This window comes from Quercus robur, chromosome 3, assembly GCF_932294415.1.
Source record: "Quercus robur chromosome 3, dhQueRobu3.1, whole genome shotgun sequence".
In the NCBI taxonomy this organism is placed as follows: domain Eukaryota; kingdom Viridiplantae; phylum Streptophyta; class Magnoliopsida; order Fagales; family Fagaceae; genus Quercus; species Quercus robur.
In genome coordinates this window covers 11,661,639-11,805,817 of record NC_065536.1, presented here as the reverse complement: position 1 = coordinate 11,805,817, position 144,179 = coordinate 11,661,639, and the positions used below count along the sequence as shown (strand labels likewise).

Here is a 144,179-nt window from a genome sequence, read left to right as displayed (position 1 = left end):
TTTGTCTAAAAAGACTCACACTTATTTAAATTTGTTGAGCCTTTTTTGTTTCTTGTTTTTTTTGCTGAATAATTTGCTGAGCCTGTTTAACAATTAATTAAATTTTTTTTTTGAATGATGGATAAAGGACCATAATATCTAGGATTCGTGACACCCATGATTTATCATCCTTCAGTACATTGTGTATTTCAAACTTTTAGGATTATCAAAAAAAAAAAAAAAAAAAGTATTTCAAACTTTTAGTTAGCTGAATTGGTACCTCATTTTCCACGCGCCATAACTTAGGTGGACAATTCACCAAACCAAACACATCTATAACTTTCAGCAGAAAAACAACAACAACAACAACAACAAACATTTTTTCGTCTATAGTACTTTTGCACTTATATAAAATTGATACTATTATTGTTCACTCTGCCAATTCAATGAAAAAAAGTGCTCTATCAGTCAGTCTCTCTCACTGTTAAGTTATTAACAACTTCCACGTACATTCTCAACATTTAATAAACATACGGAGAGAGTAACAAGAATTTAAGGAGCAGCCCCAAAATTTAACAGAAAAATATTTGGTGAAAATTTAGTGTTTTTTTAATTAATTAAAAAAAAAAAAAAAAAACAATGGAAGTGAAAGCTAGAGCTCCAGGGAAAATCATACTGGCCGGAGAGCATGCTGTGGTGCACGGATCCACGGCGGTGGCTGCTTCCCTTGACCTCTACACCTATGTTTCTCTTCGATTTCCCACTCCCTCTGGTACACTCTCTCTCTCTCTGTGGTTTCTCTTTTTGATGCTATTTATTTGCTGTGGTTGTTTTGTTTTGGATGTTTGTGAAGTGGGGTTGTGCTGAATTGGCACAAAGATGGGAGATTTGGGCCTGAGTTGAATTGGGTATTGGTTGAAATGGTGATTACAGGATACCCTTTTGAGCTTTTGTGGTTTTGTGATGTGTGCGCTGCATTATGTTGCTGTGATTGTTTACTTTGGGTTTAATTTCTTGATTGGAATATACCCTTTTGAGCATTTGTGCTTTTTATGTGTGTGTGTTACTGTGCTTAGGATTTGTGGTTTTGGGGTTTGGGTTAAATTGGGTTTTGTTAAACTGCTTTGTTTGTGGAAAGTGCTCATTGATGTCTGTTCCAAGTTCCAACCTATACAACTTTCTCAGCTTATTAACAAATTCTACAATTTTTATTTATTTATTTTATTTTTTTTATTAAAAAAAGAAAGAAAGAAAGATTTTTTCTTTAAAAAAAAAAACTTCACCAATCAAACGCTGAGAGACAGATTTGATGAAACTGATGATGAATGATTCTATGTTTCAACTGTGTTGACCACGTGAAAAACGTTACTGGTTTTTGACGTATTGTTGATTTGGATAGACATACTATAATTGCTTACCATTTATTAAGATTTTTTTTTTTTGGGTTGAATTGTTGATTGCAGTATACCCTTCTGAGCATTTGTGTTTTTCCTCTTCCTCAGTGTGTGCGTGATACAGTGTTTTGTTATGGTATTCCTTTTAGAAGGCAAAAGATACACAATAATAAAGTGGGTAAATCTTTACAGAGACTTATAAAAATAAAAAAATAAAAAAGGGTAAATCTTTACAGAGAGAAGGAAAGGTACGGACCACTGGACATTAACAGCTCAATGTTTATTAATACACTAGTTCAAAAGAATTTTATCCTCGCAACATACATTGAAGAGCTAGGGACCAAATTAAATTTATGAAATATGTTATGGTCTTTTTGAGATTTCTGCAAATTTGCACTTCTTTTTTCTTTTTATTCTGGTAAAATTCTTGTTCATTTCTCTTCAGGTTCTCTGTTGAATCTGTCACTGATTTTTTGTGCTTTTATTTATAGACAATGATGAATTTTTAAGACTCCAACTCAAGGATTTGGCATTAGAATTTTCATGGCCAGTTGCTAGAATCAAAGATGCACTACCTGAAGCAGGAAGTTTGCTCTCTTCAAAACCCACTTCATGCTCAATAGAGACCATGAAATCAATTACAGCACTAGTTGAAGAGCAAAATATTCCGGAAGCAAAAATTGGACTTGCTTCTGGAGTTTCAGCTTTTCTCTGGCTGTACTCCTGTATCCATGGGTATGCTTCCATTAATGGTTGCATTTTTCAATATTATTTTCTTAGAAATCTAATTCTGACTTCTTCTTTTTTTACATATCAGATTTAAGCCTGCTACGGTGGTTATCACCTCTGAGCTTCCTTTGGGTTCAGGCTTGGGTTCATCTGCCGCATTTTGTGTTGCACTCTCAGCTGCTCTGCTTTCTTTCTCGGATTCAGTGAGTTTGGACATGAGCCAGCAGGGGTGGTCAGCATTTGGGGAAAGTGACCTCGAATTGCTAAATAAATGGGCTTTTGAAGGTGAAAAGATAATCCATGGAAAGCCATCTGGACTTGACAACACAGTCAGCACATATGGTATGTGATCTTGTGAGCTGTGCTATACAAATCTATCCTTTTTTAATCAACGTTTTGTGCCTAAGAAGTGTCTTTTCCCTGTTGCTCATCATTCTGAGTAGTATTTACATCTCACTTTGTGCCTGCTTAGAAGTAAGTATTTTACTTTATTGATGGTAATATGAAAGAGTTGTAAAAGTAGTGGTAATTTGAAAAATCTACTTGTGGAAGGGAGAATGAATTCAATATTGAATATGAGTGGAAGTGAATCAGCCTGTTTTGTGGAATGGGAGTCATACATTCTCATATTATGTTCATCATTATAACCTAATCTATGCAGAAATTGTTGTCGAATTACTTGAATAAATCATGTGTTATCTACACAATATTAATGACCTGCACACACACATTTAACTTGTACATGGTGTAGAAATTTTCAATAATTTGGTACATTTCATATCCATTTCCTCCATGAACGCACCTCCTGCTAAAAAATAAAATAAGAAGAATTAAAATAAGGGAAGAAAAAGGAGAACTACTTTGTGTTAATATGTTTGTCAACTTCACCATACAGTATGCTGTTTCCTCTATCTCCCAAACACAAGAAGGTCACTGCATTTGAATTTGTTTTAAATTTGAATGCAACAGGCAACGTGATCAAATTTAGGTCTGGTAATTTGACACTCATCAAGTCCAATATGCCACTCAAAATGCTCATTACAAACACCAAGGTTGGGAGGAATACAAAGGCATTAGTTGCTGGTGTTTCAGAGAGGACCATAAGGCACCCAGATGCCATGAGTTTGGTGTTTAATGCAGTTGATTCTATCAGCAACGAATTGTCTACCATTATCCAGTCACCAGCCCCTGATGAACTCTCCATAACAGAGAAGGAAGAGAAGATAGCAGAGTTAATGGAAATGAATCAAGGTCTTCTCCAGTGTATGGGAGTCAGCCATGCTTCAATAGAAACTGTTCTTAGGACAACATTGAAGTACAAGTTAGCTTCCAAATTGACAGGAGCTGGGGGTGGAGGCTGTGTTCTGACGCTGTTGCCAACCCGTATCCATTTCCTTGTGCTGTTTATATATTTTAATTTCAAGGATTTTATTTCCTATTTTTTCTTCTACAGGTTCTTATTTTTAGTACATTGTGAATGCTTGTTTTAGTTTCCATTATATTATTGGTTGGCTGTGGGTGTAGATATATAGCTATAGTGATTTGACCTCATCAGTTTCCATGATATAATAATATAAACTTTTGTAGGAAAAAGAATTTCTGTACTAGAAATTCTCCGGCGGGGGAGGGTTATATACTACAAGAACAATGCCTCATATTTTATTGTGTTCCAGTTATCCTCTCCTCCTATGTAGCTCTCAACTTGCACCCATATATATTTGGAGTTGTCATTGGCCTTCTGTGCCAGGAATGGCACCAAGTTCATCCACAGAGAACTTGGAAAAGATTTTCTTTGTGGTGGTGGGGGCAGAAGAGAAAAAAAGAGAGTGGGGGTGGGGCCTGTGGAAACCTTAGTACTGTCAAATAGAGGTTAATGAACTGCTTGGTCTCATTACTTTCAAAAGCATTTGAGTCAAGCTTTACTTGGATGTTGTACCATTTCAGTCTTATAAGAAATTGAAGTTATTTTATCACCATGAGGAGCTAATTATATATAGGAGAGGGCCCAATGGGATTTGGCTCTGGGTGGGTTTTGAACCCATGACTTCACCCTCCACCCCATCTTTATAGAGAAAGGTGATGTCATTTGAGCTAGAGTGCATTTGTAGTATTTGGCTTTGCATCTGGCCTTTGTAAGTTGCACATGGATCTCAACTGGCTTTGCATCAGGCCTTTTGTTCTCTGTATGACTACTTACATGCTTTTGGAAATTCTCATAGTTATTCTTTCTTGAATTTCAATGTTCTTTTGAAATCTTATTATAATTTGATGAGAGGATGTATTATAGCCATTGTATGCGTTAAAACTTTTACTTTGAATAGAATTTATTACCCATAGAAGCAATAATTCTATTCTTTGGTCTTTTTTTGTTTTTTTTTTTGTAACTTTCACACACTAGATAGGAATTTAACTTGCAACTTCACCTCCACCTTGTTCTTACTAGGGGGGTTTTGTTATTTGAACTAGAGCTCATTGGTAACACCTATATAATTCTATATGAGTCTTTTATTCATAAAAAATAAAAATACATTAGCATGGAGAAACTTCATCTTTTCAACTTTTATATCCGAACAAAATTAGAAACTTTTGGATTTTCTGAATAATGTCAGGATGCTGCTATATTATTGATATGCTTTATCTTAAATTTCATATTCAGATGCTTCCTTAACCACATGAATCAGTGCTATCAGGAACAGTTGTTGATAAGGTAATTGCGGAGCTCGAGTCATGCGGCTTCCAATGTTTGATTGCAGCAATAGGTGGGAAAGGTGCTGAGGTTAGCTTTAGTGGTTCATCCTGATCTTCCTTATTTATGAATAAGAGTAAAATCCCTGATGTCAAATAATAAGCATGAAAATGTGTGCTTTGCTGAAACGTTTTCCTCTTGATCTATCTTTTCTGTACAATAATTGTGTCCTTAGAATGATTAATTTAAGTTAATTTATGATTTTTTTTGAAGTCTCGGGAATATCCACCTTGTTGCTTCACTGGTAAGACAATTGTAAAAAAGTTATATGAATTTTCTCTCCTCTGTAGATCCTAGTTTGTCTACTTATGAAGTAAGCCAATTTTATACAAATGGATTTTTTCTCTTCCTTTGGGAAAGATACTTGATAATTATCATGCAGCTTACATGCTCTATATGAAGTCATTAACATTGTTATATACACTTCACTGAACCTACATGGTTAAGGTTTAGCAATATTACTATATGAAGTCCCATAAGAGGTTCTTCATTGTAGTGTCGTCTGCCTAGCCATTAAGGATAGACATCCACTAATTCCAATTGCTCTAATTTTCCATTTCATCAAACTGCTGATGTGATTTTCCTTGATTTTCCCTGGAATGTTTGATAGAAATCGTGTAGTCGTAAACCCAGGAGAGTGTACTGTTTATCAGCCCATTGCATCAGGTGTCATATGGAGCCGTTATATGAGGCCATCCTCTTACAGCATGCAAGACCCACAAATGTGTGAGTCCCACATACTATTAGAGAGAGTGGCTTCATGGAGCTGCTCCATGGGATAATTTTCCCATTCCATCATGTTATAACAATGGAGGAAAAAAAATACATGTAACCAACCCTAACTATCATGCTAAGGATCCATAGTTGACACAAAAATTAAAGCTTCTTGTTATTATTGTTATATCATGTCATAACAACCTATCTTTATAGTTTCAAAACTGTCAAATTAAGCCTGAATTTTAAAAATCATATCAATTTAGACCCCTTATCAACCCAAAATGTTTAGGATTTAAATTTATATGATTATAAAAGTGTAAGGTTCAATTTGAAATTAGTAAAATTTGTAATAGTTCTAAACTTTCAAATTTTAATTTGAAAATTTTGAACCTCCTATAAGTCACATTCAAGATTCTGATTGAACAACCAAGGAATGATTTAGCTCTCTGGTGTATTAATTTTCTACCAGTCCCCAGTCCTCCCACCATAGGAGAGTGTTTCACATTCTTCTCTACTCCGAAGAAAATACAAATTAAACAAAAATAATACTAAATGGATCAAGTTTACTTCTTTTACTTGTTATATCCTCTAGTCATATTCCACAAACCAGACTAAAGATTTGTAATGGAATCTTGCTGTCCCAACTGTACCTTCATTTTGAATCTCAAATGTTGGTGACAAGTTTTATAATGCAATCTGTTGATTTAACTTCAAGTTTCAACTCAGTAGTGTCGGTCAAATGCAAGTGAATGGCTTAAAGCTTTACAGGTCTTGATTTATTATTGGAATAGAAACCTTGACATATGTTAAAACACTGAAAAAAGAAATGGCTGAGACGCTGCACCGACAGTGAAAGGTACTTGTCAAGATCAAGTCTGGCTCCTTCCAAGTCAGACTGAATCCCAGAACCCCTATCGAAGGAGCTAAAAACATTGGTTGTATCATAGAAGTGTAATAATTTTTATTCTTTCTGAAATTCACACTAAATTAAGCCATAAAAGAAGTGGTCCCCAGCATAGACTGCATAGTGATACTTCAATAGTTGTGGACTTCTTGTGATTGTATTGATCTTAAGCTGATTGCTAGTGCAGTATTGTATAAAGTCCATATAGGATTGTATTGATCTTAAGCTGAATATTGCCAGTGCAGTATCGTATAAAGTCCATGTAGGATCCATCTTTTCCGTGACCTTCATTTCTAAGTTAGAATTCTCCATTTATCTTTCGGCTTTGATGTCCTGGCCAAGTGCTTGTAATTAGTCTCATTGATGATGGGTCACCCTTGCACTGCTGCAGGCAGGCCTAGTAGTAACCTCTTAAGAGTTAAAACCATAAACCATAAACCATACTTTGGCCATTTGTCAAATACTAAATTGATAGTCCATTATATTTCGACTCTCATAGCTTAAGAAATTAAACTAGAAGAGAAACATCGACCATTTCAAATACTAATTGATAGTCCATTATATTTTGGCTCTCATAGCTTAAGAAATTAAACTAGAAGAGAAACAGGGTGACAGCCTCTTACAACAAGTAGATCACTTACAACTTAAACAAAGCTTAATTTACAAAGACTTTTATTGCTTCTTAATTTTCATACAGCACATTAACAACTTGCCAAGTACCCATTTAACACCATACTGCTCTCTTGCGGTTAGAGCATACAAAAGAACCTGTAGACACTAATTGCCACTCTTTCTTCCATACAACACAAAAAACTTACTATAAAAAGGCACCAACAGGAAGCACCAAACACACCCTTCCACAGTCCCTTCAAGCATTCGCTACAGTTCCACCTGTAAAACAGATTTCCCCCCCAAAAAAGAAATAATAAAGGGTTATCAATCATCTACCTATAAGTACTAAAACATACACAAATTGCAGCTTAAAATTGAACTTACCATTAGGATGAAGAACCTGGCCAGTTATGTAAGAGGAGCAATGATTACAAGCAAGGAAGACATAGCATGGAGCAACCTCAATAGGCTGACCAGCCCTGCCCATAGGCACTTCAGACCCAAACTTAGCACACTCTTCCTCACTGAATGATGATGGTATCAATGGGGTCCAAATGGGTCCAGGGGCCACACCATTGACCCTTATGCAGATGTCGTGTTGATTATGGAGCTCCCTTGCTTCATATGCTTCAAAGCATGCCTATCACCAAACCAATATCAAAATCATCAAGCACACATGATACTCATCAGTCTTTCACTCTATTCAGTTAGCTAGGCCTTCACTTCTGAGAACTCACCCTTTTATTTCTAGGCCACAATAATCAACTTTCAAGCTTTAACATGTTAATAAGAGATCAAATAGACTAGTAAAGTTACAATCATGCTTTGTGCAATACTAAAAGCTTATAACACTTATTTACGATAGATACCCAGAAGAAAACCAAGAAGTCAAGAGCAAAACTTGAAATCCTCCTGGTCCTCCCTAGCCTAAGCAATTATGACATTTTTTAAGCCAGATATATGAATTTGTATATTACCTGACTGTGAAGAAGTAAGAGAAAATATTGGTCCTAAACACCCTCTCAAGCCTTTCGTCATCAATCTCCTCCACTGAACATGATTTGTACTGCTCGGCGGCATTGTTGATCAGTATATCAATCCGGCCATAGGCATTCACAACCTCATCAACCACCCTTTTGCAATTGTTGTCATATCCCAAGTCAGCTGCTATTGCCATAGGCTCTTTGGCATCAGTAGTCTTCGCCTTCTTGAGCATGTGGAGCGTGTCTTGCGCATCCTTGTCCTCCTGGGCCTTCACATACGTGAAGGCGACGGTTGCACCCTCTTGAGCAAAGCAGTGGCACACAGCTCGTCCAATCCCAGAGTCGCCACCAGTCACTAGCGCTACCTTTCCCTGCAAAACTTTCACGTTAGTTTTACTACTAGTGTGCATGCATGCAATGCTAGGATGAATACCATCACAAAATGTGTTGTGCAATATTATTCAGCCTGAAATGAATAGCTAGAAATCATGATTGTACTTTATAAATGAAATTCTTGGTTCCACATGAGATTTAACTTTCTCTAGTTAAAAGAAAGTTATCACAAAGAAAAGAATTGCAGTACTTATAATTTGGCAATAAATTTTCTTCATTGGAAACTAAAATTTACCTACTGAGCCTCAGGAAAGTAAAAATATTTCAAGGGTGATACATATGTTATAGGTTTTCTACGTATCATATGTATCATCCAAAACAACTATTTTTATCAGCTTTAACAAAGAAAAATTAAGATAGAAACTGTTTATAAACTCCATGTGGAGTTACCTAAATATATGCGTGCATGAATTATTTGTATGCATGTGATATTGAAACGGGAAAAAATCCTACTCGAAGCTTATTGGATGGCGTGTAGTCTGAGCTCGTAAATTCAGGGGTAGGTTCCATGACATGCTCTTGCCCAGGCTGCCTCTCCTGCCTTTGTGGTGGAAACTTCTGACCACCTGAAGCCATTCTTGCAAACACTACTCTAAAGGGTCTCTGAGTTACCAGAAATGTTGCCGGAAAGAGAGTATTCCGGTGAGTTTTGGGAGGAAAACAAGAAGGTCTAGTTGCTGAGGCCCTTGAGACAGAGACAAAGGCGGAAAGCTTACAAAGATTGAGGCTTTGGAATTGCATATATGGTGGAAATGGTTCAAATAGTTGAGTTATATATAGGTGTGTGGAATGTGGGCACGTGTGGATACGTGAAGTGAGGGAGTGTCAATGTGTCAGGTGAGTCCGCATGCAGCGGACGCGTCTGTGGAAACGGACATTTTGGTTTGAAAATAAGGACTCAATGTAAGAGGCAAGAGGTGGGATGGGTTATTGGGGAGTTTCTACTTTCTAGGGTGATCTACTGGGTACTTTTTTTGTGGAACTGTGGAAGTACTCTTTTGTTAAGGTACTACTGACTGATCAGTGTCATTATCTTTCACCTGAATTTGGAGGTCAAGGTCCAGAACTGATCCAGGAAAGCCCAATATGTATAGGCCTTAGAATTTGATCCTTCTTTGGGGGGGGGGGGGGGGGGGGAATGTAGTAGGATGATTGATTGTTTTGATCTGTCTAGGTCCCTTGGTTTGAGTTCTTAATAGGTTTTTTAGTTGGCCACACTTATTTACATGATTGTATTCACTCATTTACACAAATATTTAACTCATGTACTTGTTTTAAAAGGCAAAAAGATAATGTTCACGTTTAGAACATAAAAGTAAATGTGACAGAATAAAAACTCTTATTCATTTGCCGTTTTTAATAGGTTTATGCAGCCAATGTTTGGATGTCAAAGAAGTGTGATGAACTTCCGCATAGCTTTTTTCATTCAAGTGGTATCTTTGTGTTGTCCCACTTGAGAGAGGTTTAATAAAGAGTGCATCTAACTCACTAATCCGACAAAATTAACCCAATCCAATTCAACCCAATGCCTCGGGTTGATTCTTCGTGGGCTGATAGGTTTGGGTTGATATTTTTTTTTTTCCATTAGGTTTATATTGTTACCCTTATTTTATTTTATTTTAGTTTAATTTACTTTGGTAATTTGAGAATTAGTTTTCAATAATTTGGAATATAATACAGGTGTATTATGTGAATTTTAATGATTTATTGAAAAAAAAAAACTTAAATAGTTGATAAAATAATTTTTACAAGACATAAAATAGATAAACACAACATACCAACCAAACCTGACCCATGTAAGGCATCTTGCAAAGCATATAAGGAATGGCTACGCTTAACATTTAATGCTTATTATGCACTAGTCACCAACATTGTTTTACCACTACTGTCAAATTACAAAAGTTTTTAAGTCTCAAAACCCCATATAGCCATGCTTTCTTTGCTGAGCAAACCTTCTTCAAAGTTCATCCAAAGGTAACTTGCTCCATTTTCCATTGCCCTCATCACCAGAAATAACTCATCATGGAATTTAACGCCTTGCATAAATTAACCATCTGGAGGCTTGAAGTAGGTCATGGCATGTGTAGGGATTGCCTAGGGAGAACCCTTTAATTAACACTTCCCATATTGCATGAGATAAAAGTTTCAACTTGGTTGCAGCCCTGTAATTTGCTCCATACTCGCCCTTTATCTCTGAGAAAGTTTTGTTCCTTCTCCTTGTCACCAAATACAGTATCAGTAAGCACATATTGACATATAGTCTAGCACAAAACAAAATAGGTACAGTATTTAATTAGGTGCTGTTTCTTAGGTCCTCTTCTCTAAAATTCAGCCATGTGACTTTTTTCTTATAGGATGAAAGTGTATTTTTAGTTAAATGCTGCAACTTGGCTGAATCTTAAGTAGAGACAGAGTTGGAACTTAGAGTTAAGGGGGGCGGTTTTGCTGTTGGTTGTGTGCAGTGACTTTGGCCTCTGACTTTGCTACTACTTAGTCGTCTTAGCTGCTAGTTGTTTAATATTTTTTAAAGGGTTAGATTGTTTGTTTTAGGTAAAATTGGCTAACTAGGCTTAATTTTTTTTTTATATTTTTTAGTTTTACTATCGTAACTTTTGTTGTTGTACTAATTTTTTTGGGCTTGTATATTTCTTTTTTAGATTTTAGACTTATAAAATTTTTAATGGTCTTTAAAATGAGAAAAATGTTTGAACTATAAACTTTTTTATAAATTGCTAATAATGTAAGCAATGGACCCAAATGCAAACCAATAAGAATTTGTTACTTTAACAGTTTGTAAAAATATTATTAAAAAATTTGTGACCATAACAATACTCTTAAAAGAATCAATGATATTTTTAAGGGGGAAAATGTAATTTTATAAAACAAAATTGCTAAAATTAGTACCCATATATATAAAATTTGGGGGGCTAATGTAGTTTGAAGTGAAAGTAAGAATCTTGTCAATATTGAATTTCGGTTTTAAAAGCCTTCCCGTAAACTCAATAGATTAAGAATATGTTAACATTCTTCCCTTAGGGCGTGACATTAAAAAAAAAAAAAAAAAACTATTATCAACAAATGAAAGGAAGTTAATCTTAGACCTCCCCTATTTATGGGACCCTCATACTAATATATACTTTTTCTGTAATAAACTAATACATTTTTAATATACTAAAAATTGAATTGTTAAAGCAACGACAAAAAAAAAAAAAAAATATTAAGAAGAATATTTCCTTCTATTCAAGAAACTGAAAATAACCTTTTTATAATGTATAACTTTTGTAGGGACACGATTATTTAACGGCCCAATAATGATGTTGGGCTCGAACATGAAAGATCCCTCACAATATGATTTGTAGAGAGTGGGCTTGAAAGGCTTGTCTTTGATCACGGGGCGATGGTCCGGTCCTGATTTTAGAGGAATTCATGTAGAAAAAAGGGGTTGGGTTTGAACATTTAAGCCCTATAGTGTCGCATCCTGAGGGGTTGGACTCCTCGGACTTGGTCCGAGGAGTATTAAGGTCTTCCCCCGGTTACCCGGCGGTGGGTTTTTTCTGTGGTGTGCAGATATCATTAAGGTGTTTTCACCCCTGGAGTCTTTTTCCTGGAGGTGGAATGGGAGGCTCCCCTCCTCCCCTTTTCCAGATTTACTTACTTTTTCTTTTATACTAGCCTGCGTTCGCTATCCTTCGTCCACGTGTAGGGTCAACCTTTCCAAGACTGATATTTGTCCCGTCAGTCTAATCCCAGAATTGTTGGGGATGGTTGATAAAGCCGAAGAATCCGGCTCTGTTGGGTGCAGAGTCTTATCTGGGAAGGGTAGTAAGGGTAACTTTCCCAAGATATTTTAGATCTTCTTTCAAATTTGTTCCTATACCTCTTTTTTACCCCTCTTCTCAATGGAGCTTTGGGTCTACCGAGGACTAAACTGTCTTCGGCTGCATCTCCGGGCCATTTTTTGCCTTATATTTTTGAGCTTGGGCCATAACCTTTTTCGGCTTGGGCTTTTGGACTCCCCATGAGCAAGTGGGCCTAGCCCATAAATTATTGGGCCCTACAACTTTAATTAAAAAAAACTTAGTCATAAAGAGCCCTATCTTTTAATTTTTACAATTAAATATGCATGACATAGACTTTCCCACTTCTTCATTTTCTCGTCAATTAATTAGAGTTCACGAAATTTTTTCTTTACCTAGCTGCTTTCTAGCTTATTGTTAAATTAAATATTCCATTTTTTATATTTCACTTTTTTCAATCATTAATAAATAATTTCTTGTAAATACAAAATTCGAAAGCTTTATTTATTTATAATTAGAGTACATCATTAGCTAAATAAGGCGGAAAAATACGAAGGCAAATCCTTTTTTTTTTTTTGGGAGAAAGAAATGAAGGCAAATCTTGTATCAACACAATCCTTTACATAGTTAGCAACAACTAACATTAGCAACTAAATTCCCTTCCCTAGTGTTGGGGGTCTTTTTCTTTACCTTGCCACATGTTGTAATCTATATATATATATAAAACCGAAGCCTTTGCTGGCACCACAATTTTCCACGTCAGCACAATATTTAAAAAATAAAAAATAAAAAAATAAATAAAAATTATAACTCCTCAAAACCCTAGCAACCTTACCCCTCTCTCAAGTTAAGAAATATAAAGCCACGGTTTCTGCAAACTCTCTCTTTCTCCAAACGTAGGAAGCCCTAAAGCATTCAAGATCTACAAAACCCTAGCAACCTTACCCCTCTCTCAAGTTAAGAAATATAAAGCCACAGTTTCTGCAAACTCTCTCTCTCCAAACGTAGGAAGCCCTAAAGCATTCAAGATCTACAATGCACGGTATAGATTTTAGCTTATAAAGTTCAGCTTTTGTAAGGTTAGTTTTGTTTATATATTAATTAATACATAGTAATTTGTTCACCATTGAATACTCATATAATCAATTTCCAATTCAGTGTTCAAGAATTAAACCAAAATTCTAACTGCGCTATCATAAAATATTATTATTAGTATGAATTTTATGGAGTTGCGGTGTTCAAGAATTAAACCAAAATTCTTTTAAATTATCTATAATATTTTGTCCTCTGAAAATTTTATCTCTTTGATTTTAGTATATTGTGTTTCTTAAGTTATAGAGAGATTTTCTTTGGTTTCTGCAAACTCTCTCTCTCTCCAGATTTTCTTTAGTCCTTATGTTTAGGTTTAGGTTTAGGTTTTAAGAGATTTATCAGTTTTATGTTTTTTTTTTTTTTTTTTTTAATTTGTTTTATGTAAGGTTAATTTGTTTACATCAGTTCTTTATCTCAAAGATAAGGCTTTTATTTCTACCGCAAGAACTATTTAGGTATGTATCCCTTGCAAGCACACATGAACTTAAATTGTCTTTTAATATATGCATGCTTTATTATTTTCTAATAGTTTTCCCGTGCATCGCACGGGTTAGCGACTAGTTGGATTAAAACACTAGCATCATGATGTTGTATTTGGATTAGAGCACTAGCAATAGATGTGTCAAATGCCAATGGCACATCAAAAACTCTCACATCAAATGTTCTAAATGCTAAAAAATTTAGCATTGATAAATAGTACAATGCTATGTTTTTAGAATGGGTAGAAAATGTTATATGTGTTAAACATATTTTGGTATTTTGGTGTTTTTTTTTTTTTCCACTTTCTCTCTCCCACGTCACACCCCAAGTCCTCTCTCTCTCTCTCTCTCAGATTGGGCCACATTATAAAATATATTTGTTTTGTTAATTTTTTAATATAGATGAGGGTTGTTTTAAATTATTTTAATATGTTGTAATCTAAAAATAGAAAATGTGATGAAGAGTGTAATATAAAATAGTGTGTTAAAATAGATATAGTAACTTTTTGATGTGTTAAATGGTAAATTTTTTACAAGAGCTCATTCTAATGCTCTTGGACTTTGCTTTTAGCCCCAGATTCGAGACAGGAGTTGAGTACGCTACTCTCGTAAACATGTATTGTGATGAAGGCTAGCGGCGGTGTTGCAAGAATTCCACACAAAAGCAATAACTTGAAAATAAAATAGTTAAAAAGGGAAAGACTACAACAACGAGCAAGCAAATACAATGAGGATTCTTCACAAACGATCAAGGATCTAAGAAACTCATTTTGGCCTTTGCTGTATTTGACACAATAACGTTATGTTTTTGTGGGATGATATAATGAAAGTTAAGGTTTTATTTATTTATTTATTTTTGGGTAAAAAGGAAAGTTCATAAAACACTAAACAACCAACAACGAAACAGGACACCTCCTGTTCACATACACTCCATTGGCATCAGCCTCCAGAAAGGGAAATAAGTCCACAGGCGGACTGATGAAAACAGAAAAACCAATTTCAAGCAAAGAGCCAAGTCTAGCTAGAAAGTCAGCACACCTGTTGGCCTCTCTATAGATATGTCTAAACCTTACCTGAGGAATCTGATTGGCTATGTGTCTGCATTCATCTATGATAGGAGATACACAAGAACTAGGGAGAGTTGGAGAGTTGAAAGTCTCCACAATGGCTTTAGCATCTACCTCAATGACAACCGAATGAGCATGAATTTGTAAGCACAGCTGCAAACCATCCCGGAGGGCCCATAATTCTGCTAAGTAGCTAGAAGTACTCCCAATCCTCCTTGCAAAACCCTTTACCCAATCGTCGTTTTCATCTCTAACAAGCCCACCTCCCCCCGCTGGACTAGAAATACTTGCTGCCGACCCATCAGTATTCAAAGTGAGCCAACCAACCCTCGGTTTCTCCCATCTGATGTTCTTCATAATCATTCTTTTAGTAACCAGGCCATTATAAGCACAAAAGAAAAACTCAGTAGCCTGATCTATAATGTCTTTGTTCAAATTGGGATTAGGATTTTTATGCTTGAAGACACACAGGTTCCTATCTTTCCAAAGCAGCCAAAGACTGAACAGAAACACAAGACTCCATGGCAGTGGACCCGAGTTGTGCTGGATTTTAGATGTGGCATTAGAGAAAAGCCAATCCTGGATGCCCATGGAGAAGAAAATAGAGTTATTAACACAGCCACCTAAATGATTCCACACCGATCTACTAAAAGGGCAGTCACGTAACATATGCAAAATGGATTCTACTTCTCCATGACACCGAGGGCAGCAGGCCCCCATTAGCAACCCTCTATCCACCAAACACTGATTGACCCCAACACTATGATGCATACATTTCCAAACAAACATTTGAATTCTGGGCAGAATTTTTAACTTCCAAATCCACTGACCTTTAAAAGGAGCATCCCCCCTATTGTCTGTAGCAAGCAAATACGCACTTTTAAGATCAAAATCACCATTGGCCGAGTACTTCCAGGCCATCCTGTCTTCAAATCTGGAAGAGAAAGGAATAGGGGTGGCCATAATGTCTCTAAGAATCTCATCCGGGAAGATCATTTGAAAAGAAGACCAACGCCACCTGCCTGTCGAATCCACTACATCCTTTATCTTCAAGTTGGCATTTTCTCTGGACAAAGGCCCCTGAATAGTACTCCTTAAAGGGCCAAAGCTAGTCCAATTATCATTCCAAACCTCCAAATTACTTTCAAAACCTAGCAACCATTTAACCCTTTTCTTGAACGTTTCTTCACCTCGCAACATTCCCTTCCAAATTCTGAAGCTAGGCAGCTTGCTTGCATTTCTTGAATTTAGTCTCTGAGGGCTACAGTACTTCATTCTAAGGACCTTGGCCTAAGGGGCCTTATCTTCGGTGTGGAACCTCCAATTCAACTTTGCTAGAAGAGCTATATTCCTACCTTTAGCTGTTTGAATCCCTAGACCCCCTTCATCTTTAGGTCTTGTAACCTTCTTCCAGCCTACTCAATGCATTTTCCCCTTATTCTCGGTCGATCCCCACAAGAAGTTTCTATTTACCCGATCAATACCATCCAAAACCTTACTAGGCAGCAAGTTATTTTGCATTATATAAGCTGGAACAGCTGAAGAAGGGGCTTGAATCAAGATTGCCCTCCCAGCCATTGATAGGAGGTTGGCCTTCCACCCCGCCAATTTACTCTTCACCCTATCCAACACAAACCCGAAGTCCTGGCTATTGTTTCCTTGGTGATTGATGGGAAAGCCTAAGTATTTTCCCAAGCATTCCGTTTGATGGAAGCCGAGAATATCACTAAAAGCCTCCCTATCATCATGATCAATATTCGGAAAAAAATATACCCTGGACTTAGAGTCACTTACTGTTTGCCCGGAACACTTACAGAAGGTGTCAAGAACCTCTCTAATGGCGCTACAATTATCTGCATTAGCCTTGGCAAAAAGAACTAACTCATCGGCAAAAAAGAGATGAGAAAAGGATGGACCACTCCTAGATGCCTTTACCGGGCACCAAACCTTAGCCTCACACTTTTCTTGGATAAGCTGGCTTAAGAATTCCATGCAAAGAATAAAGATATAAGAGGATAGCGGATCTCCCTGCCTTATACCTCTCGACGGCTTAAAAGGTTCAAGACTCCCTCCATTAAAAAGAAGAGAAGTCGAAACAGATGATATGCAACTCATTATGATCTCAATGAGGTTATCCGGAAAATTATATCTAATCAACATACCCCTTATGAATCCCCATTCGAGCTTATCATACACCTTTTCTAAATCAATTTTTAGAGCCATATAACCACCTTTTCCCTTCATTCTCCCCATGGTATGGATGATCTCTTGCACAACTATCGCATTGTCCACTCCCCTCCGACCAGGAACAAAAGCCGTTTGGCAAGGAGAAACAAGCTGATCTAGCAGAGGTCTAATTCTTCCAACCAAAATCTTGGACACTATCTTGTACATTGTGTTGCACAGGCTTATAGGGCGATAACTACCAATGGATTCTGGTCCTTGGGACTTCGGAATAAGCACAATGTTGGTACTGTTCATGTAGTCCGGAATTTTCTTCTCTCTGAAAACAGTAGCTACCTCCTCACTAACCAACCTTCCCACCACAAGCCAGAATCTTTGGAAGAAACCGGCGTGTAACCCATCAGGACCGGGGGCTTTGAAAGCTTTTAAAGACCAAAGAGCAGCTTTAATTTCCTCCTCTGTCACCAAGTGGCTAATACTGTTCTTCTCTTCACATGAGAGCTTAGTCTGCCACTGCAAATTATACTTGAAGTCATAGGTTGTTGTCTCCTGAGATGTAGTGTAAATATTAATGAATCCTTCTCGGATATGATTTGCAACCTCTCTTTCCTCAGACAACCATTCCCCAGCATCATTCTTTATAGCAGTGATCAAATTTCACTTCCTACGAGCTAGAGCTGACACGTGATAAAAAGAAGTGTTCCTATCTCCCAAAATCATCCAATTAATTCTAGATTTGAGAGCCCAAAGATCCCTTTCTTGCTCTAACACAACATCCAACTCCCTAATCAGCTGGCTCTCCAACGTTACTAGAGAGACAGACGGCTGGCTGGCCAAAGCCCTTTGCACCCCATCAAGCCGGGCCAAAACCCTTTTCTTTTTGTGAAAAATATTTCCGAAATGATTCTTGTTCCATAAACTGGCCTGCCTGGAAAACACTTCAATTGCTTCATTAAGCTTCCTTGGGTGTTGCCAGGCTTGCTTTACCTCATTGGGAAAGGAAGGATCAGACAACCAAAAGGATTGGAATTTAAAGGGTCTGGTGAGATGCATCTGCCTACTGGGGTTAGTTTCCAACAAAACAGGACAATTGCCCGAATGACACCTAGTCAGGTACGTCACTTTAGCATCCGGGTAAAGCAGACACCAGCTTGGGTTCATAAAAAATCTATCAATTCTCTCTTGAATAAGACTACTAATCTCCCTTCTGTTCGTCCAAGTGTATCTCGGCCCACTAAACCCCATATCCACCATGTTACATTTATCCAAACAATCCTTAAAAAGAAGAGATCTATTTATGCTAGCTGGTCTTCCCCCAAACTTATCAACTTTAGCTAGGGGTTCATTGAAATCACCCGCAATAATCCAAGGCTTACTATGCAACCCAGCAACTCTACTAAGATTATCCTACAACACTTTCCTTTCCACAATTCTAGGACTAGCATACACAGCAGAAAAAATCCAAAAAAAGTTAGAAGGTAATACCTTTAATTCGACATGAATTTCTTGTTCCGTGCTCGCGAGCTGCTCAACCACTACTTTGTCTGAGTTCCACAATAGCCAAATGCCACCAGCATATCCGATTGTCTCTGCAAGAATAGCACCATCAAAAGGAAGAAGATCAATAATCTCCCTTGCTCTGCCTCCCCCAACCCGAGTTTCCATGACTACAAAAATAGAAGGATTATGAGCCCTAGCCAGCTCCCTAACATGCCTCTGAAAATTAGGCTTCAGAGCGCCTCTACAGTTCCACACTATAACATTCATGACTAACAACTAAATAAAATTAGAAAAGAATCACACAATCAATCATTGGACCCAAACTCTCCGCATCCCTCCTCAAACTCCAATCCATCCATTCCATCCTCGCCTATGTTCTTCCTTCCCCTGAACACAGAGTCTTCAGTTGCTCCACTACTCCTAACAACAATTCCTTCACCCCGGTCGCAAGTATGGTCTTCGGAAAGCACCGACTCACCATTGCGGATATGGGTATTCTCGGCTCCAATAGCATCTCCGCAAGGATTATTTCGCACCTTATTGATAATAATTGGATGGCCGCCACCCTTATACTGATCGTCGTCCACGGCCATAGCGCTCTCCACACTAGCGCCAGCTTCCCTTCGGGCTAACCCATCCCTTGAGCTGGCAGAACCACCTCCGAGCACTCCGCTACATTCGATAAGCTTGAAACCCCACCTCAGATCAGCCATTAGCTGCAAAATGAAACAACTCATCGGAACAATCACCCTCACTTTCCTTACCCAGCGAAACCCCAACTGAGCTTTTGTATGGAATTTCTTTACCCACATCTGTAGCTGGCTTAGATGCCCATTTAGCTACCCTATTTCTCGCAAGATCTTTTTTACCCTTGACAGAAGGGCTGTACCGGGTCTCCGCAAAGTGGTCTACCTTCTTTAAACCAAAAGATGGTTCTCGGCCCACATTCAAAGGCCCATTAGCCTCACCTCTCCTGTTTCTATTTGGCTAGCCCCATGAATTTCCATTTGGCTCATTCCTAAGCCCGTTAACTGACTGGCCTAATCCATGTTTAACGTGGTCCTCAGAATTACCTGTAACATTTGTTCGTTTCTGCACAGGTTTTCTACGTGCCACAAGCATCCAAGGCCTGTACCTGTCCTCCTCAGTGTCAGCACCTCTGTCATTCGAGGTTCCACTACCTGTGCCAGAGCTGTGCGGATCATGCATGCCACGCTGATACGCTCCTTGGTACGAACCCTTCTCTACATCGCAGCCAATCGGACCACCTTCCGCCGGCGCCTCTGGTTTTTTAATGGTGAGCGGGCAAGATTCCTTCCTATGCCCAATCCTCCCGCATGAAAAACAAAGGCTATGAATCCCTTCGTAAATCACAGGCTGTTCGAATCTTCCAATGAGCACAGTGTTAATAAGCGGCTTAGTAATATCTAGTTGAATACAAAGCCTCGCATACCTCCCTCTAGCTTCCATGGCAGTATTCGAGTCAATCCGAAGAACTCTCCCAATAGCTTCACCAATTTGTTTAAGTACTTCCGCCTCATACAGCTCCATAGGTAATGCGTGAAGTCTAACCCAGACTGTGATGGACGAAACAATAGCGCAATTCGGTTTGAAGAAAGGCTCCCATGGCCTGATGGATAAAAAATGTCCCGCAATGAACCAAGGTCCATTTTTAAGAACTGCATCCATGTCTTCTTTCAATGAGAATCTAACTGAATAAAACTCTTTACCAAGATCAACACAGTCCAAAGACCCCGCCGGTTTCCATAACAAGTTGAGCCTACTCTGGATAACACCAAGACTAAAAGCTTTGCCATACATCTTAATGATCAACGCATTTGTCCAAGGTTTCCTAATACGGAGCTTGGTCTCTCTCGTAAGTTTCACCGCTGCTAGCCCCTCACGTAGCTCCTCCACCTCCTCATCTGAATCCGCCTCCATGTCCATAAGGTCCGAGAAGTCAAAAGCCTTGGCATAGGCTCCTGGAATCTCTCCTACCAATTTATCCTTAAAAGTTTTCTTTTCAGCCCCCCACGAGCTCGAACCTCCCTGCAAATGTCCATTCTCATGTAAATCCTCATTAAAATCAGCATGGTGCCCTTCCTTAACCTTTTTCTTGCTCCTGGACAGTTCGGCTTCCTCCTCTCTCGAAAGCTCTCTGTTTTTGCTCATATCCTCTCCGTACAAGTTTTTCTCTCCGTACGTGACAAAATAACAATTCGTTTTTTGTTTTGGTTATTGCGATTGTGATCATCATCAATGAAAGTTAAGGTTTTATGAACCTTTTTCTCATCTTCTGTGAAGTTTTTTCCTCTTCCCTTGCCTTTTTCATGTTCCCATGCACTTAGTTTTTATAGAGGTCTTTTAAGGGTGTCTAAAATCTCACTGCTCTTAATTTGATGGGTCTTTTGGGTTCTAGTAATTTTGGGCCGTGTGTTTCATGAGAAAATGCAATTGGTTTGGCTTGGTATTGATTTTCGGTAATCGGATTAGTAGAAAGGTTGCTTAGTGCTTGACTCTCCTTGAAGGTTTTAGCCTAATGAAGCTGCTGGATTTAAGGGATTATGCTTCTGAGCATTTAATGGTATTTTAGCATGAAACTTACAGTGTAAATATGGGAGTCAAATAAGGAATTTGCAGTATAGGCATATGTTTTTTGAAAGATAAATGATATATCCATAATATTTTTACAACAAATCTTAAATGACAGATTGTTACTGGTTGTTATTGTTGGGGCAAAAAAATAATCTTAGTGTTAGGTTCAAATTTGAACCAATAACAACTAACTATTTATGATTTGTTGTAAAAATGTTGTGGACGTAGCATCCCTCTTCTTGAAAACATGTGTAAAAATACGTGTGGGTAAAAAAATATGTAAAAATACGTATAATGTTGTTTAAGAACTAAAAATTGTTATTTAAAAACATATACCAAACACCCCCTGAAGGTCATGAAAATGCATGTACTCAAAGCTCACATGATTCTTCTTCCTTTGGGCTTAAAAAAGCGTCAAAATCCTCTCCTGGGCCTTCCAACTTTAAGTGGGCTTTCGGCCTCATGTGGGATGAGAATGAGATAGAATAGAAAAGTCATGGGCCAGATCTTGGTTGGACTATTTTACTGACTAGGCTTCTTTGTCAAACTGTGCACAAAATTGGTCCTCTCAAATCAGGATTGGGATCTGTATGCTATTATACCATGTAATTCCTCTTACATTATTTATTACTTTTTCAAAATTATTAATTTTCTTTTTAAAATTTTTAACTTTATTAATCCAATAGTTGATATCAAAAATTAATTTTTTAACTTTTGAAGGTAGCGGATTTTATTGACAATGACATCCGGCAATGGAATAGGGGAAAGCTTTTTGCTACCTTTGATAGGAGAACATGTGAGACCATTTTAGCGCTGCCCCTTACTCAACAGAATTCCCAGGATCAGCTGATATGGAAGGAAAACAAATCACAAAGATTTACGGTCTGCTCGGCATATCAGGTATCTCTCCCTTTAAAACACCCAAACCAGGCTGAACACTCATCAGCACATGCACACGGGTCCACTTGGAGGGGGTAATGGAAGCTGAAGGTGCCACCTAAGGTCCGTACTTTCCTGTGGAGGGCTTGTACAGGATGCTTACCCACAAGGGAGAACCTCCACAAAAACAGATCAGCGAAGAAGAACGATGTGAGCTGTGCTACCACCATAGTGAGACAACGAGTCATGTGTTGTGGGAATGCCCAATGGCACGAAATGTATGGGCTCTTCTTAAAGGGACAATCCAAAAGTGCAGCAATGAAGCAGGTCACTTCTTCCTTTTGTTCAAAATGTTGCAGCAGAATCTTTGCTCTTCTGAGTTGGAAAATTGGGCAATCACGGCTTGGATGATTTGGAATGCCAGGAATAGGTTCTATTTTGAGCAGACACAACTACACCCGAGGTGTATCTTTTACAACGCAATGGGCTTATTGGAAGAGTATCAACGCCTAAGTGCAGCGCAAAATGTGAGGGAATGAGTTTTTCCTGTTACTGTACACGTGTATTGGTCATTCTTACTTTACTGAGACATCACAGTTTGCATACTTCTTGTTGTCCCCCAAAACTAGAGTTATCTAGTTACACTTGTATACTCTTTTATCTTTATCTTTAATGAAATTTCTATGGTATTTCGCTAAAAAAAAAAAAAAAAAAACTTTGATTTAAACTGTTTTTTTTTTTTGATAAATTTTGATTTAAACTGTTGATAAGGGTATTACATTGTGCAATTGCTTTAAGGACACGAATTTCCTCCAAACTAGTTTGGAGGAAATCCTCCAAACAGGAACAACTGTCACTTAAAAACAGAGACACATAAGCTTGGAGTCATGTGCAACGCACATGACCCATTTAATTGAAGAGCTGTTAACCCTTACAGCGTTAGCCACACTTTCTTCTCAAACACACACAGCCTCACGCCTCGCTCTCATCTCCTTCACCTTTGTCTTGGTTTTCTCAGCAAACTCAGACCGGTAAGCTCTTGTGAGGCGGAATCGACGGCGGCCACGCGCAGCAGCCGCCAATCTCACCGGACCAACTGGACAGCCCCTCTCTCTTTCGCTCCTCAAACTCGCGTCTCAACCTGAGGTTCTGACCGGCAAGAGTTTGTGAGGCAGAATGGACGGCGGCCACACCTCTGTTTTTCTCAGAACCTCAGACCGGCAAGAGAATCCGGCCACCCACTGCACATGGCCAGCCTCTCTCTTTCTATTCATTCGGTTTTGGTTTTGAATTTTTTTTTTTTTTTTTTTGCGTTGAATCTTAGGGTTTCAGAAAGGGGTTTTTGGCTGATTTTTCCTGGTATTAGAAAGAATAGTTTTTTTTTTTTGGGTTGTTGTTGACTGAGAAAGGTAGCTTTCCTTTGGTTTTAAATGGATATATTTTTTTAAGTTCTTATGGATGTAATAAATTTTTATTATTTTAAAGAAAATTAGACCAGCAATTTAATTTGGAAAGAAGCTGTTTGTAATACGGGATGTTTTTCCTTAAATTTTATATATACATTTTTGATTGAGTTTATGAACCAGTCTTGTTCCTATTCAAATCCACTTGTGATTATTGTTTCTTTAAAGTTTGGTTATATTCATGAGGCTTTGAGTGTTTCTGCTGTGATTCAAATGAATTCTTTGTTGTTGGCCATTAAAATCTCTAGAGGCTAAAAAGGTTGTAAAATTTTCTATTAAAAAGAATAGAAAGATCATATCAGATTCCAAGACAAAGGTGGAGGAGATGAGAGGGAGGTGTGAGGCTGTGTGTGTTTGAGAAGAAAATGTGGCTAACGCTGTAAGGGTTAACAGCTCTTCAGTTAAATGGGTCATGTGCGTTGCACATGACTCCAAGCTTATGTGTCTCTGTTTTTAAGTGACAGCTGTTCCTGTTTGGAGGATTTCCTCCAAACGGAAATCCGTGTCCTTGCTTTAATTATTGCACTAGATCTCAATCTGTCAAAACACCTACTAACACGAGGAACAGATAGGATTAAGGCAGAAAATTAGTTAAATTAATTCAACACAATTACACGTGTTAGAATTTAATTAAGAAACTGTCTTACACAACGGTCTTTTTATGGGACAATATTTAGCCGAAATGTTAGCCCACACGACACAAAAACCAGAGCTCTATTGCCACTTTGCATGTCTTCCACGTGCAATTTATAAATGTCCATTCGGCAACAGTTTTCTATTTTCTAACCGAACTCACAAAGCGGCACCTGGCAACCGCTTTGGAAACTGCTACTGCTATTAACCCAAAACTACTAATCCATCAATTCTCTCTCTTTCTTTATTTCTCTCTTTCTTGTCGAGTGCATTCTTATCTTTCTTTTGCAAAGTTCACACTCTCTTTCACATTGAATCCATGGCTTCTCTGATCAATCTTAGCCTGTTCCTGTTTGTACTTTTCCATGCCATTGTTTTGCTTTCTCACCCAGTTTACTGTGATGGTACACTCACTCTCTCCCTTACTTGTGGTGCTTTGAATTGAAGTATTTTGTTTTTTTTTTTTTTTTTTTTGTTTTGTTTTTTTTTTTTTTTTCATATAATAATACTTTATATGTTAGGGCTAATGCAGTAGTACTTGGATATGTAAACTTGTAACACTATCAGTACATAACTGCATTTATCAATTTCCTTTTAACACAATAATATTAACATAAGATAATTTTTTTTTTTTTTTACTTTACTTTTTATGGTAATTTAGATTGAAGCCTTTTCCTTTCCTTTTCTTTGTTGCATGCATATCTATTATGTGATAAACTACAAGTGTAAGTGTAAGTGCTTGTATTACTCAATGATATGCTTGGTTCTTCCCATGGGTTGGTATCCCCATTCCCTCCCACTTTGTTGTAACTTGAGAGAAAAAGTTATTATAGGTTTGTACACTCAAATTCTTCTCAAGAATTTATAAATGCTATGATTCTAAAATATTGATTCTTTGGAGATGACAAGAGTCACAAGACTCGCCACGATTTTTTGGAGCAAAGCAAAGTGATGTACATTTATACTTTTTTTTGAGGAACATGTACATTTATACCTATACTGTTAAATTAGTGAATATTTACCAACTCCTTTTTAGATTCAATATTTTATTATGATGAATTTAATTATTAAGGAAATTATTTCCTAGCATAAAGCTTTATTACCATCATGCCTTAGCTTGCTTTCCCTTGCTCTACATGAACATGGAACTTGGCCTTTTTCTCCCTTTGTAGAATTGCGGTTGAAGAATTGTAAAATGTAGTGGGAATCTACTGTGGTGTATTACTCGCAATTGGATGTGTAGACTGAAGACGTTCTAATAATAGAAGTTTGGCTAGACTAATGATTGAAGTCATGATTACAATTAAAAACAAGTTTGTGTAATAACCATTTCTTAAAATAGAATCACAAAAAATAGTACTTTTAGACTTTTTTTTTATGTGGCATTACTTGTAATCCATGGCTTCTTACTTTGAGTTCTTCCTAATTCCTATATCATTTTTTTATGTGCACAGAGGACGAAGACAATCTTCTTCAGGGCATTAACAGTTACCGGAACTCATTAAACCGTCCAGCCCTCATTAAAAACGAAAAAGCAGATTGCCTTGCCGATGAAATTGCTAATGAGTTGGAGGATGAGCCTTGCACCAGCCCCACCAATGGTGCCACCATTAAGCCAAGCTCCACTACTCAACTTCCTGACATTCCCAAGCACTTCAAGAAGTGCAAAATTGATGTCAACACCACAGTAGATGGGATCATCTTGCCAGTTTGTGTGCCCAAATTGGTTCCAACTCTTGTGCTTACTAACTATACACGAACTGCAAATGCCAAGTACATAAACAGTTCAAAGTACACCGGAGCTGGGTTTGGTGCTGAGGATGATTGGATGGTGACTGTTTTGGGCACAAACACCACGGGTGGAAGTTTTTCTAGTGCCATCTCTTTGGTTTCAGAGGTTGGTTTGGGTCATTGCCTAATGTCTTTGTTCTTGGGGTTGTTCTTTATTGTAGTGAGCTAAGGTGTTCTGTCTCTCTCACATTGTGTGTGCTTATGTAGAATTTAGTTGTGTAAGCTTTGTGAATTTGGGCTTGTTCCATTCTCTTTGACATCTTCTAATTGTAGTTGACTATTTTTCTTATGATATGTGATATATTTGGAACAATTATTATATGATACTGATCATGCTGGTGTCTGGGGTTGATAGTCACACTCACGTATAGTTGTTCATTGTTGAATGTTAACTACTAAAGTTTATTTTGGGATCTGGAAATCAAAATAAAATAAAACTGGGGGCCTAACTTTAAGCCATGGCTAAGGTTCTCTAAGCAAAACAAAAATGGCTCAAGTTGTTTTTTCTTTCGGTTTGGGTCATACTTTCGATCAATAGTCTCTACTCAATATGAAGTCCTGCGCAATTACATGAACTTGAGATATGCAATTCGCATACAAAAGTATGTCTTTGTATTTAACTTTTTTTTTAATATTTATCTTTGAATTGTGTTGACATAAAAGAATGATTGGCCGAGTTTGAAGGCACATATGACTCTTTTTTTTTTTTTTTTTTAAAGAAAATAAAGGTTAGCTGCTGCTAGGCCCCAGCAGCCTAAGGAGCTTACATGGATCTGTTGAGACAATATTCTGTCTTTGCCTTAACTTCTTTTCATGTGACGAATAGAAAGTAGTTTGTTACCAAAGATATCTGATAATTAAAGCAAAAGATGAAGTTATTATGGTTTTCATTAAACCATTGAAAGTGATTTCGGTATTGAAGTACTAATTTTTTGGGAGAGGAAAACTTGAAAGTTGAAACCTCATGCTGAAGCCTTTGGTAACATGTTGCAAGCTCTTTATAAAAGCAATTTAATTAGACCCGGCTTCAAGTTATAAGGGGGCCACAGATTAGTTTACCAACAATGGCTTGGATGGAAGGAATTTGAGTTCAAGAGAAATGAAATGGAACACAATTAATGTTGGGAGTCACCATTCTTTGCGAGCCTTCCTTTTTTTTTTTTTGTTGACGATAATTTGATGCTGAAATTAGAGGGATTTGAACCGGACGTCTCTGTAAGAATATCCGGATCGCAAATCAGTTGAGCTATGAGAAAAAGTGATATATATATATATATATATATATGTCAATGTGGAACTAAAATCGTGTTTTTAAGACACATAACATTAATAAGATTGTATTTTTTCCTTAAAAGTGGATGTTTATATACAAACTCATATCATATGCGAACTGAAATGGTGTTTCTAAAACTCGATTTATGTATAAAATAAATACTAGTTGAATTTTTCCCTTAAAAATATCCAAACTTTAAAGGTTTGGATATCTGATATCCAAATTGATATGTAGAATTAAAATATAGTAATATTTTTAAGACATGATTTTGATATAATATGAATATGCTATTGAATTTTTGCCTTAGAGAAATCTAAATCTTAGGTTTGGATGTATCCAAACTGATAAGTAGAATTGAAATAATATTTTTAAGACACGATTTTTGTATAACATGAATTATATGAATTTTTATTTTAGATATATCCACATTGATATGTAGATCTAAAATTGTGTTTTTAAGACACGATTTCTATATAACATGAATAGAATTATATTTTTACCTTAAGTGTGGATGTCTGATATTCAAATCATATGTGACCTGAATAGTATTACACTATTTCGGTATAAAATGAATACTATTGTTTTTTTGCGTTAGAAATATCCAAATCATAAAATTTTGAATTTTTGATATCCAAACTAATAAGTAGAATTGGAATTTTATTTTTAAAACACAATTTCTTGATAATAAGAGTAAGATTGCATTTTTGCCTTAAAGGTAAATGTCTGATATCCAAACTCATATAAGAACTTAAATAGAGTTTCTAAAGTGTGCGTTTGGGATTGTTTAAGAAACTAGCTTGTTTTACCATTCAATTGATTTTTGTTACTATTTATGGGCTTCAGTGCACTTTTTGGTACTATTTATGGGCCTCACAATACTATTTCAGCTACCTTTTAGTTTTATCTACAGTACTTTCAGTAAAAAGATTTCAGTTTCAACTAAATAAACTGTTTTCAAATAGACACTAAGACACAATTTTGTAACAAAATGAATACTATTTGAATTTTTAACTTAAAGATATTCAAACTTTAAACGTTTGAATGTCTAATACCCAAACTAATATGTACAACTGAAATAGTGTTTGAAAATGGAGGAATTAGAATTTGTACTCCTTTGCTCTTTTCCATTATCTTTTGTATAATGGTTTATAAGCCTCGATTAAATAGAAGTGAAATATTGATTATCTCTATTTGCGAGGAAAAATATTAAAGATATAATCATATATAAAATTATATATTCATTTTCTTTTTAGTTTTTTCTAAAAAATTTTAAATATACTAAAGAAAAATAATAATTTTCATTTCTATTCCATTATTATGTTTTGTTATTAAATCCCAAACATTTTGCAAATGCTTTTGCTATTTGTTAATGCAGTGCTTTGTGGTTTTAAAGGTGAATGGTGTTGCCAAATGAGTCTGACTCGTAAAGTAACTGTAACGACCATTTGAATTTTCCAAGCGGTACTTTTTGCGTTTAGATGGACAATGTAATTGTAAGCAACATTATGGGATTATTTGGAATCATTTATTTTACTAAAACTGAAAATGTTTTATTGAAAGTATGTAGAAAAAAAGCTAAAAGCTGAATTTTGGAGCTATAAGACCCACTTAACAGTGATGAGAACCACTTTAGGAGTAAAAATAAGCTAAAAGGTAAAATAAACTAACTTTTTCTCAAATGCCAAACACAACTTACATTACCAAAAATATTTGTAAAGGCAGTAATTTAAAGTTCTAGTCAAAAACTGTCCTCATAAAAGTCAAACTTCACTTATTAATGGTACAAGAAACATAGAGATGGCACCAAGGGTGCCTTGCCATGCACGGCAGCTTACAAAAAGCAGAGATTCTAAGGAAAAAAATCGCAAAAAAAAGCTACAAGCTCTGGTTTTCTTTATTCTCTTTTGCATTGATATATATTGCTCATCAGTCATCACAAGACACAGCTCTTGACTCTGAAACCATGGCTTTCCTTAAACTTAGCCTCCTACTCTTTATGCTTGTTCTTCATGATATGTGCACTGCAAACCAATATATCACAATAATGGTACACATTCTCTTTCTCTTGTACGCGTGTGAATAAGTGAGTTTTGCCCCAAGGGGAGACTTAATTTGATAAAAGGGAGCTACCACATGCATCCTTTTTACTCATCCATCTCTATCAATATTTAGAACACGGTGACAATGATCTCAATATAAAGAAAATTTACAGTCTCATTGAAGCAATATATTCTGGTGAAAGACTTTTGTAACTCTAATGCCACATTTTAGTGTTTCCAATAAAAACATCCGATAATTCAAATCCTCCATCTTAAACTATCAAATTATTAAATAAATCATTGTTTTCTTTATCCTATTGTCAACTACCTCGAATCAAATTAGTTAACTCACTCAAAAGTCAAAAGTTCTCAACCTCCTTAGTAATTTCAATTTTTGCACACATAATGGAAATTCTGTAAATTGGATTAAAGGAAATTTTAAATAAAAGAAGTACAAGGTTTTTCTGAAAACCCTTCAAACTCTTCTTTTTTTTTTTTTTTTTTTGGTTAGATGTGATTTTTGACAAATTCATTATTAGATTTTATTTTTTTATTATATCTTCCATGCTAACAAAATCTTAAGAAGATAAAAAATTTATAACTATGTCATTAATCATATATTTAAATTTCAAGTTTTTATAATAATAATAAATTTCAAAGTTTTATAGTAATAATAAATTATGCATAAAAACAATTATAGATCAAATACTAATTAATATTTGATTTAAATAAAATTTAATATGTATGTTAAGAATATAAATAAATGGTTAAAATTTCAAAATAATTTGTCCTATTAGTTCAGCCGGAGTTCGAAGGGTTTAAAGGGCAGGGTTCTCAATGATTTTTGTGCTTTCGTCCCAAAACTAAAAGCCCAAAACGGAACCAAAGTCCAGCCTATCTGATACTGATAGTCTTCTTCAAAAGCTTCATTCTTCGGCTTACACTACAGCAAATGGCGACGATGCTGAGGAGCACCAGCACCAGCACCACCTGGGGGAACATGGGTTTCACCACGTTGCTTGGTCGGAGGTTGAGTCACTTCATGGCCCTCCCTCCGACGTTGGATGCTCACAACCAATCCACCGTGAGCTGACATTTCCACCGTCCGTTTTGCCCGAGTCCAATCAAAACCCAGATAGCAACAACAACATAGGATTCGGATTTGGATTTGAGTTCCCAAGTTTTTCTATGGAGCTTATGGCTGTCCCCGAGAGGAAGGTGCCTTCTCACTTCTCACTTCATTTTCTTTTTCTTTTTCATTTCAATGAGTAATATATCAATCTGGGTTTCGTGGATTGAATTTATGTTATTGTTGAGTATGGTTGTGTTTGGGATTTTGGGTTTTAGAATTGAAGTTTAAGGGTTCTGGGTATTGCTAGTATTGTGCTAATATCGCTTATTGCAAATATCTTGAGGGTTTAAAAAAAAAAAAAAAAAAAAAATCTTTGGAGGGTGGATTACTTTTTGTGTTCTGAATTATTAGTCTATGAATTGTTATTACTGGGTATAGTTGCGAGAAGCTTTTGTGGACAAGGGTATAGTTTCTTTTCCATAACTTTGGTCAGGAGGTTCATTTTCCTGTTGGCTGTGCCATCCACTTCTTAGTGTTTTAAGAGCCACAATTTTGTTATGTAGTGCTGTTGTATGACTTTACAGTTCACACTTCTTTGTGTCCTAACAGCAATAATTGTATTATGTAGTGCTGCTATATGACTTCAGTATGTTCAAAAATGTTGGCTCGCAATAGATAATCATATCTAGTGACTGTTTGGGCAAGTATTGGTGTTTGAAAACTTTTAAGTTCCCCCCTCCCTGAAGAAAACAAAATAAAGTAACAATGGTGGAATAGAGAGAGCAGAGAGAATTTAGAGAAAAACTGTGTGTTTGCATATCTGCAACACTAACTAAAATAATACATTGTGAATAGCTCTTTATATATAGAGCCCAAAATAGCTTAGCCTCTAATCTAACAAACTAACAATAATTCCGTAAAGATTGGGATTAGTTACACTATATAGACACGTGATTAATGTGCATTAACAATAGAGAGAAATATCTGATAACAGAAAATATCTGTGGAGCCATAAGATCTGTTGGACATTAACACTGAAGACTGATGCTTCTGAGCGCGGTTCTGAATAGAAGGCAAACAGCTTAAAATGATGTCGTCCAGTGTCAACTTAAAAGGATCCTTCAGTAGAACAAAACGTCACTGTTTATATTAAGTAAAGAGATGCCATTTTGTACTACTAACTTGAGTTGAAATATAGCCGTTAAAATAGCCATTATCTTCTGTCTTATATTCTTCTATCACTCCCCCCATGGCGAGTTTTTAGGCAAGCCTTGGTTTTTAAAGACTTAAGTTCCTGTTTTTAGACTGTTTAATGTTTGCTAAATAAAAGCTTGTGGCAATATTTTTGGGTGACATCTGATTGTTAGGGAGTTTTGATTTTCTGTCTTGTGGTTGAGCATTGTAATTGACTCTCAGTAACTCCCCCCCCCTCTCCTTTTTCTTTCCCATTATGTGAATGATTTATTTTCTACAATGATGCAAGGTGTCCAATATATTGGTAGAACCAATACATAACTTTTGGCTTAGACATCAGACTGACTGATAATATTTTGAGCAACACGCTTCTCACCAATCTACTGTTATTGGCAGAGGGTACAAATAGAATGTAATTCAAATGTTATCTTCTGCCCTTTAGTCTTGATAAAATAAGTATGCATGAGCTACGATTCTTTCTATTAGTTTCAAATATTGTGCACATCCATGAACATATCTTACTTGACATCAATGAGGTACTGGTAAGTATCAAAAAGATTGTATGTTTACTAGTAAGAAAGTGGTATGGTATGTACAATTATAATTAGGAACATATGTAGTTTATAATTATGGAGTGGCTTTATCATTTCTCTCTACACACACACACACATATTAGGGATTATCACAGTTTTCTTGGAAGCAATGATCTCTCTCTTGATATGTTTTTCTCTTTTAATGATCATCTCATTCTAGCTTGCCTGTTGGACATGTCATTTTATTCTTCATCTGCTTCAGTCATAAAGGTTGGTTGGGTTTTTGACTTTGTGCTAGCCTAGGGTAAATTTTTTTTTTTTGTGGGGGTGGGGGGTGGTTGGGTAAACAGTGCCTTTTTTTGTATGAAATTGATTTTAAAAGAATGTCTACCATGCAGGTTTCTCCCCATAAGAGAGATATAAGAAATGGGCCAAAGGCTTTAAAACCTACGTCTGTGATTATACGGTGCATGTAAGTATTTTTTTCATTACTCTTCTTCTGATAAATTTATTTTGCCAATACTGATATCAGCATATGTTTCATGTTTTTTATGGATTCATATATACCACTCACACTCACTCTCTCTCTCTCACACACACACACACACAAAACATATTTACTTTTGAATTCATGATGAACTTTGTATAATTGGCTTGCCTTTTCAGAATTCAGACATGTAAATGAATCTTCATATGACAAAATTCTGTGGATAAAGTTCTGTTTTTCTGTAACTAAGAAACATTCTTGGTTTCTCTGTTCCATTTTTTAGCACCATTTGGTTCACTGTCTTCAAACATGAGAAGTCTTGAGCAGATAAATTATTTTTTTCACCCAGATTAAGTTCTTTATCAGCAGTTAGTGAGGTGACAAAGCATTTGATTAATTGATTAGGGTGGTTCATTGCTGCATTTTAGAATAAATAGGCAGGGCTTGAGGGGTTTACACTTGTGATGGCCACATAAAAATTTAATATATACTTAGATTGACAAATTAAAGAGTCAATTATGTTTGCTTTGTTGTATATCTAAGACTTTACTATTTTCTGTCACAGGAGATGTGGTCGGGTCAAGCTGCCACACTTCTACTGTTGCAGCGGAAAGAGGGAAGTTGTCGGTGAGCAAAACGAGTCATCCAGATAATCAAATTCTCAGATACGACGTATCAAACCTTGGTGGACTCCTAGAATTTTAAATTTTCAGTTTCAACAAGTTTCATGAAGTAGTTGGAATTTATATTGCATCTTTCTTGTAGGAATGCAGGTTATGTTAACCTTGTTCTGTTTCGCATCAATACACATTTCTACTAAATTTTTATTGTTGTTAAAACCTCATCCATTGAGGCTGGGATTGTGGATGATTAGATTGGTTAACTAAGGTCTCTGCAAACCGGAGTAGTTTTATGAGCAGAATTCAAGATTTTAAATTTTCAGTATGGAAGTTTTGTAATTATCATAAAAATTTTCTGATTTTTTTGGTTCTGTTCAATACACTAATAATCTTGATCAGGCAGTTGTTGCAAAAGATCATTTAAAAATTGGTGAAGGCTGCATTTCTTAATGGTCATCGATAACATTTACTTACCAACAGATACTTACAAACCCCAGTATAAGTATAACCTAAACATTCACATCACTTTCCCCTTACAATAATCTGTGACTTGGTTAAGAGAACAAGTTCAAAGCATAGAGGTCTGGTATTGGGATAATTATTTATAATGTGGGTGAGATTGATGTCAAGTTAGGATTCAAATAGGTAGGAATGGAGCGTGTGAGATGTTAAACCTTTTTTTTTTTTTGGTGTGTTTTTTATTAACTTTCATCAGTTCATGTCCTCCATTATGGCTAAATTTTCGTACAAGGTTGAAGTTACTGGTAGCACATGTCAGATGGCACAAATACACACCCGGCCTATGCCCACTTGAGCCTTTTCCTGGGTTCACGTATGAGGTTTCATTGTTGTTGCTAAATGGGCAAGCCATGGAATGTAATGCTCGAACCTCAATCTGACATTGATTTGGAAGTGATTAAACACACAGCAGGCATAGTCTCCTGAAGGGTTGGAGGAGTTCATGGTTGTGAACTTGTGATGGCTGCTAACTTTGTGAGTTGTGTAATCAACTTGGACATTTGAAACAGAGCTTGTTTTCAAAGTACTTATGTAAACTCATATGAGGTAAAGGAATAATGTAGAGAGCAGACTAGATGGTGGTGCTCTAATTTTCCCTGACTGTGCGACTATCCTTGTAACTGGGAGTTTGAGAATCGATGATATGGGATGGTCGCCTTTTTTTGGTTGAAGAAACTGAGGGCAGGCTTCTTTAGGTGGAGCCGTGGAGGATACAGGAAGAGGAACTGGTGGCCTATTGTGTGGAAATTAGAGAGGCATTAGTAATGGCAAAGTGGAGTTAGTGCCATGATTCTAGAACCAGCTTATTTTAGAATTTAGATCCACATCCACCCCCAAAATCCACAACATCAAATCCATTAAAATAGTGTCATTTTGAAAAGTGAAAAATACTAAATTAAGGGCTTCATTTAGTTCGGGAGAAGAGAAAAGTGTGTTTGGTTGAAGAGGGAAAGGGAAAGTGAAAATGATGGGGCCTAAGAGTTTTCTTTTCTCACCCACCATTTGGGTGAAATAGTTCTATCCAATTTAGAGAGAAAATGGGAGGGAGGGGGTGAGTTTGTTTGATGAAAAATTACCCATCTGTCCTTACCCCCTATTCAATGTTGTTGTTGTTGTATTTTTTTTTTTTTTTTTCCCACCCTATATTACATACGGTTTTTTCCCCCTTATATAATATTAAATATTTTTGTCTTCATAGTAGAGGTATAGAAGTAAATTTATACAATCCACATTTTTTATTCTCTCATTTTTCTTCTCATTTCCTATATTTGTCAACGACTTTAAAATGAGTTAGAAAATTATTTCTTGATTTTCCTTATTTAGTTTCATGTGAGATAGAGCTGTTTTCTATATTTAGCTTATAGTTTTCCTTTAACCAATTTTTTTTTTTTTTGATATTACTAAATACAAGAAAATGTAAAAAATTATTTTCACGTAAAGTTTTCTATTAAAACAAATGGATTTCACAACGTTTTTTAACACCTGAGGTAATGGAAGTACAATAAAGTAATGTTCTTAGTGAAAGTGATGATGCACTACTAATCATAATATGTCACCTATTGTTAAAAAAATTGTGCCGGTAGTATTGTTGTTTAACTATTACATTCTTGAAACTGGTAGCTTGCAAGTTGCAACACTAGCCTAAAAAACTGTTCCCCCAAAAGCTAATTCCTGTGCAATTACATTAACTTGTGAAATGCAATTCACATACAAAAGTATGTCTTTGTATTTAACATTTTTAAAATATCTTTGAATTGTGTTGACATAAAAGAATGATTTCTATTTAAATGGGGATAGTTTTAAAAAGTTGATAGAATTTTATTAGTCTTTTATTTTAGTCAGAAAAAAATACCCCTAATTGGAGTTTAAATCTTTTGTCTCACTCTTCCTTCTCCACTCTATGGTCCATAAATAAAAAAGTGCCACATGGCCGAGTTGGAAGGCACATATGAATTTTTTCAAAAAAGAAAATAGAGGCTGCTCACGTGGATTTGTTGAGACAATATTCTGTCTTTGCCTAGCTTCTTTTCATGTGATCAATAGCAAGCTGTTGTTATCAAATATATCTGATAATTAAAGCAAAAGATGAAGTTATTATGGTTTTCATTAAACCATTGAAAGTGATTTCATCACTTTCGGTAATGAAGTAATAATTTTTTGGGAGAGGAAAACTTGAAAGTTGAAACCTCATTCTGAAGCCTTTGGTAACATGCTGCAAGTATCTTTATAAAAGCAATTTAATTAGACCCGGCTTCTAGTTATAAGGGCGACCACAGATTAGTTTACCAACAATCGGCTTGGATGGAAGGAATTTGAGTTCAAGAGAAATGGAATTTTTTTTGTGTGTGTGTGTGTGTGTGTGTGTGTGTGTGTGTGTGTGTGTGTGTGTGTGTGTGTGTGTGTGTGTGTGTGTGTGTGTGTGTGTGTGTGTGTGTGTGTGGATAATTCAATAGTTGAAAGAAGGAAGAAGGGGATTTGATCCAGATGTGCCAATTAGTTGAGCTATGAGAAGAACTAATATATGGAACTAAAATCGTGTTTTTAAGATATGATTTCTATATAACATGAATAGGATTGTATTTTTGCCTTAAAAGTGGATGTTTAATGTACATACTCATATCGTATGCAAACTGAAATATTGTTACTAAGACACGATTTCAGTATAAAATTAATACTACCTTAAAGATATCCAAACCTTAAGTGTTTGGATGATATCCAAACTAATATGTAGAATTGAAATAGTGTTTCTAAGACATGATTTCGGTATAATATATATACTATTGAATTTTTGCTTTAGAGAAATCCAAATCTTAGTTTTACATGTTTGATATCCAAACTTATATGTAGAATTGAAATTATGTTTTTAAGACATGATTTTTGTATAACATGAATTATATGAATCTTGCTTTAGAGATATACAAACCTTAAAGTTTGGATGACTGATATCCAAACTGACATGTAGATTTGAAATCGTGACACGATTTCTATATAACAATAAGATTGTATATTTTCCTTAAAGGTGGATGTTTGATATCCAAACTCATATGTGAACTAAATAGTGTTTCTAAGACATCATTTTAGTATAAAATGAATAATGTTGAGTTTTTGCTTTAAAGATGTCTAAACCTTAAAACTTTGGATTTTTGATATCCAAACTAATACGTAAAACTAAAATCGTGTTTTAAAAACATGATTTCTTTATAATAGGAGTAAGATTGTATAATTTTTTTTAGAGGTGGATGTCTAACATCCAAACTCATATGTGAACTAAAATTGAGTTTCCAAGACACGATTTCATAATAAAATGTATACTATTTGATATTTTTTTTCTTAGAGATATCTAAACTTTAAATGCTTGGATATTTAATATCCAAATTGATATGTATAATTGAAATAGTGTGTTGAAAATGGAGGAATTAGAATTTATATTCCTTTCCATTATCTTCTGTATAATAGTTTATAAGCCCTTGTAAAATAAAAGTGAAACATTGATTGTCTCTATTTGAGGGGTAAAATATTAAAGATATAATCATATATAAAATTACATATTCATTTTCTTTTCAATTTTTTTAATGAATTTTTAAATTTACTAAAGAAAAATTTATTTCTATTCCATTATTATGTTCTGTTATTAATTTCCAAACATTTTGCAAATGCTTTTGCTATTTGTTAATGCAGTGCTTTGTGGTTTTCAAGGCAAATGGTGTTGCCAAATGAGTCTTGACTGGTAAAGTAATTGTAACGTAGGTTTTGAATTTTCAAAGCCATAATTTTTGCGTTTAGATGGATATCTTCCTACACTATGGATATTGGTTTAGGAACTATTTTTAGAAACATTTTATTGAAAGAATGATAAAACAATAAATATTGTTGACAGCTTTTTATATTTTCCATGAAAATAGTGTCAAAACTTTCCTATTATAGTTTATTAACAATTGTCCTAAGGGTATCTATTAACATGACCCATAATGTAATTGTAAACAACATTACCAAAGATATTTGTAAAGGCAGCAATTTAAAGTTCCTAAGTTAAAAACAGTTGCTGTAAAAGTCACACTTCACTTATTAATGGTACAAGGAACAATGAGATGGCACCTAGAGTACCTTGGCATGCACGGCAACTTACAAAAGGCAGAGATTCTAAGGAAAAATAACGCAAAGAAAAGCTACAAGCTCTTGTTTTCTTTATTCTCTTTCGTATTCATATATATTGCTCATCAGTCATCACAATTCACAAGACACAGCTCTTGACTCTGAAACCATGGCTTTCCTTAAACTTAGCCTCCTCCTACTCTTTATGCTTGTTCTTCATGGTGTGCGCTGCAAACCAATGTATCACAATAATGGTACACACTCTATTTCTCTTGTGTGTGTGTGCACACACATGTGAATAAGTGAGTTTTACTCCAAAGTAGGAGATATCATCCATGGATTTTGCTTTGTGTGTATGTAAATGTGACATTGTGAATATGATTTTTTTTTTTTTTTTGATAGCGTGAATTTGATTTTTTGGAGTTTAATTGTTTAAAAATATTATATTGAATTGTTACTGCCCACATAGTATTATCATCAACTTTTGCGTTCCAGATGTGCTACCTGAGTGTTTTTGTACGGGTCCCATGTATAATTGTAAAACTTTGAATGCATGTGTCCCATTCTCAGTTTCTCACCTGTTATGAACTAGGCCTTGTAGTTACTGTTGTGTGTTCCTAATGGTAGGTGTCTTGTAATAACTGTTGTTTGATCTTAATTGTATGTCATTACCATTGTAAATCTGTGTTTTTAGGCATGTTAATTGTGACTTGGAAGACTTGAAGCACAAAATTGAAAATTTAATTTGATTTTCAGTTTCAGTTGTATGAGAAACAAAATTTTGGAACATCCATTTGCTCAATTCGAATCAGTGGACCGTATATAAAGAATTAGATACAATTCTTATATAATTTGATTAAGTTACTAAACCAATTATCTGTGAACTTAATCTAAAAACCATCAGGCAGCCACCTTTTGTAAAATCGTGAAGGTGCTATAATAAAGTGAATTGGACACTGCTTAAAGCATTTTGATGTAGAATAGTGTAGCCTGCAGAAGAAAAATGGAACAATTTGACCATTTTTATTTGTTGATAATTTGTAGCTGGCTTTACAGAAGTACTTGGTACTTTCAGGAAAACACAGCAGAATAGTTTTTGCTTTTTCTCCTTTTCTTTTTATTCTCTTTATAGCTTTACTTTAGCATCTTATTGTAAGATAAATGGCACATTATAAAACTTGAATTCAAATCCAATAAGTTATATACTAGAGTGATTTTTTTCCCCTGTTTTGGTTAATCCCTACCCCACTCCTTGCAAAGTATAAAATTATAAATCAGCATTGGTAGATAGTTTTACAACATTGAGAAAATTACTACTAAAATAGGTCAACCTTGCTGCATTACCTTCTTATTCTTCATTTGTTTAGTGCTAACCAATGCAATTATTACATCTACAGATGAAGAAGACGATCTCTTCGAAGGACTCAATGGTTACAGGTCATCATCAAATCTCCCCAACTTCACAGAGAACAGCAATGCAGCTTGCCTTGCTGAAAAAATTGCAGACAAATTAGATGCCCTATCTTGTGAAAATGCCTTCGACTTCAGCTCTGCTCCAGGCAACAAGCCTAATTTCACTGACTTTGACAAGCTCCTGGATAAGTGTGACATAAATAGCAACAACACACTTGATGGGGTCATACTGCCTGTTTGTGTGCCCAAATTAGACCCAACTGCAGTCCTTTCTAATTATACAAATTCTCAATATGCAAAATATCTTAATGATTCCAGCTACACTGGGGCCGGGATTGGCTCTGAGGAAAACTGGATGGTGGTCGTTTTGAGCACTAACACATCAACCGGAAGCTTTTCCGGTGCAGCTTCTTTGATTGCTAATATAAGTATGAGTAACTACCTGGTGGCTTTGTTCTTTGGATTGCTTGTAATTTCAGGGAGCTGAAATGCTCCAGGTGCTTGCCATTTATACAAAATTTCCTCTTTTTTTCAGTGTGTTTGATGTGTAAAGTTGTGAACTTGGCAGAGAGTGTTTCTCTATATGTAACATATTATGATTGTGATTGTGCATATTTCTTATGGCAAGTTCATTCTTGCTTAATATGTAAGATCTGCATAACAAACTTTATGGAGTACATGAAGAATGAATGGAGTTCCATAACTATGCTTTATTAAACTAACAGGGTATTATTAGTGGGTAAAGGGCCTTGTTTAAGCATATTTTTAGCATGACCTTGTTTATTTAAGGCACTGAAACATGATGCATGAAGACAATGTTGACTAAAGGTGTAAAAAATAACAAATCACAATGAGATAACTAGTTCCCACATAGAAGACAATGTTGGTAATGGAATCTCGGTAATGAAGGGACATAAAGTACTACCAGACCCTGGTTTTAACAAAGAAGTAGAAGCCTCTCTACTTGAAGAATCATCCATGGTGCATGAAGATCTATGGTTTGATGAAGTCAAAAAGGTTGATACTCCAATTCCACATGTTGGGTTTGTGATTCTAGAAGAGTTTCATAAGGTGGAATACAAGGTTTATCTATTATCAATGCTCCCAAAGACAATTCCTCAACTGCAGCAAGTGTCATGTACTGGATGTTTCATCCTTCAAAGCTTTTTCTTCAACCAGTGGAGTATAATGCAGGAGCAAAACAAAATTTATTTTAGAATTTATATTTTCAGATTTTGTATTTATTTCATGGGAAGTTGGATAATTGTAAACTTTAATTCAAATAGAGATTAGATTTGAGATTAGATAGGGATTAGTATTCTGAGTTCAGTTAGGATAGTTTTTGTTAGTTGTTATCTTTTACCTCTTTCTTTCCTAGAAGCTCTAAGTCTATATAAGAGCCTGGTTTATTTATATTTGATAGGAGACAATGGATTGATTAATGATATTCTGATTGGAGATTGTCCAATAGTTGGGTGTTGATTCCTAACACCTTAGGTGCTAATGCCTAAGTTTTGCTTTGTGCTGATTCCAAGCAACCCCTAAGTTAGGGTTTATCTTTACTTTTCTTGTTAATTTTATTTGTCCTGCATAAATGGTGCTGAATGTGGTGGTGGAACCACAAGAACTTCACTCATAGAAACAAATTAGTGTTACCCTTCCTGTAGCAAATGAGGAGCTGACCAACTTGAAGCTTAATTAAGGTAGGTTTAGCAAGCAGAGAACCATTTCGTGGAGCATAAGAGCATCATCAATTGATATCACATCAATTTTTACTTACTAAACTTCCTTTAGAAAAATATGTAGATTTTGTAACAATAAAAAAAAAAAATGAAATGTAAACTTCTAACTACATACACATGCCATTGACATAAATCCAATAAACCCCTTGTCCCCCCTCCTCGCATGCCTGGGGGATGGGGAGTGGGGGGAAGAAAAAGGATTTTACACATCTCCTTAGCAGAATAATTATTTCCCAGGATTGTTTTTCAATGTGCATGCACTTTCCAAGAAGGCACCTCCAAGCGGCAAGTCAGATAGATGATGAGTTAAATTGACATCACCAACATTCAGTATTCACATAGATGATTGGAGGCATCTTTAAGCAGTATCAGCTTCCATTTTCTCCAATAATTATGGTGAGATTGGCCACATGAGTTTGAAGCAGCATACAAGCATCACCATCCAAATGTTAAAACCAATCAACATGTTGGGTTGAAGTTTTGGGTTGCTTCTTCAGCTTTTGGTACCAATTGTTCTCAAGCTTGGCTCTAACTATAAGAGAATAAAGCAATTCTGCCTTGGGGCGTGCTTAAGATACTAAGATATCAAATAAACGAGAAATAGAATCATAGTTAGAAGCTATAAGATATATCCCAAAATTGTAAGATAGTAGATGTATCAGTGATATGTGATCACATCAAGGTTATTCACAACACAAACCAGTGCATGTTTATCCTGGTCTTTTGGCTGTAATAGATATGGAGCATGAGAATGCAGGTTATATACTAATCAAGCTTAGTCAAGAACATGCTAGCTCCATTTCTTTCACAAGTGTGGCTACAGTGAAGTGATTCTATACAGTTCATTTGTATCAATTTTGCACCTACAATAGTCAACAGTGATTTCCAGGAAGGTAAGAGATATGACTATCTACCTGTCTAGTAGCTCCTCTAAGATAATTCTCTGTGAAAGTGTAATGTAATGGATACAACTTTTTGGACACTAACCTACTGAACTTGGTAGTCTTCACCATGACCTAATCATATGCACAGATGTTTTAAAACTAAAATTTAATTAATATCATTGGATCAAATTCATGTTAATAGTTGTTATAATACTATTGGAACTACCAAACTGGAAACCTTTATAAATATATATATATATATATGAATAAAAAGCCAAATTGGCAACTTGTGCCTTTTTTCAAATGAGAAGGCATGTGGGGCCCTTTTTACAAATGAATATGGACACCTTGCAGATGATTCGAAAATTACATAGATATATGATTGAGAGAGGAAAAAAAAAGATATCACAATTTGATTGGAAAAATAATTTAAATGATAACCGTCAAATGGAAAGAGAAAAATAAAATAAATCTAGGAATCAGCACTTGGATTGGTTTGGAACAATAGAAGAAATGCTAAGTTACATACGTAACAAACCTTTAAAGGTTATATCCAGAAATTTCACCATTGTAGAATTGCTTACAAATTTTCCCCCTCTCAGGTTATAGAAAATATTTCCCGTCATATGCTTTCCATAATAACGGATGCTATCACTGACCTCAGGAAATGTATATTGCACTCAAGATCTAGCAGGGATCAACAAATGTTGAATCTGAAGAGTGAAGATGTTCTACTAAAGAAATGTTTCCCTCCGGTTCCCATTGTTACTTGGATATTCAAAGAATACTCAACAACCTAGGCAATTATTTTCAATAGCAATAGCAAATAGTAAAGCATCAATATCTAAATAATCTGATTACAACGTACAAGCATAGAATAATTCTCCTGAGGGAACAAAAACACCATTGAATATTGACATTTTAAATACTAAAGAATTGCATGACCAAGAATAAATGTTATAAAGAACCACATGAAAAAAGGTAGAGATCTACACTACAATTTTCACAAGCATGCATATCTGAAGGTTAAGAGGGTACTACTACTACTATTACCACTAGTCTACTACTACTAATAATAATTGTACTGAAAGATTAACTAACTTGTATGACAAGATAAAGTTCTGAAAATCATTAACATGATAGTTAATCATATATCTACTGTTATGGAAGGAAGTTATGCATTTGGAACACAACTAAACTCAATTATTGATACAGACACCTCATCTGATATGCTCAATTTTCCTATCCTCGTAATAAAACAAAGGTCAAGTACCTTAAAAATAGATTTATTTTGCTTTGATATGTTCTATAAACATATAGCTCCACTCAACTAGCAGGACACCATATGGACAGGTTAAAATAGGACGAAAATACATTCTTAAAAGTAAAAAACACAACAAGATCCGTGAAATTTCTTCTCCTTTATCATGGGTGGGAATTGTGGGATACATAGGAATCATGTGATTTTCCCTTTGAAAACCTTTTTTTAATCAGTAAATAATTCATTAAAGGGCATGGGCAGACAACCCATGTACATGGGAAGTACACCAGAGATAATTTGGCTATATTTGAAGAATCCTCTATGTATTTTGTGTTTATATTTTGTTCTTCAAGGCTAAACTTAGTTAACACTGTTTCAGTCTTTTGTCTCCCTTATGCTTTTTTGATAGGTAGTCTTTTGTCTCCCTTATGCGCACCAAATGAACATAAAATTCCTGACCAATAAGTGCATTGGTCAATTTTTTTTTTTTTTTACCAAGATACCCTTACACTCAGTTCTTATAATTCCTCTTTTTCTCTCAAATGCAGAACTGCCATGTATGAGCAGCAAAAACTACATAAGAATTATTCTCCACTGTATATCAAACTGACACTGTTTACACAAAAAATTGTTTTAAACACCCATAAGCATTTACCTGTCTCATTTTGATTGTTTGCTAGGTTGTTACAGAAAAATTTCTAATAATGTTCATATCAATATGCATCTAGCATCCTTTTTCTTTTTAATTCTTTTTTTTTTTTTTTTTATGGGTTGGGGGGAGGGAGGGGGTGAGGGAGAATCAAATTCAAGATTGAAAAGTAGAAAGACTTATAGTTTGATAAATTCCAACTCAATTTAAAATGTCAAAATCATATAACAATTTCCATAATTAATTTTTTATTTTATTTTATCGGTAAGTTACTCACACACCCAAGGGGATTTGAACCCTCAACCTCACCCACGAAGGTTTATGGTTGTTGAAGTTTATATCATTGTCGGAGGTGCCATTTGGCCCAAAGGCCATTGGCAATTTCAAGAAAAATTAAATTTATCAGATCATCTCTTTGATAAAATCGGACCCAAAAACAGTAACCAACTACCCAACAAGAAAATAGTTAATACATAAGGTTTACTGGAAAAACGCATAGTCAAGTTAAATTTATAGGAACGCAAAGAAAGGAAAATCTTACAATTTCTTAAAATTTTGGCATGAAAACTATTTCAAGTAGCATAAAATCTTAAAAATCATATTTCTGTGTCAATGAATTGCATCCCAGCTTTCTCTGTCAATTGTAAAAAACAAGAATTTGTAACTTTTTTTTGGATAAGTAAGAATGTGTAACTCTCTCCCAGAATCGGCAATATCCATAATTGCCAAGTTTTGCAGCCTAAAGAAAGGATCAAGTACAACTTTGCTCCCCACCAAGTTAGCCAAAACACTGTCAATTAAATCACCATAGCTGAAAAATACAACTTCCATTTTCTTTTTCTGTCCGAAAAGTACACCCAACAGCAATAACATAACTATGAGTGTATACCATAGACAGAACACTTGCCAACCTCTATCAGTGAACAAAGATTTCTACAAGCATGACCAACAAGGGAATAAATAATGGATGTTATCAAACAAAAACTTCACAAATACAATTACCAGAGGTCCAGAATTTTAGAGGTCCTATGTAATTGACATTCTTTAAAGCAGGAAATGTTTGACTAACATTTTGCAAACTAAGCCCTGAACTTATCAATCAAGATTTGGAGTAGTCTCAATGTCCAACAAGGTTTTAAAAGATTATCTAGGAGTGCATTTAATTATGCTAGATGACTCAACCAGCCAAGTTATTAACAATTCCTTCTCCCAAATCACCATGTTCTTAACATCAACATTTACAAAGTAAATGGTGTACCTTTAGTTAAGATACTAGACCAATGTTCTTACCGAGGTTATGCATAAAATTTATGTTGAGAAAAGATAAAAGAAAAGAACCTCACCATCTATAATAAGAGGAAGGGAACTTGTTGATCGTGCATAATTGAGCTTTCAGGAAAATAACAGTAGCAGTAATAATAATCATAACTAAAACTAATGATATAAAATATGTTGATAAACACGTAATTATGTAATAACCTGAAATGCTGTTGAATTTATGCGCTTTCCGACCTTTGTGACTTCAACCTTCACATCACATGGGTGGTGGTGGAATTCAGCTTCCATGGTGATGGCGCTAAAGAAGTGCATGCGATCTGAAGGTTGAAGTCGCAGCTGGAACACCAATAAGTGTATTCCCCATGATCTCTTTTGCAGAGCCCACATTCGCTTTTCTCTTTCTCAAGATAATCTCAGGCTTCATGAAAGAGAATAAGAGGGTGTAATGGGTGCAAGGGATGGTGCTACCCAAGGGGTAGTTCAGCACATGATTTATGATGAGTGTACTTCGGGCATCTACCTCTTGTAAACTAGTAGCTAGGACCATAAACTGGTTCTTGGCACCCACAAGAAGTATCTCCACCTTTGTAGTCTTGACGGAAGACAAAATGTTGAAGATGCTGTTGCTCCATCTTCTTCTATGACATGCAAATTTATTGTTTATAAAAAAGAAAAAGGGCATAATACATGCAAAGGGCTTGGTGAATCCAAATACAAATTAGAGAGAGCACGTGAGAATTGGTGAGTTTAGAGTTGAATAGCAATTTAGTTTTTTATGGCTCTGAATTAGAATAAAACATAAAATTCCTGACCTATAAGTCCATCCATGTTCACGTCTAATCTCTAAACATGCCTTCAGCAGTTTACCCGGTGCATTGGTCAATTTGTTTTTACCAAGACACCCTTACATTTGTTCTCATAGTTCCTGCTTTTCTCTCAAATGCAGAACTACCATGCATGAGCAACATAAACTACATAAGAATTATTCTTAAATGTGTGACCAATTTTCAACCAAAAAATTCTCTATTGTATAACTAATCTTTCAATGAATTATCTCACTGACACTATTTACACAAAAAATTGTTTCAAACAACCATAAGCAGTTACCTGTCTCCTTTTGGCTATCTGCTAGGTTGTGATAGAAAAATTCTAATAATGTTCATATCAATATGCATCTAGCAATTTGAAACTTAAATTTGAGATTGAAAAGTAGAAAGGTTAAGGAACTGCCAGCTTCAAGACAAGCTTGATAAATTCCAACTCAATTTGAAATGTCAAAATCAGATAACAATACTTTGGGTTTGAAAAAATCAGATAACAATTTCCATATTTAAAAAAAAAAAAATATATATATATATATATATATATATATATTATCTATTACTATCCCTTTTTTTTCTTGGTAAGTTAGTCACACACCCAAACCTCACCCACTACCCATACTTATATGGGTGCTGAAGGTGCCATTTGGCCCAAAGGCCATTAGCAATTTCAAGAAAAATTAAATTCATCAGATCATTTTTTGGTTAAAATCATACCCAAAAACAGTGACCAACTACCCAACAAGAAAATAGTTAATACTTAATACACAAGGTTGGCAAGAAAAGGCAAAGGCAAAGGCGTAGTCAAGTTAAATTTATAAGGAATACAATGAAAGGAAAATCTTACAATTTCTTAAAAATTTGGCATGAAAATTATTTCAATTACCATAAAATCTTAAAAACCATATTTCGTGTCAATGAATTGCATTCCAACTCTTAAAAGTTGTAAGAAACAAGAATGCGTACTCTTGCCCAGAATCAGCAATATCTATTATTGCCTAGTTTTGCAGCCTAAAAAAAGGATCAGGAACAACTTTGTTCTCCACCAATGTTGCCAAAACACTATCAATTTAATCACCACTAGCCCTGGCTGAATGAAAAATACAACTTCCTTTTTCTTTTTCTGCCCCAAAAGTACCCCAACAGCTGTAACATAACCATGAGTGTATACTATATACACGACACTTCCCAACCTCTATTATTAAACAAAAACTTTTACAAGTATGATCAACAAGGGCATAAATAATGGATTTTATTTTTACAAAAACTTCAGAAGTATGATAATTAGAGGCCCAAAATTTTAGAAGTCCTATGTGACTGACATTCTTCAAAGCAGGAAAGGTCCGATTAACCTTTTGCAAACTAAGCCTTGAACTTATCGAACAAGATTTGAAGTAGTCTCTATGCCCAACAAGGTTTTAGAAGATTAGCTAGGAGTACATTCAATTGTACTAGATAACTCAACCAGCCAAGTTATAAACAATTACTGCTCCCAAATCACCATGATATTAACATCAACATTTACAAAGTACATGGTGTACCTTCAGTTAAGATACTAGACCAATATTCTTAGAGAGATGATGTATAAAATTTATGTTGAGAAAAGATAAGAAAAGAACCTCACCATTTATGATAAGACAAAGGGCACTTGTTAATCATGCATAATCGAGCATTTTCGTGGAAATAACAGCGGCAGTAATAATAATCATAGCTAAAATAATGATATAAAATATGTTAATAAATACGTAATTATGTAATAACTTGAAATGCTGTTGAATCTATGCATTCAAGTTTTGCATATAAATGCACCATTTCCCTCCAAAATAATGGGCACCAACCAAAAGCGTATGTGCTAAAGAAGATGTCTTCACCTAACATTAAATCTGAGGGGAGGAAATAGTACCTGGAAAGTGGTATCCAGCAAAATGAATAGGACTCCTGTCATTTATAAATTATAATTGTCAGTAGCAGACTTTTATAAAATGAATATAAGCCATTTAACAGCAAGAAGCGGCATATAGACTCATAGAGCACCTCAAGAGATGTAAGTACTCTTCCTCATGGTGGCGAATACTGTTGGCTATGGTAATTACAGTCATTAGGAGATTGAAATAAATATGAACGCATGAATTGGGTAGGGAAAAAAAGGACAAAGTCAGATGATTAGAACAGGCATATCAATATAGCATCATTTAGAAACAATAATAATAAAACAATTGAATAGTGCTGGAATGCTTAAAAAATTACTTCAGGTAAAAGAAACAAAAGCATGGTTTTTGAACACCACTACGCAAGTAAGTCATAGAAATGTTTTTCCCCTTGAAATTTTAGAATTACTCTGTAACAATGACTTTTTTCATAGCAGGATAGGGATGGCTAACCTTTTCTAAACTAAGCCCTGAACATATTAAACAAGAAGAATCGTCACCCATCAAGGTTTTAAAAATTACTTGGAGTATATTTAATTACAACCAGCCAAGTTATTAGAGGATAGTACATTGGGTACAAATCACAATCGTGCTGAGGTTGTAGTTGTGACTCAGAATGGAAAAGCTAAAGAAGATATGAAATGACTTGGCTTGTCAATGGCATATGAAAATGTGACTTTCCTTCCCTGGTTCATCAATGTCTAGGTTTTTTGCAAGGAGGATGGACAGTACAGCACATGTGCTTGGTGACGAGAATAGGGATGAGTTGTCGGCACCTAAAGAAGGAATTTATTATGTATATATTTTACTTGTGCCTCAAAATCATATCAAACTAACACTCAGTCCAAAAATTAGAATTGCAATGGCTAATAATAAGCCTGTGTCTACTAATGTCCAGAGTAGTGACCTTCAAGATGACAAGGCATAGGAAACCATTACATGAAGAAGTTCAATTAAATACAAGTAAATGAAAGAAAACAAAATAGAGGAACATAGGGTCCCAATATAAATAAGTGTAGCATCTTATAGCATGTGTGTTTGATCATTACAAAATAAGCTAACATGAGAGCACTTCAACTCACCTCAATTGTAGACCTTGAATAACACAGGAAAAATCATAGCTCTTTGAATTATTTTTTTTGATAAGTATCATAGCTCTTTGAATTTCAAGTACTATATGTGTCAAACAACTATAGTATCACTTTGGAAAGTGCTTAATAATCAGAAAAATATATACACCCATTTCATTCAATTTGAAACATTTACCTAATACTAAGTGAATCAATACTAATAAGCTCAAGAACTTCATCTTTGATACTAAGTGAATCGATACTAGAAGAAATATGTAACAATGAGATCCTTCAAACTAGGAAAGGCCTGACCAACATTTTCTAAACTAAGCCCTTAACTTATTAGACAAGATTTGTAGTCTCTTTGCCCAAAAAGGTTTTGAAGATTACCTTGGACTTGGAGTACATTCAATTAAACTATATAACTCAACCAGCCATGTTATTAACAATTGTTGCTCCCAAATCACCATTTTCTTAACATCAATATTTACAAAGTACATGCTGTGCCTTCAAATTAAAATACTAGGCCAATATTTTTACTAAGACGGTGTATAAAATTTATGCTGAGAAAAAACAAAAGAAAACAACCTCACCATCAATGATAATTAAATCATGCATAATTGAGCTTTCATAGAATAACAGTAATAGTAATAATATTAGTGACTAAATCTAATGACATAAAAGATGTTGATAAACATGTAAAGCTATAATAAATTAAAATGCTATTGAATCTTTGCATTCATGTTTTGACTCTAATTGCTCATTTCCCTCTTCAAAATAACAGATGCTCACCTAATGCAGAAGAAGAAGACAGAGAAAATTAATGTGAGCTCAAGAAAAATGAATGCAATCAAAATTGCATAGAAATAGAAATAGAGGTTAAAGTATTCATACACAGCTGATAAGAGATACCAGAAGTTTTCCTTTTAGTTCTAGAATTTGTTCATCAACTCTGAACTTTATGTTCCACACTGCAATCCAACTTCCGTTGCTAAACAATGTACTACCATAAAACATTGAAAACTGAAAATTCCTATTATCAACAAGCTCATTGTTTCTAATAGAAGTGGACAAGGCAGGGTACGACCACACACAAACAAGCATGAGTTGGTACAATGATGCCAAGAAAGAGCATTGAAAAAGAATTACGGCATTTTCATTTAATGAATTCCGTGCACCAAAACTTACGTGGACTACATCTAGTATAAAATAAAAATTAACATCACATTTTTCCTTTTTATAAACAATACTGGTGGATGTAGAAATTACATTGAGCACATTGATAGATCAACTCTTCACAAGAATCATTACATTCGTTACATTGAGGGCGGTCTTTAGTTTCCTCAACGAAAGTAAGAGGGTGTGAGTGACAATCAAATGTGTAAGCACCTCCAAACTTGAAATTTGGGTATTTCCCAATAATACAATTTGGATGAGCAGGATAATTGCAATCTTCACAGTAGTAAAACCAATACTTTGAGTCCCGCCGTTCTTCTTCACAGATATCACAATAATATTCACCAGAGTTATCTTCAGCTCTATAACTGAGAGTGAAGGGATGCTCATGTTGTCCATATCTTGTGGTCTGTGGTAATGTAGCACACTGAAAGTCTAGTACAAATTCACAAGTGGTACAACGAAATACTTGGTATCTTTCGTTATCACAACAATTGCATTTCTGCCTATGTGCTGTGTTGGAGAGGATAAGTCGATGCTTATGACCTTCATGGGTAAAGACGTCCGGTTTCAAACTACATTCAACATCGAGATCAAACTTGCACATAATACAACTGTAGGTGAAGCCATTGCAACCTTGGCGACAAGCATTACACCAAAACAACTTATGCATATAAGGTGCCTTTGGGAGGAGGGTGAGTGGGTGTTGATGAAGTGGATGTTTCTTTTTTTTGGGTAATTTAACACAAGATTCATGAAGAAAAAAGCTACACTTTACACAACTATAAAACGGAGGGAGAATGTCTCTTACACAACCATCGCATTTTTGGTTATTTAAAACCTCATCAGTAAGCATTAAGTCATGCTCATGACTGAAGTGTTTGATTTCTATGGCTATTTGAGTTCCGTCCTCCCCCATATTGAATTTGTTGACTTTGTAAGTTATTGAGTCAACTGATTCATCGAGTTCTGGAACTTCATCCTCATCTTCAAATTTTTGCAAATCTATATACTCCCTGTTTTCCTTGAATATAGCACAATCAAGATGGGCAATGAAATCGCATATGGAGCAATAGTAAAGCCCATAGCGTGTGTCCAGTTTTTGAACACAGAGTTGGCAAAATCGGGGGTCGGGTTGATGGAATTGAAGAGAAGAATGGGTGAGGTGGAGGAGGTGCTTGTGACGCACAACTTTGACTCTGCTTGGAAAAGAAGCACATGTTCTATGTATCCATAAACCACATGGTTGACACATATAGGGCATACCTTTGTCTTTGTCTTCTTTGCCGCAAATGTCGCAAGTGAAGATGACCCACTTCCAAAAGGGGGTCAATGGGTGGTGGTGGAATTCAGGTTCCATGGTGGTGGGGGCTAAAGAAGCGCATGTGATGTGAAGGTTGAAGTCACAGCGGGAACACCGATAACTGTATACATCTTTACATTCTTCGCAGGATTCTTTGCAGAGTTCGCATTTGTAAAATTGTTTGTCCTCAGCTACATATGCCCATCTCCATGGAGAAAAGAGAATAAGAGGATGGATTGGGTGCAAGGGATGGTGCAACCCAAGGGGTAATTCTGCACATGATTTATGATGAGTGTAGTGATAGCATCCTGATTCTCTACAACTGTAGCTAGGACCATAAACTTGTTCGCAGCACCCCCGACAACGATATCCACTTCTGTGGTCAGGATTGAAGAGCAAGGGATGGTTGGGATGGATAAAATGTAGAAGATGGTGCTGCTGTTGCTGCTGCTGCTCCATCTAATCCAATCTATCTTCTTTATTTATTTAATTGTATGACCACATGCAAACAATCACACACATATCATCATCATCATCATCATCATCAAATTTCTTTATTGTTTATAAAAATAAAATAATAATAAGTAGAAAGAAAGAAAGAAAGAAAGGCTGGGGAGCCTGGGCAAATCCAAATAATAATAAAAAATAAATAAAAATCAGAGAGATAGCAAAAAAGAAAGAGAGAGAGAGTGCGTGATGAGATGAGAATTGCTGCTTTTTTTCTTTGAGTTGAATATATTATATAGCAGCAATTTTGTTTTTTCTTTTTATGGCTCTCAGTGAAGTAGAAAAAAAGTAAAATAAAAAATAAAAAGCGGCATTTGGGCGTGACTCAGCACAGCAGGTTGGAGTTTGATCGTGAAAGTTCTTTAAAGGCCTTGGGCTTGGGTCATTGGTTGTGGGCCGTGGCTATTTAGTTTTGTTGGGTACGGGCTATTTTTAATTTTTTAATGTGAACAGTGAAATGAGTAAAAAGTAAAAACTACTGTATTGATTGGAATTCTTTTAATTAATTTCCATTAAAATATAAGTGAATTTTTTTTTTTTTTTTTTTTCCGGAAAGCATAAACGTATTGTATACCATAAATAGGAATTACTTTACTTGATTTCGTTAAAAATAAACGTGATTTTTGAAAAAATAAACAGAATATATCTAAAAGTTTAAAATAAAATAGTAAGAATGCTTGCACAACAAAAATTCAAACTATTTTTTTTAATTGATCCTCCATTCTTGTTATTAGAAAAATATAATTTGTTTTTAAATTTTTTTTTCTCTTGTTTATATCAATCGTTATCATTTATTTAAAATCATCTAACATATATCTATGTTTGCCTTTATTCAATATATAAGTAAATAGTACGACTAAGTTTGCCTTCATATTTATATATTGTTATTTCTTTATGCAAGTTTTTACTTAACTTAGGTTACCCATTACAGCTCATAACAACAAAGCTAATCCAACAAAATCTCCGGGAGAATTTTTTTTTTTTAATAGGTGAAAACACTTTAATTGAAAAATCAAACATCATAAAGGTGGTATGGGGATACAAAAATGAAAGAGTAAAGTCTTTTAGAGCTTTACGTAAACCTCATGTGAGCTTGGTTCTGCAACATGATGGTTTTTTTTTTTTTTTTTTTCATTTAATAAATATATATTTTTTTTAATGCTGAGTCTATCACTCCCTTAACATTTATGCATAATAATATTTTGCCAAGAGTTTTTTTAGCTTGGTGGCACTGGCAGATGTTCTTCATGAAAAGAAATTATTTTCAAGTCCCATCTTCCCCACGTGTGATAAAAATGGTGGAAAAATGTTTGGTAATGTTTGAGATCAAATGTAAACTATTTTAGTACTAATAAAGGACAAAACAAATATTTGATAGAGATTGGTTCGAGTTAGACTTCTTGATAACTTTTACTGGAGTTATATTCCTCAATACTTTTTTTCCATAATAATAGTTTGTTAATCCCATTGTTAGACTATATTTCTTTCTCCAACTATCATGCTTACCAAATATTAAGATGATCTATTATTCTTTTTGAATATCAAGGTGATTAGACATGAACAGCTCACAAATCTATGAAGAGCAATTATAGTTTTTTGCATTCTTAAATATAGTAAACGGCTACCTTATAAATTTAACAATAAATGGCAACTAATTATTTTGAAATTTTGCTGTGTGATTAACCTGTAATAGATATTAAATAAAAACATAATTGAAGAAAATAATGATTTATACAAAAAAGTTGAGTGATATACTATTTATCAAAATTGCATCAAATGAAACATAAACCAAACCATTTAGAGTAATATATCTCATAAAAATACAGCAACAAGTGCAATATAATCTTACTACGTTTAACATTTATATGACAAATTTTAAATAAGCAAAGTAACCTACTACTTATGAATATCAATACAAAAACACACATACATATGAACAAATTTACAAAAGCAACTATTAAAACTTACAACAAGAAGAATCCAATTTAGGCTTCAAAACACACCTTTGGAAGCTTCCAAATTATTTTATGTATCGATTTTCTTAAGGCTAAGTTCATATGAAAACACTTAATAGCTTCTACAATATTTATAGGATTATCATGCTATTGTGCCAATGAAGATATACCTTGTCCTACTCAATAGATTATCATATCATTGTGTCAAAGAAGAAATACTTTCTCCAACATAAAAGAAAACAAAAGAAAGAAGGAACAAAAGAAGCAAGCAAGCATGACATTTATGCTTCCTTGCCAACTTAGACTTAAATCTTCATAGTAACATTTCCTACTTCCTTTTTCATCTTTTTTTCTCTCTTTCTTTTGTGTTTCCAAACATGTCCATACTAACATTAAATTTTCTCATTCATTTATGAGATTTCTTTATGCTATCTAGGTTATACACAAATGAAATTTTATCTCCTATGTTACATTTAGATGATGAATTTTGAGTTGGAATTTACTCAAAATTTTACTATTGAAATATTTTCTCCAACACAAAAGAAAACAAAAGAAGCAAGGCATTTATGCTTCCTTGCCAACTTGGAGTTAAATCTTCATAGTAACATTTCCTTGCCAACTTTGTCTCTTGTGTTACATTTAGATGATGAATTTTGAGTTGGAATTAACTCAAAATTTTACTTTCGAAATTTCTAATATTGATTTCTATTGTTTATGTCAACAAAAAAGGAAAATTCAAAAATTATATAGAATTTTATACTTTAGATTTCAAAGCATCCAAATTCAAAGTCCAATTCCCAGTTTGCTAAACAAACTAAATTCATATGCATTTCTTTCACTCATCCCTTACCCCTTTTTAATTGAATAAACACCCTTCCTCTCTGTATCTTTCTTTCATTCCATCAATCCCTTAAACAAGACATAAAGTATTGAGAAAGCGCACACATAAAAAGCAAGCAAGTGTTAAAAAGGTCCATATCTGCAAATTATTTACACATGGAGTCAACACCATATATTAAAATTTTGAAGGTATTTCACATAAGAAGAACTAAATAACATTGGCAAAAATAAAGAAGGTTCTCTCAATTTATTTAGCTGCTTCATTTCTAGTATTACTGGTGAAACTTTAAGTAAAAAATGTTTCTCAGTGCAAAAAAGGACAATTAAGTATGTAAGAGTTGGAAATTAATTTTCAGCATTCCGGAAACTTGTGATAATGATTTCCTCTGTAAAACTTGACCTCAATAGATTTTATACTTCCACAAGGTTGCAAACAAACATTAAAAGAGTATTCTTTACCCAGCTCAATGGACAGTCATGGTCATTCCAGCCATGAAGTGAAACTCAAAGCATGACACCTAGAGGGACCTTAAAAGTGATCTTAATGGGAATAACCTTGCTGGACACACACAAGAAATAGTTGTCTGAGTAATGAACAGGAAGAATTCGAACGGTTGATCCTTGATATAAAGTCCATTTTTCTTTCATACTCTCCTTGAATGGAGCTTAGTCTAACCTTAAAAGTGATCTTAATGGGAATAACGTAATAAAAAGTTCTAACATTATTTGTTCATATAGGTTAATCTGTTAGAGTAAGCTTTCTTGGCCACATTTTCAACATGCATTTCAATTTTATAAGTGAACCCTTTGATGAAAACCTTGGATGTAATCTTGAGGGTTATTTTTTTCATTCCGTATGGCTCCAGCGGCTTGTAATCTCCACCAAATAGATGCAACCAGTAAAAGTTCCTAGATAAAATACCAGTCTGATGTGTGGTAGAGTTTGAGGAGAAGGAAGTAGACCAGCTTTGGGTTGTTAGACTTTGGATACTTCATCTCAACTATGGGTACTGTTATTTGGCCGGAGCAGAGAGATTTTCAAAAACTTTGTAGTACGGAAATGTACCTTCTAGATCCCAGACTCAAACTTCAATAGCTATGTTAGACAATTCCTTAGACGTAGTATTGACAACTTGCTGATGGCAGGATCAGAAAACAATTGCGAAGTCTCTAGATGCATGGTATCATTTTAAATAGCATCAAGTACGAAGAATGACTTTGAGTAAAATGCATTAGTTTCATATGTGCTCCCTTTTGAAATATTATTTGGTTTAAGAAACACAAATTTAAGCACTTCAGCCACCCCCTGGTCTTGTCAACCCACACATACAAAAACAAAAAAGAAAATCAGCTATGAGCATATTTGCTAGATTTTTTTTACTAACGTTTTATTTTGTTCTGTCAAAAAAAATATATATCAAATTTATTTATTGAATTCAAAATATTATTCAGGCTCAATATGTCTCCTATGAAAACATTTCATCAGATATTAAATATTCGTTGAATTTCTAAATCCAATCCAAACTCATAAATTATAACTCTTACTAGTGTAGAAATTACCTCTATAAAATATGTAGCCAGATTCAGCAGGACATGGAATGGTTCTACAGCACAGCGACAGCCATAGAAACCTGCCAATTGGTGTAGGAGATGATCATTTAACTGATCACTAAGACCAGTCCAAGGTTCTGTGCCTTCCAAATCAGGACTAGTGTATTTATGGGAAGTCCAGCCCTCCAATAGAGCTCTAAATTGAATGTAGTTAGCCAGTTAAGCTTGATGATCACTTCAAGTTAGGTCAAAAAAAAAAAAAAGAGAGAAAAGAAAAGAAAAGCAATAGGCATCTAGAATAGCTAGAGAAAATTTTGATATACCTCTAAACAAAAATCATCAAGATCCTTTGGGGTTCTATAAAGTTCAATCTGATCAACACATTTTTTTGGCTTTGAATAGGGAATATATTTATGTTATTCCCATATGGGGTTTGGAACTTCTTCCGTGTACCCACTAGGAAGTTGCTTAAACAACGGAATCTGCCAGCCTTCTTGAGACATTGTTGCTCTGATAGTATCTGCAACAGCCATCCCGACAGAACCAACCTCAGCATTGAATCCATGGCTGTAAAAATCATTCTTAAAAAATGCTTCAGGATTTCGGATTTCATAAGGGCCATCATTGAAGCCCCCTTACATTTGCAAATCCATCCCACAAGGATCCTTGGATGTAAACACGTGTACCATCAAAATATTGGCTAGGATCTTTTGACACTGCAGATAAAGCTTCAAAGATTTACTGATTTCATTGGAGTTTTCGAAATAAGGATGGAGTCCCAAGTCATTTTTCAAAGCTCTGTTGATGTCATCTGGTGGAACTTGCTCATTTTCACCTACCCAAAGAGCAAGACTTGGATGGTTCCTTGGAAGCTTGACAGTGTCTCTTGCACATAGCAAGAGAAGATCATGATCCAGGGGACCATTCAGATTTGATAACGGGTCACCATTTCAATGTCTTCAGTACTCCAAAACTCTTGCCACACCTACAAAAATCAAATCAGCCCAATGGACCAAGTTATAGTAGAGTAATTTAATACTGAAATAACTTAGAATATTGGAATCCTTAGGTTTGGTTATCCTTCAGCCATATTTAACCCTGTAGACAGGCTTGGGTCTCAGTAGAATAAATCATTCAAAATAATGCAATGCAGAATTCATTCCGATAGGAACATTTTATAGCATCAGTTACTAAATAACCAAGTGTAACAAAATTAAAAGTACCAAAGGCTCCTACTGCAATATATCAAATAGCAGACAATGTCAAATAACTTTTTTGAGAAAAACAATGCTTAAATAGGTTAATGGCAATTAAAAAATACAACTGAACTCAACAAAGCCATTATCCTAAGTAATTTAGTTAAATCATTGATAATGGCAACAAAAGATAGAATACAGAATGAATGTATTCACTAAAATCTAGACGTAGCTTTGAGGAGAAGATATAGAAAATTTGATTAAGACAATTTTTGTAAACAAAACCGCTGAGCTGACTAGTAAGGAGTCCTTTATTTAAATTTCAAATCATTCGAGAACAAGAGGAGACTAGAAATATATTAGGTCTAAGGCAGAGGCAGTCAGAAAAGATAAAATAGACAATTGTCTAACAAAGTGTATAGCCTGAAATAGAGGTCAAGGTCAAATGATAATGATGGTAGTAATAATCCTTGTAGCTGACCTGGAAATTAGAAATCAAGAAGTGTTGAGTTGTACCAAAGAAAATAAAGAATTTTCTCACAAGCATAGGCTTGCTCATGTCTTAATTTGTTCTTATAACATAAGTAATGCTTGTTTTAAAATCAACTTTTGACACTTAGAGGAAAGGAAATAAATTTTGCTTGTGACACACTATTGCTTTTATGTACTCTACAGTTGAAGGCAAAAGCTCAGTGGACAATTTAAGTCAAAGAAAATAAATACCCCAATAATTTTTAAAAGCATTATAAAAATCAACAATGCCACAATTTATGGTAACTTTCATAATCAGACTGATTTTAGTGATTAACATATCATCAATTTATATGGTTACAAGAACACCATCATTCTTAGAAAAGAATTGCAGATTATAGTTGTTAGCTTTGTTGGAAGTACATGGTTAAATGATTAAATTTACCATATCTCAATCGCTTGAACTTTTAGGATAATCAGTAATTTAACATGGTATCTAAGTGAGAGGTTTTGAGTTTGATCCCTACTCCATCACTCAACCTCCCAATTAAAATCTCATGTGTTAGGCCTCCCCTTATAAACAGGAGTTTGAGCCCACATGTAACAGTACTAGAAGTATGTGATTAAATAATTAAATTTACTATTTCTAATAGCTTAATCTTTTGGGAGAATCTGTAATTTAAAAAGCTTTTATCAGTTATAAAACTCTCTACAACACTTTCTTGGCATTCCCAGCATCTTACACTGCAAGCATCCTACGACAATACCCTCAATATAAAGCATACAAATTTTGGTGAATCTGAAAACTTAGATGTTCTAGGATTTGTCCCAATTTTACTAACCCACCAACCTCCCATTGATATACATATAGGGACATCATTCTATCTGAAAAGCTTCATCCAATAGGTTTTGCACCCAACTATATATATCAACTCTTCAATTTCTTTACTTTTTTTAATACGGGACTCAACCCTCACACATGCACTCACAATAGACCTCCCCCTCCCATGTGAGCCCCTACCACATCAACTTAGCTTCCCATTGCGTGTGAGTCTTTAGCAAATCCAGAGTATGCATACAAGAGTTGCATCAAATGCAGCAATAAACAAATTCACACCAACCACATCAAAACCAAGACACTTATTCATAATTTTTTTTTATAAATAACACTTGCAGAAAATTTCGAACCAAAAGTTGAACCGTAACTCTAATACCAATTTTTTGGGTTGAGAAGTGTCCCTGAGGTCCACCAAGAGCCTATAGAAATATATTGAGGTACCTGTTGATATATATTGGGGTACCACTCAAACCTAAAAGCTTAAGCCAAATGGTTTAGACCCAACTATGTCCATCAACTTCTCACTTTCCTTACTTTTTCTCTTGACGTGGAACTGACCCTTACATGTGCACTAAGAACAGTTGCTGACTATGGTATGGTTTGTTTTTCATCTTCTTGTTGTGTACGAGAAAGCAAATAGTATTGCCAGTCCTATTTGGTTGGGTAGTCTCCACAAAAAGTCACCAAACCGACTTTGTAGCCATAATATTTGTTATTATTAAGAAAGAGCTCGTTGGGTGTATTTGGAGTTTTTTTTTAATTTTTTTTATAATTTATAAGTAGTTGTATTTGGAGTTTAGTTTTGTGCAATTATTGTAGTCACCTTTGTTAGTAAATTTTTCTCCTCAATGCCCACCTTTGGACATATGTCCAAAGCCAAACCATGTAAATCTCTATCTCTATGTTCCCTGTGTGGTTGTTTGTTCTAAATTTCTATTTCTATTTTCCATATACCCTCTATAATTGATCACACACACATAGGAGAGAGAGAGAGATCACCAAAGTCCATATATATCACAATAATGATAACATTCTAGCCTCTCAGCCAATCCATCACCCCAATAGCGGATCATATTAAAATTCATATTAGCATGAAACTTGATGTCTGTTTCATAATGTTCCCTTGAAAGACATAGTAACCCATCTAACAATATCCAATTACCACCATGGATAAAGATAGGCTGTCCATTGACCTTGAACAACCTGTAAATCAAAAATTTATAGACTACATATCATAAAATCAAAATAAAAACCTATGTAAAATGTTCTAGAAGGCATATAAAGCAATACCTTCCACCCGTGGCACTATCAATATGGCTCTCAATTTTTTGGAAGCCAAATAGATGGCTCCAAGCATCATATTCTCCATATCCCTTTACATCAACAGTAATATGAACATTTTACAAGGAGTGTTTTCCCAAACCATTCGGCCACCATAAGTCAGGATTGTAGAAGTAAAGCTGCAAATTCATTCCATTATAACCTACAACAGAAGTATTGAGAGCCTAAAACTAGATAAAAACGCCCATGGGGGACTGGGCTACCCCAACTTCCATAGGTCCTTGGTTCGACCTCCTAATGAGAATTGAGGATATTTGAATCCATAATAATCGGATGCTCCAAACGCTCAGTAATCAGAAATTACCCATCTCTAGATACCATTTTGGATAATTCAAGGCACGGATAAGTAATTAAGGCTATATTCCTTGGGCGCAGTATGCAATTTTTTAACTTGGGGGAGGGGGGGGTCTTTTATGGTTCCACCTTTCTTTAATGGTAATGTACAATATCAATAACTATCTCTCACATATTGAATTTCTGGTAGATTTTGCTATTGAGGAAGGTTATTACACAAATAAAATAAAATAAAACCTTAATTCAACCTGAGTTGCACTTGTGTCCCTATTTAATTTTGTTGTGTTTCATCCTCTTTGGATACTGAAAACTGTAGCTAATCATTGTTACTTGGTCAAGACTTTGTTGATGATGTGATTCTGTGTTTAATTTTGATAAATTTCTCTCTCATTGCCTTTATTTATTTACACGATTTACTACATTCACATGCAATATTAAATGTGCAAAAGTGCTCTGCCTTAGTAAGGATCCCATGTTACAATTCCATAGAATGAGATTGACTAACTGGTACTATTATGATCAAAGACAGGGGGAGGGATCATCATTAATGGATTACTAAATAATAACTAATTTTCTAATTTCTTTTTATTATTTGTGTAATAACCTCCCTCAATCGAAAAATCTACAAGAAATTCAATATGTGAGAGATAGTTATGGAAGTATGAACAATATTATGAAAATATCATTTTCCTTCATTAATTTTTTTTTTTTTTTAAAATGGAAAAAGATAAGTGTTAGGTACGGTGAATGTGGGTGGGTCTTTTTAGGAAAGTTAGCTAATGTGGCAATTAATAACTCTATATTAATGACAAGTTAAGTGGTGTCTTTTTCACACTTAGATCTTATGACAAGTTAAGTGGTCTCTCTCTCTCTCTCTCTCTCTCTCTCTCTCTCTCTATATATATATATATATATATATAAAACAAGGTGAACCACCATCACCACAGTAAATTCTATACACCAAATAGATAAGACCCGAGAGCGTATTTAATGAGTAGAAACAAAAGCAATCCTTTAGCTGAAAAAAGAAGAACAAGTGATGCGGGAGATGCAAGAAGATTATTATTTTGTATTATTTATGTTTGCAAGTCAATTGTATTTTTGTGTTTTAGGTCCTAGTAGTTTATTAGGCTATTAGTATTTTAATTTGGAAGCAAAGTTATTTTTGTAATAAGGCAATTAGGGTTTCCTAGCCAATTAGAACTAGGGTTTAGCAATCCTTTATAAGCAACCTATTGTACTCCTTGAGGAGATAATTGATATTTTGATGAATGAAAAAAATGGCTGTTTGGTCTCTTTTGGTTTGGTGTTGAATCTAGGTCTACGCTAGGCTGGGATGCACGGACGCGGCATCCAGCCCAGCGCACCCGCGTCCGACGCGGCGACGCGGGAGGGACGCCGTAGACTGCGCGTCCGTGCCGCGTCGTGCCGCGTCCCGCCACGTGGCAGCCCCGAATCGGGCCGACGCGGCTGAAATCGGCGCCGACGCGGCCCAAATCGGGCCGACTCGGTCCGTATCGGCCGTATCGGCCATATCGGTCAATATCGGCCAGCGACCGATACGGCCGAAACAGGCCGGAATCGGCCGTGAAAATCGCCGGAGAGGCCGAAATTCTGACCTCAGATGCGTTTCTTGCCTTATTCTTTCTTTGTTTTGTGAATCAAGTATATTAATGTGTTTTTTAAGAATATTTTAATAGTAAAAATATATAGAAAATATAAATAAAAATATTTTTAATAATTTTTTAATCGCCGAGTCCCGCCGCCGCCGCACCCGCACCCTACTTTTTCAAAAATTGCCGAGTCCCGCACCCGCACCCGCACCCGAGTCCCGAAACGCACCCATGCTTCATAGACGCTAGGTGCCAACTCTTAGTGATTTCCCGTTTGGTGCTGACTTCAAGCCAGACCTAGGAGCTAACTCCTAGGTCATATCCCTTTATTTTATTGTTGTTTCAATTTTTTTTTGGTTGTCCTGCGTCAACAAGTACTTGAGTAAAAAAGAGAGGGTATACCAAGTGTCAAAAGCATTAGGAGGAATGTATTAACACCAAAAGAGACGGTGTTATTAATAATCAGACTTCTATGATAAATATTAAAGGTTGCATAAGATGCTAGAATAAGCCGACAAGTCTTCTTCACCTCAATTGGGAAGAAGGACATAGATAGCTCACATAGCCTAGTTCCTAAACTTTATTTCCAAGCCGGTCTAATCTTTTTTTTAGATTTTCCATGTGGGGGCAATCCAATGGGGGCAAAGACTTAATATTGTGCTAGAGATACTATGAAGTTTGCTCTTAATGGTTGGTAACTTCTTAGCAAAAGAAGAGTATCTTAAATTTTGAATTGCTTAAGAAAGAGGCAAGCTGAGAGAAGACTATTCTTCTCAAAATTCTCATAAAAATGAATGCTATCACTGACCTCAGGAAATGTATATTGCATATGTGATCCAGCAGGGAATGACAAGTTTTGAGTTTGAAGATGCTGTACTAAACAAATGTTTCCCTCAACTCCTATTGTTACTTGGATATTCAAAGAACACTCAACAACCCAGGCACTTCTATTTTCTAACTCTGTTGTAGCATGCAAATACACCCTCTTGTAATCGTCAAAAAACGATGAAACCAAGTGGGGATCAATTATTTTCACTTGCTGCATCAAATAATAAAGCATCAGTATCAAAATTATATGATTACAAAATAAAGAGAACAATTCTCCCAACGAAACAATAGCACCATTAAATATTGAAATTCTAATTCAGAAAGAATGGCATGACTATGAATAAAAGTTTATAAGGAACCACAGAAGAAATCTATACTACATGTTTCATAACCATGCATATCGACAACTTATGATGGTACCATTAATCTTACACTAGTGCATTCATTTAAAAGTTCCAAATATCATTAACAAGATGGTTTATCACATATTTATTGTTATGGAAGGAAGTTATGCAATACAGCTCACCCCAGTTATTGATACAGACACCTCATCCCATATGCCAGTGTTCCTATCCCTGTAATCGTACAAATGTCAAGTACTTAGAAACAGAATTATTATGCTTTGATATATTCTATGAATATATGGTTCATTCAACTGTCAAGAGAACATATAGATAGGTTACAATAAGAAAAAAGCATATTCTTAGATGCAAAAGACACAATAAGAAGTGAATGTCCGTGGAATTTCCCTTCTTTATCATGGGAGGATGCATATAGAAGTTCCGGCATCACATGACTTTCCCTTTCAAAACCCTTTTTTCCAGTAAATAATATATTAAATAGCAGAGGTGTAACCCATTTACAAGGGAAGTATGCAAGACATACAACAACAATTATTAATGAAAAGTACAAAGATCAAGCATCTAATTCGAAATGGAAAACTGTCCCGAAGATGATATCCACTCTTATAAGGATCTATGAAATGAAAAAAAGCTTGGAATTTTGAAGGATAAAACATTATTTGTATTTGATGAATCCACTGTATACGTATGTCTATATTTTGTTCTTCCAGGTCAAACTCAGTTAACAAGATTTTGTGCCCCTTAAAATTCATTATCTTTAGAACTTTGTTGGATTGGATGTCAATTTTGCCTAGTCTATCTTTATGTTCTGTTATTGATTTGATAGACTCATGTACTTTGTATAATTGATTGTTCAGTCCCCTATTGTATATTCCATGTATACTTGGGCAACCCTATTTTTTATATCAATAAGAATTGCATTACTTATCAAAAAAAAAAAAAAAAACTACATAAGAATTATTCTTATAGCTGTGACCAATTTTCAACCAAATAATTCTCCACTGTATAACTGATCTCTCAATGATTTATCACACCGACACTATTCACTAAAAATATGTTTCAAATATCTGTAGAAACCTGTCTCGTTTTGGTTCTGTCAAGAAATTTCAAATAATTTCTTATCAATACACATCTACTGTCTCTCATTTTCCAACAAGAAACTAGAGATAACAATATCATTATGGAAGAAAATTAATCATGATCAAAGGTAAAAAACATAGTCACCTTATAGGAGCCAGCCAATCCCAACCCAGAATGTATTGTGTGGCAACATCTTTTCCAATCTACCATGAAAACAAATTAAAGTTAAATTGTATGTATTCCAAGCATATCAAAATTTAGATTTTTACTCCATCACTCCACTCGCATGGGATCCAAAATCATAAATGTAATTCTAAAGGCAAGCAAGTTTTGACCATCAGGATGCAGAATATCAGTGACATCGAGAGAATGCCTCTGAAACATCCCCTTTGGCATGAGCTTTTTGTGCCGATTTAAAACTTCTACAGAATAACTGATTCCACAATAATTCAGATCCAGGTACTGCTTTCCTAACTGCAGAAGGACAAGCAATTAGACCCTTTTCTCTTTTTCCCATTTTAATTTGATACTGAGAAGTGGAAAGGCTCAGGAACTTCCAGCTTCAAGACAAGTTTAATAAATTCCAATTCAATTTGAAATGTGAAAACCAGATAAAAATTTCCAATCTTTTTTTTTTTTTAGTTTCTATTACTATTTGTTTTTCTTGGTAAGTTACTCATACTGTCATACACCCAAAGGGATTTGGACCCCCAACCTCACTCACCACCCATACGTATATGGGTTTTGGAGGTGCCATTAATTCGGCCCAAAGAACATTGGCAATTTCCAGAAAAATAAAAATTTTCAGACCATGTTTTGGTTAAAATCTGACCCAATAACAGTGACCAACTACCCAAGTACTGACAAATTACAAGAAAATAGTTCACACAAGGTTGACAGGAAAAAACAGTGTCAAGTGAAATTTATAGGGAATGCAACCAAAGAAAAACCTTCCAATTTCTTAAAAATTAGCATGAAAATCATTTCAAGAAGGATAAAATCTCAAGATCATATCAGCTTACTCTAAAAAGTTGTAAAAACCAGAATCAGCAATATCTACAATTGTCTCTCATTTTGCAGCTCATAGAAAGAAGGATCAGGAACAACTTTGTGTCTCTACCAAGGTTGCCAAAACACTGTCAATCAAATCACCACTGTCCCCCACTGATTGAAAAATACAACTTTCATTTTTCTTTTTCTGCCCCAAAATTCCCTTAGCAGCTATAACATAACCATTTACTTTTTTTTTTTTTGTTTAAATTGGCAGGATTTACAAATTTTAATGAATTTCAATGAAATATCAAGACCGAACTTTTGCAAATTACAAGCATCACTAGAATCCAACCCTTGTAAAATTAATGCCAAATATGGTATAAAAAAAAAAAAAAGAACTCTAGGCTAAAACACTTACCCAAATACGCAAATTTGAGAGCTCAATCTTACAAGCAGACAAGGCTTACGTTGGTATGAGAGAGAGAGAGTGACAGTGTCTGTGTGTGATTCTGTTTGTGTGTCGGTGCGAGAGAGAAGGAAAAGGGAGTAAGGGTATTTTTGGTAATATAAAAAAGGAGGTGGGACCGGGAAAGCCACTTGAAATGAGTGTCTTTTTAAAAAAAAAAAAAAAAAACTTGTCGTTGTGTTAAAAAAAACAACGATGTGTTGGAATGCGTTAGTTAGGTTCAGACGATGTGTCGTTTTGTTACTTCAAGACAATGAGATGTGCCCTCCTTGCAAATTATTGAATTTGTCCTCACTGGACTGCAATAATGTATTTATTATGTATAGTCCATAATGAATATACTCTAATCCTAATTGACTTGGGCCGAAGCCTAATTATTGACTTGTTACTCTAGAAAATTAAATTTAATACTAATAATTTTATTAATTAATAATAAGTCTAAAATAAAATCCCTTTCTCAAAAAAAAAAATCTAATTTATGAGTGTGTTAAAAATGAATGAACAAGGGGTATGAGTGGCCTAAAAATTAATATTTTGAAATTAAAATTTCTATATTTTATAATGCATCTATTTAAATAAATAAAAACATATGTTTGTGGTTCAAATGAAAAAAAATTACTTATTTTTATGTTTATGTTTATTTGTTGATTATCAAAAAAAAAAGTACAAGAAAGTATTACGCTCAAGTTTTGTATTTACAAAGAACTCGAGCTTGGTAAACTGGAGTATTGTGTTGCATGGAACTCGAGTTTAATAAGCTCGAGTTCCATGTGGCATTTTTTCAATAAAAAAATCAACTTCAATATAAGTTTTTTTTATAAAACTCGAGTGTTTAAAACTCGATTTACACAACAAACTCGAGTTTCAAAAAAGTGGTATTTTGCTACTTATTTTGCAAACAGTGGTGTATTACTAATAATTTTTGTGATAAGTGGTAAATGGCCGATTTTGCCCATAATTGTTTGTTATTTGAGTTCTATTGAAGTTCTTGAGCCAAATTTTTAGAAATTTTTATAAATGCTACTTTTAGATTTTCTTTTCTTTGATTTTATTATGTTTTTCATGTTTATAACGGAGAAGTGAGGAGGTGGTTTACAAAACCCTAATAGAGCATAACTTAGGTGGGTAAAGTGTCAAATTTTAAACCACAAGTAGGTAACTTAAATTTCGGTCAAACCATAGGTGGGTAAGTTGTAATTTGTCCAAAATTCTTATTGGTCTTCAAAAATCACAATTTACAACTACTCCTCCAGAATTTAATTTATACAAAGAGGTCAAAAAAAAAAAAAAAAAGATTAGATGGTTGGCCCATGAAATAAGGTCATTCTAAGGGGGAAAAAAGAGACTTTTTAATATTAAATTTTTTATTTTATTTTAATTCTTATGTTTTTTGTGTTAACAGTTGTGGATGCAGATAACAGTGTCGTTTCCACAAGTCCTACTTTCAAAGAAAAGACTAACGATGTCGTTCTACAAGTCACACGTAACAATACTTAAAACTAAAATGACGCGTGTGTTACTTACTCAACGGTGTCGTCTCTGTAATAGCCGTTGAAGTCTCAGAGAGTTAGTTACAAACTAACTATAACGGATGCGAGAAAATTCTGGGTTTGTTTGAGTCTGTTACAAAGGTTTAATTATGGTGTAATGCTTGTATTAGTGATTTGGTGTGAGTGAGTTGTAGTATATAATCAGATTTGTACACCGAAAGTAATTAATCAAGAAGCATTATTCAGTTTCATAGAGAAAATATCTCTCCCTTCTCTCTTCTTTCTCATACCTCTATCCTCCATAGATTTCCTTCTTGATTCTACAGTATTTTTAGTTGCTTTGCTTCAACCTTGATCTATTCCAAAGATCACAGATTTCTTCATTTTGAATTTTATCAGCTAAAATCATTTAGTAAACAAAAAACATTTTTCCTAATCATTAGGAAAACAAAAGCAAACTGAGAAACAATAGCTTAAGGTTTTTTTTTTAAGGTAGTTTCTTGTTATTGGATATGCATATGTGTGCTTCCCTCTTTTTTAATCAATATATTTCATATTAGTTTTTTTTTTTCAAAATTTTGAAGGAGATGATATTAACTCTTAACAACACATATGTTTATTTATTTATCTCTCTCTTTTTTTTTTCTTTTTTTTTTTTTGCTAAAACACAAGTTTACGTGAAATGTCATTTTTATTCCTAAAGTTTTGCTTTTGTCTTCTTTTTTTTCTTTTGAAAAAAATTATATTTATCATTTTGGTTAAACAACTTAAACTTTTAACATTTTAGTAAATTTGGTCTTAAGAATTACTTTATTGAGCATACGATAGATGGCAATAGACGGGAATGATCAATTTGCGAGAAACATTAAGGGTCCGTTTGGTTGGAGGAGTGGAAAAGTGGAAGGATGGAAAATTGTGGGAGGATGGAAAAGTGGGAGGATGGAAAATATTTAGTTTTCCCTCATGTGTGTTTGGTTGGAAGGATGGAAAAGTGGGAAGATGGAAAACTTTTTTGTTTGGTTGAAAAGAAAAGTGAGAGGATAGAAAAAGTAGTTTATATAAATTGACTATTATACCCTTGTTACATAATTGGTAAAAAATAGATTTATTTATACTCATTAAATAATATAAAATTTACCAACTATTATATTTTTCAATAAGAAGTGTTACGTCCACAACATTTTTTGCAATATTTTCACAATAAAATTTATGTGAAAAGTTGTTACTAGTTCTAATTTGAACCCACCACAGAAATTATTTTTTTGCTCACCAATATTAACTAATAACAATCTGTTACTTAAAATTTATTGTGAAAATATTGTAGTAATATTTCTCAATTAAGATTTTTTATTTTTTATATTATTTATCTTTTCAATCTTTTCATTACAGCCATATGTTTTTCTTTTTCTTTTTTTTTTTCTTTTTTTTTATGCTATTTCCTCCACCACACACGTTATCTCTATCCCCACCCCTTCTTTTTCTTTTTCTCCACACACGTTCCAGCACTCTCATTCTCCCTTCATCTTCTCCAGCTCGCTCTCTCTGGGTTTTTTTTTTTTTTTTTTTTTTCTTCTTCTTCCTCCATACACGATTTTCCTTATCTCTTTATCTCCCCCTTCTTTTCTTTCTTTTTCTCCCTCATTCAAGAAGTGCTTTCTCTTCTTTTTTTTTTCTCCAGCTCTCGGTCTCTGGTTTTTTTTTTTTTTTTTTTTTTTTTTTTAAACTTGATTCCAGGACAGCCATTGTGTTTGTGAGGAGGGTAGGTGGGAGAGGGCATTTGTGTAATTTCACGGTAAGAGCAGCTTTCTCTCCACAGTTTTCCTCCCGATTTGGGAGGAAAAAAATTGGTGGGTCCGGGAGGAAAATTTTCTCCCAGATTTTCCATCCTCTCTGTTTTCCTTCGCTTCCCAAACAGTGGAAAACACTGTTTTCCACACCATTTTCCACCCATTATTTTCCATCCTCCCTATAATCCCTCCAACCAAACACAGCCTAAAGTTGAAAGACAAAGTAACTGTAACAGCGACTAAAATTTAGCGTTTAGATGGATATCTTTGTAACCATTTACTGAAAAGGCTGAAAGCATTACAAAACCATTTCACTTTGGTACAAGTGACAAAGTTATTGGCACCTAGAGCACCTTGACATGCACGGCAACTTACAACAAGGAAAGAGATTCGAAGGACAATTATGGCTAAGAAAAGCTACAAGCGCTTGTTTTCTTTTTTCCCTTATCTATATTTATGTACTGCTCATCACAAGGTACAGCTCTGCATGACACTCAAATTTGAAACATGGCCTTCTTTACACTTAAACTCTCCCTCTTTTTTCTTGTTCTTCCTGTTGTGCAGGGAAAAGCATCTTGTGATTATGATGGTACTCTCTCTCTCTATATATATATGTATGTGTGTACGTGTGCCATATGGTAATTCATTTCTTTCTCACTTTTTTAGCAATGGTTATTACACACATACATGTATTTTTAACTGAAATCATGACTTCAATCAATTAGTTCCTCGACTTGAAACATGAAATTCAATTTGATTTTCAGTTTTGAGTTGTAGGAGAAACAAAATTTTGGAACAGGCATGTGCTCGATTCCAATCAATGGGCCCTGTGTATTTAGGATTAAATAGGATTCTTATAGAATTTCATTAAGTTGCTAGACTAGCTGTTTATGAATTTAAATCAATCAAAATCCAAAGCCATCAGGCGGCAACCTTTTGTAAAATCATGAAAGTATGACAAAGTGATTGGAACAGTGCTTAAAGTATTTTTCTGTAGAATAGGATAGCCTGTATAAGAAAAATGGTACACTTTTAACCATTTTATATGTTGATGAGTAACTGGTATTTGGTGCTAAATAGTCTTTGCCTTTTTCTTTTTCTTTTTCTTTTCTCTATAGCTTTACTTTACTATCCTGTTAAGATGAAAAAAAAAAAATAGAGGGAATTGACAAAGTATAGACTAGCATTTCTTTCTCAAGCTCCAACAAGGGCATATTATAAACCTTGATGCAAAAATCAAATATCTTTATATACTAAAGTGATTTTGTTGTCTTCTACTCTCTTTTTTTCCCCTCTGTTTTGGCTGATGCTTGCCCCCCCTCCTTCACCCCTTAATTCCATCAAAGTATAAAATTATCAATTAATATTGGTAGCTAGTTCTAGAACATAGAGAAGACTACTGCTAAATAGATTGACTTTGGTCATTCATAACTTAATCTTCAAGCTAATGCAATTTTTACATCTTCACAGCTACAGCTGAAAAATATCTCTTGGAGGACCTTAATCTTTACAGGATGTCACTAAATCTCCCCAACTTTACTGAGAACAGAAATGCAGCTTGCCTAGCTAATAATATTGCAAGCCAATTAAAGAACGAAACATGTAAAAACGCCTTTCGCTACAGCTCTACTCTAGGCACTAAGCCTAATGTCACCGAATATGACAAGCTCATGGATGGTTGTGACATAAAAGAGAATCACACAGTTCAAGGGGTCATATTGCCTGTCTGTGTGCCCAGATTAGACCCATTTTTGGTGCTTTCTAATTATACAACACCTCAATATGCAAAATATCTTAAGGATTCAAACTACACAGGGACTGGGATTGGCTCTGAGGATAATTGGACGGTGGTTGTTTTGAGCACTAACACATCAACCGGAAACTTTTCCGGTGCTGCTTCTTTGATTGCAAATGTCCGTATGGGTAAATCCTTGGTGGCTTTGTTCATTGGATTTCTTGTCGTTTCTGCAGTGAGCTGAAATGCTCCAAGTGCTTGTCATTTATATACATATTTTCCTTATTTTTGTGTGTTTTTTGTGTAAAGTTGTGAACTTAAGTGAGATTGTTTTTCTTGTTGTAACATATATCATGATTGTAATTGTGCATATTTCTTATGACAAGTTCATTCTTGCTGAATAGGTAAGATCTGAATAGCAAACTTGTGCAGTACATGAACAAGATATGGAGTTCCATACTTATGCTTTGTTAGCTAGTAATGGAGTAATAATTAGAGTGGTAAAGGCCCTGAATTAAACTTGACCATATTTACTTAGTACCTTCAATTGATTTTAAGCATTCTTTTTAGATCATGCTTTATTTCAGAAAGTCCAATATCCAGTCTTCCTTTAAATAGTAGCACAAACAGAAGGTCCTTTTCCTCCCTATTCATTATGGTTGTTCACCCTAACTTCTTTTTAGTTGACAAATAGCAAATTGTGTTTACTAAAGATATATATTAAAGCAAATGATGAAGCTATTAAGGTTTTCATTTCATTGTTAAAACTTGAAATTTATTTTGTTAATGTCAAGTAATAAAACTTGAAATATTTTGATTCTCACACATCCACTAATTCACATCTTTTTCAATTTTCATATCCACTTTTTTGCATTAAAATATGACAATTTCCACATCAATTATGGATGTGTGTGAAATAGTAAATGTGAATGAATGTAACACAATATTTTTTCCAAACTTAAGACCCTACATTGCAGCCTTTTGTAACGTGTTGGCAGGTGTCTTTTTAAAAGGCTAAAAGCTACTTAGAGGCAGCTTCAAGTTATTATGGTGACCACATATTATGTATTTATGTTACAAACAAGACAACATGTTTGAACCGCTAAACTTAAAGGGTCAAAAGTATCCTTTGGTAGTATATTTGAATGATCAATTTTCAAAAATAAAAAGCTGGTAGTGAATTGATAAGGGATGGCTGTCAAGGACGAACCTATCTTAGGATCAACCCCCCAATACAAAAGTTTTTATAATGGCCTTGACACCCTCCTCCTCCTCCCCCCCTCTCTCTCACACACGCACACGAAAGTTTGGTCTTCCAATATTACGAGTGCTTAAGTAATGCAGCAGGGAGTGCAGAGGAGTAATGCAGCAGGGAGTGCAGTGCAAGAAGAATAGAAGAAAGCTACAAGTAGCTTATGTTACGTAGTTTTAGAAAATGACTTGGTAGTTTAGAAATTGTAATGGTTACACGTGAGGTTGTTAGTAGAATCAAGTTAGTTGTTATTCAGTCAGTTAGTTTCTTATTTCAGTGATGTATAAATACAATTACCAGTTAATCAATGAACACGAGGCATTTCAGCATTGGATTCTTTTCTTTCCTTTCTCAATAACCAAAATTATATCTACCCAAAAATGGATCATTATCCAAAGAGGACAAAGAAAATAAGAGAGAATAAATGGTTTGTCATGACATTTGCTTTTTCTCAACGAAAAAAAAGCCTCACATAACTTTTTTTGTTCTTTTTTCGTTGTGCTTTGTGCCTCTTTAATCATTTAGTAAACAAGGAATCTTTTACTAATAATTAAATTAAAGGGAAATCAAGAAATAAAAGCTAAAGGATGTTTAGTTAAGATTATTCTGTTATTTCTATTTTAAGGTCATTTCCTACTCTTGGACATGGATATGTGTGCTTCCTTAAATATATGAATATATAATATATCATATTCATTTTTTCCCAAAATTTTGAAGAAGATTATATTTAGTATGAAGTACACATGTCTAGAGCCTTGAAGCTTAATTGACAGATCTCCATGCATAAAGTGCTTATGGGTCTAAGGAAAATGATTCGAGTTGTGGAGTATGTAGCATATTGTAACAATCTCAACAAAATAAAAAAGTATGAAGCACACATATTTTTATTTATCAACATTTTCTTAATAATTCATGTCAATCATTTCATTTCTTTCTTTTCTTTTGCCTAAAATATTAATTACATCCAATCCTTTAAGTTTAGGTGAATGCCATTTTCATTCTTAAGTTTTGCTTTTGTCCTTTCTTTTTTTTCTTTTTTTCTTTTTTGATAAAATTGTTTTTGTCATTTTAGTCCTTAAACTTTAAAATTTCTGTAGAGTTGGTCATAATGATAATTTTATTGAGCATACAATAGATGGCAATAAATAAAATGATCAATTTTCAAGAAACATTAAAGTTTAGGGACTAAGATTTTAAAAGACAAAGTAATTAATTGTAACAGCGACTACTAAAATATTAATAGCGAAATGTTTTGCATATAGATGGCTATCTTGGTAATCATATACTGAAAGCGTTACCAAAAACTATCAGTAAACAAAACATTTAAAGTTCCAGAGATAAACTGTCACCATAAAAGTTACACTTCACTTTAGCACAAGAAACAGATCTTGGCACCTACAGCACCTTGACATGCACGGCAACTTTCAACAAACAGAGAATCGAAGGACAAACTATTGCTAAGAAAAGCTACAAGCTCTTTGCTTTCTTTATTCTCTTATGTATTTTTATCTACTGCCCATCACAAGGCACACCTATGTGACACTCAAAAGTTTGAAACATGGCCTTCTTTAAACTTTACCTCTTCCTCTTTTTGCTTGTTCTTCATGTTGTGCAAGGAACAACTTTGTTCTCTACCAAGATTGCCAAAACACTGTCAATCAAATCACCATTAGCCCTCACTAATTGAAAAAAAATACAACTTTCATTTTTCTTTTTCTGCCCCAAAATTTCCTAAACAGCTATAACATAAGCATGCTTATATACAGATACAACCCTTGCCAAATATTTGTTTCTATAAACGATAGTGAATGTAATTGAACACAAATTACAAGTATGATCAACAGAGCCATAAATATCATCTAATTTTTTTAATCTCACAACAATATGCGAGGCTTCATATTTCGAAAATTACCAACAAGCATTTCCCAATGCAGGTCGACTGAACACTAGTTACTAAACTAAATAAAGTTTAACCAATTCAACCCATTAATTTTTATTTTTTTTTTAAGTTTAACCATTTACATTTTTTGTTTCTATTGGCAGGATTTACAAAATTTAATGAATTTCAATGAAATATCAAGAAAACTGTTTGTTTTCATTTTGTTTTAGTATTAACGTTTTTTGGAAAATTGTTCATTTTTCAAAGAGCATTTTCTAGAAAACTGTCTGATTTTTCAGTGTTTGGTAATGACCTTGAAAATAAGTTTAAGAATGTTTTCTGGTGTTTGGTATACAATTTTTTTTAAAAATATTTCTTGTATAATTTAAAACATGTATATTATGTAAACTAACTAATATAATCATTATAAATAAAAAACCAAGAATGAATTTGGTTTTCATACTAAAATTTTGACAATAAATACAATCAAAATTAATTAGTTGTTAAATTTTCATGATCTCTACCACTCATCTTGTTCATATATATAGACAGTAATGTATGTACACACACACATATCAACTATTTGTCTATATATATATATATATATATATATATAAATTTGACAGGGGAATACATTTTCAATAAGTATAAATAACAATAACTTTTAATTGTCTATTCTTTTTGTTGGTATACTAATTGTTTACTACGATCAACCACAAATCTTCAATATTATTCTAAATTATGTATTTACATAATGCACTATATAATATATCATCACTGTATAGTATCTGCTAAACAAAAAAGTATTTGCCAACAAATGCAATTCTCCTAAACAATTATCATTCATTATATAATAATATTATTAGTCCACGGTAAAGATTGTCCCATGTAAAAGCAATTTAGAGCAATTTTGGTACTATGTTTAAAATTTTCATCTTTTACTTCATTCATTCTTTCTTCTTCTTTATATTTTATTTTATTTTTTTTTTTGCACTTTATGTACAAAAAAGAAATAACTTTTGCCTGGAATCTATCAAACCGAAAATTTCTTTGAGAAAAAAGAAAATTGAGCTTGAAATTCAAAGTAAAGAATTGGGATTTTGGTAGAGAGGAATGAAATAATTATCACTGCAAATTTGTTCTCCTTTGCAAGTTGGAGCTAGTGACAAATTAGTGAAGGAAAAAAAAAATCTAATTAGAGAATTGTGTTACAGAGGGGAAGAGGAACATGGAGAAAAGAGAGACAGTTAGAGAGAGAAAGATCTATGGGAAGAGGAGAGACTAGAGTTAGTGACAGTGAGGAGAGAAAAAGTGAGAAAACTTACCATGAGAGAGAGAAGGCACCAAAAAATTATGTTTCCCACGACTATAGATAAAGATAATATTTATAGGAAATGCAATGCGTGAGAAAGAGATTGTTTTCCGAAAAATTTTTTTGGAAAACAACCTATAGAAATTAAGCCTTATTTTTATTAGGGTTTTTCATTGACCAAAAATAGTTTTCCATTGACCAAGGTTTTTTTTTTTTTTTTTTTGCTACCAAACACTAGAAAATGTGGAAAACTATCTTTACAGAAAGTTTTCCAATGAAACAAACAGAGTGTACAAACATTGTAAAATTAATGCCAAATATGGCAAAAAAAAAAGAACTCCAGGCAATAAAAACACTTACTCAAATGTATTTATATATAGACTATTATGAATAAACTCTAATCCTAATTGACTTGGGCTGTAGCCTAATTATTGAATTCTTACTCTAGAAAATTAAATAAAATAAAATAATTTAATTAATTAATAAGTCTAAAATAAAATCTGTTCCTCAAAAAAAAAAAAAAAAAAATTCCAATAGACTTATAGTAAAAATATAATTTGCTTCTAAAAAATTATATAAAATTATCCGTACTTCATACATCAAGAACTATTATGGTATTATATGGTAATTCACTTAATTATGTGAGTGGCCATTTTAAAGAATTGCTTTGTTATGATGATGCTAAGGGATGAGTAGACCAATAGGGCCTTCGTGCCCGGACCTAAGCCCCTAACTACCACCACCATCCCCTTCAAAATATTTTATAACGCCCTAGCTTTAACAAATTAACTCCCTCCTCCATTTTGAACTTTTTTTGGGAATAATTTGATAGTTGGAGTTGGAGGCTTTGAACCCTATATGGATCTATTAGAAGTATTTAGAAGTACCGATTGGTTAAGCTACAAGACAAAGAAGCTAAGAGTCTGTTTGGATACTGCTTATTTTGCTGAAATTAAAAACTTATTACTGAAAGTATTGTAGATAAAGGTAAAAGTTAGTTGAAATAGTACAGCGGGATCCATGAATAATACCAAAAAGTGCAATGAGGCCCATAAATAGTAGCAAAAATAAGCTGAATAGTAAAATAATTTTAAATTTTCATTGGTATCCAAACACACACTAACAACTCCCGAAGAATTGCACACCAAAAAAAATCTTATTGGTTACAAAAATTACAATTTACAACTTCTCCCCAAGAATTTATTTTATCCAAAGAGTTCCAAAAAAATAGATGGTTGGCCCATGACATATAGTCATTCTAATGGGGAAAAAAAAGAGACTTTTTAATATAAATTTTTATTTTATTTTAATTCTTATGCTTTTTGAATTTTATCAGCTAAAATCATTTAGTAATCAAAAAATATTTTTCCTAATCATTTAGCACCTTGAAATGCACGGCAACTTACAACAAGGAAAGAGATTCTAAGGACAACTACCACTATGAAAAGGTAGGTTTTGCAAGCAAAGAACTATTTCATGGAACATAAGAGCATAATCAATTGATATAACATCAAATTTTTACTTACTGAACTTCCTTTAGAAAAATATGATAGATTCTGTGACAATTACAAAAATGAAATGTAAACTTCTAACTACATACATATGCCATTGACAAAAATCCAATCAACAACCCCTCCTCGCATGCCCAGGGATGGGGAGTGGGGGGAAGAAAAAAGATTTTACACGTCTCCTTAGCAGAATAATTATTTCCCAAGATTGTTTCTCAATGTACATGCACTTTACAAGAAGGCAACGCCAAGCAGCAAGTCAGATAGATGATGAGCTAAATTGACATCACCAACATTCAGTATTCACATAGATGATTGGAGGCATCTATAAGCAATATTAGCTTCCATTTTCTCCAATAATCTGGGTGCGATTGGCCACATGAGTTTGAAGCAGCATACAAACATCACCATCCAAATGTTAAAACCAATCAACATGTTGGGTTGAAGTTTTGGGTTGCTTCTTTGGCTTTAGGTACTGATTGTTCTCAAACTTGGCTTTAACTATAAGAGAATAGAGCAATTCTGCCTCAACTAATGAATTATAAGGCGTGCTCAAGATACTAAGATATCAAATAAACTAGAAATAGAAATTATAGTTAGAAGCTATAAGATATAATTGTAAGATAGTATGTGTCATTGATATGTGATCACATCAAGGTTATTCATAGCACAAACCAGTGCATGTTTATCTTGATCTTTTGGCGGTAATAGATATGGAGCAGGAGAATGCAGATTATACACCAATCAATCGAAGTCAAGAACACATGCTCCGTCAATTTCTTTCACAAGTGTGGCTACAGTGAAGTGATTCTATACAATTCATTTGAATCAATTTTTGCACCTACAACAGTCAACAGTGATTTCCAGGAAGGTAAGAGATATGACCATCTACCTGTCTAGTAGCTCCTCTAAGATAATTCTCTGTGAAGGTGTAACATAATGGATACAACTTTTTGGGCACTACCCTACTGAATTTGGTAGTCTTCACCATGAACTAATCATATGCATAGATGTTTTAAAACTGAAATTTAATTAATATTATTGGATCAAATTCATGTTAATAGTTGTTATAATACTATTGGAACTACCAAACTGGAAACCCTTTTTTTTTTTTAATGAATAAAAAGCCAAATTGGCAACTTGTGTCTTTTTTTTCAAATTAGTCTATTCTGTTTTTCTAAAATATCCTTAACACCATCTTGTAAAGTGGCTATATTATTAAAGCCAAAAAATTATTGTCCTCTATGGATAACAAAAGGTGCAGTTTTGCCTAAGAAAGATGCAATAACATATGCAAAAAGAATGAGAGTCTAAACAACAAAATATATCAAAGTTTACATTTTACTTGACCATTTTTCTATGAAATTCTTCAATAAGATGTATAAGAAATGATTCTATATAATTTGAAAATACTAAGGAAGTCATGATGTTTGTCCTATAGGACATTTTCAAATCACTAGATTTTGATGGATTTTGAGAACCTTCAATCATTTTAGTAAACTCAAGATAAATATTAAGTATCTCAGAAAAATTTTAATAAAAAAATATCCATGTGCAACTTGAAAATCATCAAGAAAATTGACAAATTCCCCCAATAGCAGGAATAGGAGATTATTTGCATACATTAGAGTGAGTGAATGAGCTTGAATGTCGCAGAAATGGAAAACTCACTTTTATTAAAGGCAAAGCCTATGGTTTTCCAAGATAGGATGAGATACAATCAAAGGATCAAAAAGAGACCTAATCTAAAATACCCTTAGACACTAAAGTTTGGACCCAAGATAGAGAAGCATGACCTAGCCGTGAATACCACAACTCCAAAGAGGTGATGCTATGTGAGTGTATGTAACAAAGACAATTACATGTAAAGATGTAAGAAGAAAAGCCATCCAACTTTACGTTTTGTCCCAATGGTCTATGCTATCTAAGGACTATGTACAACAATAGAAGAAAATCCTATGCGAAGCCCTAGCTCACACGATCGGCCAAATATATAAGAAATTTAACGAAAATTTAGGCATAAGATAAACATTTGAAATAGATAATTGAGTAGTAGTAGCAATGCCTATAATGGTCATGGTAGAGCCACTGGCAATGTGATTGATAGGTATACGAAAAGTATGGGTTTGTATGGTACAAGAGGTAGAATCAGGTGTAATATGAGTGTAGCAAGCAAGGTCAAGATATCAAAATGAGAGATATCAAAATGAGTGTTTACCTCGTGCAACATAAAGAATGGAAGAGAATGCACCTTACGGGACAAAATGTTATTGATAAGAGTCTTTAGGTCAACTGCTGTTAATGTAAACATGAGTTGAAAGACTTGCCAAAACTACTTGTGTTGGGTGATGGGGTTGGAGGATGCAACAATATGCTGTTGATGTTGGCCATGGAAGCTGATGATTGAGTGACACGGGCATGCTTTCGAAAGTATCCTACAAAAGGTGCAGAAGTGAGAATGATCATATTTAGAGTTAGATCGCTGAGAGCCAAAGTGATCATAGTGCTCATTCTGATGAATTGCAGATGTTGAAGGCGGATCAAGGGATGATGTGGCCAAGATTGTGTTACAAGGCCGAGATAGTAAGACTTGTAAATGTTACCTCTTATACAAGCTCCTTGAAAACTTTTTCAATCTTAGGCAAAGGAGAACTTTTTCAGTTGATCCCGATATTCACAAAATTTTGGGCATTGCATACATAATCCATGTTGGTTCATATAGTGAAATTTGATCCCACAAATATTGCATGTGTGGGAAAAAAAAAAAAATCATCAATAGATTGCCCTAGCTCTTGTTTGAGACGATATAGTTCAACCATGAGCTGCCTTGGCACCATTCGCAAGAGCAACCTTTATATAAGCTCTCAACCTTGTTAGGAAAGTATAGAGGTACATAAGTGCAGTACAGCTGGTAGTATAATAGTACAATTGATTACATATAGCATAAGGTGTTGGGGAAGTGGGCCTAGAACGAATACTCTAACAACATACAAGCTCACAAGGAATGGAAAAATAAGAGAATTAACCAACCTTGAGAAGACACACAAGCACTTCCAGTAGAAGCAAATGAGAAGGCATGAGGGGCCCTTTTTACACATGAATATGGACACCTTGCAGATGATTCAAAAATTGCATAGATGAGCGAGAGAGGAAAAACAAAAGATATCACATTTTGATTGGAAAAATAATTTAAATGATAACCATCAAATGGAAAATTATTTTTGTAAAGTGATTTTCACAAATATGGTTGTACACTCATCCCAAAAGGATGATAATCCCTTGATGTAGTAATTTTTTATTATTAAATATTCTAGTGTATGGTCATATGATTGAACAAGCATTTCTAAGTTTACCAAATATGAATACTCAACAGAGGGAGTAGCTTATGATCTTCAAAAATAGGTAGAATAGCAAAAGAGTACTTTGTGCACATGATAATGACCAAAGGTAGGTGTGTGCAAGCAATATGGTAAGAATGGATCCATCAAGTATATTCTAGAATAAAATTAATGCAGCAGTACCTTTGCCAACACAGAGAACCTTATTAACAACGATATCAAATGCTTCACACTCTAGTTTTTTGAATGGATCTAAACAGTCACTACAAAATGAACCTCAATAGTAAGAATAAAAGAAAAAATGTACAATGAAATAAACAACAAATAAATAATAAAGTACATATAGATTACATCATTAAGTTCCCAAGTATGATTCATAGAAAGTCATTTTACTCAATTATTATGATATATTTATTTGCGTGAGAGCTGGGCTAGTAAAATTCAGTTAATACTGGATACAGTATACCCAGACACATTATCAAAAGTAAAGAACAATATATTATTAATAACTGTTCAAAAAGTTGACAGTTTTGTTAGAATGCTTGAGTACTTGTACCAAATAACAATTAATCATCCCTACTCAACAACTGAATGGATATAGCTTGGGCAAAGGAAAAAGGAAGAATAAATTAAAATGAAAAAAAATAAGCACAGCTTAGCACATTACTGCTAAAATTCAAGAAACATAGCAACGGGTTTACCTTTCAATAATTTGTGATTGGCTGTAGTTTGATAATATCAGCACATATTTTTAGCCCCAAAACAATCAGTAGGTATAATCACTAATCAGTAGTGACAAGTATTGTAGAAGTAATTAAAAATTAAAATTAAAAAAGGATACTGCAAATAACATATAGAGAACCTAATGTAATGCACCTAAGATACTGTATCTAAATTTTATCCATAGAATATAGCAATTGCTAATGCAAAATTACTTAAAACAAGATGACAACCAAACCTCTCACACTAAACACAAGACAAATCTTTGATATCAAACTCCTACAAGCACAAAACAAAAACTACACCACCACTCAATGTAAGGGACTATATCATCTCCCTGTTTCTTTTCTTACCAATGTGGGACTAACACTCTTGATAGGAATTATTGCATCTCCTTTTACTTTTCTAAACTATGTGGGATTCCAAAACCAATAACGACATCTATAAACTTTGGAGGTGTGCAAGTAAATGAAAACCAATGTAAATGTCAAGGTGGATTTTCAGAATGAAGAGGCTTGGAACTTAATTGTGTGGAAAGCAAAAGCACAACAACCTAACCTGACTTAAAATTCGAGGGGAGAAAATGGTACCTTAAATTATTTAACAACAAAAATAGTGATACAAAGAAGCTCAAGAGATGCCAAGTATTCAGTCCCATGGTGGCAAATAATGGTTATGTTAATTGCATAGTAATCAGGAGACAAAAACCAAATAACATAAGAATTAGGCAATGAAAAAGAGGTCTGACTTAGATGATCAGAACAAGCATATCACAGCATTACTAAAATTATAATAAAATAAGACAATGGGACAGTACTAGAATGCTTAAAAATTAAGGGAAAAGAACCAAAAGAATGACTTTTCGAACACAAGTACACAGGTAAGTCATAGAAAATTATTTTTCCTTGAAATTTTAGAAGTATTATGTAACAATGAGATCCTTCAAACCAGGAAAGGCCTGACCAACATTTTCTAAACTAAGCCCTGAACTTATTAGACAAGATTTGTAGTCTCTTTGCCCAAAAAGGTTTTGAAGATTACCTTGGACTTGGAAGATATTCAATTAAACTATATAACTCAACCAGCCATGTTATTAACAATTGTTGCTCCCAAATCACCATGTTCTTAACATCAATATTTACAAAGTACATTTTGTGCCTTCATATTAAAATATCAGGCCAATATTCTTACTAAGACGATATATAAAATTTATGTTGAGAAAACACAAAAGAAAAGTACCTCACCATCAATGATAATTAAATCATGCATAATTGAGCTTTCATAGAAATAACAATCATAGTAATAATATTAGTGATTAAAACTAATGACATAAAAGATGTTGATAAACATGTAAATCTATAATAACTTAAAATGCTATTGAATCTTTGCATTCATGCTTTGACTCTAATTGCTCATTTCCCTCTTCAAAATAACTAATGCTCACCTAATGCAGAAGAAAGAAGACATAGACAATTAATGTGAGCTCAAGAAAAATGAATGCAATCGAAATTGCATAGAAATAGAAAATAGAGGGAAAACTAGTCATACACAGTTGATAAGAGATACCAGAAATTTGCCTTTTATTTCCAGTATTTGTTCATCAACCCTGAACTTTATGTTCCACACTAAAATCAAAGTTCCATTGCTAAACAATGTACTACCATAAAACATTGAAAACTGAAAATTCCTACTATCAACAAGCTTATTGTTTCAAACAGAAGTGGATGAGGTAGGGTACAACCACACTCAAACAAGCTTCAGTTGGTACAATGTATTTACATTGTATTTGAACCATGATGCCAAGAAAGAGCATTGAAAAGAATTATTGCATTGTCATTTGATGAATTCCACGCACCAAAAAACTTACGTGGACTACATCTAGTATAAATTAAAAACACATTTGTCCTTTTTATAAACAACTCTTGTGGATGTAGAAATTACACTGAGCACATTGATAGATCAACTTTTCACAAGAATCATTACATTCGTTACATTGAGGGTGGTCTTTAGTTTCCTCAAGGAAAGTAAGAGGGTGTGAGTGACAGTCAAATTTGTAAGTTCCTCCAAACTTGTAATTTGGGTATTTCCCAATAATACATTTTGGATGAGCAGGATAACTGCAATCCTCACAGTAGTAAAACCAATACTTTGAGTCCCGTTCTTCTTCACAGATATCACAATAATATTTACCAGAGTTATCTTCAACTCTATAACTGAGAGCAAAGGGATGCTCATGTTGTTTGTATCTTGTAAAATGTGGTAGTGTAGCACATCTGAAGTCCAAAGTAAATGCACAAGTGGTACAACAGAATATTGGGTAAGTTCTAGATTCACAACAACTACAATTCTGAGAAGATTCAACACTAGAGAGAATAAGTCTGTGATCATGGCCAGGGTGGATAAGGATTTCTGAGATCATACTACATTGAACATCAAGTCTAAAACGGCATGTCTCACACCAATAGGTGAAGCCATTGCATCTACGATGGCAGGCATAACACCTAAAATCCTTACTTGGTTTCATTGGGAGCAGGGATAGGGGGTGTTGATGAAGTGGGTGTCGCTTTTTTTTGGGTAAATTAGCACAAGATTCATGAAGAAAGAAGCTACACTTTACGCAACTATAAAACAGCGGGAGAATAGCTCTTACGCACCCATCGCATTTTTGGTTATTTAGAAGCTGCTCGGTGAGCATTAAGTCATGCTCATGACTAAAGCGTTTGATTTCTGCAGCTATTTGAATTCCACCCTCCCTCTTATTGTATTTTTTGACTTTGTAAGTTGAGTCAACCGATTCACTGAGTTCTAAAACTTCATCCTCATCTTTAAATTCTTGCAAATTTATGCTCTCCTTGTTTCCTATAGCACAATTGAGGTGGGCAGCAAAATCACATTTGGAGCAATAGTAAAACCCATAGCATGTGTCCACCTCTTGACCACAAATTTGACAAAATCGGGAGTTGGATTGATGGAACTCAAGAGAAGAATGGGTGAGGTGAAGGAGGTGCTTGTGATGCACAACTTTGACTTTGTGTGGGAAAAGAGGACATCTTCTATGAATCCAGAAACCGCATGGATTACATAAATAGGGCATACCTTTGTCTTCAACGCCACAAAGGTCACAAGTGAAAGAGATCCACTTCCAAACAGGGGTCAACGGGTGGTGGTGGAATTCAGGTTCCATGGTGGTGGGTGCTAAAGAAGCGCATGTAATGTGAAGGTTGAAGTCGCAGCGAGAACACCGATAAGTGTATTCCTCACGATCTTCTTTGCAGAGTTCGCATTTGTAAAGTTGTTTGTCCTCACCGTTATATGCCCATAATAGTGGAGAAAAGAGAATAAGAGGATGGATTGGGTGCAAGGGATGGTGCAACCCAAGGGGTAGTTCTGCACATGATTTATGATGAACCCAAATCCCTCCGCATTCTTTACAACTGTAGCTAGGTCCATATACTTGTTCATCACACCCCCAACAAGAACGTCCACTTCTATCTTCTGGATTGAAGACCAAGGGATGCTTAGGATGGATAAAATGTAGAAGCTGTTGCTGCTGCTCCATCTATCTTCTTTATTCGTATGACATGCAAAGTGACAGTGACAATAATAGACATATCATCAAATTTATTGTTTATAAAATAATAAGAAAAAAGGCATAATAATACGTAGAAAGGGTGAATCCAAATATAAATAAAAATCAGAGAGAGTGCGTGATTTTTTAAAAAATAAACGGAATGCATCTAAAAGTTAGAAATAAAATAGTAAGAATGTTTGCACAACAAAAATTAAAACCATGTTTTTAATTGATCCTCCATTCTTGTTATTAGAAAAATAATAATTAGTTTTTTACTTTTTTTTTTTCTCTTGATTATGTCAATCATTATCATTTATTTAAAATCATCTAACACATATCTATGTTTACCTTTATTCATTATGTAAGTAAATAGTGCAACTAAGTTTGCCTTCATATTTATATATTGTAATTTCCTTATGCAAGCTTTTACTTAACCAAGGTTATCCATTAAAGCTCATAACAACAAAGCTAACCCAACAAAATCTCCGGGAGATTTTTTTTTGATAGTTAATAATACTTTAATTGAAAAAACTGAACATCATAAAGGTGGTATGGGGATACAAAAATGAAAGAGTAAAGCCTTTTAGAGCTTTACGTAAACCTCATTCGAGCTTGGCTATGTTAATCCAATTATAACATAAAAAATACAACATGATGGTTTTTTTCATTTAACAAATATTTTTTTATTTTTTAATGCCGAGACTATCACTCCCTTAACATTTATGTATATTAATATTTTGTCAAGAGTTTTTTTAGCTCGGTCGTACTGGTAGATGTTCTTCATGAAAATAATTTATGTTATAGTCCTCTCTTTCCCACTTGTGATAAATAGGGTGGAAAAATGTTCTGGTAATGTTTGAGATCGAATGTAAACTATTTTAGTACTAATAAAGGACAAAACAAATATTTGATAGAGATTGGTTCAAGTTAGACTTTTTGGTAACTTTTACTGAAGTTATATTCCTCAATAATTTTTTTCCATAATAATTTTTTTTTTTTGATAAGTTACTTTTTTTCCATAATAATAGTTTGTAAATCCAATTGTTAGACTAAATTTCTTTCTCCAACTATCATGCTTACCAAATATTAGGGTGATCTACTATTCTTTTTGAATATCAAGGTGATTAGACATGAAAAGCTCACTAATCTATGAAGAATGATTATAGTTTTTTGCATTCTTAAATATAGTAAACAGCTAACTTATAAGTTTAACAAAAAATGGCAACTAATTATTTTCAAATTTTACGTAATTAACCTGTAACAGATATTAAATAAAAACGTGATTCAAGAAAATAATGATTTATATAAAAAAGTTGAGTGATATACTATTTATCAAAATTGCAAACCATTTAGAGTAATATATCTCATAAAAATATAGTGACAAATTTTTAGTAAGCAAAGTAACCATTGTTTATGAATACCAATACAAAAACACACATGCATATGAACAAATTTACCTAAGCAAGGTTCATCAAAAAAATTAATGTAAGCAACTATCAAAACTTACAACAAGAAGAATCCAATTTTGGCTTCAAAACAAACCTTGGGAAGCTTCCAAGTTATTTTCTGTATTGAATTTTTTAAGGCTAAGTTCATATGTTAACCCTTCATAACTTCTACTATATATAGGATTACCAAGCCATTGTGCCAAAGAAGATATACCTTGTCCAACTCAATAGATCATCATGTCATAGAAGAAATTCTTTCTCCAATACAAAAGAAAACAAAAGAAAGAAGGAACAAAAGAAGCAAGCAAGGCATTTATGCTTCCTTGCCAACTTGGAGTTAAATCTTCATAGTAACATTTCCTATTTCTTTTCCTCTTTTTTTTCCCCCTCTTTCTTTTGTGTTTCCAAACATGTCCATACTAACATTAAATTTTTCTCATTCATTTATGAGATTTCTTTATGCATCTCTATTTGGGTTATACATAAATGAAATTTTATCTCGTGTTACATTTAGATGATGAATTTTGAGTCAGAATTTACTCAAAATTTTACTTTTGAAATTTATAATATTGATTTCTATTGTTTATGTTAAAAAAATGACAATACAAAAATTCTATAGAATTTTATACTTCAGATTTCAAAGCATCCAAATTCAAAGTCCAATTCCCAGTTTGCTAAACAAACTAAATTCATATGCATTTCTTTCACTCATCCCTTACCCTTTTTTTAATTGAATAAACACCCTTCATCTCTGTATCTTTGTTTCATTCCATCACTCCCTTAATCAAGACATAAAGTAATGAGAAAGCACACACATAAAAAGCAAGCAAATGACGAAAAGGTCCATCTCTGCAAATTACTTACACACAGAGTCAACACCATATATTACAAATTTGTAGGTATTTCACCTAAGAAAAACTAAATAACATTGGCAGAAATATAGAAGGTTCTCTCAATTTATTTAGCTGCTTCATTACTGGTATCACTGGTGAAACTTTAACTAAAAAATGTTTCCCAGTGCAAAAAAGGACAATTAAGTATGTAAAAGTTGGAAATTTATTTCCAGCATTCCGGGAACTTGTGATAATGATTTCCTCTGTAAAACTTGACCACAATAGATTTTATACTTCCACAAGGTTGCAAACAACATTAAAAGAGTATTCTTTACCCAGCTCAATGGACAGTCATGGTAATTCCAGCCATGAAACGAAACTTGAGAAGTGACACCTAGAGGGACCTTAAAAGTGATCTTAACGGGAATAACGTCACCGGACACTATCAAGAAATAGTTTTCTAAGTAATGAACAGGAAGAATTCTTGAACGGTTGATCCTTGATATAAAGTCCTTTTTCTTTCATACTCTCCTTGAATGGAGCTTAGTTTTACCTCCTTGTAGCTAATAATTGTTACTTGGTCAAGACTTTGTTGATGATGTGATTCTGTGTTTAATTTTGAGAAATTTCTCTCTTATTGCCTTTATTTCTTTACACGATTTACTACATGGACATGCAATATTAAATGTGCAAAAGTGCTTTGCCTTAGTAAGGATGAATGAGTAGAAACAAAAGCAATCCTTTAGCTGAAAAAGAAGAACAAGTACTTGAGTAAAAAAGAGACGGTATACCAAGTGTCAAAAGCATTAGGATGAATGTACTAACACCAAAAGAGACAGGGTTATTAATAATCAGACTTATATGATAAATATTAAAGGTTTCATAAGATGCTAGAATAAGTCGACAAGCCTTCTTCACCTCAATTGGGAAGAAGGACATAGATAGCTCACATATTCTAGTTCCTAAACTTTAACCAAAAGCCGGTCTAATCTTGTTTTTTGATTTTCCATGTGGGGGCAATCCAATGGGGCAAAGACTTAATATTGTGCTAGAGATACTATGAAGTTTGCTCTTAATGGTTGGTAGCTTCTTAGTAAAATAAGAGTATCTTAAATTTTGAATTGCTTAAGAAAGAGGCAAGCTGAAAAAGACTATTCTTCTCAAAATTCTCATAAGAATGAATGCTATCACTGACCTCAGGAAATGTATATTGCATATGTGAACCAGCAGGGAATATGACAAGTGTTGAGTCTGAAGATGCTCTACTAAAAAAATGTTTCCCTCAACTCCCGTTGTTACTTGGATATTCAAAGAACACTCATCAACCCAGGCACGTCTATTTTCTAACTCTGTTGTAGCATGCAAATACACCCTCTTGTAATCGTCAAAAAACAATGAAACCAAGTGCGGATCAATTATTTTCACTGGCTGCATCAAATAATAAAGCATCCGTATCTGAATTATCTGATTACAATAGGCATAGAACAATTCTCCCAATGGAACAAAAGCACCATTATATATTGAAATTCTAATTTGGAAAGAATTGCATGACCACAAATAGAAATTAATAAGGAATTACAGAAGAAATCTACACTAAATGTTTTGAAACCATGGATATGTACAACTTATGAGGGTAATAATAATGTTTACACTAGTGCATTCATTTAAAAGTTCCAAATATCATTAACATTATATTTTATCACATATCTATTGTTATGGAAGGAAGTTATGCAATACAGCTGACCCCATTTATTGATAGAGACACCTCATCCCATATGGCCAGTGTTCCTATCCTTGTAATCGTACAAATGTCAAGTACTTAGAAACAGAATTATTTTTCTTTGACATATTCTATATATATATATATATATGGTTCATTCAACTGCACTGAGAACATACGGATAGGTTACAATAGGACAAAAATACATTCTTAACTGCAAAAGACACAATAAGACGTGAATGTAAGTGGAATTTCCCTTCCTTTATCCTGGGAGGATGCATATAGAAGTTCCGGCATTGTGTGACTTTCCCTTTCAAAACTCTTTTTTTTAATCAATAAATAATTCATTAAATAGCAGAGGTGCAACCCATTTACAAGGAAATTATGCAAGACATGCAACAACAATTATGAATGAAAATTACAAAGATCAAGCATCTAAATTAGAAATGTAAAACTGTCCCAAAGCTAATATCCACTCATATAAGGATCTACGAAATGAAAAAAAGCTTGGAATTTTGAAGGATAAAACATTATCTGTATTTGATGAATCCACTGTATATTGTATGTCTATATTTTGTTCTTCTAGGTCAAACTCAGTTAACAAGATTTTGTGTCCCTTAAAATTCATTATCTTTAGAACTTTGTTGGATTGGATGTTAGTTTTGCCTAGTCTATCTTTATGTTCTGTTATTGATTTGATAGATTCATGTACTTTGTATAATTGATTGTATGGTCCCCTGTTGTATATTCCATGTATACTTGGGCAACCCTATTTTTTATATCAATAAGAATTGCATAATTTATACCAAAAAAAAAAAAAAAAACTACATAAGAATTATTCTTATACCTATGACCCATTTTCAACCGAATAATTCTCCACTGTATAACTAATTTCTCAATGATTTATCACACTGACACTATTCACTAAATATTTGTTTCAAATATTTGTTTCAAATATTTGTAGAAAACTGTCTCGTTTTGGTTCTGACTGGAAATTTCAAATAATTTCTCATCAATACGCATCTACTGTCTCTCATTTTCCAACAAGAAACTAGAGATAACAATATCATTATGGAAAAAAAAAATAACCATGATCAAAGGTAAAAAAAAACATAGTCACCTTATAGGAGCCATCCAATCCCAACCCAGAACGTATTGTGTGGCAACGTCTTTTCCAATCTAGCATGAAAAAAAATTATTGAAAAATTGCATGCATTCCAAGCATATCAAAATTTAGATTTTTACTCCAACACTCCACTCGCATGGGATCCAAAATCATAGATGTAATTCTAAAATAAAATAATATATAAATTAAATAGGTTTTGGAGGCCCCCCCCCCCCTTATGGGGAATTCTCCCAGGAGGACGAACAAGAAAGGCAAGCAATTTTGACCATCAGAATGTAGAATATCAGTGACATCGAGAGAATGCTAATGAAACATCCCCTTTGGCATGAGCTTTTTGTGCCCATTTTCAGACCATCTTTTGGTTAAAATCTGACCCAATAACAGTGACCAACTACCCAAGTACTGACAAATTTCACACATGGTTGAGAGGAAAAAACACTATCAAGTGAAATTTATAGGGAATGCAACCAAAGGAAAATCTTACAATTTCTTAAAAATTAGCATGAAAATCATTTCAAGGAGTATAAAATCTCAGGGTCAGGAACAACTTTGTGTCTCTACCAAGATTGCCAAAACACTGTCAATCAAATCACCATTAGCCCTCACTAATTGAAAAAATACAACTTTCATTTTTCTTTTTCTGCCCCAAAATTCCCTTAACAGCTATTACATAACCATGATTATATACAGATACAGCACTTGCCAACCTTTGTTTCTATAAATGATAGTGATGTTATTGAACACAAATTACAAGTATGATCAACAGAGCCATAAATAGTGGATGTTATAAAAACAAAAAATTATAATAAATAGAGGCATAAATAAACAATAGACCAGCAGGGAGTGCAAGTAAAATATAACGCAAGATGTACGAGTTAAGCTTTGGAAGCTCAAAATTGACAAGCGATTGCATAATGTTATATTAATAAAGGAAAATAAGATTGAAGAGAAGGCGGTGAAAGATAAATTTACGTTCCGGGAACGACGGCGTTTAACCAAAGGGCTAACCTCCGTGGACATCGCCGCGAATCAGCCCGAGTCGAACCGAGTCTTCCCTGTACTCGCCATTTAAGCCGACCGAGTCATGACTCGCTCAGAAGTGAGAGTGAGAAAGAGAGAGTCAGTGTGTGATTGATTCTCTTCTTTGTCGGTGTATGAGGGTGTGACCGTGTGAGAGAAAAGCGAAAGGCAGTAAGGGTATTTTTGGTAATACCAAAAAGGGAGTGGGGCCGGGCTAGCCACGTGGAATGAGTGTCTGTTTATAAAAGTTATAAAAGAAAAATTAAAAATTAAAATTGTCGTTGTGTTAAAAATATCAACTATATTTCAAATTAGCCGCTTTCACTGTTGGAATGCGTTTAGTTTAGGTACTTAGGTTCAGACGATGTGTCGTTTTGTGAAAATGAAGAAGACGATCTCTTCGAAGGACTTAATGGCTACAGCCAGGTTATCATCAAATCTCCCCAACTTCACAGAGAACAGCAATGCAGCTTGCCTTGTTGAAAAAATTGCAGACAAATTAGATGCCCTATCTTGTGAAAATGCCTTCGACTACAGCGCTGCTCCAGGCAACAAGCCTAATTTCACCGACTTTGACAAGCTCCTGGATAAGTGTGACATAAATGGCAACAACACACTTGATGGGGAAATACTGCCTATTTGTGTGCCCAAATTAGACCCAACTGCGGTCCTTTCTAATTATACAAATTCTCAATATGCAAAATATCTTAATGATTCCAGCTACACCGGGGCCGAGATTGGCTCTGAGGAAAATTGGATGGTGGTTGTTTTGAGCACTAACACATCAATCGGAAGCTTTTCTGGTGTAGCTTCTTTGATTGCTAATATAAGTATGAGTAACTGCCTGGTGGCTTTGTTCTTTGGATTGCTTGTTATTTCAGTGAGCTGAAATGCTTCAGGTGCTTGCCATTTACACAAACTAATCGCAGACCCGCGCAATGCACGGGAAAATTTGATATCATAATTTTTATTCGAACATTACTGAATTATATTATACCTTGTATATTTTTAAAAATTCAATATGTGTTATTTGAAATTGGGTTTTAAATTATCACATATGAACAAATCCCACAGTATATAGCCTTTAAATTTATAAATTACATGATTACTTGCATTTGTTGTTCCCACAAAAATAAGCTTAATTTGGTGCTAACTGTTATAATAGAAGTTGTGCAATTTCAAGGCTTGCAAGGAGACTAAAAGGGGAAAATGAATTAAAAAAATATCAATTCAAAAATGTTAAATGAAATAAGCATTGTATATATGTAATATTAAGTAAATAATGGAACACCACAAAAGATGTCATTACTGCTAAGCTATCACTTTGAACTCCCAAAAATTAATCTAAGGGTCTAGATATAAGGATAATTGGAATAATAATAAGTGCCAAAAAAAAAAAAAAATTCTAGTTACTCAAGTATTTATACATAAAAACATTAATAGCAAAATGATGTTCTCAAGTAAACTATATTTTATCTTATTCTCCTTTTGGTTTTTTCCTAAAGATGATCAGCTAAGTAAATTAGAAGCTTACCAAGAAAGCTTAGATCAATAAGAAATTTGATGGTAGAGATGTTGATTATTTGTAATAGAATGACCAAAAATAAAAATATACGATTCTGAGAATAAAATATAAGAAAAGGAATTTTACCAAACACATGAGATGCAACAATAACAAAATAGCTACATGGAAGATTTTATGACCTTTCTTATGCTCTACAAATACTTATGAATCCACCATTTTGTTCATATATAAAAGAAACGCAGAAATTTTTCATTATCAATTTGCTTCATATCAACATCAAGAAATTCAACAATAATGATGAGTTAAATAAAACAGTGTTGATTTCCATTTGCATATCATAAAATAAAGAAATTATGAGTCCATATTTAGTGGTGATGTCTCTATTAGCTCCAAAATGGCAAAAAGTAGTTGTTTTCTAAGTGAAGGCTCTTAGAAGTAAAAATTTGTGAGCTTCAATAATTGATTGAGCTTGATTGTTGTTGAGGGCCATTTTTGCGCATAGCCACGTGTCTTCCGCTGGAGGGGTGACATTGCTAGACCCGGATTTGTTTTGGGGAGTTCAATCCGAAACTCAATATTGGGCCGCACAGACCAATAGCTTTCGGTGCATTTTTAACCCTACAAAATAAATAAAGCCCAAAGTCTAAAAGTCGTGATAATGGTTGAAATAAATAAATGATATGTTTAATTGAATAGTTTTGATTAAATGATGAGTTGAGCGTCATTATTATGTATACTAGTCGCCAACCCGTGCTATGCACGGGAACCTACCTATTTATGTGGTAAACTAAATTGATTTTATAAAATTTTAAATTGATTAAGAAACTATATTATTGCATGAATTGCTCTTGTATAACTTCAATTTGTGTTACAATTTGATAAAGAAGTCATTGTTTGAACGTGCAATGACTTACGAAAAATATTAAAGAATAGTTCATGACTATAAACTTATAATTATTGAAAAGAATCAAAAGATTAAGAGCTTAAAAATTATAAAAATATATGTGTGTGTGACTACACAACAGAGAAATATAAGAGAAAAATTTGTTACACTCAAAATAATAATTCATGGTTATAATTATTGAAATTTTCCAGATAGTTTTGGATATTACAAAAATATAACTCAAAAAGTCAGATGTTAAAACTTCCAAAAGGCCAAAAAATATTAAGGAATCATAAGATTTACATCCTATAAATTATTGAAACAAAACTATATATATATATATATATATATGATTTTATAATAGAGAAATATAAAAGAAAAATTGATTACCTTCAAAAGAATAATACATGGTATAGTTGTTGAAATCTGCTAAACATGTTCAAATATTGCAAAAACTAACACAAAATATATGACTATTCAAAAGAGAAAAATAAGAAGAAGAAAAAAGTACATGAACCTATAAAGTAATTAGTTTTAAATTTTAATGGGTCTAAACTTTAAACAATGAAAAAAAATCACATGTTAGGTTGTGTTCCTAGCAACCTTGAAAGTAAAAGTAAAGGGAAAAAAAAAACCATGAAATACCATCAGCCAATAAGTTTTAATGGGTTTAAACTACAAACAATGAACAAAAATAATCATAAACAATCATAGGTGCAGGGTTTGGTTACCAAGATCAGATGGTTGTAAAACACAACATTTCAACATTGATTTAGGGTTATGCAGAAGGCAACATAAATGACAGAAAATTGTTTTTACGTTGTCTGCTATGCCAACCATCTAAATATATTAATTCCAAAAAAAATTAAATAAAATAATTCCTAGAATTATATGAGATAATTAAGAAGAACATCAAGCCCTTGCGTGGATGTTATTTGTGGACGACTGTCCATCACTGCAATTCATAGACTTTGTTGTTAATAAGACAATCGAGTTCAAAACTAAAAGCAATTGGGTGGCCTTTGTACTACAGGATTTGTTCTCGTTGAAGAATCAACTTGCTTCCTGCTATGGCTTCAATTTGATATGTGTGTTTTCTTTGTGAAAATTTGAGTGAGTATGAAGGGTTTCGACCTTGGCAGAAATTTATTTGTGAAAATTTTTGTTATAGAATTTTAGTTGAAATAGAATTTTCAAGCTTTTGAAACATATATCTAATAGAATTTTATTTAAACTAAACTATTGTAATACTTGATAAGATATAAAACCAAAAATAAAAAGAATCTAAAATAAAAAGAAAAAGAAAAAGAAAATAGTGATGACGTGAAAAATTGTGGGAGCTCCAAAGGCTATTTTCAAGCTTTTGAAACATATATCTAATAGAATTTTATTTAAACTAAACTATTGTAATACTTGATAAGATATAAAACCAAAAATAAAAAGAATCCAAAATTAAAAAAGAAAAAGAAAAAGAAAATAGTAATGACGTGGAAAATTGAACCAAAAATAAAAAGAATCTAAAATAAAAAGAAAAAGAAAATAGTGATGACGTGGAAAATTGTGGGAGCTCCAAAGGTTTCGGTTTTATATATATATATATATAGATTAGCCACAAACCTGCGCGTTGCGCATGATAATTATTTTATGGTAGTTTTATTAAATTTTTTTTATACAATTTAAACTAATTTAATAAAGAGTAATGTATTTTGTAATTATATTTTTATTCATTATAAGAATAATCATAAATGTAATATAGAAACAATCATAAATCATAAATTTAATAATTTTTGTCGTACTAAAATGAAAAAAAAATACAATTTTTCTCAAAAATTCAAAAGGCAATTTAACGAAAATATTTATTTTTTAATAAAAGTTATTTATAACATTTTGTGAATCATTAAAAAGAAAATAAAATTTAGAAATTATTCTTTTAGTTTTAAACAAACTTTCTCAAACTTATTTTTTCTGCCTACAATCCAAAACACTGAAAAAAGTAACTAAAAAAATTAATAAAACTTAACTATGATTAATTGAACCAATTAGGAAAAAAAATTGTTATTTATAATCTACTAATGTTATTTTCTTTGCGGAAATTGTAATTTCGTCCACCCAAAACATATTATCAAATAATCAATTATTAGCAAAATCTAAGAATTAAATTTTTATATATGCATTGTTATAAAATAATAATAATAATAATTAAAGTAAAATTGCGAAAGATAAAATTTGTCTCTCATCCAATAACTTTTGTTTAGCCAACCTTTGCTTTTCTCTAAACAAATTGCATTATAGAGTACTTTGTCTACCACAAAGGATTAAAAAATAAACAAAAATGATTAAAGTCTCATAGTTTAACATCTAAATTGAGCACTATAAAAATCATGCTATCAAATTACAGTAGCTTGTATATTTGATGAAAACCTTGGATGTAAATCTCGAGGGTTATTTTTTTTCATAAGTGAACCCTTTGATGAAAACCTTGGATGTAAATCTTGAGGGTTATTTTTTTTCATTCTGTATGGCTCCAGCAACTTGTAATCTTTACCAAATAGATGCAACCAGTAAAATTTCCTAGATAAAATAGCATAGTCTGATGTGTGGTAGAGTTTGAGAAGGAAGTAGACCAGCTTTGGGTTTTTAGACTTTGGATACTTCCTCTCAACTATGGGTACTGTTTTTTTGGCCGGGGTAGAGAGATTTTCAAAAACTTTGTAGTATGGAAATGTACCTTCTAGATCCTAGACCAAGGCTTCAATAGCTACGTTAGACAGTTACTCAGATGTAGTATTGACAACTTGCTGATGGCAGATTCAGAAAACAATTGCGATGTTACATACCATCTCTAGATGGGATCATTTTAAATAGCATAAAGTACGAAGAATGTCTTTGAGAAAAATGCAATAGTTTCATATGGGCACCCTTTTGAAATATTATTTGGTTTAAGAAACACAAATTTAAGCATTTCAACCACCCCCCGGTCTTGTCAACCCACAGGTACAGAAACAAAAAGAAAATCAGCAATGAGCATTTTTGCTAGATTTTTTTTTTATTAACTTTTTATTTTGTTATGTCAAAAAATATATATCAATTTTATTTATTGAATTCAAAAGATTATTCAGGCTCAATACGTGTTCTATGAAAACAATTCATCAGATATTAAATATTCATTAAATTTCAAAATCCAATCCAAACTCATAAATTATAACTCTTACTAATTTAGAAATTACCTCTATAAAATATGTAGCCAGATTCAGCAGGACATGGATTGGTTCTGCAGCACAGCGACAGCCATAGAAACCTGCCATTTGGTGTAAAAGATGATCATTTAACTAACCACTAAGACCAATCCAAGGGTTCTGTGCCTTCCAAATCAGGACAAGTGTATTTACGGGAAGTCTAGCCCTCCAGCAAAGCTCTAAATTGAATGTAGTTAGCTAGTTAAGCTTGATGATCATTTCAAGTTAGCTCAGCACCAAAAAAAAAAAAAAAAAACCAGTAGGCATCTAGAATAGGTATAGAAAATTTTGATTTACCTCCAAACAAAAATCATCAAGATCCTTTGGGGTTCCGCAAAGTTCAATCTGATCAACACTTTTTTTTGGCTTTGAATAGGGAATGTATTTATGTTATTCCCATATGGGGTTGGAACTTCTTCTGTGTACCCACTAGGAAGTTGCTTACACAACGGAATCTGCCAGCCTTCTTGAGACATTCTTGCTCTGATAGTATATGCAACAGCCCTGACAGAATCAACCTTAGGATTGAATCCATGGCTGTAAAAATCATTATTAAAAAATGCTTCAGGATTTCGGATTTCATAAGGGCCATCAGTGAAGCCCCCCTTACATTTGCAAATCCATCCCACAAAGGTCCTTGGATGTAAACAAATGTACCATCAAAATATTGGCTAGGATCTTTTGACACTGCAGATAAATCTTCAGAAGATTTGCTGATTTCATTGAAGTTTTCGAAATAAGATTTAGTCTCAGGACATTTTCCAAATCTTTGTTGATGTCATCTGGTGGAACTTGCTCGTTTTCACCTACCCAAAGAGCAAGACTTGGATGGCTCCTTAGAAGCTTGACAGTGTCTCTTGCACATAGCAAGAGAAGATCATGATCCAGGGGACCATTTGGATTTGATACCAGGTCACCAATTCAACGTCTTCAGTACTCCAAAACTCTTGCCACACCTACAAAAATCAAATCAGCCATATGGACCAAGTTATACTAGAGTAATTTAATACTGAAATAACTTAGAATATTGGAATTCTTAGGTTTGGTTAGCCTTGAGCCATATTTAACCCTGTAGACAGGCCTGGGTCTCTGGAGAATAAATCATTCAAAATAATGCAATGCAGAATTCACTCTGGTAGGAACATTTTTTGAGAAAAATGTTCTAACAGAGTGTACTAAAATTAAAAGTACCAAAGGCTCCTACTGCAATATACCAAACAGCAGACAATGTCAAATAAATTTTTTGAGAAAAAAGATGCTAAAATATGTTAATGGCAATTAAAAAATACAATTGAACTAAACAAAGCTATTATCCTAAATAATTTAGTTAAATCATTGATAATGGCAATAACAAATAGAATACAGAATGAATGTATTCACTAAAATCTAGACGTAGCTTTGAGGAGAAGATATAGAAAATTTGATTAAGACAATTTTTAATTATGTAGACAAAAACCACTGAGCTAACTAGTAAAGAGTTCTTTATTTATATTTCAAAGCATTCGAGAACAAGAGGGAGCTAGAAATATATGAGGTCTAAGGCAGAGGCAGTCAAAAAAGATAAAATAAACAATTTTCTAACAGAGTGTATAGCCTGAAATAGAGATCAAGGTCAAATGATAATGATGGTAGTAATAATCCATGTAGCTGACCTGAGAAATTAGAAATCAAGAAGTGTTGACTTGTACCAAAGAAAATAAAGAATTGTCTCGCAAGCATAGGCTTGCTCATGTCTTAACTTGATCTTATAACATCAGTTATGCTTGTTTTAAAATCAAATTTTGATACTTAGAAGAAAGGAAATAAATTTTGCTTGTGACACGCTATTGCCACTATGTTAGTACTATACAATTGAGGGTAAAAGCTCTGTGGACAATTTAGGTCAAAGAAAATAAATACCCTAATAATTTTCAAAAGCGTTATAAAATCAACAATGCCACAATTTATGGTAACTTTCATAATGGAACTGATTTCAGTGATTAACATATCATCAATTTATATGGTTACAAGAACACCATCATTCTTAGGAAAGAATTGCATATTATAGTTGTTGGCTTTGTTGGAAGTACGTGGTTAAATGATTAAATTTACTATATCCCAATCGCTTGAACTTTTAGGATAATCGGTAATTTAACATAATATCTGAGTGGGGAGGTTTTGAGTTCGATCCCTACTCCTCTACTCAACCTCCTAATTAAAATCTCATGTGTTGGGCCTCCCCTTATAAATGGGAGATTGAGCCCACATGTTACAGTACTAGAAGTATATGATTAAATGATTAAATTTACTATAAACTCCCTTTATAAACGGGAGTTTGAGTGTGAGTCATTAGCAAATCCAGAGTGTGCATACAAGAGTTGCATCAAATGCAGCAACAACCAAATTCACCCCAACCACATCAACACCAAGACACTCATTCAAAAAAAAAATTTAATAGATAACAAACATTTAAAATTTCGAACCAAAAGTTGAACCATAACTCTAATACCAATTTTTTGGGATGAGAAGGGTCCCTGGGTTCCAACAAGAGCCTATAGATATATATTGAGGTACCTATTAATATATATTGGGGTACCACTCAAACAGCTTAAGCCAAATGGTTTAGACCCAACTATGTCCATCAACTTCTAACTTTCCTTACTATTTCTCTTGATGTGGAACTCAACCCTTACATGTCCACTAAAAACAGTTGCTAGTTGCTGACTTTGGTATGGTTTGTTTTTCATCTTCTTATTGTGTACGAGAAAGCAAATAGTACTGCCTAGTCCTATTTGGTTAGGTAGTCTCCACAAAAAGTCACCAAACCGACTTCGTAGCCATAATCTTTGTTATTAGTAAGAAAGAACTTGTTGGGTGTATATAGGGTTTTGTTTTGTGCAACTATTGTAGTCACCCTTGTTAGTAAATTTTTCTTCTCAATGCCCACCATTAGACATGTGTCTAAATCTGAACCATGTAAGTCTCTATCTCTATGTTCCCTGTGTGATTGTTTGTTCAATATTTCTATTTCTATTTCTATTTTGCATACACCCTCTATAATTGATCACACTCACTACACACACACACACAAATAGGAGAGAGAGAGAGAGAGATCACCAAAAGTCCATAAATATCACAATAACGATAAAGTTCTGTCCTCTCAGCCAATCCACCACCCCAACAGCGAATCATATTAAAATGCATATCGTCATGAAACTTGATGTCGGTTTCATAACATTCCTCTGAAAGACGTAGTAACCCATCTGACAATATCCAATTACCACCATGGATAATGATAGGCTGTCTGTTGACATTGAACAACCTGTAAATCAAAATTTTATAGACTACATATCATAATATCATAAAAAAAACCTATGTAAAATGTTCTAGAAGGCATATAAAGCAATACCTTCCACCTGTGGCACTATCAATATGGCTCTAAATTTTTCGGAAGCCAAATAGATGGCTCCAAGCATCAGATTCTCCATATCCCTTTACATCAACAGTAATATGAACATTGTACAAGGACTGTTTTCCCAAACTGTTCAGCCACCATAAGTCAGGACTGTAGAAGAAAAGCTACAAATTCATTCCATTATAACCTATAACAAAAGTATTGAGAGCCTAAAACTAGATAAAAATGCCCATGGGGACGGGGCTACCTGACTTCCATTGGTCCTTGGTTTGACCTCCTAATGAGAATTGAGGATATTTGAATTTATAATAATCGGATGCTCCAAAGGCTCAGTAATAAGAAATTTCACATCTCTAGATACCATTCTGGATAATTCAAGGCACAGATAAGTAATGAAGGCTATATTCCTTGGGCGCAGTATGCAATTTATTAACTTGGGGGAAGAGGGGGTCTTTTATGCTTTCACATTTCTTTAATGGTAATGTACAATATCAATGAAATGAATCGAGAAGGAAGTTCATTACCTATATGTACAATATCATTGTATGATTTTGTAAGATATTGAGAAGGAAAAAAAAAAAAAAAAATCTAATTTTACTTTACTGAATCATAAGAGGAAGATATGTGTCATAGACAGTCTAGTCTACACACAGACTAACAAGGAAAACTGCAGAGGCCAGAAATAGTTCAGCTTTTTACCCAAAAAAAAAAAGTTCAGCTTTATGACGTGCTCTAGCAAAAATCTGGTGGTTGACAGATACGTATGTATGTGTGTATATAGATATATATGAGAAGGATTCAAATTACACTTTTTTATAACCACTGATTTTCATAACATCTAAGGGTGAAAAAAACTCCACTTAATATATCATTAATATAGAGTTATTAATTGCCACATTAGCTAATTTTCCTTAAAAAACCCATCCATTCACGGTTCCTAATACTTAATCAATTTCCTATTTTTTTTAATAATAAAGGAAAATGATATTTTCATACTATTGTTCATACTTCCATACTATTTCTCACACATTGAATTTCTGGTAGATTTTGCTATGGAGGGAGGTTATTACACATAAAAATAAAAAACCTGTCTCGTATACTATCTCCACTGTATAACTGATCTCCCAATGATTTATCACACTGACCCTATTCACTAAAAATATGTTTCAAATATCTGTAGAAACCTGTCTCGTTTTGGTTCTGACAGGAAATTTCAAATAATTTCTTATCAATACGCATCTACTGTCTCTCATTTTCCAACAAGAAACTAGAGATAACAATATCATTATGGAAAAAAAATTAACCACGATCAAAGGTAACAAACATAGTCACCTTATAGGAGCCATCCAATCCCAACCCAGAACGTATTGTGTTGCAACATCTTTTCCAATCTAGCATGAAAACAAATTATTGTAAAATTGCATGTATTCCAAGCATATCAAAATTTAGATTTTTTACTCCATCACTCCACTCACATGGGATCCAAAATCATAAACGTAATTCTAAAATAAAATAATATTAATATATAAATTAAAAAGGTTTTGGATTTAGCTATAAACCTCATGGTCACCACCTTGCCCCTTCTCCCAGGATGATCAGGTGGATGAACAAGAAAGGCAAGCGAGTTTTGACCATTAGGATGCAGAATCCAAACACTGTAAAATTAATGCGAAATATGGTAAAAAAAAAAAATGAACTCCAAGCAATAAAAACACTTACTCAAAGACGCAAATTTGAGACCTCAATCTTACAAAGCAGACAAGGATTACGTTGATTTGAGAGAGAGAGAGAGAGAGAGAGACTGTGTGTGCCCCTGTTTGTGTGTCCGTGTATGAGGTGGGTGTGAGAGAGAAGGGAAAGGGAGTAAGGGTATTTTTGGTAATATAAAAAAGTGGTGGGGCCGAGAATGCCACGTGGAATGAGTGTCTTTTTTTTTTTTTAAAAAAAAAAAAATTGTCGCTGTGTGTCGGTGTATATCTCAATTTCCGCTTTCGCTGTTGGAATGCGTTTGGTAAGTGATATGTGCTCAAGACAGTGATATGTGTTCTTTTGTATTTTTGCAAGATTGTTTAATCCCTGCCCCTCTCCTTGCAAAGTAATAAATTTTTCCTCACTGGACTGCAAATAATGTATTTGTTATTATATATAGTCTATAATGAATAAACTCTAATCCTAATTGACTTGGGCCGAAGCCTAATTATTGAATTCTTACTCTAGAAAATTAAATACTAATAATTTTCTTAATTAATAAGTCTAAAGTAAAATCCCTTCCTCAAAAAAAAAAAAAAAAAAAAAAATCCAATAGACTAATAATAAAAATATTATTGACTTCTAAAAAATTATATAAAATTATTCATATTTCATACATCAAGAACTAATATGGCATTACACTTTTATATTTAGATGGTGATTCACAGATTATGTGAGTGGCCATTTTTAAGAATATCTTTGTTAGTTTGTTGTGATGATGCTAAGAGATGGCTAACAAATTAACACCCTCCTCCATTTTTTACTTTTCTTCTTATAAATTTTTTTTAATACTTTAATAGTTAGATTTGAAGAATTTGAATCCTGAATGGTTCCATCAAAAACAGAAGAAGTGCTAACTAGTTAGGTTACAAGGCAGAGAGGTCAACTACTCCCAAGAACTCCAAAAAAAAAAAAATCTTATTAGTCTCCAAAAATAACAATTTACAACTAGTCCCCAAGAATTTAATTAATCCAAAGAGTTCAAAAAAAAATTAAAAAACAAAAATATTATATGGTTGGCCCATGACATATTGGTCATTCTAAGGGGGAAAAAGAGACTTTTTAATATAATTTTTTCTTAATTCTTATATTTTTTGAATTTTATCAGCCAAAATCACTTAGTAAACAAAATATTTTTTCTAATCATTAGGAAAACAAGAGCAAATTCAGAAACAAGAGATTAAGGGTTTTTTTTTTTTTAATTTCTATTTTAAGGTAGTGTAGGGACACGATTATTTAACGGCCCAAGAATGATGTTGGGCTCGCACATGAAAGATCCCTCACAATATGATTTGTAGAGAGTGGGCTTAAAAGGCTTGCCTTTGATTACGGGGCGATGGTCCGGACTTGATTTTAGGCGAACTCATATAGAAAAAGAGTTCAACCTGAACATCCAAGCTCTACAGCTTCGTAACCCGAGGGATTGGACTCCTCGGACTTTGTCCGAGGAGCATTAGGCTCTTCCCCCGATTACCCGGCGGTGGGTTTTTTTGCAGTGTGCATACATTGTTAAAGTGTTTTCACCCCTGGAGTCTTTCTCCCGGAGGTGGGATGGGAGGCTCTACTTTTTGGCCATCCTCCTTGCCTGATTACTTTACCTTTTCTTTTATACTAGCCTACGTTCGCTGTCCTTCGTCCACGTGTAGGGTCAACCTTTCTAAGACTGATATTTGTCCCGTCAGTCTAATCCCAGAATCGTTGGGGGTGGTTGATAAAGCCGAAGAATCCGGTTCTGTTAGGTGCAGAGTCTTATCTGGGAGGGGTAGTAAGGGCAGCTTTCCCGAGATATTTTAGATCTTCTTTCAAGTTTGTTCCTATACCTTTTTTACCCCTCTTCTCAATGGAATTTTGGGTCTACCGAGGACTGAACTGTCCTCGGCTGCATCTCCGGGCCATTTTGTGCTTTATATTTTTGAGCTTGGGCCATAGCCTTCTTCGGCTTGGACCTTTGGACTCCCCTTGAGCAAGTGGGCCTGGCCCATAAATTATTGGGCCCCACAGGTAGTTTCTTGTTCAGTTAGAAAATAAAAAGGTGCTAAATTTCCTATTATTGGATATGCATATGTGAGCTTCCCTCTTTTTTAATCAATATATTTCATATTAGTTTTTTTCTTCAAAATTTTGAAGGAGATGAGATACTAACTCGTGACAACACATATGTTTATTTATTTATCATCATTTTTTTTTTTTTTGTTACAACACAATTTTAACCCTTTAAGTTTACATCATTTTCATTTCTAAAGTTTTATTTGTCTTCTTTTTTCTTTTGAGAAAATTGTTTTTGTCATTTAACACAATTTTAACCCTTTAAGTTTACATCATTTTCATTTCTAAAGTTTTATTTGTCTTCTTTTTTCTTTTGAGAAAATTGTTTTTGTCATTTTAGTCCTTAAACTTTAACGTTTCCATAAAATTGTTCATAACTCTTAAGTATAACTTTATTGAGCATATGGCGATGGATGGCAATAGATAGAATGATCAATTTGTGAGATACATTAAAGTTTAAGGATTAAAATTTTGTAAGACAAAGTAACTGTAACAGTGACTAAAATTTTGCGTTTGGATGGCTATCCTCGTAACCATTTACTGAAAGCATTACCAAGACTATCAATAAACACCACATTTAAGGTTCCTAAGTCAAAATGTTGCCGTAACAGTCACACTTCACTTTGGTACAAGAAACAGAGATGGCACCTAGAGCACCTTGACATGCACGGCAACTTACAACAAGGAAAGTTATTCAAAGGACAATTATGGCTAAGAAAAGCAAAAAGCTCTTGCATTCTTTTTTCTCTTATCTATTTTTATGTATAGCTATGACACTCAAGTTTGAAACATGGCCTTCTTTAAACATAAACTCTCCCTCCTTTTTCTTGTTCTTTATGTTGTGCAAGGAAAAGCATTGTGTGATTGTGATGGTACTCTCTCTCTCTCTCTCTCTCTCTATATATATATATATGTGTGTGTACACGCACGTCATATGGTAATTCATTTCTCTCTCACACTTTTTTAGCAATAGTTATTACACATACGCGCATGTTTTCAACCGAAATCATGACTTCAATTGAAATCATGACTTCAATTAATTAGTTCCTCGACTTGAAACATAAAATTCATAAGATTACAAAGTTTTGGAACAGGCATGTGCTTAATTCCAATCAATGGGCCCTGTGTATTTAGGATTACATAGGATTCTTACAGCATTTTATTAAGTTGCTAAACTAGTTTTTTGTGAACTTAATCAAACAAAATCCAGAGCCATCAGGCGGCAACCTTTTGTAAAATCATGAAAGTATGACAAAGTTATTGGAACAGTGCTTAAAGTATTTTGCTGTAGAATAGGATAGCTTGTATAAGAAAATTTGTACACTAACCTTTTGTAACTCATTTTGAACTCCAATCGGATCTCGTTGAGCACTTGTGACAACGATATAGTGATCGTAGGATAATCTAATTTTAAGTTTTATGCTCGCAATAATTTTTATGTCTTTAGTCTTTATTGTAATTTGTAATTTCTCTTCATTTATGTTAGTTTTCTACAAGTAAAATTCAATGTAATTTGAAATTTATCATATGTTAATTTTGAAATTTATCAAGTCTTTTTGAAAAGTATGACTGTTGAAAAATATTACCATTTGAAAAAATATAACCCTTAAAAAAGGCTATTAAGAAAATATAATTGTTGGAAAATTTGAAAATGTTACTGTTGGGAAATTTAAAAATATAGTTGTTGGGAATGAATAAAAAAAGAATAAAAAAAGAATGAAGAAATAATATTTAAATGAGATAAAGAAAGGATAGAGAGTCTGTTGGAAAATATATTTCAAAAAGTAGGTAGGTAAAAAGTAAATGTCACTGTTCAGTTTCCAAACTATACGAAAATATAGAGAGGCTATTAGAGATGCTCTTAGAGGTGGCTTCAAGTTATTATGGTGACCATGTTACAAACAAGACAACATGTTTGAGCCGCTAAGCTTAAAGGGTCAAAAGTATCCTTGGGTAGTATATTTGAATGATCAATTTTCAAAAATAAAAAGCTGGTAGTGAATTGATAAGGGATGGCTGTCAAGGATGAACCTATCATAGGATTAACCCCCACCCCCCCCCCCCCCCCCCCCTCCGGGTGCAAAAGTTTTTATAATGGCCTTGACAACCTTCTCCTCCCCCCACTCTCACACACACAAACACACAAAAGTTTGGTCTTCCAAAATTACACCTACTCCAAAAATGGATCAATATCCAAAGAGGACCCAAAAAAAAGAGAGAGAATAAATGGTTGGCCATGACATTTGGTCTTTCTCAACAAAAAGAAAAAAGCCTCATATAACTTTTTTTTTCTTTTTTGTTTGTGTTTTATGCCTCTTTAATCATTTAGTAAACAAGGAATCTTTTACTAATAATTAGATTAAAGGGAAATCAAGAAATAAAAGCTAAAGGATGTTTAGTTAAGATTATTCTGTTATTTCTATTTTAAGGTTGTTTCCTACTTTTTTGGACATGCATATGTGTACTTCCTTAAATATATAATGTATCATATTCATTTTTTTTTTCCCAAAATTTTGAAGAAGATGATATTAAGTATGAAGCACACGTCTAGAGCCTTGAAACTTAATTGCCCCATCTCCATGCATAAAGTGCTTATGGGTCTAAGAAAAATAATTTGAGTTGTAGAGTTAGTAGCATTTGGTAAGGATCTCAACAAAATAAAATTTTATTTATCAACATTTTTTTTTATAATTCATGTCAATCATTTCATTTCTTTCTTTTCTTTTGGCTAAAATATTAATTACATCTAATCCTTTTAAGTTTAGGTGAATGCCATTTTCATTCCTAAAGTTTTGCTTTTGTCCTTTTCTTTTCTTTTTCTTTTTTGGTTGATAAAATTGTTTTGGCAAAAATCCAAAACTGGTCTTCTAACTTTTAACTTTTGTCATTTCAGACCTTTAACTTTCAATTTCATCATTTCAGTCTTCTAAATTTAAATTTTTGTCAATGGAGTATTCTGTTAGGTATAAGTTACTCCTCCGTTAAGTTTGGCTTTTTATTTTTTTTAAATTATTTACGTAATTAAAAGAAAGTTAAAAAAAAAAAATGTAAGGGGAATGACGTCGTTCCCCTTCCCCTGAAATCAAAACCGGTGAACGGAAAATTTCAACAACCATCATATTTCAACAAATCAGTCTCAAGACGTCGATCTCTCTCTCAAGATTAGTCTCTCTCTCTCAAATCCACCATCATATTTCAACAACCACCAAACCTCAATATTTCAACAAATCAACCCATAACGCACAAACAAAACCCAAAGCAAACACATCACCCTCGCCAATCGACCACCCAGTTAACAGTGAGCATCGGCCATGGGTCACACTCACTGATCGACCACCATCGCCATGATTGAGAGAGATCGAGAAACGAACGAAGAGAGAGAGAAACGAAATTGATCTGAGAGAGAGAGAGAGAGAGAGGGCGGTACTGAGTTGGTGGTGGCTCTGACTTTGACTTTGGGTCACCGATCTTCCTTTTCACAATCCAGTACGCTACACAGAGAGAGAGCAGAGAACGGGGAGGCTATGAAGACTGTAGGGGACCTTCAGTGTTTTCTTTTTCTTTTTTGTTTACAGCTTTTTTTTTATTATTTTCTTTTAATTACAAAAATTATTAAAAAAAAAAAAAGACCAAACTTAACGGCAGCAGTAACTAACACCTAACAAAATACTACATTGACAAAAATTGAAACTTAAATAATTGAAATGACAAAATTGGAAGTTAAAAGACTGAAATGACAAAAGTTAAAAGTTAGAAAGTCAGTTTTAGATTTTTGCCAATTGTTTTTGTCATTTTAGTTCTTAAAATTTCCGTAAAGTTGATCATAATGATAACTTTATTGAGCATACAATAGATGGCAATAAAAAGAATAACCAATTTGCAAGAAACGTCAAAGTTTAGGGACTAAAATTTTGAAAGACAAAGTAATTAACTGTAACAACGACTACTAAAATATTAATAGTGAAATGTTTTGCATATAGATGGCTATCTTGGTAATCATATACTGAAAGCGTTACCAAAAACTATCAGTAAACACAACATTTAAAGTTCTAGTGACAAACTGTCGCCATAAAAGTTACACTTCACTTTGGTACAAGAAACAGATCTTGGCACCTATAGCACTTTGACATGCACGGCAACTTTCAACAAACAGAGGATCGAAGGACAAACTATTGCTAAGAAAAGCTACAAGCTCTTTGCTTTCTTTATTCTCTTATGTATTTTTATATACTGCCCATCACAAGGCACACCTATGTGACACTTTGAAACATGGCCTTCTTTAAACTTTACCTCTTCCTCTTTTTGCTTGCTCTTCATGTTGTGCAAGGAACAACTTTGTTCTCTACCAAGATTGCCAAAACACTGTCAATCAAATCACCATTAGCCCTCACTAATTGAAAAAGAATACAACTTTCATTTTTCTTTTTCTGCCCCAAAATTTCCTAAACGGCTATAACATAAGCATAAGTATATACAGATACAACACTTGCCAAACCTTTGTTTATATAAACGATAGTGGATGTTATTGAACACAAATTACAAGTATGATCAACAGAGGCGTAAATATCATCTAATTTTTTAATCACACAACAATATGCGAGGCTTCGTATTTCAAAAATTACCAACATCCATTTCCCATTGCAGGTGACTGAACACTAGTTACTAAACTAAATTAAGTTTAACCAATTCAACCCATTAATTTTATTTTTTTTGTTTTAAGTTTAACCATTTACATTTTTTGTTTCTATTGGCAGGATTTACAAAATTTAATGAATTTAAATGAAATTTCAAGACCAAACTTTTGCAAATTACAAGCATCACTAGAATCCAAACACTGTAAAAAAATGAACTCCAGGCAATAAAAACACTTACTCAATTACACAAATTTACGTTCCTGGAACGACGGCGTTTAACCAAATGGGAGGTGGTGGGTCCCACTCAGGCTAACCTCCGTTGACCTCGACACAAGCTAGCCCGAGTTGAACCCAGTCTCCCCTGTACTGATCATTTAAGCCCATCGAGTCATGGCACGCTCGGAAATGAGAGAGAGAGTGATTGTGTCTGATTCTTTGTGTGTTTGTCGGAGTATGAGGGTGTGTGAGAGCAGGGAAAGGAATAAGGGTATTTTTGGTAATATATAAAAAGGGGGTGGGGCCAGGCCAGCCACGTGGGATGAATGTTTGTTTATAACAGTTTAAAAAAATAAAAATAAAAAACAAAAATAAAAAACCTTGTCTTTGTGCTAGAAAACAACTATTTTCAAATTTGCATAACACAAAGAGACTGTTTCTCTTTAAGCATACTCTTAGCATGACCTTGTTTATTTAAGAAACTAAAGGCACTGGAACATGACCTTGTTTATTAGTACATTCAAATGATGTTAAGCATCTTTTCAGCTTATGCTTTCTAAGTTTCAAATGAAGAAATGATGCATCACAAATTATTTTCAAAAAGGATTTTGCAAAGAGAAAAATAAAATACATCTAGAAATCAGCACTTAGATCTGTTTGTAATGGGTTTGACTTACTTCCAACACTTTTTAACTGGAATCTCCTTTTATTTTAATGAGAAACTGCCACATCACCCACTAACTAAATAAAAGGTGGAGATTAAAACTCACTACTACTTGCCATTGTGTATTTAAAATAAAAGGAAACCTCTAGTTAAAAAAGTACTGGATGTAAACCAAACCCATTTGTAATTAAAACCAAGTGAAAGATAAAATAATAATAAAAATAAAAACCTAAGAATGAGTATCTAAGATTGCATGAAATAATCAACTATAAACTTGTCCTCACTGGACTACAATAATGTATTTATATGTAGACTATTATGAATAAACTCTAATCCTAATTGACTTGGGCCGCGGCCTAATTATTGAATTCTTACTCTAGAAAATAAAATAAAATAAAGTAATTTAATTAATTAATAAGTCTAAACTAAAATCTGTTCCTAAAAAAAAAAATCCAATAGACTTATAGTAAAAATATAATTTACTTCTAAAAAATTATATAAAATTATTTGTAGGGACACGATTATTTAACGGCCCAAGAATGACGTTGGGCTCGTACATGAAAGATCCCTCACAATATGAGTTGTAGAGAATGGGCTTAAAAGACTTGCCTTTGATCACGGGTTAATGGTCCGGTCCTGATTTTAGGGGGGCTCATATAAAAAAAGGGTTCGGCCTGAACATCCAAGCCCTACAACGTCGTATCCTGAGGGGTTGGACTCCTCGGACTTAGTCCGAGGAGCATCAAGTTCTTCCCATTCTTCTCCTTTTTCCCCTCCCTTTGTTTCTTGGCTTTCGTTTCCTTTTATACTCGTATTCCTTCCTCTCTTTAGGGTCCACGTGTAAGCGTTACCTTCGGGGTAGAGGACTTGTCCTATCAGCCCATACCTCAAGTGGTTGGGAGTAGACGTAAAGGTTGAATAGCTTGGTCAAGAATAGGGGCTTGTCAGGCACAGAGTTCTCCACTACAGTCTGGACAGTCTTTTCACTTATCCTATCCGTGCATTAAACTCCTCCTTGACAATAGATCTCCTCAGATCAGGCCCTGGGCCTTGATATAGAGCGGGCCTGGGCCATGAATTTTCTGGCCCACAATAGCCCCTCAAAATCCTGCTGCCCGACTTTTAGTTGGGGAGGAGGGTTTTGGTGACCTTGGGCCCACATCACGGCTCGTTCAAATTCTGCATGGGAGACGTGCCAAGTCAAGAGTCATCCCTTCGTTCGCGAGTACTCTGAAGTTTCAGCAATCGAAGCGCGCCTTCCCGAGGATCTTGAGATCCTACGGTTGTGGATGGTGTGGGAAATTGAGCCAGAGCTGCCTTGTCTGCAGCGCGTCTTGGGAATCTGCTCAAATTAAATCACATGTCACCTCCTTACCCTTTATATAAGTGGGACAGGTGATTGCTCTCCTGGCATGTAAACCTTTCTGCTCTCTTCAGAATCATAACCCTTTGTCCATACCCAGTTCCCTTCTCCGGTGTCATCTTCCCTTTGCGCCGTATGTTTGAGGTTTGGGCTGAGGTGGAGGAACTTCACCCTCTACAGAGGTACCGGACCCTTCCAAGACGTAAAGTGATGTGGCCTGAGCAAGGGAGGCACAGATTTAAGGTGTCTTCCCGCTTGGACATGGTGGGGACGGTATCCTCCAATCTTTTAGTCAAAATCCGAAGCAGGTTCTGGTCACGCCAGATTTTTGGTGTGTCAGAAGAAAGATTCTCCGCCATCAGCGCCGTCTGCCTTGTCGCAGGCAAATTTTGGTGTAGGCTCCTCAACTTCCGGTTCCCGGCACCTTCTCTTCAACGGTGTGGGCCTCAAGTTGGGCTCCCTGCACCTTTTCTTCAGCTGCGCTAGCCCGAAGCTGGGCTCTCTCTGCACCTTTTCTTCAACGGTGCAAGTCCCATGCTGGGTTCTTTTGCTGCCTGAGTTATGGGCATGTAAAAGTGTTGAGGAAGAACAAAGTCTTGAAGCAGCAGCCAACCTCTCCTCTGTACTACCTCCTCGGCTTTATCTTATTCCCTTGTATCTTTCTTTTCGATTATGTACTTAGCTTTAATATAAGCTGATTCTAGCTTTTCATTGTACGCTGTACTATTTCTTTGTTTTAATAAAAGGGAAATTTCTTTATTTGTTTTGAATATTTTTCTTTTTTGCAACACTACTTTGTGAATGGGTGTGCTCCATGTGTGTTTTTCTTCAATGATACTTAGAGCAGGAAACATAATCCAACTAATTTTAATTTACCGATATTACCAGGCATAAATAACGATAATTCACAGTAAATTATACTTAGGAAACTAACCAAGATAACAGCTGAATATTCTGTAATAAGTGCGAGGAGACCGTCCGAGAACGATAAATTCTAAATAATTCATCCGAGGGGATAACCGAGCAGTAAGGGACTCCGATTTTGTTTTTGGTAACATATTGCTCTATATTGCATCAATCCCTTTGGTACTGAGGATCCGAGGGCAGACTTGAGAATCCATGCAGTTTAGGAATTAAACCAATTGTTAATGGAGAGTTCTCCTCGGATAGATTCTAAGGTCCATGTGATGTAGTTTTTCTTTTAAGTAGTTTTTTCTGTGTACTTGGTTTCCCCATAGGCTTGAGTCCGAGGACCATGCAAGGCCTTGATTCTGTCCAAAACTTGTAGTTTTTTCTGTGTACTTGGTTTCCCCATAGGCTTGAGTCCGAAGACCATGCAAAGCCATGATTCTGTCCAAAACTTGTAGTTTTTTCTGTGTACTTGGTTTCCCTATAGGCTTGAGTCCGAGGACCATGCAAGGCCTTGGTTCTGTCCAAAACTTGTAGTTTTTTTCTGTGTGTACTTGGTTTCCCCATAGGCTTGAGTCCGAGGACCATGCAAGGCCTTGGTTCTGTCCAAAACTTGTGGTTTTTTTCTGTGTGTACTTGGTTTCCCCATAGGCTTGAGTCCGAGGACCATGCAAGGCCTTGGTTCTGTCCAAAACTTGTAGTTTTTTCTGTGTACTTGGTTTCCCCATAGGCTTGAGTCCGAGGACCATGCAAGGCCATGGTTCTGTCCAAAACTTGTAGTTTTTTCTGTGTACTTGGTTTCCCCATAGGTTTGAGTCCAAGGACCATGTAAGGCCATGGTTCTGTCCAAAACTTGTAGTTTTTTTCTGTGTGTACTTGGTTTCCCCATAGGCTTGAGTCTGAGGACCATGCAAAGCCTTGGTTCTGTCCAAAACTTGTGGTTTTTTTTTTCTATGTGTACTTGGTTTCCCCATAGGCTTGAGTCCGAGGACCATGCAAGGCCTTGGTTCTGTCCAAAACTTGTAGTTTTTTCTGTGTACTTGGTTTCCCCATAGGCTTGAGTCCGAGGACCATGCAAGGCCTTGGCTCTGTCCAAAACTTGTGGTTTTTTCTGTGTACTTGGTTTCCCCATAGGCTTGAGTCCGAGGACCATGCAAGGCCTTGGTTCTGTCCAAAACTTGTGGTTTTTTCTGTGTGTACTTGGTTTCCCCATAGGCTTGAGTCCGAGGACCATGCAAGGCCTTGGTTCTGTCCAAAACTTGTGGTTTTTTTCTGTGTACTTGGTTTCCCCATAGGCTTGAGTCCGAGGACCATGCAAGGCCTTGGTTCTGTCCAAAACTTGTGGTTTTTTTTTTTTTCTGTGTGTACTTGGTTTCCCCATAGGCTTGAGTCCGAGGACCATGCAAGGCCTTGGTTCTGTCCAAAACTTGTGGTTTTTTTTTTTCTGTGTGTACTTGGTTTCCCCATAGGCTTGAGTCCGAGGACCATGCAAGGCCTTGGTTCTGTCCAAAACTTGTAGTTTTTTCTGTGTACTTGGTTTCCCCATAGGCTTGAGTCCGAGGACCATGCAAGGCCTTGGTTCTGTCCAAAACTTGTGGTTTTTTCTCTGTGTACTTGGTTTCCCCATAGGCTTGAGTCCGAGGACCATGTAAGGCCTTGGTTCTGTCCAAAACTTGTGGTTTTTTCTGTGTGTACTTGGTTTCCCCATAGGCTTGAGTCCGAGGACCATGCAAGGCCTTGGTTCTGTCCAAAACTTGTGGTTTTTTTCTGTGTGTACTTGGTTTCCCCATAGGCTTGAGTCCGAGGACCATGCAAGGCCTTGGTTCTGTCCAAAACTTGTAGTTTTTTCTGTGTACTTGGTTTCCCCATAGGCTTGAGTCCGAGGACCATGCAAGGCCTTGGTTTTGTCCAAAACTTGTGGTTTTTTTTCCTGTGTGTACTTGGTTTCCCCATAGGCTTGAGTCCGAGGACCATGCAAAGCCTTGGTTCTGTCCAAAACTTGTAGTTTTTTCTGTGTGTACTTGGTTTCCCCATAGGCTTGAGTCCGAGGACCATGTAAGGCCTTGGTTCTGTCCAAAACTTGTGATTTTTTCTGTGTGTACTTGGTTTCCCCATAGGCTTGAGTCCGAGGACCATGCAAGGCCTTGGTTCTGTCCAAAACTTGTGGTTTTTCTTTTGTATTTATTTGTTTTTCGAAAGTCAGCCCCTAGACCATGGCGGGGAGAGTTGGCTTGAGGCCGGAAGCCCCTAGAGCTGCCCGCGTCGTTGGCACTGCAGGGCGTAGCCCCCAGCAGAAATTTATGTCGGAGCAACACCTGCATGTCGCCAGATATGGAGGAAATCCCGCGAACCTCTACTTGCTAGAGAGTTGACTCCACCGCCACCTGGGCCAATGCGCAAGCCTTCCCACAGACGACGCCAATTGTAGGGACACGATTATTTAACGGCCCAAGAATGACGTTGGGCTCGTACATGAAAGATCCTTCACAATATGAGTTGTAGAGAATGGGCTTAAAAGGCTTACCTCTGATCACGGGTTAATGGTCCGGTCCTGATTTTAGGGGGGCTCATGTAAAAAAGGGGTTCGGCCTGAACATCCAAGCCCTACGGCGTCGTATCCTGAGGGGTTGGACTCCTCGGACTTAGTCCGAGGAGCATCAAGTTCTTCCCATTCTTCTCCTTTTTCCCCTCCCTTTGTTTCTTGGCTTTCGTTTCCTTTTATACTCATATTCCTTCCTCTCTTTAGGGTCCACGTGTAAGCGTTACCTTCGGGGTAGAGGACTTGTCCTATCAGCCCATACCTCAAGTGGTTGGGAGTAGACGTAAAGGTTGAATAGCTTGGTCAAGAATAGGGGCTTGTTAGGCATAGAGTTCTCCACTACAGTCTGGACAGTCTTTTCACTTATCCTATCCGTGCATTAAACTCCTCCTTGACAATAGGTCTCCTCAAATCAGGCCATGGGCCTTGATATAGAGCGGGCCTGGGCCATGAATTTTCTAGCCCACATTATTCATATTTCTTACATCAAGAACTAGTATGGTATTACATGGTGATTCACTAAATTATGTGAGTGGCCAATTTTAAAGAACTGCTTTGTTGTGATAGTGCTAAGAGCATCTCCAGTGAGGTTGCTAAATTGACAAAAAAAGTCAATTTAGCAACCAATCCTCCAAAATTGGGGCTACAGCAAAGTAGCTAAACTTAAAAAAAATAAATAAATAACTTTGAGCTACAGTGGGCTTATACATGGCAAAATAGGTCAGAATTTTCTGACCCGACCCAACCCGACTCGAAAAATATCTGACTCGAACCCGATTTTTTTGACCTGAAACAAAAAGGGGTTGACCCGTGACCCGACCCGTGTTTTTTGCGCGTCAACCCGAACCCGAAATATTTTTTAAAACTTTTTTTTGGTAAAAAAATAATTAAATTAAGACAATATTGGTTTAATTGTTTGTTGTGAGTTTTAAAGAAACAATTGAAACATTTACATAACTGTATGCAAATTAATTGAAAGATGAATGATTGAGCATTCTGTAATGAATAAAGATTTTTAGATATCAAATAGGAAAGTATATGCCAAGATAATTTGGTTACAATACAGTTAAAAACATAGATTCAAAATTGTAGACATGTGTGAGAAACATTCACAAGTGTGAAAATAGTGAAGCCAAAGTATCAAATTAACATAAATTATAAATGCTTAGACCTATTTTTTTAACAATTTATGTCCAAAATAAACGACTTTTCAAAATAAATTATGATATTTCCTGGAGTGTGTATTGCTTAATAATGATATGATATTCATAAAAGAGACCATGTATAAATAAGTAAATAATCAAACTTTAATATATATCTCAAATTGAAATAAAGTGCCAACCACAAATGATAATAGATTATAAAATTAATTTTCAAGATTGTAAATTTCTTATATGTTTTTATTCTTTGTCGAATGAATTATCCAATAAGCCATTTGTAATTTTGTTTTATATTTTGGGATGTTAATATTGTGTAGAAATAAAACTTGTGTATTTGTTTTACTTATCCTTGTGTTATTTTGTTTTAGATAGCAATGTTAGGATCTGTATAATTTTAAAATTATTGAATAAGTATTAATAAGTGTAATTCATTCTTGATATAAGTGATGAATTCAAAGTAATGTATTTTACATCAAGTAATTTGTTGCATGACTTTCTAAATGGTAAATACATATTGTTTTCTTAAAAAAAAAAAAAAAATCATGTGAAAAATACGGGTCAACTCTACCCTACCCGCAACTCAATTGATTCGAACCCCTTTTTAACCCGCTTAAAATTACCCGTTTTTGACTCACAACCCATTTGACCCGCGACCTAATTAACCTGACCCACCCGTTTTGCCATATATTAGCAACCCACTGTGGCTCAAAACTCAAAACAAAAAATAATATTTTAATGTAGAGTGTTAAAAAAAAGTATTTTAATATATTGATAGTTGTGGTTGCTGGTTATTGTGTTAGATATATTATTTTAATGTGTTAAATGTTAATATAAAACATTTGTTGTAGGGTATATTATAAAGTGAGTTGTTAAAATAGATAAAATAGTGTTTTGAGTTATTAAAAACTAAATTTTTTAAATGTTTTACTGTGAATGCTCTAAGGGATGACTAGAGTAGACCCAACTTAGGACTAGGGTAAGACCAATAGGGTCTTGGCTCTCAGCCCTAAGCCCCTAACTACCACCACTATCCCCTCAAAATATTTTATAATGCCCCGGCTATAACAAATTAACACCCTCTTCCATTTTGAACTCTTTATTTATTTATTTTTTTGAATAATTTGATAGTTGGAGTTGGAGTTTTCGAACCCTATATGGATCTATTAGAACTATCAAGAAGTACCGACTAGTTAAGTTACAAGACAAAGAGGTTAACTACTCCCCAAGAACTACCAAAAAAAATCTTATTGGTCTACAATAATCACAATTTAAAACTTCTCTCCAAGAATTTAATTTACCCAAAGAGGTCAAAAAATTAAATGGTTGGCCCATGATATATGGTCATTCTAAGGGGAGAAAAAGAGAGACTTTTTAATTGAAAATTTTTATTTTATTTTAATTCTTATGCTTTTTGAATTTTATGAGCTAAAATTTTTAAATTATTTAGTAAACAATTTTTTTTCCTTGATCATTAGGAAAACAAAAGCAAACTGAGAAAACAAGAGGTTAAAGGTTATTTTTATTTATTTATATTTTGAGGTAGTTTCCTGCCATTAGATATGCATATGTGTGCTTTCCTCTCTTTTTTATTCGGTATATTTCATATTAGTTTTTTTCCTCAAAATTTTGAAGGAGATGATATTAACTCTTAACAACACATATGTTTTTGGTTAAAACACAATTTACACCCTTTTAAGTGTACGTGAAATTTCATTTTCATTCCTAAAGTTTTATTTTTGCCTTTTTTTTTTTTTTTCTTTTGAGAATTTTTTTTTGTTATTTTAGTTCTTACACTTTTAACATTTTCGTAAAGTTGGTCATAAAGATAACTTAAATTAAGCATACGATAGATGGCAATAAATGGAATGATCAATTTGCATGAAACTTTAAGACAAAGTAACTGTAACAACGACTAAAATTTTGCGTTTAGATAGCTATCTTAACCATTTACTGTAACTATATACTATCAGTAAACACTACATTTAAGGTTCCTAAGTCAAAATGTCGCGGTAAAAGCCTCATTTCACTACATAGATGGCACCTATAGCACCTTCACATGCACAGAAACTTACAACAAGGAAATTCGAAGGATAACTAATGCTATCAAAAGCTACAAGCTCTTGTTTTCCTTATTCTCGTGTATTTTAATTCACTGCTCATCACAAAGCACAACTATGTATGACACTAGTCAAGTTTAAAACGCGGCCTTCTTTAAACTTAACCTCTCCCTTTTTTTACTAGTTCTTCATGTTGTGCAAGGCAAAGCATCGTGTGGTTGGGATGGTATTCTCTCTCTCTCTCTCTCTCTCTCTCTCTCTCTCTATATATATATATATATATATATCTGTGTGTGTGTGTGTGTGTGTGTGTGTGTTTGTATACACGCTTGCAATATGGGTAAGTCTTCTCTCTCACATTTTTTTTAGCAATGTTATACACACCATACAGACACGACTGAAATCATAACTTCAGTTAGTTTGTTCCTCAGACTAGAAACATGAAATTCAATTTGATTTTCAGTTTGAGTCATTGGAGAAACAAAGTTTTGAACAGGCATGTGCTCAATTCCAATCAACGGGCCCTGTGTAATAAGGATTACATAGGATTCTTATAGAATTTCATTAAGGCTAAACTAGATTTTTGTGAACTTAATCAAACAAAATCCGGAGCCATCAGGCAGCAACCTTTTGTAAAATCATGAAAGTATGACAAAGTTATTGGAACAGTGCTTAAAGTATTTTGCTGAAGAATAGGATAGCCTGTATAAGAAAAATTGTACACTAATCATTTTATATCTTGACGAGTAACTGGTATTTATCCTGCATCAATGGTGCTGAATGTGGTGGTGGAACCACAAGAACTTCACTCATAGGAACAAATTAGTGTTACCCTTCCTGTAGCAGATGAGGAGCTGACCAACTAGAGGCTTAATTAAGGAAGGTTTAGCAAGCAAAGAACTATTTCATGGAGCGTAAGAGCATAATCGATTGATACACATCAATTTTTACTTACTGAACTTCATTTAGAAAAATATGATAGATTCTGTAACAATAACAAAAATGAAATGTGAACTTCGAACTACGTACACATGCCATTGACATAAATCCAACAACCCCCCTCCCCCTTCCTCGCATGCCCAGGGGGCGGGGAGTGGAGGGAAGAAAAAGGATTTTACACATCTCCTTGGCAGAATAATTATTTCCCAAGATTGTTTTTCAATGTACATGCACTTTACAAAAAGGCACCTCCAAGCAGCGAGTCAGATAGATGATCGATGAGTTAAATTGACATCACCAACATTCACTATTCACATAGATGATTGGAGGCATCTATAAGCAGTATCAGCTTCCATTTTCTCCAATAATCTGGGTGTGATTGGCCACATGAGTTTGAAGCTGCATACAAACGTCACCATCCAAATGTTAAAACCAATCAACATGTTGGGTTGAATTTTTGGGTTGCTTCTTTGGCTTTCGGTACTGATTGTTCTCAAACTTGGCTTTAACTATAAGAAAATAAAGAAATTTTGCCTCAGCGGATGAATTATAAGGCATGCTCAAGATACTAAGATATCAAATAAACCAGAAATAGAAATCATAGTTAGAAGATATAAGATATATCCCAAAATTGTAAGATAGTATATTTGTCAGTGATATGTGATCACATCAAGATTATTCATAGCACAAACCAATGCATGTTTATCCTGGTCTTTTGGTGGTAATAGATATGGAGCATGAGAATGCAGGTCATACACTAATCAAGCTGAGTCAAGAACACATGCTCCCTCCATTTCTTTCACAAGTGTGGCTACAGTGAAGTGATTCTATATAGTTTATTTGTATCAATTTTTGCACCTACAACCGTCAACAGTGATTTCCAAGAAGGTAAGAGATATGACCATCTACCTGTCTAGTAGCTTCTCTAATATAATTCTTTGTGAAGGTGTAATGCAATGGTAACAACTTTTTGGACACTGACCTACTGAACTGGGTAGTCTTCACCATGACCTAATCATATGCACAGATGTTTTAAAACTGAAATTTAATTAATATCATCGGATCAAATTCTTGTTAATAGTTGTTATAATACTATTGGAATTACCAAATTGGAAACCTTTTTTTTTTTTTTTTTAATGAATAAAAAGCCAAACTGGCAACATGTGCCTTTTTTCAAATTCTTCTATTTTGTTTTTCTAAAATATCCTTAACACCATCCTGTAAAATGGCTATATTATTAAAGCAAAAAATTTATTGTCCTCTATGGATAACAGCAAGTGCAAAAAGAATGAGATTCTGAACAAAAAATATATCTAAGTTTACATTTTACTTGACCATTTTTCTGTCAACTTCTTCAATAAGATGTATAAGAAATGATTCTATATAATTTGAAAATACTAAGGAAGTCATGATGTTTGTCATATAGGACATTTTCAAATCAGTAGATATTAGAACCTTCAGTCATTTTAGTAAACTCATGACATATATTATCTCAGAAAAATTTTAATAGAAAAATATCCATGTGCAACATGAAAAGTCATCAAGAAAATTGACAAAGCCTATTGTTTTCCAAGATAGGATGAGATACAATCAAAGGATCAAAAATAGACCTAATCTAAAATACCCTTAGACACTAAAGTTTGGACCGAAGATAGAGAAGCATGACCTAGCCGTGAATACCACAATTCCAAAGAGGTGATGCTATGTAACAAAGACAATTACGTGTCAAGATGTAAGAGAAAAAGCCATCCAACTTTATTGTTTTGTCCCAATGGTCTATGCTATCTGAGGATTATGTACAACACAGCCAATAGAAGAAAATCTTACGTGAAGCCCTAGCTCACACAATTGGCCAAATATATAAGAAATTTAATGAAAATTTAGGCATAAGACTAACATTTGAAATAGATAATTAAGTAGTAGAAACAAAGGCTATAATGGTCAGTAGAGCCACTGGCAATGTGATTGATAAGCATATGAAAAGTATGGGTTTGTATAGTACAAGAGGTAGAATCAGATGTAATATGATTGCAGCAAGCAAGGTCAAGATATCAAAATGAGTGTTTACCTAGTGCAACATAAAGAATAGAAGAAGATGCACCTTACAGACAAAACGTTATTGATAAGAGTCTTTAGGTCAACTGCCGTTAATGTAAACATGAGTTGGAAGACTTGCCAAAACTACTGGTGTTGGGTGATGGGGTTGGAGGATGCAACCGTATGCTGTTGATGTTGGCCATGGAAGCTGAGGATTGAGTGACACAAGCATGCTTTTGACAGTATTCAATAAAATGGCCTTGAATCCTACAGAAGGTGCAGAAGTGAGAATGATCACATTTAGAGTTAGATCGCTGAGGGCCAAAGCAATCATAGTGCTCATTCTCACAAATTGCAGATGCTGAAGGCGGATCAAGGGATGATGTGGCCAAGATTGTGTTAAAAGGCCGACTGGCCGAGATAGTAAGACTTGTAAATGTTACCTCTTGAACAAGCTCCTTGAAAACTTTTTCAATTGAAGGCAAAGGAGAAAACTTGTTCAGTTGATCCCGATATTCACGAAATTTTGGGCATTGCATGCATAATCCATGTTGGTTCATAAAGTGAAATTTGATCCCACAGATATTGCAAGTGTGGAAAAAAAATTCATCAATAGATTGCCCTGGCTCTTGTTTGAGACAATATAGTTCAACCATGAGCTGCCTTGGCACTATTCACAAGAGCAACCTTTATATAAGCTCTCAACCTAGTTAGGATAGTATAGAGGTACAGAAGCATAGTACAGCTGGTAGTATAATAGTACAATTGAGTACATATAGCATAAGCTATTGGGGAAGTGGGCCTAGAATGAATACTCTTAACAACATACAAGCTCACAAGGAATGGAAAAAATAAGAGAATTAACCAACCTTGTGTAGACTCCCTAGCACTTCCAGTAGAAGCAAAGCATGAGGGGCCCTTTTTACACATGAATATGGACACCTTGCAGATGATTCAAAAATTGCATAGATGAGCGAGAGAGGAAATACAAAAGATATCATATTTTGATTGGAAAAATAATTTAAATGATAACCATCAAATGGAAAATTATTTTTATATAGTGGTTTTCACAAATATGGTTGTACACTCATCCCAAAAGGTTGATAATGCCTTGATGTAGTAATTTTTTAATTATAATTTTTTTTTTGAGTATGGTCATATGATTGAACAAGCATTTCTAAGTTTACCAAATATGAATAATCAACAGAGGGAGTAGCTTATGATCTTCAGAAATAGGTAGAATAACAAAAGAGTAGTTTGTGCACATGATAATGACCAAGGGTGTCTCTTTTGGTGGTAGGTGTGTACAAGCAATATGGTAAGAATGGATCCACCAAGTGTATTCTAGAATAAAATTAATGCAGCAGTACCCTTGCCAACACAGAGGACCTCATTAACAAAGATATCAAATGCTTCAGATTCTAGTTTTTCGAATGGATCTAAACATTCCCTACCAAATGGAATCTCAATAGTAAGAATAAAAGAAAAATTGAACACTGAAAGAAAAACAGATAAATAATGAATTACATATAGATTACATCATTAAGTTCCCAAGTGAAATGATTATGATTCATAGAAGTCATTTTAATCAATTATTATGACATATGTATTTGCGTGCGAGCTGGGCTAGTAAAATAGCACACATCAGTTAATACTGGATAGAGTATATCCAGATACATTATCAAAAGTAAAGAACAATATATTATTAATAACTGTTCAGAAAGTTGGCAGTTTTGTTAGAATGCTTGAGTACTTGTACCAAACAACAATTAATCATTCCTAATCAACAACTGAATGGATATAGCTTAGGCAAAGGAAAAAGGAAAAATAAATTAAAATGAAAAAAATAAGCACAGCTTAGCACATCACTGCTAAAATTCAAGAAACATAGCAATGGGTTTACCTCTTAATAATCTCTGATCAGCTGTAGTTTGATAATATCTGCACATATTTTTAGCCCCAAAACAATTAGTAGGTATAATCACTAATCAGTAGTGACAACTAATGTAGAAGTAATTAAAAATTAAAATTAAAAAAGAATACTACAAAAATAACATATAGATAACCTAATGTAATGCACCTAAGGTATTGTATCAAAATTTTATCCATAGAATATAGCAATTGCTAATGCAAAATTACTTAAAAGAGGATGACAACCAAACCTCTCACAAATCTCTCACACTAAAGACAAGTCAAATCTTTGATGTCAAACTCCTACAAGCACAAAACAAAAACTACACCACCACTCAATGTATAGGGACTATATCATCTCCCTGTTTCTTTTTTGACCAATGTGGTACTAACACTCTTGATAGGAATTATTGCATCTCCTTGTTTATTTTTTTAACTATGTGGGATTCCAAAACCAATAACAAAATCTATAAACTTTGAAGAGGCTTGGAACTCATTTGTGTGGAAAGCAGAAGCACAAGAACCTAACCTAACTTTAAATTTGAGGAGGGCAAATAGTACCTTAAATCATTTAACAAAAAAAAGAGGAATACAAAGAAGCTCAAGAGATGCAAAGTATTCAGTCTCATGGTTGCAAATAATGGTTATGTTAATTGCACAGTAATCAGGAGACTAAAACCAAATAACATAATAATTAGCCAATGAAAAACAGGACTGACTTAGATGATCAGAACAGGCATATCACAGCATTACTAAAATTATAATAATTATAACACAATGGGACAGTACTAGAATGCCTAAAAATTAAGGGAAAAGAACCAAAAGCGTGACTTTTGAACACAAGTACATAGGTAAGTCACAGAAAATGATTTTTCCTTGAAATTCTAGAAGTATTATGTAACAATGAGATCCTTCAAACCAGGAAAGGCCTGACCAACATTTTCTAAACTAAGCCCTAAACTTATTAGAAAAAAATTTTTAGTCTCTTTTCCCAAAAAGGTTTCAAAGATTACCTTGGACTTGGAGGACATTTAATTAAACTATATAACTCAACCAGCCATGTTATTAACAATTGTTGCTCCCAAATCACCATGTTCTTAACATCAACATTTACAAAGTACATGTTGTGCCTTCATATTAAAATACCAAGCCAATATTCTTACCAAGACGATGTATAAAATTTATGTTGAGAAAACACAAAAGAAAAGAACCTCACCATCAATGATAATTAAATCATGCATAATTGAGCTTTCATAGAAATAACAGTAATAGTAATAATATCAGTGACTAAAACTAATGACATAAAAGATGTTGATAAACATGTAAATCTATAATAAAACTAATGACATAAAAGATGTTGTTCCCCCACCTAGGTGGCCAAAACACTGTCAATTAAATCACTGTTAGCCCTGGCTGATTGAAAAATACAGCCTCCAATTTCTTTTTCTGCCCCAAATTAAAGTACTCCAACAGCTATAACATAACCATGAGTGTATACTATAGACATGACATTTGCCAACCTCTATAATTGAACAAAAATTTCTACAAGTATTATCAACAAGGGCATAAATAATGGATGTTATAGAACAAAAACTTCAGAAGCATAATAATTAGAGGCCCTAAATTTTATGTGTCCTATGTAATTGACATTCTTCAAAGCAAGAAAGGTCCGACTAACATTCTGTAAACTAAGCCTTGAACATATCAAATAGGATTTGAAGTAGTCTCTATGCCCAACAAGGTTCTAAAAGATTAGCAAAGAGTACATTCAATTATACTAGATAACTCAACCAGCCAAGTTATTAACAATTACTTATCCCAAATCACCATGTTCTTAACATCAACATTTACAAAGTAATTGGTGTAGCTTCAGTTAAGATAATAGACCAAAATTCTTACAGAGATGACATGTAAAATTTATGTTGAGAAAAGATAAGAAAAGCACCTCACCATCTAGTCATTAGGAGACTAAAACCAAATAACATAAGAATTTGGCAATGAAAAAGAGGACTGAGTGATTAGATCAGAACAGGCGCATCACATAGCATTATTAAAATATTAATAATAATAACATAATGGGACAGTACTAGAATGCTTAAAAATTAAGTAGGGGGAAAAAACCAAAAGCATGACTTTTTGAACACAAGTACACAGGTAAGTCGCAGAAAATTTTTTTTCCCTCAAAATTTTAAAAGTATTATTACTATGTAACAATGACATCCTTCAAATCAGGAAAGGTCTGACTAACATTTTCTAAACTGAGCCCTGAACTTATCAGACAAGATTTTTAGTTTCTTTGCCCAAAAAGATTTTAAAGAATATCTTGGAGTACATTCAATTAGACTATATAACTCAATCAGCCATGCTATTAACAATTGCTGCTCCCCAAATCACCATATTCTTGACATCAACATTTACAAAGTCCATGTTGTGCCTTCATATTAAAATACTAGGCCAAATTCTCACTAGGACGACGTATAAAGTTTAAGTTGAGAAAACACAAAAGAAAAGAACCTCACCATCAATGATAATTAAATCATGCATAATTGAGCTTTCTTCAACATAACAATAATAGTAATAATATCAATGACTAAAACTAATGATATAAAAAATGTTGATAAACATGTAAATCTATAATAACTTGAAATGTTGTTGAATCTTTGCATTCATGTTATGAGTCAAATTGCTCATTTCCCTCTTCAAAATAATGGGCACCCCCTAATGGAGAAGAAGAAAACATAGACAACTAATAGGAGCTCAAGAAAAATGAATGCAATCAGAATTGCATAGAAATAGAAAATAGAGGGAAAAGTAGTCATACACACTTGATAAGAGATACCAGTAGTATGCCTTTTAGTTCCAGTGTGTTCATCATCCCTGAACTGTATGTTCCACATTGAAATTCAACTTCCATTGCTAAACAATGTACTACCATATTGAAAACTAAAAATTCCTGTCATTTACAAGCATGTTGTTTCTGGCAGAAGTGGACAAGGCAGGATACAACCACACACAAATAATTTGTAAGTTGGTACAATGTATTTATATCGTATTTGAACTATGGTGCCAATAAAGAGCATTAAAAATAATTATTGCATTGTTATTTGATGAATTCCATGCACTAGAATTTTTGTGGGCTAAGTCTGGTATAAAACGAAAAATTAATCACATTTGTCCTCTTTATAAACAATTCATATGGATGTACAAATTACATTGAGCACATTGATAGATCAACTCTTCGCAAGAACGTTTACATTTGTTACAATGAGGGTGGTCTTTAGTTTCTTCAATAAAAGTAAGGGGGTGTGGGTGATAGTCAAATGTGTAAGCACCTCAAAACTTGTAATTTGGGTTTTCTCCAAGAATACATTTGGGATGAGCAGGATAACTACAATCTACACAATAGTAAAACCAATGCTTTGAGACTCGTTCTTCTTCACAAATATCACAGTAATATTCACCAGAGTCATCTTCAGCAATATAACAGAGAGTGAAGGCATGTTCATGTAGCCCATATCTTGTGGTATGTGGTAGTGTAGCACATTTGAAGTCCAAGGCAAATGCACAGGTGGTGCAACGAAATATTGGGTAAATATTTGAATCACAACCACTGCAATTCTGTCCAGATTCAATACTAGAGAGAATAAGTCGATGCTCATGACCAGGGTGGGTAAGAGTGTCTGAGATCAAACTACATGGAATATCAAGACTAAATCTGCATGCCCAACAAATATAGTTGAAGCCATTGATATCACGTTTACATGCATAACAACAATAATCCATAAACCAATAACGTGACTTTAGGAAGAGGGTGAGTGGGTGTTGATGAAGTGGGTGTCGCTTTTTTTTTGGTAAATTAGCACAAGATTCATGAAGAAAAAAGCTACACTTTACACAACTATAAAACGGGGGAAAAATGTCTCTTACACAGCCATCGCATTTCTGGTTACTCATAACCTCATCAGTAAGCTCTAAGTCATGCTCATGACTGAAGTGTTTTAATTCTGCAGCTATTTGAATTCCGTCCTTCCCCACATTGAATTTTTTGACTTCGTAAGCTGCTAAGTCAACCAATTCATCGTGCTCTGAAACTTCATCCTCATCTTTAAATTCTTGCAAATTTATGTCCTCCTTGTTTCCCATAGCACAATCAAGGTGGGCAGCAAAATCACATCTGGAGCAATAGTAAAGCCCATAGTGTGTATCCACCTTTTCAACACAGATTTGACAAAATCGAGAGTCGGATGGATGGAATTCAAGAGAAGAATGGGTGAGGTGGAGGAGGTGCCTGTGACGCACAACTTTGACTTTGCGTGGAAATAACTTATAAGCACATCTTCTATGAACCCAGAAAAAACATGTAGTACACAGAAAGGGCATACCTTTGTCTTCTTTGCCACAAAGGTCGCAAGTGAAGGTGATCCACTTCCAAATGCGGGTCAATGGGTGGTCGTGGAATTCAAGTTCCATGGTGGTGGGGGCTAAAGAAGCGCAAGTGATGTGAAGGTTGAAGTCGCAGCGGGAACACCGATAAGTGTATTGGTTGCGAGATTCGTTGCAGAGTTTGCAATTGCTAAATTGAATGTCTTTGCCATAATCTATCTGTTCGGGAGAGAGAATAAGAGGATGGATTGGGTGCAAGGGATGGTGCAACCCAAGCGGCAATTCCGCACATGATTTATGATGCATGTACCATGGGCAGTAAGCTTCTGGACATCTGTAGGCAGGACCATAAACTGATTCTCGGCACCCCAAACAAGTATATCCTCTTCTGTCGTTTGGATTGAAGAGCAAGGGATGCTCAGGATGGATAAAATGTTGAAGTTGCTGCTGCTGCTCCATCTTCTTCTTTCTATCACATGCAAAGTAACAGTGACAGTCACGGACAACATCAAATTTGTTTAGAGAGAGAAATTAAAAAAAAAACAGAGAGAAAGAGAGAGTGCGTGAGAGTAAGAGAGAATTTGTGGGTTTTATATGGCTCTGAATGAATTAGAATTGAATGTAAAAAAGTAAAAAAAAAAATAAATAAATAAAAAGAGGGATTTGGGCGTGACTCAGCACAGCTGGTTGGAGTTTGATCGTGAATGTTCTTTAAAGTTTAAGGGCCTTGGGCTTTGGTTTGGCCCGTGGCTATTTATTTTTGTTGGGTACTGGCTATTTTTATTTTTTTTAATGTGCACAGTGAAAGGCGTAAAAACTACTGTATTGATTGGAATTCTTTTTATTGATTTTCATTAAAAATTAAAGTGGTTTTTATTTTTGGGAAAGCATAAAAGTATCGTGTAAATAGGAATTACTTTACTTGATTTCATTAAAAATAAACGTGATTTTTTACAGAATAAACAGAATGCTTCTAAAAGTTTGAAATAAAATAGTAAGAATGCTTGCATAACAAAAATTCAAACTATTTTTTTTAATTGATCCTCCATTCTTGTTATTAGAAAAATATAATTTGTTTTTTACTTTTTTTTTTCTCTTGTTTACGTCAATCGTTATCATTTATTTAAAATCATCTAACACATATCTATGTTTACCTTTATATTCAATACATAAGTAAATAGTACAACAGCTTTAAAAAAAAAGTTTGCCTTCATATTTATATATTGTTATTTCTTTATGCAAGTTTTTACTTAACCTAGGTTACCCATTACAACTTATAACAACAAAGCTAGTCTAACAAAATCTCTGGGAGAATTTTTTTTTTTGGATAGGTAATAATCCTTTTACTAAAAAAACCAAACATCATAAAGGTAGTATAGGGATACAAAAATGAAAGAGTAAAGCCTTTTAGAGCTTTACGTAAACATCTTGCGAGCTTGGTTCTACAACATGATGGTTTTTTTTTTTCATTAAACAAATATTTGTTTATTTTTTAGTGCTAAGTCTACCACTTCCTTAACATTTATGTATAATAATATTTTGCCAAGAGTTTTTTAGCTTTGTGGTACTAGTAGTTGTTCGTTCTTCATGAAAAGAATTTATTTTCAACTCCTCTCTTCCCCACATGTGATAAAAAAGGGTGGAAAAATGTTTGGTAATGTTTGAGATCAAATGTAAACTATTTTAGGACTTATAAAGGACAAAACAAATATTTGATAGAAATTGGTTTGAGTTAGACTTCTTGGTAACTTTTACTGAAGTTAGATTCCTCAATACTTTTTTTCCATAATAATAGTTTGTTAATCCCACTATTAGACTAGATTTCTTTCTCCAACTATCATGCTTAACAAATATTAAGGTGATCTATCATTCTTTTTTAATATCAAGGTGATTAGACATGAAAAGCTCAATAATCTATGAAGAGCGATTATAGTTTTTTGCATTCTTAAATATAGTAAACGGCTACCTTATAAATTTAACAATAAATGGCAACTAATTATTTTGAATTTTGGTGTGTAATTAACCTGTAATAGATATTAAATAAAAACATAATTGAAGAAAATAATGATTTATATAAATAAAAAAAGTTGAGTGATATACAATTTATCAAAATTGCATCAAATGTAACATAAACCAAACCATTTTGAGAAATATATCTCATAAAAATATAGCAACAAGTGCAATATAATCTTACTACGTTTAACATTTATATGACAAATTTTAAATAAGCAAAGTAACCTATTGCTTATGAATACCAATACAAAAACACACATACATATGAACAAATTTACGAAAGCAACTATTAAAACTTACAATAAAGAAGAATCCAATTTTGGCTTCAAAACACACCTTGGGAAGCTTCCAAATTATTTTATGGATCGATTTTCTTAAGGCTAAGTTCATATGAAAACACTTAATAGCTTCTATTATATTTATAGGATTATCATGCCATTGTGCCAAAGAAGAGATACCTAGCCCTACTCAATAGATTATCATATCATTGTGTCAAAGAAGAAATACTTTCTCCAACATAAAAGAAAACAAAAGAAAGAAGGAACAAAAGAAACAAACAAGCAAAGCATTTATGCTTCCTTGCCAACTTAGACTTAAATCTTCATAGTAACATTTCCTACTTCTTTTTTCTTCTTTTTTTCTCTCTTTCTTTTGTGTTTCCAAACATGTCCATACTAACATTAAATTTTCTCATTCATTTATAAGATTTCTTTATGCTATCTAGGTTATACACAAATGAAATTTTATCTCTAGTGTTACATTTAGATGATGAATTTTGAGTTGGAATTTACTCAAAATTTTACTATAGAAATACTTTCTCCAACACAAAAGAAAACAAAAGAAAGAAGTAACAAAAGAAGCAAGCAAGGCATTTATGCTTCCTTCCCAACTTGGAGTTAAATCTTCATAGTAACATTTCATTGCCAACTTTATCTCTTGTGTTACATTTAGATGATGAATTTTGAGTTGGAATTTACTCAAAATTTAACTTTTGAAATTTCCTCAAAATTTAACTTTTGAAATTTCTAATATTGATTTCTATTGTTTATGTCAACAAAAAATGACAATTCAAAAATTATATAGAATTTTATACTTTAGATTTCAAAGCATCCAAATTCAAAGTCCAATTCCCAGTTTGCTAAACAAACTAAATTCATATGCATTTCTTTCACTCATCCCTTACCCTTTTTTTAACTGAATAAACACCCTTCCTCTCTGTATCTTTCTTTCATTCCATCACTTCCTTAAACAAGACTGTACTGAGAAAGCACACTCATAAAAAGCAAGCAAGTGATAAAAAGGTCCATATCTGCAAATTATTTACACACGGAGTCAACACCATATATTAAAAATTTGAAGGTATTTCACCTAAGAAGAACTAAATAACATTGACAGAAATATAGAAGGTTCTCTCAATTTATTTAGCTGCTTCATTCCTAGTATTAATGGTGAAACTTCTAAGTAAAAAATGTTTCTCAGTGCAAAAAAGGACAATTAAGTATGTAAGAGTTGGAAATTAATTTCCAGCATTCCAGGAACTTGTGATAATGATTTCCTCTGTAAAACTTGACCTCAATAGATTTTATACTTCCACAAGGTTGCAAACAAACATTAAAAGAGTATTCTTTACCCAGCTCAATGGATAATCATGGTCATTCCAGCCATGAAGTGAAACTCAAAGCATGACACCTGGAGGGACCTTAAAAGTGATCTTAATGGGAATAACCTTGCTGGACACCAGTGAGAAATAGTTGTCTGTGTAATGAACAGGAAGAATTCTAACGGTCAATCCTTTATATAAAGTCCTTTTTTCTTTCATACTCTCCTTGAATGGAGCTTAGTCTTACCTTAAAAGTGATCTTAATGGGAATAATGTAATAAAAAGTTCTTACATTATTTGTTCATATAGGTTAATCCGTTAGAGTCAGCTTTCTTGGCCACATTTTCGACATGCATTTCAATTTTATAAGTGAACCCTTTGATGAAAACCTTGGATGTAATCTTGTGGGTTATTTTTTTTCATTCCATATGGCTCCAGCAGCTTGTAATCTCCCCCAAATAGATGCAACCAGTAAAAGTTCCTAGACAAAATACCATAGTCTGATGTGTGATAGAGTTTGAGGAGAAGGAACTAGACCAGCTTTGGGTTTTTAGACTTTGGATACTTTATCTCAACTATGGGTACTGTTATTTGGCCGGAGCAGAGAGATTTAAGGTCAAATGATAATGATGGTAGTAATAATCCATGTAGCTGACCTGGAAATTAGAAATCAAGAAGTGTTGAGTTGTACCAAAGAAAATAAAGAATTTTCTCACAAGCATAGGCTCGCTCATGTCTTAACTTGTTCTTATAACATCAGTAATGCTTGTTTTAAAATCAACTTTTGACACTTAGAGGAAAGGAAATAAATTTTGCTTGTGACACACTATTGCCATAATGTTAGTACTCTACAGTTGAAGGCAAAAGCTTGGTGGACAATTTAAGTCAAAGAAAGTAAACACCCCAATAATTTTTAAAAGCATTATAAAAATTAACAATGCCACAATTTATGGTAACTTTCATAATCGGACTGATTTTAGTGATTAACATATCATCAATTTATAAGGTTACAAGAACACCATCATTCTTAGGAAAGAATTGCAAATTATAGTTGTTAGATTTATTGGAAGTACATGGTTAAATGATTAAATTTACCATATCCCAATCACTTGAACTTTTAGGATAATCGGTAATTTAACATGATATCTGAGTGGGAGGTTTTGAGTTGATCCCTGCTCCTCCACTCAACCTCCCAATTAAAATCTCATGTGTTGGACCTCCCCTTATAACCAGGAGTTTGAGCCCACGTGTAACAGTACAAGAAGTATGTGGTTAAATGATTAAATTTACTATTCCCAATAGCTTAAACTTTTAGGAGAATCTGTAATTTAACAAGCTTTTATCAGTTATAAAACTCTCTACAACACTTTCTTGGCATTACCAGCATCTTACACTGCAAGCATCCTGTGACAATACCCTCAATAAAAAGCATACAAATTTTGGTGAATCTGAAAATTTTGATGTTCCAGGATTTGTCCCAATTTTACTAACCCACCAACCTCCCATTGATATACATATAGGGACATCATTCTATCTCAAAAGCTTCATCTAATTGGTTTGCACCCAACTATATATATCAATTCTTTACTTTCTTTACTTTTTCTCGAAATGGGACTCAACCCTCATACATGCACTCACAATAGACCTCCCCCTCCCATGTGAGCCTCTACCACATCAACTTAGCTTCCCATTGCGTGTGAGTCTTTAGCAAATCCAGAGTGTGCATACAAGAGTTGCATCAAATGCAGCAATAACCAAATTCACACCAACCACATCAAAACCAAGACACTTATTCATAATTTTTTTTTGATAAATAACACTTGTTCAAAATTTCGAACCAAAAGTTGAACCATAACTCTAATACCAATTTTTTAGGTTGAGAAGTGTCCCTGAGGTCCACCAAGAGCCTATAGAAATATATTGAGGTACGTGTTGATATATATTGGGGTACCCCTCAAACCCAAAAGCTTAAGCCAAATGGTTTAGACCCAACTATGTCCATCAACTTCTCACTTTCCTTACTTTTTCTCTTGATGTGGAACTAAACCTTACATGTGCACTAAGAATAGCTGCTGACTTTGGTATGGTTTGTTTTTCATCTTCTTGTTGGGTACGAGAAAGCAAATAGTATTGCCAGTCCTATTTGGTTGGGTAGTCTCCACAAAAAGTCACCAAACCGACTTTGTAGCCATAATATTTGTTATTATTAAGAAAGAGCTCGTTGGGTGTATTTGGAGTTTAGTTTTGTGCAACTATTGTAGTCACTTTTGTTAGTAAATTTTTCTCCTCAATGCCCGCCTTTGGACATATGTCCAAAGCTGAACCATGTAAGTCTCTATCTCTATGTTCCCTGTGTGGTTGTTTGTTCTATATTTCTATTTCTATTTCTATTTTCCATACACCCTCTATAATTGATCACACACACATAGGAGAGAGAGAGAGAGAGAGAGAGAGACCACCAAAGTCCATATATATCACAATAATGATAACATTCTGGCCTCTCAGCCAATCCACCACCCCAACAGCGGATCATATTAAAATTCATATCAACATGAAACTTGATGTCTGTTTCATAATTTTCCCTTGAAAGACAAAGTAACCCATTTGACAATATCCAATTAACATCATGGATAAAGATAGGCTGTCTGTTGACCTTGAACAACTTGTAAATCAAAAATTTATAGACTATATATCATAATATCAAAATAAAAACCTATGTAAAATGTTCTAGAAGGCATATAAAGCAATACCTTCCACTCCTAGCACTATCAACACTCTCAATTTTTCGGAAGCCAAATAGATGGCTCCAAGCATCAGATTCTCTATATCCCTTTACATCAACAGTAATATGAACATTTTACAAGGAGTGTTTTCCCAAACCATTCGGCAACCATAAGTCAGGATTGTAGAAGAAAAGCTGCAAATTCATTCCATTATAACCTACAACAGAAGTATTGAGAGCCTAAAACTAGATAAAAACGCCCATGGGGACTGGGCTACCCCAACTTCCATAGGTCCTTGGTTCGACCTCCTAATGAGAATTGAGGATATTTGAATCCATAATAATCGGATGCTCCAAATGCTCAGTAATCAGAAATTACACATATCTAGATACCACTTTGGATAATTCAAGGCACGGATAAGTAATTAAAACTATATTCCTTAGGCGCAGTATGCAATTTTTTAACTTGGGGAGGAGGGGGTCTTTTATGGTTCCACCTTTCTTTAATGGTAATGTACAATATCAATAACTATCTCTCACATATTGAATTTCTGGTAGATTTTGCTATTGAGGAAGGTTATTACACAAATAAAATAAAATAAAACCTTAATTCAACCTGAGTTGCACTTGTGTCCCTATTTAATTTTGTTGTGTTTCATCCTCTTTGGATACTGAAAATTGTAGCTAATTATTGTTACTTGGTCAAGACTTTGTTGATGATGTGATTTTGTGTTTAACTTTGATAAATTTCTCTCTCATTGCCTTTATTTCTTTACACGATTTACTACATGGACATGCAATATTAAATGTGCAAAAGTGCTCTGCCTTAGTAAGGATCCCATGTTACAAATTCCATAGAATGAGATTGACCAACTAGTACTATTATGATATATAAAAAATTTTAAAAAAAATTAAAAAAAAAAAAAAAAAAAAAAAAAAAAAGAAGACAGTGGGGGGAGGGATCATCATTAATGGATTACTAAATAATTACTAATTTTCTAATTTCTTTTTATTATTTGTGTAATAACCTCCCTCAATCGCAAAATCTACGAGAAATTCAATATGTGAGAGATAGTTATGGAAGTATGAACAATATTATGAAAATATCATTTTCCTTCATTAATTTTTTTTTTTAAATGGAAAAAATTAAGTGTTAGGTACAGTGAATGTGGGTGGATCTTTTTAAGAAAGTTAGCTAATGTGGCAATTAATAACCCTATATTAATGACATGTTAAGTGGTGTCTTTTTCACACTTAGATCTTATGAAAATCAATGACAATAAAAAGGTGTAACTCTTGTGGAATTACACCAAGTGTAACTTGAACACCTCTCTCTCTCTCTCTCTCTCTCTCTCTCTCTCTCTCTCTCTCTCTCTCTCTCTCTCTCTCTCTCTCTCTCTCTATATATATATATATAACAAGGTGAACCACCATCACCACAGTAAATTCTATACATCAAATAGATAAGACCTAAGAGCATATTTAACGAGTAGAAACAAAAGCAATCCTTTAGCAGAAAAAAGAAGAACAAGTACTTGAGTAAAAAAGAGAGGGAATACCAAGTGTCAGAAGCATTAGGAGGAATGTATTAACACCAAAAGAGACAGGGTTATTAATAATCAGACTTCTGTGATAAATATTAAAGGTCACATAAGATGCTAGAATAAGTTGACAAGTCTTCTTCACCTCAATTGGGAAGAAGGACATAGATAGCTCACATAGCCTAGTTCCTAAACTTTATTTCCAAGCCGGTCTAATCTTGTTTTTAGATTTTCCATGTGGGGGCAATCCAATGGGGGCAAAGACTTAATATTGAGCTAGAGATACTATGAAGTTTGCTCTTAATGGTTGGTAACTTCTTAGCAAAAGAAGAGTATCTTAAATTTTGAATTGCTTACGAAAGAGGCAAGCTGAAAGAAGACTATTCTTCTCAAAATTCTCATAAGAATGAATGCTATCACTGACCTCAGGAAATGTATATTGCATATGTGATCCAACAGGGAATGACAAGTTTTGAGTCTGAAGATGCTGTACTAAACAAATGTTTCCCTCAACTCCCATTGTTACTTGGATATTCAAAGAACACTCAGCAACCCAGGCACTTCTAGTTTCTAACTCTGTTGTAGCATGCAAATACACCCTCTTGTACGTCAAAAAACGATGAAACCAAGTGGGGATCAATTATTTTCACTCGCTGCATCAAATAATAAAGCATCAGTATCAAAATTATATGATTACAAAATAAATAGAACAATTCTCCCAACGAAACAATAGCACCATTAAATATTGAAATTCTAATTCAGAAAGAATGGCATGACTACGAATAAAAGTTTATAAGGAACTACAGAAGAAATCTATACTACATGTTTCATAACCATGCATATCGACAGCTTATGAGGGTACCATTAATCTTACACTAGTGCATTCATTTAAAAGTTCCAAATATCATTAACATGATGGTTTATCACATATCTATTGTTATGGAAGGAAGTTATGCAATACAGCTCACCCCAGTTATTGATACAGACACCTCATCCCATATGCTAGTGTTCCTATCCCTGTAATCATACAAATGTCAAGTACTTAGAAAAAGAATTATTTTGCTTTGATATATTCTATGAATATATGGTTCATTCAACTGTCAAGAGAACATATGGATAGGTTACAATAAGAAAAAAGCACATTCTTAATGCAAAAGACACAATAAGAAGTGAATGTAAGTGGAATTTCCCTTCTTCATCATGGGAGGATGCATATAGAAGTTCCGGCATCACATGACTTTCCCTTTCAAAACCCTTTTTTTCAGTAAATAATATATTAAATAGCAGAGGTGCAACCCATTTACAAGGGAAGTATGCAAGACATACAACAACAATTATTAATGAAAATTACAAAGATCAAGCATCTAATTAGAAATGAAACTGTCCTGAAGCTGATATCCACTCATATAAGGATCTATGAAATGAAAAAAAGCTTGGAATTTTGAAGGATAAAAAATTATCTGTTTTTGATGAATCCACTGTATATTGTATGTCTATATTTTGTTCTTCCAGGTCAAACTCAGTTAACAAGATTTTGTGTCCCTTAAAATTCGTTATCTTTAGAACTTTGTTGGATTGGATGTCAGTTTTGCCTAGTCTATCTTTATGTTCTGTTATTGATTTGATAGACTCATGTACTTTGTATAATTGATTGTACAGTCCCCTATTGTATATTCCATGTATACTTGGGCAACCCTATTTTTCATATCAATAAGAATTGCATTACTTATAAAAAAAAAAAAACTACATAAGAATTATTCTTATAGCTGTGACCCATGTTCAACTGAATAATTCTCCACTGTATAACTGATCTCTCAACGATTTATCACACTGACACTGTTTACTAAAAATAAGTTTCAAATATCTGTAGAAACCTGTCTCATTTTGGTTCTGACAGGAAATTTCAAATAATTTCTTATCAATACGCATCTACTGTCTCTCATTTTCCAACAAGAAACTAGAGATAACAATATCATTATAGAAAAAAATTAACCACGATCAAAGGTAACAAATATAGTCACCTTATAGGAGCCATCAAATCCCAACCCAGAACGTATTGTGTTGCAACATCTTTTCCAATCTAGCATGAAGAAAAATTATTGTAAAATTGCATGTATTCCAAGCATATCAAAATTTAGATTTTTACTCCATCACTCCACTTGCATGGGATCCAAAATCATAAATGTAATTCTAGATGATCTGGTGGATGAACAAGAAAGGCAAGCAAGTTTTGACCATTAGGATGCAGAATATCAGTGACAGCGAGAGAATGCCTCCGAAACATCCCTTTTGGCATGAGCTTTTTGTGCAGTGGCGGCGCCACATAGAGGTCAGGGTGGTCCCAGGACCACCCTGACCTGAAAAAAAAAAAGATTTTATATGTAATAATTAAATATTTTTTATTTATCTACCCTTAAAAAAAAAAAGGAACACCCTCAAAAAAATTAGGAACACCCTCAAATTTTTTTTTATGCCAATAAAATTAAAGAGAGATGCTATGTCCACAACATTTTTACAATATTTTCATAACAAATCACAGGTGGTTAGTTGTTATTAGTTCAAATTTGAACTTAGCACTAAGATTACTTTTTTATGACAACAATAATAATCAGTAACAACTTACCACTTAGGATTTGTTGTAAAAATGTTGTGAAAATACCATGGACATATCATTTCTCAAAATTAAATTTTGGTGGATTATTTGTTACATTTCGACCGGTACCAGTTTTTAGAAGAAAAAAAGAAAAATCCCTAAACGGACAAACTCGTCAGCACAGCATGTCATTACCTGCGTCGAATGCCTAAAAAACAAATCCAGCCATCGCAAAGGTCGCCCCTACTTCTTCTTCTTCCTTTTCTTCTTCTTCTTATTGTACTATTTTTGGTTGTTGTTTTTTATTATTTAATTACATATTTATGTTTTAATATTATAAAATAGTAATTGTTATGTAATAACTAAATGATCTGAGTGTAAAAAAATAAAAACTAAACGATTTGTTTTATTTGAGGTTTACTTATTTGGATTAATAATTTTATGTTGTATAAGAAAATATAAATATAAATATATATTATTTTTAATTTTTTTTAGAAACCCCGAAATACCCTAAAATGGTACGTCGAAATAGATCAGTACCGAAATATTCCGTTCCACTAAACAAATCGAAATAGTGTCCAAAATAGTATTCATAACATTGCTTTCAAACAAAAAGAAAAAGCTAAAAAAAAAAAAAAAAAAAATTGAACTAAAATCTAAAAAAGAAAAAATTGTGATAGAGAATCTAAAGAAAAAAAAATTGTAACAGAGCAAGCCCACCCAGGAACACCCTGAAAAATATTCCTGGAGTCGCCACTGTTTTTGTGCCCAATTTGAGACCATGTTTTGGTTCAAATCTGACCCAATAACAGTGACCAACTACCCAAGTACTGACAAATTACAAGAAAATAGTTCACACAAGGTTGACAGGAAAAAACACTATCAGGTGAAATTTATAAGGAATGCAAACAAAGGAAAATTAAGTTTAACCAATTCAACCCATTAATTTTTTGCATCACTAGAATCCAACCCTTGTAAAATTAATGCCAAATATGGTATAAAAAAAATGAACTCTAGGCAATAAAAACACTTACTCAAATACGCAAATTTGAGACCTCAATCTTACAAGCAGACCAGGCTTACGTTGATAAGAGAGAGAGAGAGAGACAGAGAGTGACTGTGTGTGATTCTGTTTGGGTGTCGGTGTATGAGGGTGGGTGTGAGAGAGAAGGGAAAGAAAGTAAGGGTATTTTTGGTAATATGAAAAACAGGAGGTGGGGCCTGGAAAGCCGCGTGGAATGAGTGTCTTTTTTTTTTTTTTTTTTTTTAATAACTTGTAGTTGTGTAAAATAAATAAAAAACGAAAATATATTTTTGCACTTTACATTTTGGGCTTAATCTCATTTTAGTTCCTAAATTGAGTTTGTGTCTACCTTAATCCCTTCAAACATAAAATCATTTTCATTTTAGTCTTTGCCGTCAATCCACTAACAAAAAAGTCATATATGACAAACAGAATATACTGTGGACACAATAAATGCTAACATGGCTAATAAAATAATAATAATAATTTTTTTTATTTGACTCTTACAAAATGACACGTCATAATTTTAATTAAAAAATAAAAACAAATACATTTTGATTTTTCAATTTTAATTTAATTGAAAAATAATGAAAATTAAAAAATTAATTTTCAATTTTAAAGATTGAGAAAAAAATTTATAGCAACTTTTCTTAAACTTTCTTAGCAAACAAACACATCACAAAATTAAATATAGACACAAATTTGAAACCCACAACTTTTCTTAAAAATTAATGTTTTGTTTAGGAGTATTTCTTATGAATGATTAGCTTAGATTGATGGGTTTAGAGCCCTGTAGTAGATTTTGCTAATTTCAATTATTGACCGCATTGTTCTCTCTTTTGTATTTTAGTAATTCAATCAACACTCTGTTTCCTATTCATATCCTTTTGCAAGAGGCAAATTGGTTTAACCACAGGCCCAAGTTCAAGGCCACCGTTAACTTTAATGGCGAGGAGTTGTTAGCTGTCTCCTCGATACGAGCTGTCAACATTTACATTGGCTATAAGGTCTGTATATCAAGTTAAGGTATACTCAAATTTGATTTTCCATGTATATTAAAAATTCTAGGGTTAATTCTTCTATATTTTTCTATTTGGGTATTGAGTTTATGGTCTACACCTTAAGGTCTGTATATCAAGTTAAGGTTATACAACTTCAGGGTGATAAGAGGAAGAACGTTTCCACCTTCCTTGTGCAAGCTGGCACTGTGAAGAAGGAACATGTCAAGATTCATTGTTTTTGAATAGTTGCAGCCTGCAGGTCAATTTCCATATGTGGTTTACAATATTCTTGTCACACTATAGTGGATAGTTTATGATCTGAACCTTAGACTGTAGCCATAATACATGTGACTTTGTTATATGTACGTCTATCTTCTATGTCAATTTGGTAGTTCTGCTACTTATTGAGTTATGTGGGAGGATCATTATGGATTGTACCAAAACCTTTATCTATACCTTAATCAATAATACTTATAGGATTGTACCAAAAATAATTTTAAAAAAATATTTATCATTTTCGTTCGCACTCTCTCACAATTACCCAGTCACAGTCCCACTGTGATTTAAGATATTTCCAATTGAGCTAAAGAAAGATGCTTCTTCTTCTTTTTTTTTTTTTTTTTTTAGCTGAAATTCGAAAATTCTGATTACTATATTTGTTTGGTTCGGACTTGTTTTTCATATGCTGAAGTGGGTTTTTAATTTTAAGGTATTTTTGGGAGGGCTTAAATAAATTTGGGTGGTTTGAGCAATTGAGCTGGGACCGTTAGATTCACAAGGGATTGGAGTGCAGAAGCAAGTACCTCTGAGGAAGCATCCAGGGAGAGAGAAGCTTTGCTTAGCAAGCCGGTTGTTTACTACTTTTTGAATCGGTATGTTCTATAGCCTAGGCATTTACAATAAATCTGTGAATTATTTTAAGGAAAACCATATCTTTATAACATCTATTTTAACTTCTAATTGGGTCTAACACAATTATTGGTTCTGTTGTGTTTTTCTTTTATTAATAACCATGGCTATTATATGAGCTCTATAAGTTTGATAAATATATCTAGTGGATTGTTCTTGTGAAAGGATACATGAACAAGAATTGCTTATTTGATTGAAGCAGATTGTGGTAATTACAATATTACACATGGATGATGAAAACTTTGATTACGATGTTTTTAATCAATTTACTGCTATGTGGCCATTATTTATCAACATTTTTTTATATAATTCATGCCAATCATTTTTTTTTCCTGCTAAAATGTAAATAGCATCCTCTACTTTTAGATGAATTGTCATTTTCATCTCAAAGTCTAGTTTTCATCTTGTTTTAGTTTTTTTTTTTTTTTTTAAGTTAATAGTTAGAACGGGAAACAAATATTTAAATCTTGGATCGATGTCTTGAAAACATTAAAAAGTGTCAACCAATTAATCTGCAAGACTCTTGACTTTTTTATCACTAAAATTCTGAACTTTATCAGCAATTTTATAGACAACAACAAATCGAAGGACCAATTTGCCAGAGATATTAAAGTTTAAGAGCAAAAATTTTGAAAAAAGACAAAGTATGTAATTGTAACAGCAAAAATTAGGCGCTGTTTGGTAGACAAACTCTAATACATGTTTTTAGTTTTTAAACAATATTACACATATTTTTATACATTTTTTTACCCACACATATTTCTACACATGCTTTCAAATAATAAAACAAATGTTTTCAAACACATGTATCAAACACTCTCTAATATTTTCAAAGCGAGAATTTTCACATTAAAATATCTATCTTTGCAATGATATACTGTAAGCGCAATGCATTACCAAAAATATCTTTTAAACTATCGCCGTAAGAGAATCCAACTTCACTTGTTACTGGGACAAGAAAAAGGGAGGGAACCTAGAGCACCTTGACATGCACGGCAAACTGACAAAAAAAGCAGAGATTCTAAGGACAATTATAGCTAAGAAAAGTTACAAGTTCTTTTCTTCTTTGTCCTATTAATGTGTTCTTAATTATTATAATGTTTTTATTTTGAGTCCGATTAATGTATACCCTTAATAAATTAACAAATTTATTTTTGAAAAAATTTTATTGAGAATTGAAAAAACTATTAAAACATTTTCAATTTCCGATAAAATTTTTCTAAAAATAATACACTATTATATGCCCTTAGGGCACATGTTAATTTTTTATATACTGCACATCACAAGGCACAGCTCTCAAGTCCGAAACCATGGCCATCCTTAAACTTAGCCTTGTTTTGCTTGTTCTTCATGTTGTGCAACTGCAAGGCAACGCAATGAGTGATTGTGATGGTACTCTCTCTCTCTCTTAATATATAAATATTAATTAATAAATCTATACATAAATAAAAAAATTGTATAATGATATACTATTATACATATAATATAATATATATATATATAGTATATTTTTCATATATAGTTTAATAGACCAAACTTTTGCAAATTACAAGCATCACTAGAATCCAACCCTTGTAAAATTAATGCCAAATATGGTAAAAAAAAAAGAAATCTAGGCAATAAAGACACTTACCCAAATACGCAAATTTGAGATCTCAATCTTACAAGCAGACCAGGCTTACGTTGATATGAGAGAGAGAGAGAGACTGTGTGTGATTCTGTTTGTGTGTCGGTGCATGAGGGTGGGTGTGAGAGAGAAGGGAAAGGAGGTTAGGGTATTTTTGGTAATATCAAAAAAGGAGGTGGGGCCTGGAAAGCCACGGGGAATGACTGTCTTTTTAAAAAAAAATAACTTGTGGTTGCGTAAAGGGCAAAAAAAAAAAAAATATATATATATATACACACATTTTTTGCCCTTAATTTTTTTTTTTTTTTTTTTGGCTCCAAGAGCATCTCCAGTAGTATCTTTAAATTTTTATACTATTTGAAAAATAAACAGTAACTTTTACTTTTTAATCACTCACTTTTTCAAATACACTTTCAACAAATTCTCTATCTCATTTAAATATTATTTCTTCATTCATTATTTATTCTTTTTTTAACAACTACATATCTTCCAATATTTTTTTATTTAACACCTAATTATTATAATAGGAAAAATGCATTTGAAGAGTGAACAGTTGCTCATCAGACTTGATGAGCTAGTTCATGAGCAAAAAAAAATCTAGGAATAAAGAGTCCATAGGAGAGCTTTTTTTGGGTTTCACTCTCTATCATAGAAAGAATTTTGGGTTGGAGATGCTCTAATCTTATTTTAATTTTTAAATTGATTTTGCACTTACCTCAGTCCCTGAAAATATAAAATCATTTTCATTTTGGTTTCTGCCATCAACCTACTAACAGAAAAGTTTTACATGACAAACGGAATGTACTATTGACACACTAAATACTAACGTGGCTAAAAAAAAAATAATAAATCTTTTTATTTGACTCTTAAAAAATGACACGTCATAATTTTAATTAAAAAAATAAAAACAAATACATTTTGATTTTTCAATTTTAGTTTAATTGGAAAAAAATAAAAATTAATGAAAATAAAAAAAAAATTAATTTTCAATTTTAAAGATTGAGAAAAAAAATTTATAGCAACTTTTCTTAAACTTTCTTGGCAAACAAACACATCACAAAAATTAAATATAGACACAAATTTGAAACCCACAACTGTTCTTAAAAATTCATGTTTTGTTTGGGAGTGTTTTTTCTAAACGATTAGCTTAGATTGATGGGTTTGGAGCCCTGTAGTGGGTTTTGCTAATTTCAATTATTAGCCGCATTGCTCTCTCTTTTGTATTTCAGTAATTCAATTAACACTCCATTTCCTATTCGTGTCCTTTTGCGAGAGGGAAATTGGTCTGACCACAGGCTCAGGTTCAAGGCCATCGTCAACTTTAATGGCGAGGAGTTGTTAGCTGTCCCCTCTATACGAGCCATCGACATCTACATCAGGTACAAGTTTTGTATATCAAGTTGAGGTATACTTAAATTTTATTTTCTATGTATATTTAAATTTTTTAGGGTTAATTCTTCTTTGTTTTTCTATTTAGGTATTGAGTTTATGGTCAATATTTTGTATTTTTAGTTGTTGCCGTTAGCTGTAGAGAAAAGCTCAGAAATTAGGGTAAGGAAAATTACCCCAATCTGTGATTATTTTTATTAGGCTTATATCAAGTTGAGGTTATACAACTTCGGGGAGATAAGAGGAAGAATGTTTCCATTTCCTTGTGCATGCTAGCACTGTGAAGAACGAACATATCAAGATTCATTGTTTTTGAATAGCTGTAGCTTGCAAGTCAATTTCCATATGTGGTTTACATTATTCTCGTCACACTATAATGGTAGAGAAAAGCTTAGAAATTAGGGTAAGGAAAGTTACCCCAATCTGTGATTATTTTTGTTAGGCTTATATCAAGTTAAGGTTATACAACTTCAGGGATATAAGAGGGATAATGTTTCCATTTCCTTGTGCATGCTAGCACTGTGAAGAACAAACATATCAAGATTCATTGTTTTTGAATAGCTGTAGCCTGCAAGTCAATTTCCATATGTGGTTTACATTATTCTCGTCACACTATAGTGGATAGTTTATGATTTGAACCTTAGACTGTAGCCATAATATATGTGACTTTGTTATATGTATGTCTATCTTTTGTGTCAATTTGGTAGTTCTGCTACTTATTGAGTTGTGTGGGAGGGTCATTATGGATTGTACCAAAGCCTTTATCCATACCTTAATCAATAATACTAATTTCTTGTTCTATATAGATGATTGTGCATTGATTGGATGTATTTAAATGTCTAATTGATTTAATTGTCACTGAAACCGCATATGTTAATCAATTGTCACATAATTAGGTATTGCCACATTCAGCTATGATAAATTGATAATAGAACAGAGAAACTAACAAAAAAGGCCAAGAGTTATTCAAACAAGAGTTGAACACCATGCTTATGCTTCCAAGTACATTTTTGTGGAGCAAGGGTTCTTAAATCTTAAGTATTACAACATTAAAATCTCATTGGTACTATGAAGTACGCATGCTGCATTTACCATTAGTTTGGACACTCTCATCCATTAATCAACGATCAATGTATGTGCCCACCCAATTACCTGGAAACCATCATTCAGTAGCTTTGCTCTGCATATTAGTCTTCAAACAAGTAAGCCACAGTAGTTTAAATTCTTGGTCATGAACGAGCTACTCAATCTTCTAAGCTATCATTTGGATGACTTTTTTTATATTATTATTACTGAATCCTTACCAAATTTGAACTCTTTTTATTATTATTTTTTAAAGATAATTACGGAGTTATCTAATTTTTAATTTTATTTATTTATTTTTATGGTTTTGGATATTTCCAAAACCAGTGTCGGCTCCATAATTATTTTCTAGAGGGGTCAATAGTGTTGGAACTAGAAATTTGTTGTGGGAGTAAAAACTAAATCGATTTTTTTTTTTTGTTGTATATACAACTTTCATATTATATACAATAATATGAAATAGTATTCTAAATATTATATACAATATAGTCTAAAAAATTATTAATAGTTTAAAGATGGGTAAGATAACTACCATTGAATGCATAAATAAATATAATTAACTAACTAATCATATATTTTTGTCAAATTAATAATAATTTATTATATTTAATATCTGTAAGGACCAAATTTGAGTCCCTGACCCAAATGATGGATGGACCTAGGCCCA

The 144,179-nt window shown here is 34.0% G+C and overlaps 10 protein-coding genes and 1 pseudogene across 51 annotated transcripts; 6 read left to right on the top strand and 5 right to left on the bottom strand.

Moving 5' to 3' along the window:
* The first annotated feature begins 385 nt into the window (after nt 1-385).
* Nucleotides 386-5,056, top strand: LOC126717071 (mevalonate kinase). Its single transcript, XM_050418287.1, has 5 exons — nt 386-751; nt 1,865-2,108; nt 2,191-2,444; nt 3,072-3,485; nt 4,784-5,056. Exons 1-5 carry the CDS (start codon nt 619-621, stop codon nt 4,900-4,902), a joined length of 1,164 nt encoding a protein of 387 aa, XP_050274244.1. The 5' UTR covers nt 386-618; the 3' UTR covers nt 4,903-5,056.
* Nucleotides 5,057-7,337: 2,281 nt separating this feature from the next.
* LOC126719245 (NADPH-dependent aldehyde reductase 1, chloroplastic) lies at nt 7,338-9,092 on the bottom strand. Its single transcript, XM_050421818.1, is given in 5 exon segments — nt 7,338-7,360; nt 7,466-7,669; nt 7,672-7,721; nt 8,059-8,435; nt 8,911-9,092. Coding segments are annotated over 5 exon segments (777 nt in total). The 5' UTR covers nt 9,034-9,092.
* A 10,471-nt stretch (nt 9,093-19,563) lies between these two features.
* Nucleotides 19,564-20,748, bottom strand: LOC126719243 (uncharacterized). Its single transcript, XM_050421817.1, has one exon. It carries the CDS (start codon nt 20,746-20,748, stop codon nt 19,564-19,566), a length of 1,185 nt encoding a protein of 394 aa, XP_050277774.1.
* Nucleotides 20,749-24,445: 3,697 nt separating this feature from the next.
* LOC126720037 (uncharacterized GPI-anchored protein At3g06035-like) lies at nt 24,446-26,202 on the top strand. The gene is made up of 2 exons (XM_050422514.1): nt 24,446-24,550; nt 25,601-26,202. Exons 1-2 carry the CDS (start codon nt 24,466-24,468, stop codon nt 26,104-26,106), a joined length of 591 nt encoding a protein of 196 aa, XP_050278471.1. The 5' UTR covers nt 24,446-24,465; the 3' UTR covers nt 26,107-26,202.
* A 3,856-nt stretch (nt 26,203-30,058) lies between these two features.
* On the top strand, nt 30,059-33,477 carry LOC126717070 (uncharacterized). The gene is made up of 3 exons (XM_050418286.1): nt 30,059-30,467; nt 32,447-32,520; nt 33,101-33,477. Exons 1-3 carry the CDS (start codon nt 30,438-30,440, stop codon nt 33,186-33,188), a joined length of 192 nt encoding a protein of 63 aa, XP_050274243.1. The 5' UTR covers nt 30,059-30,437; the 3' UTR covers nt 33,189-33,477.
* Nucleotides 33,478-37,866: 4,389 nt separating this feature from the next.
* Nucleotides 37,867-39,882, top strand: LOC126717069 (uncharacterized GPI-anchored protein At5g19250-like). Its single transcript, XM_050418285.1, has 2 exons — nt 37,867-38,020; nt 39,164-39,882. The coding sequence occupies exons 1-2, from the start codon at nt 37,936-37,938 to the stop codon at nt 39,664-39,666; spliced, it is 588 nt and encodes a 195-aa protein (XP_050274242.1). The 5' UTR covers nt 37,867-37,935; the 3' UTR covers nt 39,667-39,882.
* A 1,341-nt stretch (nt 39,883-41,223) lies between these two features.
* On the bottom strand, nt 41,224-127,469 carry LOC126717066 (uncharacterized). Of its 15 annotated transcripts, XM_050418278.1 has the most exons (8): nt 125,555-127,469; nt 124,453-124,509; nt 124,269-124,345; nt 121,620-121,657; nt 121,106-121,166; nt 80,111-80,129; nt 77,431-79,699; nt 41,224-41,784 (listed from the first exon to the last, which is right to left on the bottom strand). In XM_050418278.1, the coding sequence occupies exons 1-5, from the start codon at nt 126,467-126,469 to the stop codon at nt 121,156-121,158; spliced, it is 1,098 nt and encodes a 365-aa protein (XP_050274235.1). In that variant the 5' UTR covers nt 126,470-127,469; the 3' UTR covers nt 41,224-41,784; nt 77,431-79,699; nt 80,111-80,129; nt 121,106-121,155. The 15 variants fall into 15 exon arrangements, with proteins under 15 accessions (XP_050274235.1, XP_050274234.1, XP_050274225.1 ...); XM_050418277.1 differs by having other exon boundaries at nt 77,431-79,024; nt 79,620-79,699; nt 121,620-124,509; XM_050418268.1 differs by lacking the exon at nt 80,111-80,129 and adding an exon at nt 119,346-120,386 and having other exon boundaries at nt 77,431-78,385; nt 120,586-121,166; nt 121,620-124,509.
* LOC126717062 (uncharacterized) lies at nt 48,527-52,333 on the bottom strand. Its single transcript, XM_050418237.1, has one exon. The coding sequence runs from the start codon at nt 51,748-51,750 to the stop codon at nt 50,050-50,052; it is 1,701 nt and encodes a 566-aa protein (XP_050274194.1). The 5' UTR covers nt 51,751-52,333; the 3' UTR covers nt 48,527-50,049.
* LOC126717063 (mannosylglycoprotein endo-beta-mannosidase-like) lies at nt 54,700-137,661 on the bottom strand. 27 transcript variants are annotated; one of them, XM_050418266.1, is made up of 8 exons: nt 90,318-90,499; nt 64,312-64,370; nt 63,252-63,300; nt 62,706-62,936; nt 59,940-60,109; nt 56,468-57,129; nt 56,154-56,340; nt 54,700-55,899 (listed from the first exon to the last, which is right to left on the bottom strand). In XM_050418266.1, exons 1-5 carry the CDS (start codon nt 90,363-90,365, stop codon nt 60,050-60,052), a joined length of 447 nt encoding a protein of 148 aa, XP_050274223.1. In that variant the 5' UTR covers nt 90,366-90,499; the 3' UTR covers nt 54,700-55,899; nt 56,154-56,340; nt 56,468-57,129; nt 59,940-60,049. The 27 variants fall into 27 exon arrangements, with proteins under 27 accessions (XP_050274223.1, XP_050274222.1, XP_050274199.1 ...); XM_050418265.1 differs by lacking the exon at nt 59,940-60,109 and having other exon boundaries at nt 90,318-90,495; XM_050418242.1 differs by lacking the exons at nt 54,700-55,899; nt 56,154-56,340; nt 56,468-57,129; ... (3 more) ...; nt 64,312-64,370; nt 90,318-90,499 and adding exons at nt 82,460-84,213; nt 134,311-134,539; nt 134,855-134,903; nt 135,908-135,966; nt 137,514-137,661.
* LOC126717068 (uncharacterized GPI-anchored protein At5g19250-like) lies at nt 68,604-71,010 on the top strand. 2 transcript variants are annotated; one of them, XM_050418283.1, is made up of 3 exons: nt 68,604-69,378; nt 69,468-69,541; nt 70,374-71,010. In XM_050418283.1, exons 1-3 carry the CDS (start codon nt 69,263-69,265, stop codon nt 70,880-70,882), a joined length of 699 nt encoding a protein of 232 aa, XP_050274240.1. In that variant the 5' UTR covers nt 68,604-69,262; the 3' UTR covers nt 70,883-71,010. The 2 variants fall into 2 exon arrangements, with proteins under 2 accessions (XP_050274240.1, XP_050274241.1); XM_050418284.1 differs by having other exon boundaries at nt 68,610-69,378; nt 69,468-69,492.
* Nucleotides 90,430-91,266, top strand: LOC126719242 (uncharacterized GPI-anchored protein At5g19250-like; annotated as a pseudogene).
* Nucleotides 137,662-144,179: the final 6,518 nt, after the last annotated feature.

Excerpts from the sequence above, each read along its gene's own strand:
- LOC126717071 (XM_050418287.1), top strand. The coding sequence starts at position 619 with ATGGAAGTGAAAGCTAGAGCTCCAGGGAAAATCATACTGGCCGGAGAG. Across the intron at positions 2,445-3,071 it reads CAACACAGTCAGCACATATG|GCAACGTGATCAAATTTAGG; the intron begins GTATGTGATCTT and ends TGAATGCAACAG. Across the intron at positions 3,486-4,783 it reads TCTGACGCTGTTGCCAACCC|TGCTATCAGGAACAGTTGTT; the intron begins GTATCCATTTCC and ends CACATGAATCAG.
- LOC126717069 (XM_050418285.1), top strand. The coding sequence starts at position 37,936 with ATGGCTTTCCTTAAACTTAGCCTCCTCCTACTCTTTATGCTTGTTCTT. Across the intron at positions 38,021-39,163 it reads ACCAATGTATCACAATAATG|ATGAAGAAGACGATCTCTTC; the intron begins GTACACACTCTA and ends TTACATCTACAG.
- LOC126717066 (XM_050418267.1), bottom strand. The coding sequence starts at position 126,469 with ATGGAGCAGCAGCAGCAACTTCAACATTTTATCCATCCTGAGCATCCC. Across the intron at positions 124,346-124,452 it reads CTACTGGTATCTCTTATCAA|GGGGTGCCCATTATTTTGAA; the intron begins GTGTGTATGACT and ends CTTCTCCATTAG. Across the intron at positions 121,658-124,268 it reads AAGATTCAACAACATTTCAA|ATATTATCAAACTACAGCTG; the intron begins GTTATTATAGAT and ends AAATATGTGCAG.
- LOC126720037 (XM_050422514.1), top strand. The coding sequence starts at position 24,466 with ATGGCTTCTCTGATCAATCTTAGCCTGTTCCTGTTTGTACTTTTCCAT. Across the intron at positions 24,551-25,600 it reads TCACCCAGTTTACTGTGATG|AGGACGAAGACAATCTTCTT; the intron begins GTACACTCACTC and ends TTATGTGCACAG.
- LOC126717063 (XM_050418242.1), bottom strand. The coding sequence starts at position 84,206 with ATGGAGCAGCAGCAACAGCTTCTACATTTTATCCATCCTAAGCATCCC.
- LOC126717062 (XM_050418237.1), bottom strand. The coding sequence starts at position 51,750 with ATGGAGCAGCAGCAGCAACAGCAGCACCATCTTCTACATTTTATCCAT.
- LOC126719243 (XM_050421817.1), bottom strand. The coding sequence starts at position 20,748 with ATGAGCAAAAACAGAGAGCTTTCGAGAGAGGAGGAAGCCGAACTGTCC.
- LOC126717068 (XM_050418283.1), top strand. The coding sequence starts at position 69,263 with ATGCACGGCAACTTACAACAAGGAAAGAGATTCGAAGGACAATTATGG. Across the intron at positions 69,379-69,467 it reads TATGTACTGCTCATCACAAG|GGAAAAGCATCTTGTGATTA; the intron begins GTACAGCTCTGC and ends CCTGTTGTGCAG. Across the intron at positions 69,542-70,373 it reads GTGTGTACGTGTGCCATATG|CTACAGCTGAAAAATATCTC; the intron begins GTAATTCATTTC and ends ACATCTTCACAG.
- LOC126717070 (XM_050418286.1), top strand. The coding sequence starts at position 30,438 with ATGGAGCTTATGGCTGTCCCCGAGAGGAAG. Across the intron at positions 30,468-32,446 it reads TGGCTGTCCCCGAGAGGAAG|GTTTCTCCCCATAAGAGAGA; the intron begins GTGCCTTCTCAC and ends TCTACCATGCAG. Across the intron at positions 32,521-33,100 it reads TCTGTGATTATACGGTGCAT|GAGATGTGGTCGGGTCAAGC; the intron begins GTAAGTATTTTT and ends TTTCTGTCACAG.